Raw genomic sequence first — 138443 nt, forward strand, 5'->3', positions numbered from 1 at the left:
GATTGCGCTGAGAGCCGCAGAGGGTTGGAAGGGGATGGTGAGGGGCGGGGTTGAACATAGGGTTTCTCTTTTTGCAGACGACCTGCTCCTGTATGTGTCAGACCCAGTGGCCGGGATGGGAACTATACTGGGAATGCTGAGGAAGTTCGGCCAGTTCTCAGGATACAAATTAAATACGGTCAAGAGTGAAATGTTTGTGGTCCAGGCAAGGGGCCAGGAGAACAGATTGAGAGGGCTAGCGTTTAGGCTAGTTGAGGAAAATTTCCGGTATTTGGGAATCCAGGTGGCACGAGACTGGGGCAGGCTGCATAAGTTAAATTTGGCCAGGGTGGTGGAGCAAATGAAGGGAGAGTTTCAGAGATGGGATGCACTCCCGCTGTCGCTGGCAGGGAGGGTGCAGACTGTAAAGATGACAATCCTCCCTCGATTTTTGTTTATTTTTCAGTGCCTCCCGATCTTTATCCCACAGTCCTTCTTCAAAAGAGTTAACGGGCTGATCATGAGCTTTGTCTGGGCGGGAAAATCCCCGCGGGTGAAGAAGGCGATGTTGGAGAGGAACCGCAGCGAGGGAGGGCTGGCTTTGCCGAGTCTGGTCAATTATTACTGGGCGGCCAACATCGCTATGATAAGGAAGTGGATGGTGGGTACGGGGTCTATTTGGGAGCGGGTGGAGGCGGCTTCGTGCAGGGGCTCCAGCTTGGCAGCCCTGGTCACGGCTCCTCTACTGCTGCCGCCGGCCAAGTACACCACCAGCCCGGTAGTGGTGGCGACCCTGCGGATATGGGGCCAGTGGAGGAGGCATGTGGGGGAGATGGGGGCGTCTGTCTGGGCGCCAATCTGCGCCAATCATCGGTTTGCCCCCGGGAGTATGGATGGGGGGTTCCGAGTATGGCGGCGGGCGGGGGCGGGAAGGGTGGGTGATATGTTCCTGGAAGGGAGCTTTGCGAGTCTGAGGAGCTTGGAGGAGAAATTTGGGTTGGTAAGGGGAAATGATTTTAGATACCTACAGTTGCGGGACTTTGTTCGTAGACAGGTCCCATCTTTCCCGCGCCTCCCCGCCAATGGGGATCCTCGACAGAATAGTCTCTAGGAGGGAAGAAGGGGAGGGTAGGGTCTCAGGTATATATAAGGCGCTCATGAGGGAGGAAGGATCCCAGACAGAGGAACTGAAACTTAAATGGGAGGAGGAGCTAGGTGGGGAAATGGAGGATGGGCTGTGGGCAGAGGCCCTGAGTAGGGTAAATTCGATCGCGACATGTGCTAGGCTCGGGCTGATCCAATTTAAGGTCGTTCACCGGGCCCATATGACGGTGGCTCGGATGAGCAAATTCTTCGGGATAGAGGACAAATGCGCTAGGTGCGCGGGAGGACCAGCGAACCACGTGCACATGTTTTGGGCATGCCCTAAGCTGAGGGGGTACTGGGAGGGATTTGCGGGGGTCATGTCCCGGGTACTAAAAACAAGGGTGGTGATGAGTCCAGGGGTGGCAATTTTTGGGGTTTCGGAGGACCCGGGGGTCCAGGGGGAGAAAGAGGACGATGTTTTGGCCTTTGCTTCCCTGATAGCCCGGCGACGAATACTATTGGCGTGGAGGGACTCAAAGCCCCCGAAGACGGAGTTGTGGCTTGCGGACATGTCGAGTTTCCTGGGTATGGAGAAAATTAAGTTCGCCTTGAGGGGATCTGTGCAGGGGTTCGCCCGGAGGTGGCAACCATTTATTGACTTCTTTGCGGGAGAGTGAGCGTCAGCAGGGGGTGGGGGGGGGGGGGGGGGGGTAGAGTAGAGTAGGAGGGAAACTATGGCGGGTAGTACCGGTGGGAGAGGAGCGGGCTTGTGCAATATGTTATGATTGAAGTATTGAAAGTACATGGATGTTTGCACATTTTTGCCTTTTTTTGCTTTCTTTCTGATGATGTCTGTAACTGTTTATAAAACCAAAAACTACCTCAATAAAATTGTTTATTAAAAAAAAAGAATAAGGGGTCAAAATGAAGACTTTTACCTCATGGAATCATAGAACCAATACAGTGCAGAAGGAGGCAATTTGGCCCATCGAATCTGCGCCGACCCTCTGAAAGAGCACCCTAACCAGGCTCCCGCCCTATCCCTGCAACCCCATAACCCCTACCTGTTGGTAAAAGTATATTAGGGCCATTGTACTGGAGTGTGAGCCTCTGGAGGTGCCCTTGAATTCTGAGTCAAATGTGATAGTGCTGCCCACCGAGCCATGGTTGATACTTCATTCTGAAGAGCGGATCCAGGTTTAATTACAACCATGGATTCCTGAGTTGAACATATCTCTTGAGTCTGATATTGTTGTCATCGATGGTCTGCTGCCAGGTTTGGTGTATTTCCTCACAGTCCTCCGACTGATGCAGCCAATGTCGCTGAAGAGCTGCAGTAGGTTTCTCCTAAACTTCACTCCAGCAAAAGCGTAGAGGAAGGGGTTGAGGCAACAGTGAAAATAGCCCAAATTGGATGTGATGGAGATGGCAATGTCCAGCTGAGATTCAACGACACAGTTCCTGGCTATGGCCCCCAACCTCTGCAGAGTGTCTATGAAGAGGACCACATGGTAAGGGACCCAGCAGATGAAGAAGGCGGCAACTATCATGACAATGACCTTCATGGCCCTACGCTCCTTAGTTTTGTGCATGTTGTGGGATCCATGTAGTTTCTTTATGATCATGATGTAACAGTAGAACATTATTGTCATTGGTGCAAGGAAGCTAGTGACATGGTAAAAAACTCGAAAGCCCACCATCCAGGCCTTGGCAGTCTTGGCGTCAAAATCATAGTGACATTGCCAAGAGCCGTTGGAATATATTTCACTCAAATATATGAAATCAGGGATGGCTAAAAGGTGACAGAAGAGCCAAACAACAAGGCAGCTGATATGCACTGACAAAGACTTGCGCTTGTTGTACATCTGGACTGCGTGCACAATGGAAAGATAACGGTGAAAGCTTATACAACCCAGAAGATAGATGCCACTGTTAAAGCTGATGTTGAACATTGCCCCAACTATTTTGCAAGCAATTGAACCAAAGACCCAGCCCTTGATTGTTTCCATGGTCCAGAATGGCAAGCTGACCACCAGGAAAATATCAGTGAATGCCAAGTAGAGAATATAGGTGTCGGTCATGGCCAATGTCCGCCTGTTCCTCAGGAGAATGGCCACGGTCATTCCGTTCCCCAACAGTCCCACAAAGAAGATGGCAAGGTAGAAAATGGGAAGGAAGACCTTGTTGAATGACTCAACATTGAAGGTGTTGCAGTCAGCGTAGGCTTTGCTGAGGTGAAAGGGATTGTAGCTGGTGTTTGGGAAATAATCCCAACTCAAGCTTCCGTTAAAGAAGTCCTGAAATTCATAGCCATCCAAGGTGAATTCCTGAAAGGGAATAAACAATACTTGTTTATCACGGTTAAAGGAAGAACTATGGTTGCTGGAAATCTGAAAAAAGAATAGAAAATTGGCCTACAAATAGTGACACATATATAGAGGGTCAGAACGTTTGTAACCTAGGCTTGCATACTTGCCCCGAACGACACAAAACTGCACCAGGCTGGTTAGAACCAGTAAAAATAATTAGGTATCTGGAATGATTCTTCCTGAGGAATGTAACCGATCAGGAACTAACATCAGGATGTTCAGGACCAATCAAAAATCAATTATCTGCCCGTGTAACTGGCTCAAATGGCAAAGGAGGACATGAGTTAGCTATTTTCGGATATTAGAAAAGGAGGTCAAAAACATGGCCAGGATTCTTAGGATGGTGGGATTTCCCTTCCCGCCATCTGAAAAGTCGGCGGCGAACAGATTGCCACCAACACTGGCTGCCTTGCAGCCCATTTAACACTCGGACTGGGAAACCCTGCCCTGGCTGAGACTGCTGCTGGCCAATCTGATTCGCTGGCAGCTCTCTGATCACGGGCGGGTTTCACCCCTACCCGGTGGGGCGGGGGGTCCCGGCGGGACGGAGTGGCGTGAACCACTCCGGCGTTGGGCGCTCCAAAGGTGCGGAATCCTCCGCACCTTCAGGGGCTCGGCCCGCCCCGGAGTGGTTTGTGACCCGCCGGCTGGCGGGATAGGGGTCTGGCGCCACACCAACCGGCGCCAAAGGGCCTCTGCCAGCCGGCGCACATGGAGTCACTTCCGCACCGGGAATGGCGGATGACCACGGCCTCCAGTGTGGAAGGAATAGAGTGTCCCCACAGCACAGGCCCACCCGCGGATCAGTGGGCCCCGACCGTGGGCCAGACCACCATGGGGACATCTCCCGTGTCCCGTAGCCAGATCCCCTCGCGACCCCCCCCCCCCAAGAACACCGGAGGCCGCCCGCGCTGCCAGGTCTCACCGGTAAGGGACCAATTCCAATTTACGCCGGCGGGACCGGCATAGAACGGGCGGGACTTGGGCCCATCGCGGGTCGGAGAATCCGGACAGCCCCAGGGCCCATTGAGTCGCGCCATTCTCCGAGGCGCGACTCACGCCATGCCGGTTTTTGGGGGCGGGAGAATTGGGAGGATGGCGGGGGACGGGATTCACGCCGACCCCCGGCGATTCTCCCACCCGGCGGGGGGTCGGAGAATCCCGCCCCACAGCACCAGAAGCCGCAGTGGACGGGACTGGAACTGTAAGCAGCTGCTGGAGTCTAAGTCCCAGGAGGACGAGATAATTGTGGGGGGGCTGGGGGTCTCCGGTGTGGGAAGGGAGGTGAGGCGAAACCCATAAGGGTGTGTAGGGGTTGGGTAGTGGGAGTGCAATGTAGAGGATAGGGAGGGGGAGGGAGCACAGGTAAGGGCCAGACCTTTTGAGTTGGTTGCCCGATGTTAAAAGGAAGTTGTTGATGGAGATGTCCCACCCCATTTCCTGCCTGAGGCTTGAGCTGTTGTTTTATTTACGAGCTGCCCCCCGTTCTTTAGAATTCTGCCGAAAATTTAAATTTTTAATTAAATCTTAAAATTCATATGTAAAACTCTGACCACTGTTCTAAGCATTGGGGGGAAAAACAGATCCAACAAGAGGGACTACATCTACCAAGGATCCAAGAAGGATGAGAAGGCAGAACAGGGTACAGAAGTCCAAAGTGACTACGAGAATTTAAGAAGAGGTCAGTGTTTCAAAATCTGTGGCGGCACGGTGGCACTGTGGTTAGCACTGCTGCCTCACAGCGCCGAGGACCTCAGTTCGATTCTGGCCTTGGGTCACTTTCCGTGTGGAGTTTGCACATTCTCCCCGTGTCTGGGTGGATCTCACCCCCACAACCCAAAGATATGCAGGGTAGGTGGATTGGCCACACTAAATTGCCCCTTAATTGGAAAAAAAGAATTGGGTACTCTAAATTTATTTTAAAAAAGAGTTTGAAAGTCTACACAGTGAATCCAGTCCAGGGTTTTCAACGCTCCATTGTCCTTGACCGGAATGGGAAGTATAATGCAGTGTTAATTGCTGCCGAGTTTACTAAGTCATACTTTATGCTTCCATTTTGCTAGAATTTGATTTAATAATCACTCCTGAAATTCCTAAACCTGGGATGGGAGGTTGCAGGTTTTTTATACCATTACCCCTCTGATTCTGACTACACTTCAGGATTTAGCACAAGTGCAGATTAATGCAGAATTTGTGGAGTTGTATTCTGTCATCCACAGCTCTGCTCCAAGCTGCACCTGTGGATCCCTGCTCACCCCCCCTCCGCAAACCATTCCCTGCACATCCCCCCCTCCACACACCATTCCCTGCTCATCCGCCCTCCACACACCATTCCCTGCACATCCCCCCCTCCACACACCATTCCCTGCTCATCCGCCCTCCGCAAACCATTCCCTGCTCATCCCCCCTCCGCAAACCATTCCCTGCTCATCCCCCCCTCCGCAAACCATTCCCTGCTCATCCCCCCTCCGCAAACCATTCCCTGCTCATCCCCCCTCCGCACACCATTCCCTGCTCATCCCCCCCTCCGCAAACCATTCCCTGCTCATCCCCCCTCCGCAAACCATTCCCTGCTCATCCCCCCTCCGCACACCATTCCCTGCTCATCCCCATCCCACACACCATTCCCTGCTCATCCCCCCTCCGCACACCATTCCCTGCTCATCCCCCCTCCACACACCATTCCCTGCACATCCCCCCTCCGCACACCATTCCCTGCTCATCCCCCCTCCGCACACCATTCCCTGCACATCCCCCCTCCACACACCATTCCCTGCTCATCCCCCTCCGCAAACCATTCCCTGCTCATCCCCACTCCGCACACCATTCCCTGCTCATCCCCACTCCGCACACCATTCTCTGCACATCCCCCCTCCGCACACCATTCCCTGCACATCCCCCCTTCCACACACCATTCCCTGCACATCCCCCCCTCCACACACCATTCCCTGCACATCCCCACTCCGCAAACCATTCCCTGCTCATCCCCCCTCCACACACCATTCCCTTCACATCCCCCCTCCGCGCACACATTCCCTGCACATCCCCCCTCCACACACCATTACCCTGCACATCCCCATCCCACACACATTTTCTACAGTCAGCAATCAGTAAAATCAATTGATCAGTGAGGACCCCCCTTTTCTGCTCTGACACCGGCTTTTAGAAAGTGCATTAAAAGATTGGTCTTGTTCAGTAGGGTTTTAATGGTGATCTGAATAAGAAATACTGCTGAACAACTCAGCTAGCCTTGAAAAAGTAATTTCATATTTGTGGAATTTTGTTAAATGTCTCCATTATGATTAATTGTTGGAATTTTTCTGTTAGCTTTTTATTTAAAATATCTGTTCATGATATTCCAATTTCAAACTTAATTTCATGCATGTGTCCAAAATCTTTGTTTTGGTCAATAACATTTTTAATAAGTGATTTATTAGGGCTTTTTTATTTTCTGGCTGGCTGTCTGTGTGAATTCTTCAATGTGATTGGCTGCTTGGACAGCTGGATGTGATCACTGTAGCTCCCCATTAAAGAATGTTACCAGCAATGGAATGTCAAGAGGGTCACAGTTCTTGCGGCAGGGATTGCTGGATCTCTCTCAGCACAGCTTTATTCAAGGCCAGCAGCGAGTGCCCTTAATGCACAACTGAGCTCAAAGTCTGGGTCACTGTCCTCTCCCCATCGATTTTCCAGCTTGATGGTGCCCTGCCCTAAGCTCCATCAACCCAGGTTTCTCCCAAAAAAAAGGGAAAAGGTTGTCAACTGGTTGGTTTGTTGCTAAGATTTCTTTTTTTTAAATGCTTTTTTATTACCCAATTATTAAATGCTTTTTTTACCCAATTACTTTTTTCCAATTAAGAAACAATTTTAGCGTGGCTAATCCGACTACCCTGCACATCTTTGGGTTGCTGGGGGCGAAACCCACGCAGATACGGGGAGAATGTACAAACTCCACACAGACAGTGACCCGGGGCTTGGATCTAACCCGGGTCCTTCGTGCCGCAGGCAGCAGTGCTAACCACTGCGCCATCGTGCCACCCGTTGCTAAGGGTTCTACGGAAAAGATAAATAAAACCTCCCGGGCCTCACACAAACTCAGAAACTGAAAAGGGAAGAAGGCACCAGAATCGTTTCAACCTCATCGCTGTGGTAAAATGGGGCAGTCAGCTTCAGCGGCTGTGGAAGTTATATTAGATCGTGAGCACAGAATTAAAAACTGGCTAATTATCGGGCAGGATTTAACTAAATGGAACAAAATCGCATAGCAAGCGCTTTTAGCCGCGTGTTTCCTGGTGCTCGCAACACTTAGAAGTACCCCGCTATTTAATGCACCCCTGGTTAGAGAGGAGGTATCAGCGTGGAATGCATGCCCGAAGCCACACACAGCCATTTCCTGCAGTGAGGGGCTCCGTTGGCTGGAACTCCTCAGTGTAGTACCGTCTCGATCTCTGGAACCCCTGATGGGACACATGACCCCCTCACCAAGCCCCAACCCACTATGAGGGGATCCCTCGTTCCCCACGCATCGCTGCCAACATCCACGCAGGGCATCACCAGCCCAAGTGCCACAGCACAAGAAAATGCCAGCTTGGCACCACCAACATGGTACCCTGGCAGTGCCCCTTCAAAGAATAGAATCTCTACAGTGCAGAAGGAGGCCATTTGGCCCATCGAGTCTGCGCCTGCCCTTGCTCTGATAGGGCACCCTAACCAGGCCCAATCCCCCACTCCTAGACCCGTAACCCCACCTAACTATTGGGTAATTTAGCATGGCCAGTCCACCTAACCTGCACATCTTTGGTGTATGGGAAAAAACCAGAGGTACCCCACGCAGACACGGGGAGAACATGCAGACTCCACACAGACAGTATTCCCGAGGTCAGAATTGAACCGGGGACCCTGGCACTGTGAGGCAAAGGTGCTAACCACTGTGTCACCATGCCGTCAGCTGACTGTGCCAACTGGGCACCTTGGCAGTGCCAGACTAGCACAAAGGCGGCACCGCCAAAATGGCAAGCTGGCATTTTTGATACGGCAGTGATCGGGTTGGCGGGTGTCCTGTGCGGGGGCGCTCCGGGGACACTTTTACAGTGAGTTGGGACATTGAGGGGAGCTCAGGGGTTGCCTCGGGGGCAGGAAAGGGATGCCATTTAGAAATGGGATCCCGATCTCTCCCTGCACTGAGTAATTTTGGTGAACTGGGCTTCTCAATGCAGGGAATGGGACTAAGTGCGGCCTTGGCCACACATTCCCCACTCAGGCCCTGTATTTAACTGGAGTCACGTTAGATAGTGTCATGACTCCTGAGATGAGAATGCTGGGAAACATGCGGCTAAATGCCTTCGCTATGGGACATAGTTCCAATTTGATTAGATCGAGCCTGACAGCACTTAAAATTATGCGTCATCATTACATTTGTGCCATTGAATTAGTCGCTCTTTCAAATCAATTTGTCAATGGAAATTGGGGAAATCTGTTATGGCTGACTAATCGGATCTTCATTTTAAACCCATCTCTCAAAGTCAAAATGACTGCCATTGATCAGCTTCCCCCTGCAGAGAGTAAAAACTAAACTGGACCAATGCTCATCCCATAAAGTACAAATAATCGGGAGACTTTATCACCTATATTTGGTTTTAACAATTCTCCACCAAAAAAGTAATAAATCTTGACCATGTTCTTAAACAATAGTGATAGCCCAGGAGCTACCCCACCCCATCACCCCTGCAACAACCACCATTGACCCACCACCTCCCAACTCTGTCTGAGTTTCCTGCACCTACCTTGACTGTCATTGCCTGCTGATCCAAACCTCACGCTCCCTATATCAGTCAGTCACTGGGTAACAGAACAGGCTGACAGTCGCACTTTTCACTGTTGTCTGTGGGGTGAAGACAGGCAAGGTCGCCCAGTAACAATTAAACACAGGTTCAAAGATAGGGTTGGGAAGGACGAGCAGAACAAACTTACTGTGTACACCCACTCAGCCTGGCCCATGGCTGGTCTGGTGAGATGTTTTCTTTAGATAACTAGCTGGCGTATCCACTGGACTTTTATTTCTAACTTCTTGTCCTTTCTGCCCTCCAGCGACAGAGATTCGATAAATTGCTCGTCCAAGGCAGCGAACAGGAAATGACTGTCTCAACCTTTCATAACAAAAGCCCAGTGAATGAACTGTTCCTGCAACTAGGATGTGGTCGAGGTGCATATTTAGCCTGATCTGTTGCCTATTACTGTGAGAGCTCAACTGATCTTCCTGATCTATTTCCTTTCAAAGCTTGTTTTTATCCCCACTCTCTGCCTCTGTTTTCTGGTTGTGTGTTCCTTTGGATTTTTTATGTCTCTCTTTCCCATTTTTCTCCTGAAGGTGCTGACTTATTCCGGGTGGTGCATCTCCGTGGTAACTAAATACCCTCCAGACGCTAAAGAGTTAAATCTATTCTTTATTTAAAATAATATTTTATTAAGCAATTTGAAAACTTTTATAACAGTAACATAAATAATGACATCAACGTGGTAAAATAAAATTTCTCCCCCCGGCCCAATCTTCACGCACCCCAACAATACAACAACAATCCACCCCCCCCCCCCTTTGGAATACTGCATCTGCTGACATTTAAATTTTCCCCAAGAAAGTCGACGAGCGACTGCCACCTCCGGGAGAACCCTAACATTGACCCTCTTTATTTTCTCGAGGCTGAGAAACCCAGCCATGTCACTAACACAGGTCTCTACACTCGGGGGCTTCGAGCCCCTCCACATTAACAAGATCAGTCTCCAGGCTACCAGGGAGGCAAAGGCCAAGACATCGGCCTCTTTCGCCCCCTGAACTCCCGGATCTTCCGACACTCCAAAGATCGCTCTCTCCGGACACGGCATCACCCGTGCTTTTAGTACCGTGGACATTGCCTTCGCAAAATCCTGCCAAAACCCTCTAAGCTAGGGCATGCCCAAAACATATGGACATGATTTGCTGGGCTTCCCGCGCACATCGCACACCTATCCTCAATCCCAAAAAACCTGCTCATCCTAGCTGCTGTCATGTGTGCCCGGTGGACTACCTTAAATTGTATCAGGCTAAGCCTGGCGCACGATGAGGAGGTATTAACCCTGCTTAGGGCACCCACCCATAGCCCCGCCTCTATCTCTCCTCCTAGCTCGTCCTCCCACTTGCATTTAAGCTCCTCCACCGGAGTTTCCTCCGCCTCCGAAAGCTCCTGGTAAATATCTGATACCTTCCCCTCTCCCACCCAGGTACTGGAAACTACTCTATCCTGTATCCCCCGTGGCTGCAGCAGCGGAAAGGCCGGCACCTGTTTTCTCAGGAAGTCTCGCACCTGCAAATACCTAAAACCATTCCCTGCTGGCAATTTAAATTTATCCTCCAAAGCTTTCAAGCTGGGAAAGCTCCCGTCTATAAATAGATCCCCCATCCTTCCAATTCCTGCCCTCTGCCAACTCCGGAACCCGCCATCTAGCCTACCTGGTACAAACCTGTGGTTATTATAAATCGGGGTCCAAATTGATGCTCCCTCCACTCTCTTATATCTCCTCCATTGCCTCCAGATCCTCAGAGCTGCCACTACCATCGGACCTGTGGAGTATCGGGCCGGCGAGAATGGAAGAGGCACCGTTACCAATGCTCCCAGACTGGTGTCTTTACATGAGGCCGCCTCCATCCGCTCCCATGCCGACCCCTCCCCCACTACCCACTTCCTAATCATGGCTATATTAGCTGCCCAGTCGTAATTGCAGAACTTCGGCAGCGCCAACCCACCCTCCCCCCGTCTGCGCTCCAGCTTCACTTTCTTCACTCGCGGGGTTTTACTCGCCCACACAAAGCCCGAAATAATCTTATTCGCCCGCTTGAAAAAGGCCTTAGGGATGAAGATGGGGAGGCACTGAAAGACAAACAGAAATCTGGGGAGGACCGTCATTTTCACAGTCTGGACCCTCCCCGCCAGTGAAAGCGGGAGCATGTCCTATCTCTTAAAGTCCCCTTCCATTTGTTCTACCAACCGGGATAGGTTTAACTTGTGCAGTACCTCCCATTCCCGGGCAACCTGGATTCCCAGATATCGAAAGCGGTTCCCTACCATTCTAAGCGGCAGCTCTCCCAGTCTCTTCTCCTGTCCTCTTGCCTGGATTGCAAACATCTCGCTTTGCCCCATGTTCAATTTATACCCCGAAAAATTGTCAAATTCCCCCAAGATTAGCATTACTTCCCCCATCCCCTCCAATGGGTCCAAAATATACAAGGGCAGGTCAAATGTGCGGCCTACTCCTCCATGGCTGCCACCGGAAGGTTAAATCTATTCTCATGGGAAAGGAAGATTAAGGAGGAGCTGATCTATGTTGTTCAAACAGTCAGGGAAAATCTCTAAGATGTATGAAGGAAGGGATTTTGTACAAAGAAGATGATTATGAAATAAGATGGCAAGGAACCAAATAATGTAAAGAATAAGTTCTCCATATTTAGGATTTAAAGGAACAAGTGGCCAAATATCCAGTAATGTTGAGATATTCTCTTTAATCCCTTTGTCATACTCCTGGACAGGATTCAGGAACCAACGTTGTCTGATGGAAAATCTCTCTCTTTCTCTCTCTCTCTCTTTCTGCCTCTCTGCCTTTCCCTCTCTCTCACCCCTAGCCTCCAACTCGCTCTCTGTTGTGTCCAGTTCTGTTTATTTATGGGAGCTATTTTAACCCACTTTGCCCAACAGGACCCAGCTGGCTAGCCGTTAAAATCATCACCAAAATGATGCCCATCATCTCCGCTTCATTCTCATCTGCCACCACAGGGCCCTTTGTTAGACTGCCCAGATGCCTACCAGACTCAAGAGTGAGCTTCATTAATGTATTCCAGCCATGCAGAGCCCTATGGCATTTAAATTTTTTTTAGTGTATCCAATTCAGTTTTTCCAATTAAGGGGCAATTTAGCGTGGCCAATCCACCTACCCCACATATCTTTGGGTTGTGGGGGTGAAACCCACGCAGACACGGGGAGAATGTGCAAACTCCACACGGACAGTGGCCCAGATCCGGGATCGAACCTGGGACCTCAGCGCTGTGAGGCAGCAGGGCCAAGGACATTTTTACCTGCTGACTGAGCTGGCATCCCATGTGATTGCCCTGCTCAGTGAAGCTCAGACGACAGGAAGAAAAGGATTGAATCCAAATATTAAACTATTCCTTGTAGGACAGAAGGACTGGGTGAGGCCCCCAGGGTCCTGGAAGGAATGTCTGGGCTCTACCATCCCAGGTTCCTGTCCACATTACCCCCACTGTGAGACCCTATTGTTGACCTCTGACTAGAAGCACTGATGGGCATCCATCAGGCAGCCTCGATTATTGCCAAACATACCTGGAAATGTAGTGGGTGGGGGCAGTGGTGTTGTGGTATTGTCACTGGACAAGTATTCCAGAGACCTGATGATCCAGGGACCCGGGTTCAAGTCCCACCACAGCAGATGGTGAAATTTCAATTCAATAAAAATCTGGAATTAAAAGTCTAACGATGACCATGAAACCATTGTCGAATGTTGCAGAAACCCATCTGGTTCACGCATGCCCTTTAGGGAAGGAAATCTGCCATCCTTACCTGGTCTGGCCTATATGTGACTCCAGACCCACCACAATATGATTGACTCTTAAATAGGGCTGAGGCAGTTAGGGTGAAGTTTAATGGAGGAACAGGTTCAAGAGCCTACTTTTGTTCCCAAGTTGCTATGTTCAGTCAGGTATCTCCTCTGGATGTTTGTTTTGGGAAGGCACCTTGCCAATGGAATGTGTAAAATCTTCCCTCCCAATATACTCAATGCTACGCTGACGATTGTCCTTATGAACCTTCCTCTCTTGTTCCTCCCGCGTTCCAGATACACTGCCCTATTTATTCTTTCTCCTACCTTTTTTCTCACTGTGGGGAAATAAAACATGAATCAGGCACCCCTTTTCCACCTTATCCAATTTCCTTTTCCATTACTTTCCACTAAAGGAAAAGGAAAAGCGGATCAGATGCAATATAAAATGAGTGACCCATTTGCTATCATCCGTTTTGCATCACTGCCCAAGTTTCTCTCACCAAGGCTTGTCACGCCATCCTCTAACCTCCTTTCCCATGACCCCAGAACCCCTCTTTCCCTCAGTTTTTCTTTGCTTATACTATCCACAGCGCTGCTTCCCAAAACTTAACCCAGGGTGACCCCATTTTTTAAAAAAAAATTTAGATTACCCAATTATTTTTTCCAATTAAGGGGCAATTTAGCGTGGCCAATCCACCTACTCTGCACACTTTTGGGTTGTGGGGGTGAAACCCATGCAGACACAGGGAGAATGTGCAAACTCCACACGGACAGTGACCCAGGGCCGGGATCGAACCTGGGACTTCAGCGCCGTGAGGCGGTTGTGCTAACCACTAGGCCACCGTGCTGCCCGGGTGACCCCAGTTTAACACCCCAGACTTCATGTGATCCCAGAGTGAAGATTTGATGGGCATGAGAGTTATTAACCGAGGAAGGCGTCGGGGTGGGGCAGGGAGTGGGTGGGGTAGAGGCTTCTGTTGTTCAGCCGGGAGAGCCTTCAGCTACTACGCAGTGTTATGGGGAAGTTTCAGTTACTGACCCAGGGTTTGGGGGTGGGGGGGGGGGGGGCTTTCGTTCTTGACCAGGGAAGGGGGAACAGGAGCTGAACATTGTGGGAGTTGAAGAAAAGTCAATGTTCCAACAAAAACAAACCAAAATCTACCTTCTCCCAGGCTTCTTTTGCAGCAATGATTGGACCTCGGAGAGCAGAGCATTCGGCCATTCCCACCGTTAGAACAATCCCCAGGATGTAAAGGGACCCCAAAGCTATCAGAACTCAGTCCAAGCTGCAGGGCAGCCATTGTTATCTTGGACCTCACAACCACAAAATCTCCACCTGCGACCCCACTGGGGGTCGCGACCCAGATTCTGGGAGGCCCTGATCCACAGGCTCATAAAATTCATAAAATATCACCTGATTTAATTTGCCTTCTACCCTTCAAGTCCCGGTGTGTCCTGCACTCTGAGCCATAGCCCTTCGCATGAAGCCAAAAAAGGGAAATAGTGATTGGGTTGAAATATTCATGAGTTGGATTCAATTCTGCATTCAGCCAGGACTGGAGGATGTGGGTTTTGGCTGTTGGCAAGAATGGGAAATGATCTCAATGAGACTCACGCAAAACAATATCTGGATGCCAGAGATTAATTCCCCTGTTAAAAAATAAATATCCAAATTTATGTTCATGTGGCCAGGACTTCTCAAGACACTTCACACCCTGAATTACCATCTGGGACACAGTAATTTATCAAAGTTGACAATCATTCTGCACAGGTAACCACCCTCAAATTCCAATAAGAAGAATAAACAACAAATTAAAAATATTGGCCAGACATTGGCCTGTTCTTCTCCCTGGAACCTAATTTGTCCCCAGGATCTCAGTGTAACATTGATGAGGAGGGGAGTGTGCAACAAGACCTTGTCCTTGTGCACAAGTCGCTGAAGGTAAGCATGCAGATGCAGCAGTTGGTAAAGAAGGCTAATGGTATGTTGGCCTTCATTGCGAGAGGTATAGAAGCAGGGATGTGTTGCTGCAATTAGACAGGGCCTTGGTGAGGCCACACCTGGAGTATTGTGTGCAGCTTTGGTCTCTGAGGAAGGATGTTCTTGCTCTCGAGGGAGTGCAGCAAAGGTTTACCAGACTGATTCCAGGGATGGCGGGACTGTCATGTGAGGAGAGATTGACTAGGTTGGGATTGTTCTTGCTGGAGTTCAGAAGAATGAGGGAGGATCTCATAGAGACTTATAAAATTCTAACGGGACCAGACAGGGAGATGCAGGTAAGATGTTACCAATGATGGGTGTGTCCAGAACCAGGGGCCACAATCTGAGGATTCTGGGTAAACCATTTCGGATTTAGATAAGTAGACATTTCTTCACACAAAGAGTGGTGAGCCTGTGGAATTCATTACCACAGGAAATAGTTGATGGTAAAACTTTGAATATATTCAAGAGGTGGCTGGATATAGCACTTGGGGAGAATGGGATCAAAGGCTATGGGGAGAAAGCAGATTAGGCTAGAAGTAGGAGAAGGCCAAAAGGCCTTCTATGTATGTATCTCATTTGAAAGATGGCACCTCCTGGCAGTAAAGCACTCTCTCATTGCCGCATTGTGGTATTAAACCAGAGAGCAAGCCACGATGAAAGGCAGCTCACTCCGCTGTCAATCAACTTTACCTTAATGAAACCTTTCCTTTTTATTTTGGCCTTGCTCAGATACTGGAGATAATTATCTTGATGTATACTGCCCCGTACTGCATATATTACAAAGATCCCCCTTGGTCTGCCTGGGATGAACCTGTACTTAGCAGTGGCTTTGGCTTCAAGTCCTGTTGTGTTAATAACAGAGTTATTGGGCGGGATTCTCCCATCGGGTGGGTAAGTGTCGACACCGGCGTAAAAACAGGAGTGTTTTACTCCAGGGTTGGCGCCCGTTCCCAGGCCCCATTCTCCGGTCCACGCCACTCCAGCTGCCGATCCCGGCATGAACCCAACACCGCGGGGTCCACGCATACGCAGTTGGGCCAGCGCCAACTAGCGCATACGCAGTGGCCTTCTTCCCCGCGGCAGCCCCGACGCCAAATGGTGCAAGGCTACAGGAGCCGGCATGGAGGTAAGGAGGCCCCCAGCCAGAAAGGCTGGCCCGTCGATCGGTGGGCCCCAATCGCAGGCCAGGCCACTATGGAGGCCCCCCCCTGGGGTTGGACCACCTTCTCCCCCACAGGCTGCCCCCAGACCCTTCAACGCTGAGGTCCCGCCGGCTCAGAGGATGTTAGAACGGCGCCGGTGGAACTTGGATTTTTTGTGACGGCTGCTCAGCCCATCCGGGCCGGAGAATCGGCGCGCCGGCCCCTGTTGCTAATTGTGCTTTTACTTAGTTGCTCTGTTTTATAACCTTTGCTCCAGAGTCGCCAGGTATCTTTATGATACCACCACGAGGTTCAAAGCCAAGTGCTGATCAATAACTCAATACACCAGTTAGCAAATTTCAAATCAAAACATATTTATTATACACACAGTCAATCACTACTCATGCATAAACTCTACTTACTAAACTATCAATATAACTATAGGCCTGTACTTAGCTTTGGAAATGGCCCACCAGGGCAGGGGAACAATGGCCCTTTGTTCGATTCTGAGGCTGCATGCTTCAAGCTGGTATGGACTAGTAGCTAGGAGCGCCTATCTCGTAGCGTGCGTTGACTGGAGACTTACTTGGTTGGTGCAGCTGTTAGGCAGGTCTCTCCTTGTTGAGAGTCACGGTCAAGAGTTGTTTTGAGCTGCTGAGAGACCCTGCCAAGAAGGACGAATTGAACCTGGGGACTCTGTTTTATAGTCCCCAAGGGTTTTGCGCCCTTTTGGGCGGACCCCGGGCCTGGTCCCAATTAATTGGACCATGTCCCAATCGCTTGAATCGATTTCTCCAATACTGGAGCTGTTCCCTGATCGCTGGGCGGTTCCTATGTGTCCGTTGGCCTTCCTTTGTCCTGGCTCCCGCTGGCGCCGGGGAGTCTGGTTTGGTCCCGATCGTTTTAATGTTTCCAATTGTCCCTGGGGATTGCTCATTAATATGCAGATGGTTGCTGGTTTCAGTTCTGTCTGGGTTTTTGCAAGTCTCAATACACAGGAAACCTTGCACCTGCTTGTTTCCCTGTGCCTGACCATTTTTCCCTGTGTTCTTTGTGGGCCTCCATTTTGGAATTGTGAAGTGGCCAACCCAGGTGGCTACACCCCGTGCTGGTCCAAGCCGGAGAGTCGGCGCATATCCCGACCGGCAACGGCCGACCACGCTGGCGCAGATTCTCCGTGGAGAATCGCGTCCCGGCGCCGGGGCGGCGTGGCGCGATTCGGGCGATGTCGATTCTCCAACCCAGCGGGGGTCGAAGAATTCCGCCCATTATATCTTTGGTGAGGTGTAATGTTATACACAACTCTGACCTAAGACCCTCGTATGATCTGTGCTCCGCCTAGTTTTATGGAGAAGACCAAAAATCTGGTGGTCTGGGCTCTCCTTTTCTCCATCCTGCTGCCCCACCCTCATGTTCATTGAACCACTACAGTGCAGGAGGCCATTTGGCCCATCGAGTCTGCACCGACCCTCTGAAAGAGCACCCTACCTATCCCCATAACCCTGTAACCCCACCTAACCTTTTGGACACTAAGGAGCAATTTAGCATGGCCAATCCACCTAATCTGCACATCTTTGGACTGTGGGAGGAAACCGGAGCACCCGGATGAAACCCACGCAGACATGGGGAGAAAGTGCAAACTCCCCACAGACAGTCACCCAAGGCCGGAATTGAACTCGGGTCCCTGGCGCTGCGAGGCAGCAGTGCTAACCACTGTGCCAATGTGCCCATGGTAAGGGGATCCCCATAGGGAATGTCAGGCGAACAGGAAACAAAAATATTGCCTATAATTCCAGCTTCAAAAGTCAATCTTGAAATTCTTTGGGCTCAGGAACGTCTCATTTCCATCTCTTCTACATCCCAGTCCAAGCGATCGCAAGTTGTTCGATGGGATATCTGTAGAGGCCCACCTCCACTGCACTACCACTTTCTCGAGTTCTGCGCCATCTTTTCCTGCAAAAGTTAAAGGAATAGACCTCTGTGACAGTCAATGGCACCAATTAGATGCAATGCATTTGGTGAGACGACTATCAGGAAGAGGTATGACGTTGCATGTGGACCAGGATGAGTGGCAATAGTGGATGGATGGATGGAGGTAAGAGGAAATGAATAGAAAGAGAAAGATAGTTGTGCTTGCAAGGTGGTGTGAGGGGTGATGTGATGGAGTAGGTTTGACAAGGCAGAGAAATGGGATAATGTACACAGTGGACAAATGTGCAACTGTCCTTACCTTTCCTGAACTGCTTAGGTCATTAAATCATTTCCTGCGCATATCCATGAATGTGGCAGAATGCTACCACTGCTGACCCCCTTGGCCACATCCAACCATGCCCTCTTTGTGGGAGCAGCAGGTTCCCACCTCCTACTGCTGGGGGAGAGGATCTCTCTCTGGCTCCTTGCTGCCCCCGACGTATACTGGCGTCGTTAATAATAATCATAATCGCTTACTGTCGCAAGGAGGCTTCAAAGAAGTTACTGTGAAAAGCCCCTAGTCACCACATTCCGGCACCTGTTCAGGGAGGTCAGCACGGGAATTGAACCCACGCTGCTGCCTTGTTCTGCATTACAAGCCAGCTGTTTAGCCCACTGTGCTAAACCAGCCCCTGCTGCAACCTTTGAAGATCTAGAAACCATTGCCACGCCTTGTCTTCTCCTGTGTCCAACTCCAAACATCCAAATTCCAGCTTCAGTCTGACCCTTTAAATACTGGAGTTAAAAATGTGTCACGCAATCTCTTCATCATTGCTGCTGCCATACAATCAATGCCAAAGAAGGAATTGATACAATAATGAGCTGGCTGCACTGAACTTAATTCTGGCTTTTCCATAGGACATCAGGCCCTTCCTGGCTACCAACAAATCTCTCACATGGTGGTAGCGATTCTCCGCCTCGTTACGCTCCCGCCCATGTGAAACGAGGCCGGTGAACGGTGGGAGAGGTTAAAAATGAGAACCGCGCCAGCGCCAAACAATTTGCGATGCAACCACCTGCTCCCCGCGGCGAAATCAGGATCTCGCCGTAGCGAGGTGAGAAACCAATTATCACAACTTAAGACCTATTTCCGTACAATTAACGAGAGCCACCCCATATCCACCGGCCTCCCGTCATTCATCAGCCTACCCAGCAAGTGGTCACGCTGGCGCCGATTAGTGCTCCTTTTTAAAAACGTGAACCTGGCGGATGGGATTCTGTGGGGAGCCGAGGAGGTGAGTAGCCATCTTTGCTCACGGGCAACGAGCTCGGGTGCTGGTCTTGCAACCCAGTGCTCAGGGGGTGGGGTACCCTCGGCTGGAGTGTGATGGGGGGACAGCCAGGTGTTGGGGGAGCAACCAGGGGGAAACTGCTCACGGCACCACCATGCCAACCACTGGATTGTGTTTACCCATTACGGCAGAAACCTTGTCCCTGGCGGCCTGCCCCTGGACCACCCATAACCCCCACCGACTGCTGAGGCCTCTGGTCGTGTGGCTGAAGGCTATCGCTAATAGGCAATCCTGGTTAAGTGAGCACTTCACACAACCCAAGTGGATTCCTGTGGGTGGTCGGGCTGTGTAGCACGTGGGAGTCATTGTCTCGCATCCTGCTGCCCTCCCACTGCTGTTTAGCCTGGGGGTTCCTGCCTCCACCCAATGTGCATCAGCGATGTGGTGATCACCAGATTGTGCCCCAGAAGCCTGATCACTAACATGTCCCTCTGAGGTGTGTGTATCTGCGCTGGTGGAGGGTGGGGAAGACAGCTGTGACGCACTATTATGGTGGCATCGTTGGAGCTCTCCTCCGAGGTGGTCTCATGGGAGATTGGAGAAGGGGCCACCCGGGATGGGCCGGCGCCATCGACTGGAGGACCTGCGGGAGAATGGACATGTGGTCAGTGGGAGGGATGGGTCAGTCAGTAAGGAAATAACAACTCACGTTTGACAGGTCCTCCGGGTGGAGCCTGATGGTTCCTCATCTCTGCGGTGCCCTGTGTCGGTCACCCCTCGAGGATTCAGATGCCCGCACACCACTACCAGTCTGGGCCCTCTCCCGGCGATTGGGGAGAGCATTTCCTGAGGAGACAGAGAGAGAGCATTGTTAGCCACACGCGTGGTTCACAGTGGTGGGAGGGGGCTGTGATGGAAAAGTTGGGGGGGTTGAAGGGAGGGGGGAGGGATATGAAGGAAGGGAGTGTTGGGGGTCGCATGGTGAGTTGGGCGGTGTTCCTGTGGGGGTGGAGAGGTCTCCGGGGGGGGGGGGGGGGAGGGGGGGGGGGGGGGGGAGGGGGGGCGTTGGTGTCTACTCACTCCTGCTGCCCGGTGTAGGTCATTGACTTTTTTCTTGCACTGGAGGCCAGTCCTCCTGGTCACTCTCCCGGCGCTCACAAATACCATCATCGTGTCCCAGGCAGCACTAGCTGCACTATGGCTGACGCTCCTGGACCCTTGGGGGAACAGGACATCCCTCCTGGCCTCCACAGCATCTAGGAACCTCCCCAGGTCTGCATCCCCGTATCTTGGTGCTAGTCTCCTGGGCGCCATTGTTGCGAGCTGGTTGGGTTGGCTGTGCAAGTGCTGCTTACGCGCTGCTGAACCTTGTTAGCAGGGGACTGGTGAGCACGGTGCTGGTGAATCAGCTGGCGAGCCTTCGCTTGCGACGAGAAGCCCGTGAGGCCTCATTAAGTGGACCAATTAATATTGAATAGTGTTGCCGGCCTCACTGGGCTGGGCGCCGGGAAACCCGTGGCAGTTCCGGCTCGCTACTACATTTAGAAACCTTTTCGGAGAATCGCGTATTGGAGGCTGCAGTTCCTAAGCACCTAAAGGCATTGAGTGATATTGAGTGAGAATTTATCATATCATAGAATTTACAGCGCAAAAGGAGGCCATTCGGCCCAACGAGTCTGCACCGGCTCTTGGAAAGAGCACACTACCCAAGGTCAACACCTCCCCCTATCCCAATAATCCAGTAACCCCACCCAACACTAAGGGCAATTTTGGACACTAAGGGCAATTTATCATGGCCAATCCACCTAACCGGCACATCTTTGGACTGTGGGAGGAAACCGGAGCACCCGGAGGAAACCCACGCACACACGGGGAGGACGTGCAGACTCCTCACAGACAGTGACCCAAGCCAGAATCGAACCTGGGACCCTGGAGCTGTGAAGCAATTGTGCTATCCACAATGTTCTGCATTGTTCTGGCTGCCTCCTCGGGATTATATTTAGTTGAAGGCATCAGTTTGCACCTGGAGGAAGCAGAGGCAACCGGACTCTTGTGTGAATCAGCTGGACAAATGTGGGTGGGTGGGTGGGGGACGGACGGACTGATTTTAAAAAAGCCATAGAATCCCGACAGTGCAGAAAACGTCCCCAGAGTAACTGTTAGGTGACAGTGTTCCTGGCATCGAGCTGTAAGTGACTGGAGATCACTAACCTTCATGCCTGACCCTTGCAGTCTCACTGCACACTAATTGGATCTGAAGAGCTGAACTCTAAGACTTCCCCTTTCGTTACACTCTCGAGCTTACAACCAGCACAGCACCTCTTCAGCAAGCCACAGACCGATATCATTTAAGGGTCCAGTAGAAAATTCAGCAACGATCATCCCCCCACCAGGTAGCAATTGTCAGAGGGCACTTGGTTTGATTGGCAGTGGGACAGGGCACAGGGACTGGCATGACACAGTTTTCTTGCTTTGACTTAAGTTGCCAGGCTTCTTCTGGCAAACCTACTGCAAATGAAAATGAAAATTGCTTATTGTCACAAGTAGGCTTCAGTGAAGAGGGGCTGGTTTAGCACACTGGGCTAAATCGCTGGCTTTTAAAGCAGACCAAGCAAGCCAGCAGCACAGTTCAATTCCGGTACCAACCTCCCCGAACAGGTGCCGGAATGTGGCGACTAGGGGCTTTTCACAGTAACTTCATTGAAGCCTACTCGTGACGATAAGCGATTTTCATTCCATTTCATTTCCGATTTGTCCAGGTCAGGGTACTTCCCATCGGGCACCAACAGTTTGGGCTTATTTCACTCATTGAATGGAAGCCTCCTCCGAAACATTCCCTTGTCCTCTTTGGCGGGCAGGCAGGAAGGAAAAGAGACCAGCACATAATCGAAGTACGACCCCACAGCCATACAGAATATAATTGGAGGCTCAGAAAGAAGTTTTGACGCTGTTTTAAAATGTGTTCTTGGGATGTAGGTAACACACGACAAGCCACAAGTATGCCCCTCCCTTAGTTGCCCTGATTATTTGTTGTCTGTTTATTTATTTATTAACAACAGGACATATTTAGTTGGCTTGTGACTGTACAATAACACCTGCTCCAATGCAGAGAGCCCCACTGACTCAGGCGCACTAGCCAACATCCCGAAACACCGAAGCTCCTTACCTTCATTAGCTTTGCCCTTCACTTACAATCTATTTCGAATATCTAAGCTTGGTGTCACCGAACTAAGGAGCCAACTTTCGCGATAGGAATGATGGCAAAACTGCTTAATTCTCCAGCATTGCTCCTCTGAAACTGACAGCAGCTTTGGGAGTTTGCACCCGTGCAATTGAACACGAAAACACGGAAATCCAGGAGCGGTTGCCTCCCCCAGAGGGAAGCACCGTTGAAGCCTCAACAGATTGCAGCCGGGTAGAAATCACTGAACTGACGAGAATTTTCCTTCTTACATTCTTAGTAGCACTGTAGAATCCCCTGATAAAGTGACACAATGTTGGATGAGACACAACTGGATTTTAAATAGTTTATTAACACAATCAACCTCGCTGGTCCTGAAAGATTAATTTTACATTTGTTTAATGTAAAATGTTGGCATTAAGATGAGACGTTCTACATATTTAAAAATAATATTGTTTAATGTTTATTTTAGGTTTTACCTTTAATCCCATGTGTATGTCCCAATCGTTTACTTTACTATCTGTAAAATTAAACATCGAAAGTGAAGGGAATCAGTGGGTTTTACGCTGTTTGCTGACTGTGAGAATACAACAATGTGGTTGGCTGCTTAACCCGCTGGCTGACATCACTGCGACTGGACACTAGGAGATTGGAACCAGATTCAAAGTGATGTCAGGTTGCTGGGCAGGTTCCTTCAAGGTCAGCAGTGAGCGCTGACCACAAACTCCAGCCTGATGACTTTTGAGTATGTTAGCTTAGTTGGTAGCCCACTTGTTTCCGAACCTCTTGCCTCAAGGCCTACTTCAGGGCTTCAGCACAAATCAAGGCTGACACTCCACTCCAGTGAAGTACCAAGGGGGCATTGCACTGGGGAGGCAGTGGTGCAGCGGTATTGTCAATGGACTAGCGATCCAGAAAGCCACGATAATGCCCTGGGGACGCGGGTTCAAATCCCGCCATGGCAGATGGTGAAATTTGAGTTCGGTAAAAATCTGGAATTAAAAGTCTGATAATGACCATGAAAACCATTGTCGATTGTTGTAAAGACCCATCTGGTTACACAATGTCCTTTAGGAAAGGAAATCGAGGGGTGGCACAGTGGTTATCACTGCTATCTATGGCCTGGGTTCGAATCCCGGCCCTGGGTCACTGACTGTGTGGAGTTTGTACATTCTCCCTGTGTCTGCGTGGGTTTCACCCCCACAACCCAAAGATGTGCTGGTGAGGTGGATTGGCCATGCTAAATTGCCCCTTAATTGGAGAAAAAAATAATTGGGCACTCTGAATAATTTAGGACAAAGAAAGGGAAGGAATTGACTTCCGGTTGCGGCTATGACTAGCTAAGCCGCACATTTGGAAGCTCCTGCAACAAAGGTGTTTTTGGGCCAATTGGAGGGCCCCAACGGCGCTGAAAAAACGAATCCCGGTGGGGGAAGGTCCCCTGAGGAGAACTAGACCGATTTTATGGTCGGTACCCGGAGCGGAGCGGCAAGAAAAACGGCAGCAGCTCCCCAAAAAAAGCGGGGGAAGAAAATCAAAATGGCGGCCGGCGGTGCACCGGAGGAGTGGAAGAAATGGGCGGAGGAGCAGCAGGCCGCTCTCCTCCGTTTTTTCACGGAGATGAAAGTGGAACTCTTAGAGTCCATGAACGCGACGGCCACCAGGTTGGTGGGAGCCCAGGCGATCCAAGAGGCGTCGATTAAAGATCTGCAGCAGGAGATGGCCGCGAGGGAGGAGGAGGCCACAGTCATCGGGGCAAAGGTGGAGGCGCACGAGGCACTCCACACGAAGTGGCAGAGCCGCTTCGAGGAGCTGGACACTCGGATGAGGAGGAAAAATTTGAGGATCCTGGGCCTGGAAGAAGGCCTGGAGGGGTCGGATCTCCCGGGATATGTGGCGGAGATGTTGAGCTCCCTGATGGGGGAAGGGGCCGGTCCGGCGCCCCTGGAATTGGAAGAGGCATACCGGGTCATGGCCAGGAGGCCTAGGGCAAACGAGCCCCCGAGGGCGGTGCTGGTGCGGTTCCAGCGGCTAAGTGACCGAGAGAAAGTCCTGAGGTGGGCTAAAAGGGAGAAAAGCAGCAAGTGGCAGAACTCGACGGTAAGGGTGTACCAGGACTGGAGTGCGGAGGTGGCAAAGCGGCGGGCCCGGTACAACCGGACAAAGGCGGTGCTACACGCGAAAAAGATCAAATTTGGAATGTTGCAACCGGCGCGCTTGTGGGTCACCTACAAGGACCAACATCATTATTTCGAGTCCCCAGAGGAGGCCTGGACCTTTGTACAAGAGGAAAAGTTGGACACGAACTAAAACCTGGGAGCACCGGCGGTCGTAGCCGCCGGGGGACTCTTGATTGTGCAAGTGGCCCTTTTCTTTTTCAGGCCAGGTCGGAACTGGGTAACAGTTTCGTGGAGTGTTTGGGGTGTTTTTTCTCGAACGGTTGACTTTTCTGAATATTTTGAAGGTTTCGAGTTGTTGGGTGTTTCTGTATATTTGTACTGTTGAAATCTCTATTGTGGGTCGTTGGCTTCTTATGGGGTGTTTTTTCCCGTTTCCAATTTCCCTTAGTTATTTACCCCTCCTACCCTTTTTCTTTGGGTGCTTGGGGGGGTTTTTTGGTTCTTTTTTTTCTTTTCGGGTTATGGTTATCTGCGGTTATTTATACTGTTTGATGGAGGGTGATGGTTGGGCACGCGGTTAGTTGATAGTTAGTTAATTATTTTGTTATTTAAGTATGTAGTTAAGTATTTATGTATGTAGTTGCCATTGGGTATTTGTATTTATAGCGTTAAGTTGGGGAGACGGGACGGGGGGGAGCGGGTTGATTATGCGGGTCTTTCTCGGGGGTTCTAAGGGGATCTTTCACGGGCGCAGATGGGGTGAACCGGGAGGAGTCGGAATGTGGCAGGAGCAGCCGGGTCAGCGGAGACCAGCTGACTCTCGGGAGTACGATGTGGGGTACATCGCGGCTAGGAGGGGTCCTAGCCGGGGGGGGGGGGGGGGGGGGGGGGGGAAGGGGAGGGGACTGGGGGGGGACACCGGGTTGCTGCTAGAAAGACCAGGGACGAGAAGGAGAGAGCCGGGGGGGGTGGGGGGGGGGGGGGGGGCCATCGCTATGGGAAGCGGGTCAGAAAAGAAGGGATGACCCGGGGCGAGTAAGGGACAAGACATGGCTAATCGACAGGGAGTAGGGACGGGTCGCTCTGCGACCCGATTGATCACGTGGAACGTAAGGGGGCTGAATGGGCCGGTCAAAAGATCAAGGGTCTTCTCACACCTGAAGGGACTGAAGGCTGATGTAGCAATGCTGCAGGAGACTCATTTGAGGGTAGCAGATCAGGTCCGCCTGAGAAGGGGGTGGGTGGGACAGGTGTTCCACTCAGGCTTGGATATCAAGAACCGGGGGGTGGCGATTTTGGTGGGAAAGAGAGTGTCGTTTGTGGCGGCAGAGGTGGTGGCAGACAAGGAGGGCAGGTACGTGATGGTGAGGGGTAGGCTGCAGGGAGAGAGTGTGGTACTGGTAAATGTGTATGCCCCGAACTGGGACGACGCGGGTTTTATGAGGCGCCTGCTGGGCCTCATCCCGGGACTGGAGGCAGGGGGCCTGATCATGGGAGGGGACTTTAATACGGTGTTAGACCCTGGGCTGGATAGATCGAGTTCCAGGACGAATAGGAGGCCGGCAGCGGCAGAGGTGTTAAGGGGGTTCATGGAGCAGATGGGAGGGGTAGACCCATGGAGATTTGGTAGGCCTAGGGCGAGGGAGTATTCTTTTTTCTCCCACGTCCACAGAGTGTACTCTAGGATCGATTTTTTCGTATTGAACAGGGGGCTGATACCGAGAGTGCAGGACACGGAGTACTCGGCCATTGCGATATCGGACCATGCACCACATTGGGTGGACGTGGACATGGGGGAGGCGCGGGACCAACGCCCGTTGTGGCGCCTGGATGTAGGGCTGTTGGCGGACGAAGAGGTGTGCAGAAGGGTGAGAACGGGCATTGAGAACTATCTGGGTACGAATGACACAGGTGAGGTGCAGGTGGGGACGGTCTGGGAGGCCTTGAAAGCAGTGATTAGAGGAGAGCTGATCTCCATAAGGGCACACAGAGAGAGGAAGGAGAGGCAGGAAAGGGAGAGGCTGGTGGGGGAGCTCCTAGAAGTAGATAGGAAATATGCGGCGGCGCCAGAGGAGGGGCTATTAAGGGAGCGGCGTAGCTTGCAGGCCAGGTTCGACCTACTGACCACTAGGAAGGCGGAAATGCAGTGGAGAAGGGCGCAGGGTGCGGCGTATGAGTACGGGGAAAAGGCGAGCAGGATGCTGGCACACCAGCTTCGTAAGCGAGATGCAGCCAGAGAGATTGGGGGAGTGAGAGAGAGGGGTGGGGATGTAGTGCAGAAGGGGCAAGAGGTGAATAGGGTCTTTAGGGACTTCTATAGGGAATTGTATAGGTCTGAACCGCCGAAGAGGAGAGGGGGAATGAAGAACTTTCTCGACAAATTGGGGTTCCCAAAGGTACAGGAGGAGCTGGTGGAAGGGTTGGGGGCGCCGATAGAGCTGCAGGAGCTAATTAAAGGGATAGGCCAGATGCAGGCGGGGAAGGCGCCGGGGCCGGATGGGTTCCCGGTGGAGTTTTACAGGAAATTTGTGGACTTGGTGGGCCCAGTGCTGGTGCGAGCCTTCAATGAGGCGCGCGAGGGGGGGGTTCTGCCTCCAACAATGTCGCAGGCCCTGATCTCCTTGATTTTGAAGCGGGACAAGGACCCGGTCCAGTGCGGGTCCTACAGGCCTATCTCCCTCTTAAATGTAGATGCCAAGCTGTTAGCAAAGGTCCTGGCAACCAGGATAGAGGACTGTGTGCCAGGGGTAGTCCATGAAGACCAGACGGGGTTCGTGAAGGGACGCCAACTTAACACAAATGTTCGGAGATTGTTAAATGTGATTATGATGCCAGCAGTGGAAGGGGAGGCGGAGATAGTGGTAGCGCTGGACGCGGAGAAGGCATTTGACAGGGTGGAGTGGGAATACTTGTGGGAGACGTTGGAAAGGTTTGGGTTTGGGGAGGGATTTATCAAGTGGGTAAAACTGCTCTATTCAGCTCCGATGGCAAGTGTGGTAACAAACGGGAGGAGGTCAGAATATTTTGGGCTCCATCGAGGTACCAGGCAGGGATGTCCCCTATCTCCCTTACTCTTTGCATTAGCGATTGAGCCGTTGGCGATGGCACTGAGGGGTTCAGGGGGGTGGAGAGGACTGACAAGGGGAGGGGAGGAACATCGGGTCTCGCTCTATGCGGATGATTTGTTGTTGTATGTGGCAGACCCGGAGGGGGGAATGCCGGAGGTAATGGGGATACTAGCGGAGTTCGGGGACTTTTCGGGATATAAATTAAATCTGGGGAAAAGTGAGGTCTTTGTAATACACCCGGGAGACCAAGGGGAGGGAATTGGGAGGCTCCCCTTCAAAAGAGCAGTTAAAAGTTTTAGGTATTTGGGGGTGCAGGTGGCAAAGAACTGGGGGACCCTACACAAGTTGAACTTTTCCAGACTGGTGGAGCAGATGGAGGAGGAGTTTAAGAGGTGGGACATGGTGCCGCTGTCGCTAGCAGGGAGGGTGCAGTCAGTTAAAATGACGGTCCTCCCGAGGTTCTTGTTTTTGTTCCAGTGTCTGCCCATCTTCCTCCCCAGGGCCTTTTTCAAGAAGGTAACGAGTAGTATCATGGGGTATGTGTGGGCACATGGCACCCCGAGAGTTAGAAGGGTCTTTTTGGAGCGGAGTAGGGATAGTGGAGGGCTGGCGTTACCCAACCTTTCAGGATATTACTGGGCGGCAAATACATCGATGGTACGAAAGTGGATGATGGAAGGGGAGGGGGCAGCCTGGAAGCGCATGGAGAGGGCGTCCTGCGGCAACATAAGCTTAGGGGCACTGGTAACGGCACCATGGCCGCTCCCTCCCACGAGGTATACCACGAGCCCGGTGGTGGCGGCCACCCTCAAGATCTGGGGGCAGTGGAGGCGACACAGGGGGGAAGTGGGAGGTCTGATAGGGGCACCACTAAGAGGGAACCACAGATTTGCGCCGGGAAACACAGGAGGGGGATTCCAGAGCTGGCAGAGGGCGGGTATTAGACAACTGAGGGACTTGTTTATAGAGGGGAGGTTTGCGAGCCTGGGGAGCTGGAGGAGAAATTTGGGCTCCCCCCGGGGAACACGTTCAGGTACCTCCAAGTGAAGGCATTTGCCAGACGACAGGTAGCGGGGTTCCCCGCGCTCCCCGACAGGGGGGTGAGTGATAGGGTGCTATCAGGGGTCTGGGTCGGGGAGGGGAAGATCTCGGACATCTATAAGATTATGCAGGAGGTGGAGGAGGTACCAGTAGAGGAGCTGAAAGATAAGTGGGAGTTAGAGCTGGGGGAACAGATAGAGGACGGGACATGGGCAGACGCCCTGGAGAGGGTCAACTCGTCGTCGTCATGTGCGAGACTAAGTCTCATTCAATTTAAGGTACTGCATAGAGCCCACATGACGGGGACAAGGATGAGTCGGTTTTTCGGGGGTGAAGACAGGTGTATTAGATGTTCGGGAAGCCCTGCGAATCATGCACATATGTTTTGGGCATGTCCGGCACTGGAGGAGTTCTGGAAGGGGGTGGCAGGGACGGTGTCGAGAGTGGTGGGGTCCAGGGTCAAGCCAGGATGGGGACTTGCGATCTTCGGGGTTGGGGTGGAACCGGGGGTACAGGAGGCGAGGGAGGCTGGAATATTAGCCTTTGCGTCCTTGGTGGCTCGGAGGAGGATTCTGATTCAGTGGAGGGACGAAAGGCCTCCGAGTGTTAACACCTGGTTAAACGACATGGCAAACTTTATCCAATTGGAAAGGATCAAATTCGCCCTGAGAGGGTCGGTGCAGGGGTTTTCCAGGCGATGGCAACCCTTCCTAGACCTCTTGGATCAGAGATAGAAACTGAGGCCATGACAGCAGCAACCCGGGAGGGGAGGGGGGGGGGGGGGGGGGGGGGGGGGGGGGGGGGGGGAGGGGGGAAAACGACGAAGGAAGTACGGTAGCGGCGGTGGCACGGGCAAGGCCTGCCCGAGGACGCTGCTAGAAATGATAAGTTGGTCTGACTGTCGGTTCGCCGGCGGGGGGGGGGGGGGGGGGGGGGGGGGATGCGCGGGTAGGGGGGGGGGGGGGGGGATTCTTTTTCTCTTTCTTGCTAAGTAGGGGGGTTTGACTTTGTGTTGTTATAATTTAAATGTAAAGGTAGGGGGGGTTAAAATGTTTGTATTTTGAAAAATTCAATAAAAATTATTTAAAAAAAAAAAAAAAAAAAAAAAAAAAAAAAGAAAGGGAAGGAATTCTGCCATCCATACCCAGTCTGGCCTACATGTGACTCCAGACCCACAGCAGTGTGGTGACAGCAATAAATACTGGCCCAGCCAGCGACACCCACATCCCGGGAAAAAGGTTTTTCAAAAGGTGCTGCCTTTTGGAAGAGACATTAGACCAAGGCCCTGCCTGACTGGTTGTAAAGGATCCTGTGACACTATTTCAAAGAGGTTATCCAATGTCCTGGTGAATGTTTATTCCTCAATCAGCATCACAAGACGCAGATTGTCTGGTCATTACCACATTGCTGTTTTGTGGGAGTTCACCTGTGCACAAACTAACGCTGTGTTTCCCACATTGCAACAGTGACTGCACCTCAAAAAGTATTTCATTGGTTGTAGAGCACTTTGAGACGTCTGGCGGTTACCAAAAATGTTATATAAATGCAAATATTTTCTTTCTTCCGGTTCCTTTTTCACAAATAGTCATGCAGACGCCAGTGGCACATTTGTTACCACTGCTTTCTCACAACGCCAGGGACCTGGGTTCAATTCCGGCCTACTGTATGAAATTTGCACGTTCTCCCCGTGTCTGTGTGGGTTTCCTCCGGGTGCTCTGGTTTCTTCCCACAGTCCAAGATGTGCAGGTTAGGAGGATAGGCCATGCTAAATTGGCCCTTATTGTCCAAAGGTTAGGTGGGGGTTACTGGAATTTGGGGATAGGGCGGGGGAGTGGGCCTGGGTAAGGCGCTCTTTCAGAGGGTCGGTGTAGACTCGATGGGCTGAATGGCCTCCTGCTGCATTGCAGGGATTCTATAATTCTATGGCAATCCGATACTGGGCAATTTCACAGTCCTCAATTATTGCATCCTGTTCCGGTCACCACACTTTCGGAAGAATGTGTGTGTTCCTGCGAGGGTCCACAGGGAGATTGACCACAAAGGAATTTTAGCTCCAAGGTTAGGTTGGAGAAGCCGGGATTGTTTTCTTGAGAGCGGAGGCGAGATGTGTTAGAGGTGTACAAAATATGAGAGGTTTAATGTAGACAAAGATAAGCTGGTCCCTTTCATTGATGGCACCAGGACTAGAGGACACAGGTTTGAGACTTTGGACATGAGATATGCGGCAAATGGGGAGAAGTGTTTTAAGCAGCGAGCAGTAATGACCTGGAACTTACTGCGACAAGGTTGATGGGATTGGAGACAATTAACGGTTTCAAAAGCAAATTGGACGGGGGACCTGAGGGGCTAAGAAATTTGCAGAACTGCTTGGGTAGAAGAGGGGAATGTGGATTATGCTACACAGTGCTGGAACAGCCTTATTGGGCTGAATGGCCTCCTTCTGTGCAGTTATGGCTCTACGACTATGAATGGATGAAAACAGCAGCGAGTTATAGGAACAGATCTTTGGCCTGAGCGTTGGACCATGAACTCAGCCACTTTAAGTGTCACCCATGGTTCAGTGGAGAGCATTCGTGCCTCTAGTTCAGAGGTTCTGGGTTCATAGCAACGTTCCAGAGCCTTGACCACAGAAACCCTGGGGGCGATTCTCCCAGCCCCGCGCTTGGCCGGAGAATCGCCGAAACCACGCCACGCCGCCCCGACGCCGGCACGCGATTCTCCGAGGTGCGGAGAATTGCCGCCATTTGCGCCGGCGCGTTTGGCGTGGCGTCGGTCGCGGGCCGCTGTACGAGTCCGGGCCGCCGATTCTCCGACCCGGATGGGGCGAACGGCCACCCGGAAAAAGCAGAGTCCCACCAGAGCCGTCCACAGCTGGTCGCTGCCGGCGGGAACTCTGCTCAAAGGGTCGGGGGGTGGCCTGTGGGGGTATCCGGTAAATTTCTCAAAATCAATTTCTCGAAAGCTAATTGTTCGAAGTCAGTTGCTCGAAAAATTATTTCTCGAATTATCAATTGATCGAATGATAGATTGCTCGAAAAGCAGTCACGGTATTTTTTTCTGCTCCCAGCTGTACTCACACCTCCCACAAATTGTTCGATTTGCATCTCGTGTAAACTTTGCTCTCGCTTTAAGCCATCTATAAACTTCCAAATCGACGGATGACAAGCACTTAGTTGATGTTGGAAACTGTTGTGCCATCCCTCAATAGAATTGTTCGTTTTCGGCAATCCTTCTTTGATGTAATCGAAACAGTTCCACATTTCATGTTTAAATATAGGAGTACGTCTACGGTTGTGTCTATACGGCCGACCAATCCACGTATCTTCAAAGTAATCCACTACTCCTTGAAGTTCATCTGGAAAAATCTCATTTTCAGTTAAAGATTCAAATGTTGCCACAACATTGGGTATCGGTATAAATGCCAATGCAGATAAGAGACGAGCTTTAAAAGCAAATTTGGCATTGGTGTCGTATATAAGCTTTAGGCCACTTCCTTGAATTTTTCTATAAAGGGTTTGACAAAAATGAAAAAAACACCCACGACATTTAGACATTGGAAATTCTTGTTCTATGGCCTTAACCATGGCCATTTCAAAATCAATCATTATCGTCAATGGCTGGAATATAGGGATTTTTTCTTTTAAAGCCATCAGGAACTTCCTATACGTTTCTTCAGTCTTGTTAGGTAGCAGTGCATATACAAGGGGTATAACATTACCTGATTTCACACCATGTATTGTATACAATTGAGCAAAAATCGAGGGCATAGTTTTAAATGTTCCATCAGCATACCAGTGCTCCGAACGTACTAAGATATCGAGATTCTTTTGGGTTGCAAAAATTAATATACGACCATTTGTGGGACCAGAGTAATAAATAAGGAATAAATCTCCTTTGCTGGTTTTTGTAAACTCTTCAGGGATATCAAGATCAAGGTAACTATTAGGCAAAGCATGTCCAACATTCTTTCTTGCGCGTGTATTGCGTATGGTTCTTTTCATATTTTCTACTGAAGGGAGCTTCACAGCTGCAGCACCACTTACCTCTATTGAGGCACATGATACAATATATTGCGGTGCATCTCGACTATTCATCGCATGTTCTTTCACTTTCTCCATTGCTTTAGTAGCTTCAATTCCAGCAGCGTCTCCTGCATGGTTGTGATTCCCACTTTGTTTCGTGATACTATCATCAATAGTGATAACACGCGCACAACATTTCTTGTTTTGGACATTTCACATTTCCAATATATCTTATTGTTCACCGCTTTGTCCTTAATATATAGGTGACCATCCAAACACAATTTCTTCTTTCCTTTTTCGCTCGCTATGAAACTTATATCCATCTTGAGGGTTCGAGGTTTCCAGAATTAATGGTATTTAGCAGTGGTGTTTAACGGTTAATTATTTATTAGTTATCGTTTAAAGAGTGAATTGCTTTGAAAGAATTGGTAATTAACGTTTAAATATTTATTAGTGATCGTTTAAAGAATGAATGTCGGCTTTCGAGCAATCTATCTTTCGATCAATTGATAGTTCGAGAAATGATTTTACGAGCAATTGACTTCGAGCAATTAGCTTTCAAGCAATTGATTTCGAGAAATTTACCTGGAACCGCCTGTGGGGTGGGGGAGAGGGGCTCCGTCCCTGGGGGCGGGCCCTCTGATGGGGTCTGGCCCGCGATCAGGGCCCACCGATAGGCGGGCCGGCCTCTCCCCCCACCCCCCCCAGGCCTACTTTGTTGCGCGTCCGGCCCCAGAACCCCCACGCCTAGTTGCGTCGAGGCCGGAGCGTTCCGTAGAGCCACTGCGCATGCGCGGGTTGGCGCCACCCCCAGTGCGCGCCAGGAAGTGAGGCTGGAGCGTCATGAACCGCTCCAGCGCCGTGCTGGCCCCATGTTGGGGAATCGCTAATGCCCGCGCCCGTTTTGCGCCGTCGTGAAACACGAAGAAACCCTTCGTGCAGAGTTCCCGCCGGCAGCGACCAGGTGTGGACGGCGCCGGCGGGACTCTGCTTTCTCCGCGCGGCCGCTCAGCCCATTCGGGCCGGAGAATCAGCGGCCTGGCTTCATACAGCGGCCCACAACCGGCGGCGTGCTAAACGCGCCGCGCAAATGGTGCCGATTCTCCGCACCTCGAAGAATCGTGCGCCGGCATAAGGGGCGGTGTGGCGCGGTTGCGGCGATTCTCCGGCCCGGCGGGGGGCTGGGAGAATCGTGCCCCCTGTCTTTTGGGTGAGGCATTGAATTGGGGGCACTGCCTGCCCACTTGGGTGAACGTAAGAGATCCCAGAGCACGGTTCGAGGAAGTTCTCACCAGCATCTTGGTCAATATTTATCCCTCAACGAACATCACAAAAACAGATTACCTGGTCATTCTCTCATTGCAGTTGGTGTAACCTTGCTGTGTAAAAAAGTCATTTCACTTTAACGAGTAGTTCATTCGCTGTACAGAACTTTCAGACACCCTGAGATTATGAAAGGTGACAATGCAAATTCTGCCTTTCTTTAGTGACAGATGCAACACGTTTAACCCCTCCTTCCCTTTCCCAAACTTCAGCCAGGAGGCAGGATTGTTAAAATTGGAACTGGTTGCAATTCTACGTGGACGTATATGTTACACAGTCATGTTGCAGCTATTGCAGCCACCATTAATTCAATGATACGCTCACAAATTTAAACTTGAGCTTCCAAATGCCAGCCCTAATTCCTTTGGATATTTTAAACTTCATCACCTGCAGGAGTTGTGTTTGAAAGTGTAATCTCTCCAGCTTATTCACTTCTAGACTTGCTGCTCAAAGATATATTAAACCTTGATGTAAAGGCCAGCTGCCAGGAAAATGAACCCAGTGTCGTTTGGAAATACTGTACCGAGGCCAATCGGGTATTTGAGACCTTCTACCGGACCCTGTATACCTCCGAGCCCCCCGACGGGGACGCGGGGATGAAACAGTTCCTAGACAGACTGGAACTGCCAGTGGTGGGGGAAGACAGACGGGGGGAGCTGGAAGCACCAATAGACCTGGGGGAAATCATGGAGAGTATCAGCTCCATGCAGGCGGGGAAGGCACCGGGAGCTGACGGGTTCCCGGCGAACTTCTACAAACAATTTGCACCAGTCCTGGCTCCACACCAAAGGGACATGTTCGCAGACTCACTGGCAGGGGGCACCCTGCGCCCCCCCCCCCCTCCCCCCCCCCCCCCCCCCCCCCCCCCCCCCAAGGGCAGGCCACAATTTCACTGATACCCAAAAGAAGTAAAGACCTGACGGAATGTGGATCATACAGACCCATTTCACTGCTGAATGTGGATGCAAAAATACTCGCTAAGGTCCTGGCCAAAAGGCTGGAGGGCAGCATAACACAGGTGGTTGCAGAGGACCAAACTGGCTTTGTCAAGGGTAGGCAGCTCACAGCGAACATCAGGCGGCCGCTGAACGTAATAATGACCCGACCAACCCTCCTCCTCAGGAGAGAACACCAGAGGTGATTGTCTCCATGGACGCAGAAAAGGCCTTTGACAGAGTCGAATGGAGCTACCTCCTCGAGGTACTGGAACAGTTTGGGTTTGGAGCGGGATTCACCACCTGGGTGAGGCTCCTGTACAACGCTCCCAAAGCGAGTGGCCGAACTAACACCACCAGCTCTGAAAACTTCCAGCTACAGAGAGGAACAAGACAGGGCTGCCCCCTGTCCCCATTCTTGTTCGCGCTAGCGATTGAACCCCTGGCGATAGACTTGCGAGACGCGAAAAGCTGGAAGGGAATCCGGAGAGGAGACAGTGAGCACAGAGTCTCACTCTATGCAGATGACCTGCTCCTCTATGTCTCAAAGCCACAGGAGGGACTGAAGGCAATACTGCAAATACTGAAAGAGTTTGGAACCGTCTCGGGCTACAAACTTAACCTGGGCAAAAGAGAGGCATTCCCAGTGAACCCAAATGGGGGAGGGATAGAGCTGGAGGGGCTCCCATTTAAAACGGCCCAGAACAGATTCCGTTACCTCGGGATCCAAATAGCCAGAGACTGGACACAGATCCACAAGTGGAACCTGACCAACCTGGTGGAGGAAGTAAGAAAAGACCTTCAAAGGTGGGGCTCACTCCCACTCTAACTGGGGGGAGAGTGCAGACGATCAAGATGAACGTACTGCCAAGGTTCCTCTTCCTGTTTAGATCCATCCCGATCTTCATCCCCAAGGCCTTTTCCCAAAACGTGGACAGTCTAATCATGCCGTTCGTGTGGGGGGGGGGGGGGGGGGGGGGGAGGGGGTAAGAACCCGAGGATCACCAAGTTGGTCCCGGATATGGAGGGACTTTCTTATGAGTAGAGGTCGAGTAGGTAGGCCTGTACTCATTGAAGTTTAGAAAAATGAGTGGTCACCTTATTGAGATATATCGGATTATCAGGGGGCTTGACAGGATAGATGTTGAGAGGATATTTCCCCTTGTGCGAGAGTCTTGGACCAGACAGCATAATCTCAGAGTAAAGGGGTCGCCCATTTAAGATGGCGATGTGGAGGAATTTCTTCTCTCAGAGGGTTGAGAATCTGTGGAATTCCTTACTGCAGAGGGCTCTAGCGGCTGGGTCGTTGAGTATGTTCAAGGCTGAGAAAGAGTTTTAATCAGTAAGGGAATCAAAGGTTATGGGGTTAAAGTGAGAAAGTGGAGTTGAGGATTATCACGTCAGATCAGTCACGGTCTCATTGAATGACGAAGCAGACTTGATGGACTGAATGGCCTACTTCTGCTCCTACATATTATGATCTTATGGTCTACAGAAAAGTTTTTAAGGAGTTGACATGACAGCACTCATGCATGGCAGTACCTTGGAGATGTCTATAGTTACGTGTTACTAATAAATGGTCCAGCAATACAAGCCTGAAAATTTTTAGTGAGGCACCAAACAACCTTACAACAGCCTGATTACCTTGCAACGTTGTAAAAAGTCCAATTCCCGAGTGACGGTCCTTGTTTTTTTTTTTAAATTTAGAGTACCCAATTATTTTTGCCATTTAAGGGGCAATTTAGCGTGGCCAATCCACCCACCCTGCACATCTTTGGGTTGTGGGGGTGAAATCCACGCAGACACGGGGAGAACGTGCAAACTCCACACGGACAGTGACCCAGGGCCGGGATTCGAACCCGGGTCCTCAGCACCGTAAGCAGCAATGCTAACAACTGTGCCACCGTGCTGCCCCTGTGATGGTCCTTGCTAAAGAGGTGCACAGGTCACAGGGTCAGATGATGGAGGATGTGTAAGTGGCCAATGTGCAAGCGCAAACCTGGTCACTAAGTGTTGTCAGGCTGTTCATCATGTTGGTAACACAGCTAGGCCTAATCCCGATCCTCACCTGAACTTCATGGGCACGCACCTGTCGAGGTAAACAGCCAATGGGGATGAGAAGTGGGAACACTGGATGATTTGTTTACATCAGTATCCCAGGGATACTGGGCACCACCAGTGCTCTCAGCCGTAGTCGGCGCCTATAATCAACTAAGTCTGCATGGACCAGGGATTACAGGGCGACGCCTGATGCCAGTCAATGACTTGGTTTCGGTTCATCAGTCTTCCTGAGCTGAAGGTAATCTGCATCTTGGAATATGGTCAATTAAAACCTTCTCCTCTCCACTCCCCCTCTCTCGCTTGTTACATTGTAGAAGCTGTAGTCCATGGTTAAATCTGTTATTTGGATCATATCCTGTTTATTCGTGCTGTGCGGTTACTGAAAACTTGTGATCAGAAATCAGGCCGCCAATAAAGGTTGAGAGCCTAATAGACCAGCAATGTGAAAAGTGCCTTTTATGCTACTCTCCGCCTAGCTCCAGGAAGCCCTTCTGAAATCCAGCCACGCAGGGTAGCCTGGTTTTTCTCGCTACTGTTGGTAATGATAGCTCATTAGACGTGCAGAATGCAATGGGTGCAGGCAGTTAGCTATGTGGGCTTTATACACCGTATCAGACCCACAGCAATGCGGTTGACTCTTAACTGCCCTCTCAAGTGGCCCAGCAGACCACTCAGTTGCACTATGTTGCTAAGACAAAGCTTAATCTCCACATGGACTGCAAGAGTTCAAGAAGGCGACTCACCACCATCTTCTCAAGGACAAATTGGGCAATAAATGCCAGGGTTACCAGCGCCGCTCACATCTCATTGTGAATAAAAACAAAACTGCAGTAAGCCAGTTATTAAACTTGCCCTCACTGCTCTATTAACTCTCTAATGACCGTCTTTCCTTTTTGTCACATTCCCCAATGTACTCAGGTCAGTACGCTCAGTGTTTACATTATATTTCCTCACAGTATTCGAGTGGAGGGAAGGTCTCAGCTCCACAGCCCTCATACATCGGCTTTCTTCCTCCGCCAACTCCCATCATTGGTTCATGGCTGGGGCCCAGTCTCATGGGTATCAGTCATTGGCTCATTCTTGGGGCACAGCATGGCCTATTGCTATTCCTGTCTCAATGGAACCGGTACAAGGGGCTGAAGGGCCTATTGCTATTCCTGTCTCAATGGAACCGGTACAAGGGGCTGAAGGGCCTATTGCTATTCCTGTCTCAATGGAACCGGTACAAGGGGCTGAAGGGCCTATTGCTATTCCTGTCTCAATGGAACCGGTACAAGGGGCTGAAGGGCCTATTGCAATTCCTGTCTCAATGGAACCGGTACAAGGGGCTGAAGGGCCTATTGCTATTCCTGTCTTCCCCAGTTGAAATCAGCTAACTCAGCAAAGAAAGAACGTTCAGCGCCCCTGGTCTCCCTGGCAGTTACTTATTGAACAAATTTAACGAACCTTTGGACAAGCTGTTCACACAAGTCCATGTTATGAGTAAGTAAGGCTTAGGCAGATTCTAATGCCCAGTACTCTTTCTGCCACATTCAATGTCGCTGAATACAAACATGCCCAAGATCTTAGAACCATAGAATCCCGACAGTGCAGAAGGAGGCCATTTGGCACATTTTGGCCCACTCCCCTACCCTATCCCAGTAACCCCACTAACCTGTACATCCCTGGACACTAAGGGCAATTTAGCTTGACCAATCCACCTAACATCTTTTGGGCTATGGGAGGAAACCGGAGCATTCCAAGGAAACTCACGCAGACACGGGGACAATGGGCAAACTTCATGCAGACAGTCACCTAAGGCCAGAATTGAAGCCAGGTCCCTGGCACTGTGAGGCAGCAATGCTAACCACTGTGCCACCCCAGTTGAAGCACAACCTACATTCATTGTTTTCCCTTCCTTTGTTACCTCCTCCAACCCTGGAGCCTTTCGAGAATTTGCATTTCTCTAACTCTGGCCTGGTGTGGATCCTCACTTCCTTCACCCCCACCATTGGCGGCAGTGCTTTTAGCAACCTGGGCCCTGAGCTTTGGAATTCACTCCCTAAACCTTTCTGCCTCGTTCCCCTCCTTTAAGGCACACATTACATTTTAAAAAGCCTTGTTTCCAGCACTTGTCATGGTGGGAACAACCCTGCCCTCTGTTATTTTATCGGGCCTCAGCGGGGAGGCCGCACTCAGTCACATTTCCTGCACTGAGGAACTCCGTTCGATAGCGCCCCGATCTCTCAACCCTCAATGCAACTCCTGGACCCCCTCAATGCTCCAAACTCACCCGTTTGGGAGTCTTCGAGCCGCCTGCACGCCCCTTCATACGGGCAGGGCAACTCCAGGCTCGATTCCCGGTACAGGAAAAATTTCACCTGGGCACTATGGCACTGCCAGCCAGGCACCCTGGCAGGCTCCTGCTCTGCCAGCACCACCCGGACACCTCGGCAGTGCCAGGGTACCACTCTGCCCAGATGGCATCAGCCACAGAGCCCAGGTGGCATCAGCAATGCCAGGGTACCACCCTGCCTAGAGGCCTCCAATCGCCTGGGAGACCCCCCCCCCCCCCCCCACCCACACACCCCGCAACCCTGGCAAGTGCGTTCAGCCTGGTCCCATTTGTGGGGACCAATGCTAAACGGCACCCGGCTGGGGCCCCCCCAGTGAGGCGGTAGATCCCGGGGGCCGGTTAGATCCGGCATCGGCATAGTTAAGAGAGCAGTTAAGCTCACTTAACGCCACAAGTCTGGATCCTGCTCATTGTGGGCGAGACCCAGATCGCAAAGTCTTGCAAGATCTTGTTAGATCTCTTGCAGGGCGTAACGGCCATCGGGAATCCCGGAAAAGGGCCGGGATTCTCCCCTACCCGGCGGGGCGGGGGGTCCCAGCGTTGTGGAGTGGCGAGAACCACTCCGGCGTCGGGCCTCCCCAAAGGTGCGGAATTCTCTGCACCTTTAGGGGCTAGGCACACGCCGGAGTGGCTCCCGCTCCGCCGGCTGGCGCGAATGGCCTTTAGCGCCCTGCCAGCCGGGGCCGAAAGGCCTTCTCCGCGCATGCGCCAGTGCGTCAGCGGCTTCTGACGTCAGACCGGCGCATGCGCAGGGGAGGGGGTCTCTTCCGCCCCCGCCATGGAGGGCCCCGATCGCGGGCCAGGGCACTGTGGGGGGCACCCCCCGGGGCCAGATCGTCCCACGCCCCCTCCCCCCCCCCCCCCAGGGACCCGGTGCCCGCCAGCGCCGCCAATCCCGCCGGCACCAGACGTGCTTTGATTCCTGCCGGCGGGAGAGGCCTGTCAGCGGCGGGACTTCGGCCCATCGCGGGCCGGAGAATCGCCAAGGGGGGCCCGCCGACCGACCGACCCCCGGGGGGTCGGAGAATTCCGCCCCTGATCTCTCGCGGAATCTACCGGCTGCGTCCTGTCCCGATTCCGACAGGAGGCGGCTGGTAAATCACTCCCAACAGGTTCCTGTGAAGCACCTTTAGAGGCTTTACAACATTAAAAATGCTGCATAAATCCAGCTTGTCTTTGTTTATTAAAGAACAATCTAAGTTCACACAGTACAAAGGAAGCATAAGAAAAGAGCATTCCTGCTGCTGCTCATCTCCTGAGTACTCACAGAATAGGCTCCGTGGTGGTCAAGAATAGCTCAAATAATACATTAAAGATTGTATCCTGCCTTTAGTTTGAACTTTTTCTGAACAGCCCGACTTCCAATTAAAGAAAGAAATGTCAATATTAAAGCTGACTGGGTGTTGGCTGTTTGCAGCCTCTGTGTAGGTCTTTTATAAACAATAACTATTCCTTTAATTCAGGTTCCCATCAGTTGTACTATACAGTGCTTTAAAAATGAGAGGCTTAAATAGCTGAGGACACAATGGCAATACATAAATATAGTTGTTATTCTTCAAAGAGAATCAGATATTGTTGGTCAAAATTTAAAAGCTATTTCCTGCCAAAAGGCCTGTCATCCGAGAAGTTATAATTAGACTAATAGTCCCAAAGTCTGCTGAAGGGATTGAGTTAACAGTGCTGTTTTTCCCCCAAGGACAATAATTCTGTGCTCAACCAGCCTATCATTGCTAAGAACTGGAACATTTCCTCCGGTTTATTGTTCGGTCCCGGTGATTGTCATGATATGCAAACATGCAACCAATGAACACTCAGAATAGGACACAACCAATGGGCAGTCAGGACACTCAGAGGTGGCATCACCACAAGGGGGCACGACATAAACACTATAAAAGGGATGAGGCACTCACACCCGGCCTCTTTTCACAGACAGACATCGAGAGAGTTAGACAGGGTTGATCAGCAGCATCACACCCCAGCACATGGCTTAGAGCAAGCTGGTACAGTTAGACTGAGTTACTACAGTTAGATTAGCAGAGAGTCAAACTCATTTGAGAACTGTGTTAATAGTTCAATAAACACGTTGAACCCATTTCAGAGTCTGGAGCATCCTTTAGTTAAGACTGCATCAAGTAGCAGCCTGCGTTATCCGAAGCAGCATAACACAACAGGTGATGAGTGTTGGTTGTCAGTGCTAATATGTGTCTATGATGATTTCATCATGTGCCAACCCTCTTCCGCACCTCCAAGCTCACAGCCCCCGCGTTCCCACCCCGCAATCACGCAACACACCACCTTCCCAAACTAATTGGACGGTGAACAAACTAATTGCCAGCTGATTGGATGATTCTTGACGGCCAACCAAAGGATATTTCTTTGCCATCTCCAATATGTTCATAACTAATAAATCACATAAGTAATTCATAGAACATAGAACAGTACAGCACAGAACAGGCCCTTCGGCCCTCGATGTTGTGCCGAGCAATGATCACCCTACTCAAACCCACGTATCCACCCTATACCCGTAACCCAACCTTACTTTTTTAGGACACTACGGGCAATTTAGCATGGCCAATCCACCTAACCCGCACATCTTTGGACTGTGGGAGGAAACCGGAGCACCCGGAGGAAACCCACGCACACACGGGGAGGACGTGCAGACTCCGCACAGACAGTGACCCAGCCGGGAATCGAACCTGGGACCCTGGAGCTGTGAAGCATTTATGCTAACCACCATGCTACCGTGCTGCCCCTCATTAATTCATTAAAAAGAAACACACCATTTATTTTCAGGTTCCTCTCGGTGCTCACTGCAGAGTCCTAAAGATTAATCTTAATTTCTGGAGATTCCAGGACAATATAGGAGTGCCCCAACCCCCAGCCTCAAGCTTTTCTTCCTCACTTTGGGCTTCCAATAGCAGTCAGAATAAACTAGCTGCTCAGAGCTTGACCCCGGCTCTCCTCTGGGTGAACTCTGCTCTCGGCAGCCCCCATCATCCTCTTGGAGAAGAACAAAGTCTCCACCTGAGATCAGCATCTGAATGCTGGAAGGGAAATCGAGCACCGTTCTAATTTTTTGGATTTGATTTATTATTGTCACATGTATTAGTATACAGTGAAAAGTATTGTTTCTTGCATGCTGTACAAACAATGCATACCATACATAGGGAAGGAAGGAAACACTGCAGAATATAATGTGACAGTTACAGCAAGGGTGTAGAGAAAAGATCAACTTAATACGAGGTAGGTCCATTCAAAAGTCTGATGGCAGCAGGGAAGAAGCTGTTCTTGAGTCGGTTGGTATACCCACCTGCGGTGCCTCATGTTAGCAGTGCTCCCGGATGAACTACTGCACTTGATGCCCACGGCGAGCATGCTCTCAGGTGGTGCACACAAGTCGAAGCGGAAAGTCATCCCGCCAAGCAGCAATAGCAAGTCACCTAACTGAGAATATAACAGCAGAAGAAATAGAATCAAGTGTAGACCACAGATCCCTTGAACCTACTCGACCATTTAATAAGAACATGGCTGAACTTTGACATCAAATCCACCTCCTTCTATCCATATATTCTTGATATTGTGGATAGCACAATCGCTTCACAGCTCCAGGGTCCCAGGTTCGATTCCCGGCTGGGTCACTGTCTGTGCGGAGTCTGCACATCCTCCCCGTGTGTGCGTGGGTTTCCTCCGGGTGCTCCGGTTTCCTCCCACAGTCCAAAGATGTGCAGGTTAGGTGGATTGGCCATGCTAAATTGCCCTTAGTGTCCAAAACTGCCCTTAGTGTTGGGTGGGGTTACTGGGTTATGGGGATAGGGTGGAGGTGTTAACCTTGGGTAGGGTGCTCTTTCCAGGAGCCGGTGCAGACTCGATGGGCCGAATGGCCTCCTTCTGCACTGTAAATTCTATGTAAAAAAAATCTCCAAAAATGGACTCTATGACTGAGCATCCAAGATCCCCCCCCCCCCCCCCCCCCACCTTTCCTTCCCGGTAGAGAGTTAAACATGCACAATCCTCTGAGAGAAGAAATGACTCCTCATCTCAGTGAGGCTGTCACCATTTGTTCTCGGCTCTTTAGCCAGGGGAACCAACCTTGGACAAAATGAAAGGTGGAATTAAATGAGAGTTGGCAGGTTTCAAGCCACAGCTGATTCACTGTCGTCTTGTATTGACTGCTACAGCGGTTAAAAAAATAAAAAAGATTCCTCCCTGAAACATCTGCCCCAGTAAGAAATTGGAATGGATGCAATGATCTAAAATACTCGAAACACGGCTCGTCTGAAGAAGCTTTAGCATCGTGCAATAAATGGATCAGGACTTTAACGACAATGTCTAATCCATTTTGTGAATTACAAATGCTTGAATTATAGTTGAGCCATCAACACAAACGAAATAGTTTGATTGAGGTCCATTCAGCTCGCGCGTTCGGCTCAAGATATGGTACTGTATGTTATTGGTAAGTGTTTTAATTAATTTAATTGTACTACATTTAGCACAATCATGTTTGATATTAGTAATTACAGCAATAAGAGTATAAATTACTGCTGGTGATGCTATTGTATGAATATTTAACCACCTTCGACAGCTTTCTCTCCCCATTACTTTGCAACAAGCCATGGCCTATTTATTTTAAATGAGTTGGTTGTTCAGTTCAAATACAGAGCTTGGTATGATTCCATTAAGTATTTGTGCAATCATTTTTTACCTGAGTGCTCCAAAAAGGTGGCAGACACATCAATGAGCAGAATCAAAACTGTCATAAGCACTGGAAGCTTAATTTTCTGTATCACAACAAATTTGATTAACGCGCACTACATAGTAACGGTCAACATCCTAGGTTACTGCACGGTTTGGAAATCGAATCTTTCAAGTACATGTTTTTAAGATCGCACTGATAAACTGCAGGAGTTGTCCTTTTGTGATTTGAATGATGTTATCATAAAGGAAGATTCTCTTGCCTCAGGTGTGATCTGCTTTCGTACAACCTTTCATTCATGGTCTGGATCAGTTCTGGCTTCTGGAATCTGCCTTAAGCAAGATGTCTAACTTCTCAATGATAATCTGCTGTCAGAAAAATCTGCCTCACTGTTTTCACTTGTATCACTGGCGCAGTGGTGAGCACTGTTGCCTCATGGTGCCGAGGACCCGGGTTCGATCCTGGCCTTGGGTCACCGTCTGTGTGGAATTTATACATTGTCTGGGTGGGTCTCACCCCCATATCTGAAAGATATGCAGAGTAGGTGCATTGACCCTTAATTGGAATTTTCAAGAAAAAGTTATACTACCACTTATCTACACTCAATCTTAACCTTTCAATTAATCTTCTCAATAACCTTTGCAAAGGCTTTTCTTTTCGGAAACCTCTGTTGACCCATCAGTCATGTCTTTGAGGTTTAGCTCATTGTTTGTACATTTACTTTGGGCAGCATGGTAGCATTGTGGATAGCACAATGGCTTCACAGCTCCAGGGTCCCAGGTTCGATTCCGGCTTGGGTCACTGTCTGTGCAGAGTCTGCACATCCTCCCCGTGTGTGCGTGGGTTTCCTCCGGGTGCTCCGGTTTTCTCCCACAGTCCAAAGATGTGCAGGTTAGGTGGATTGGCCATGATAAATTGCCCTTAGTGTCCTAAATTGTCCTTAGTGTTGGGTGGGGTTACTGGGTTATTGGGATAGGGGAAGGTGTTGACCTTGGGTAGGGTGCTCTTTCCAAGAGCTGGTGCAGACTCGATGGGTCGAATGGCCTCCTTCTGCACTGTAAATTCTATGAAATTCTACTACATAAAAGTGATCAGTACAGTTCAATGCCTATGAAATACCTTGAGAGGTTTATGAGAGATATGATGAGGAACTATATAAAGGCAAGTCTTTCTTTATAAACTATGAGTTGTCACGATTTCACTCGATCTGACGAATGTAAGTGTAAATTATTTTAAAGCATACCATTGACTGATGCAAAATCGGAACCAACAAAATGTGTAAAATACTTTGTACCTGTATTTACATTGAGGGTTTAGTATAATCATTCCCATTGAGGGTTCAGTGTCAAAGCACTTTAGACAGAATTGGTGATCAAACTGTCCCAGTTTTGAAAAGTATTTCTTATTTCTGCAGCTGCCTCTCAAACTTATTTGCATATCACTTAATGCAAAATTTGACTTAAGCCAACACAATATACAGCATTTTTAAACATGATTTTTAAAAAAAAGTGTCACAAAATCTAACTGATATATTCAAGAAGGCAGCCCACCAACACCTTGTCACAGGCAGTTAGGGATGGTGATAGTAATCGACTATTTCCTGTTAGATCTGATGGGTAAAATAAGGCTATTTAGTGTAAATATTAAGACCCAGTTTTAATACCCATTTTAAATTGAGGATTTCAGCACTCATAACCTCTGGTCATGACAAAATATACAGCTTCAACAGAGACACACAAAGCCTAACACATGCTGTTGCTCGTTATGCTCTCTCCTTAATTGGCTCTGTTTATGACGGTTAATATGGTTGCCGTCCTTAATTCTAATTACGTTTGCTCAAGAGTCGCCAGGTATCTTTCCGATACCGCCACAAGGTTCAAAACCGAATACTGATCAAAGACTCAATACACCAGTTAGTAAGTTCAAAATTAATACTCATTTATTTACACTCAGTCAATTATACTCATGCACAAACTCTACTATCACTATCACTACAACTAAAGCCTATACTTAGCTTCGGGTGCCCACTCAGTTAGAGGAACAATGGGCGTTATCCGGTTCTGAGGCTGCTGGCATCGAACTTGTATAGAATAGTAGCGAGGAGCGTCTATCTCATAGCGTGCGTTGACTTTGGACTTACTTGTCTGGTGCAGCTGCTAGGCAGGTCTCTCATCACTGAGAGCCAAGGCCAAGAAGAACGATTCTGTCTTGGGGGATTCCTCTTATACTCCAAAGGGGCTTCGCGCGCTTTTGGGCGGGCCTTAAACTTGGCCCCAATAAATTGGACCATATCCTAATTATCGGTATTGATTTTCTCCAATAAAGGGGTGGCTGCCTGATTGCTGGGCGGGCCCTAGGTGACCATTGGCCTGCTTTTTTTTAGTCTCCACTGGCGCCAGGCTGTCTGCTTTGGTATCGTTTGCTTAAATGTTTCTCTTTTGTCACCGGAGATAGCTCATTAATATGCTAATGACTTGGCAGTATCGGTCTTGTCTGGGAGCTGCAAACTTCAATCCACAGACAAACCTTGCACCTGCTTGCTTTCTTAGCATTGTCCAATTTTCCCTTCATTCTCTGCAAGTGTCCATTTTGTAATCGGGATGTGGCCACCCCAGGTGGCTACAATGCATAAACTCATTGGAGATAGAAACAACATTTTCACTAAGCAAGATGAAAAAGCTATTGTTCTAATAAACATATATCCAAAGACAGTTTGACATTAAGAAATGAGCTGTACCAGTAATCAGATCAAGGATGAAGTAGGCACCTTAGCAACATGAAGGCACCATTGTACATAATGTGGATAAAGCAAAGTCAGCAGAAAACCAGTAGAAACCAGTCTTGATAATAGCACAGAATCCCATTCCATAACATACACAAATATTCAAACATGAAACATTCAGAACTTATGTTGCACATTAGGGATTGACAGTTAACCATCGAATCAAATGTATTTGATTCTAACCCAAACCAATTAGGACAACGTAGAGGTGTAGATAGATGGCTCAAGCCTGATAAAAGGTTTCCTTTAAACATGATGGTCCGTACGGCCATCTTTATTCCAGGATCATCCTATACTTTGACCTAACTATTCGGTATCTCTATTTTCATATTTTCACTTTTCCACTCTAACTCTTTAAGTAAACGCAAGCTGTTTTGCCATAAGGAAGAAACCATTTCTGTATTATTTTGAAAGTTAATTTGTGTACAAATTACTTCTCTTTAAGTCCTTTTGCTAGCCCTACTTTATTGAGAATAGATTTAAGTTTCTCCTAATTGTAATCAAATAGAGACAATAAAGATTTTTGTTTGCATCCAAGAAGTTTAACTCAAATTTCTACTGAGTTTTAGTGGCGCAAGGCCTCACTAATTCTGCATGGTAGATCTCATCAGATAGGCAATGAGTGCTGGCCTAGCCAGCGACGGCCACATCTCTTAAATGGTGAAGTTCGTATATTGGACGTGAAAATGTGTTCAGGACAAAAAATAAGAATTTTTTAACATCACATTATGAGTCTTGCACTATTAAATTGTTGACAATGACTTTTAAAAACTATGTAGAGCCATTTGCTAGTCATATCGGTAGCACAGTGATTAGCACTGTTGCTGCGCAGCACCAGGGACCAGGGTTCAGTTTCCGCTTGGGTCATTGTGCGGAGTCTGCACGTTCTCCCCATGTCTGCATGGGTGTGCTCAGGTTTCCTCCCACAAGTCCCAAAGGACGCGCTGTTAGGTAATTTGGACATTCTGAATTCTCCCTCAGTGTACCCGAAGACAGGGGAGACCCAGCTGGGATTTTTCGTGCTGTGTAAACAATAGTTATTGTAATAAAACTTTATTTCCTTTGAAGAACTCGGTGTGGACTCCTCCATGGTCTACAAAAATAATTTGCACTTAAAATTCCACAATTCTTTGCACCGGTTATGCCAAATTTGGATGAATTGCACCAAAACAAATCCAGCATAACTGAACAGACACGTTTTCCTTAAGAAGTTTAATGATATATGCTCACATTGCGAGTAAGAGCAGGAGACCTCGTTTTACAGTGCTCCTCAGCCCTATGATAATAAAGACTTGAGACTGTCTTGAACAAAGGTATTGATGACAGTCGAAGGAATTTGAAAGAAATAACATTAGAAGTAACCCTTTCATTTGAATATCTCCCGCAAAATACTCTCTCTGGTTACCAAGAATGGTGATGGCAGCAAACAGGTGCAGTTTTTCAGATGTCCAGCAGAGAGTGGCAGAGAGCTGCTGCGGCACATCAGGAGTCTCTGAAACCTCGAGCCCAAAAGCCATCCAAGATCTCCACACTCCTTTAAGTCTGGCCACTTGTGCATGCCCAATTTTCATCGCTCCACCACGTCGGCTGCCAGGGTCCAAAACTCTTGTCAAAAGAATATTGTCCGAATATCCACAAAATTCCCCAATTTCAAAATGTTTCAACAACGTGCAGAACTATAGTTTCTTGATTCAGGTGTGTCTGAACCAGACAGGCAATAGGGAATGAAGGTCTACATGGGCTGAACACATAAGGATTCATAGAAGAAGAGTTAAAGGATCCCCAAATATATGGTGTGGGGTTCTCCGGTCTGCCAACCACATTTTCCTGCGCGGCACGCCCTCACCAGCAGCGGGATCTTCCATTCCGGCAGACCGCCAATGGGATTTCCCATTGTGGCCACCTCACGCCATCGGGAAATCCATGGGCATGGGTGGGCACCCGCCAACGGACAATTCCGCTGTTGGAAGATTGGAGGATTGAGTCAGAATCAGGATAAACTTCCATATTGTTCGACTAGAGTTCATATTATTTTGCCAGCAGCCTATAGAATCCATAAATCACTTCATCAGCAAATGCCAAGAAAAGAGTACATTTTGTGATTTTTTTTCAGATGCAGAACGAGCAGACAGTAAAGCTGCGTCGGTGATCACATCCACTCAGATGGAAGTATTTCGGAAATATCTGCAGGACAAGCCCAAAACGAAAGGCAACAAAGAGCTACTCAAGGGTGAATGTAATTCTGAAGTGACCCTCGCAGGTCAATGACGCTCACAGGTAGGCAGCACGGTGGCACAGTGGGTTAGCCCTGCTGCCTCACGGCGTCGAGGTCCCAGGTTCGATCCCGGCTCTGGGTCACTGTCCGTGTGGAGTTTGCACATTCTCCCCGTGTTTGCGTGGGTATCACCCCCACAACCCAAAGATTGTGGTAAGTGGATTGGTCACGCTAAATTGCCCCTTAATTGGAAAAAATGAATTGGGTACACTGAATTTTTAAAAAATGACGCTCACAGGTCTTGAGCACAACCCTAATTGATGACTCGCACGCCACAACATCCATAGCAAGACATGTAGAAGGTGTGGACTTCTGCAGGCATCAAGGAAATTGCCCAGCTTTACATCAATTCTACAAGGCACATGATAGAAAAGGTCAGTGACAGTGTCAGCACATTAGAGCAAAGGCTACAAAGAGATGGGCACTGATCCAAACAGAACGTACATAATGGGCGCCACTCTCCTCTTGACATCAGCCTCAGTGAATACCCACTTTGGCGCCAATCGAAATGCAGGGTTCCAACTAAACCCTCATCGAGCATCTCAAAGTCACGTGTTATGGACAGGAGGGGATCAGTTCAAACAGCACTGTTTCCCTCTTACCACCTGTCTGAAAACAGGGGTGTTTTAAATTAGTTTGTTTTTTTGAATAAACAGTGGTGTACATTTGTGTGATCCAATATTACTAATTATCCACAGCAAACCCGAGTTGAGATTAACTCAGAAGGTTAATTTATTTCAACAGAATCAAATCTGCAGAAGGAGTGCCCACTTCACATTTGCACAGTGAAGAGCGGAACGGTGGCACAGTGGTTGGCACTGTTGCCTCACAGCACCAGGGCACCGGGTTCAATTCCGGCCTGGGGTGACTGTCTGGGTGGAGTTTGCACGCTCTCCCCGTGTGTGTGTGTGTGGGTTTCCTCCGGATGCTCCGGTTTCCTACCACAGTCCCAAGATGTGCAGGTTAGGTGGATTGGCCATGACAAATCTCCCTTTAGTGTCCATGGATGTGAAGATTAGGTGGGGTTATGGGGATAGGGTGGGGTAGTGTTCCACGTAGGATGTTCTTTCAGAGGGTTGCTGCAGGAGGGCTGAATGATCTCCTTCTGCACTGTCGTGATTCTAAAGGGGGATGGAGAAAAGGAAGTTTACACTACATAGAAAAACTGAATATCGGTTCCTGTGAGTTCGAGACTCTGAAAGTCAAAGTCCAATTTGGAATTCTTTCCCGTAGGTGTTTGGGGTTCGGCCGGCTGGAGCCCGGTGTTGTAAGATTCACTTTTCAGGTGGGGTTAATGTTGCACGATGAAGTTGGCACACCAAGACTGAGTTAGTGGTGTAGGCGATGGTAAGAAATCTTCCGGCAGAGTCAGATTAGATGGGTCGGTTGTCCTCCCCGCACAAAGTCGGCATCTTTGTAGCTTACCGGTTGGATGGTAAAACAGCAAACTGGTTGTGCCGCTCAGAAATGTAACATTAAACTGTTCAAAAGACCAGCCACATGACCTTCCTTCTCCACAATGACTTCAAAAAGGGATTTTGATCCAATGTCTGGAATTGGTTTTGTTTTCAGGACTGATAATGTCTCAGTCATTATGGGTTTGAAGGGGTGCCATAGTATCCCTACAGTGCAGAAGGAAGCCATTCAGCCAAATCTGCAGACCCTCTGAAGGGACAGCCTATCTAGGCCCCACTCCCCTGCTCTATCCCTGTAACCCCACCTAACCTGCACCTCTTTGGACACTAAGGGCAATTTAGCATGGCCAATCCACCTAACCTGTACATCTGTGGACTGTGGGAGGAAACCGGAGCACCCGGAGGAAACCCACCCACGCAGGCGCCACACAGTCACCCAAGGCCTAAATCATATCCCATGGCTTGATGGAAAAAGTGAAGTCGTATGGGGTTCAGGGTGTACTAGCTAGATGGATAAAGAACTGGCTGGGCAACAGGAGACAGAGAGTAGGGTGGAAGGGAGTGTCTCAAAATGGAGAAGGGTGACCAGTGGTGTTCCACAGGGATCCGTGCTCGGACCACTGTTGTTTGTGATATACATAAATGATCTGGACGAAGGTACAGGTGGTCTGATTAGCAAGTTTGCAGATGGTACTAAGATTGGTGGAGTTGCAGATAGCGAGGAGGACTGTCAGAGAATACAGCAAAATATAGATAGATTGGAGAGTTGGGCAGAGAAATGGCAGATGGAGTTCAATCCAGGCAAATGCGAGGCGATGCATTTTGGAAGATCTAATTCAAGAGCGGACTATACGGTCAATGGAAGAGTCCTGGGGAAAATTGATGTGCTGAGAGATCTGGGAGTTCAGGTCCATTGTACCCTGAAGGTGGCAACGCAGGTCGATAGAGTGGTCAAGAAGGCATACAGCATGCTTGCCTTCAACGGACGGGGTATTGAGTACAAGAGTCGGCAGGTCATGTTACAGTTGTATAGGACTTTGGTTAGGCCATATTTGGAATAATACTGCATGCAGTTCTGGTCGCCACATTACCAGAAGGATGTGGATGCTTTAGGGAGGGTGCAGAGGTGGTTCACCAGGATGTTGCCTGGTATGGAGGGTGCTAGCTATGATGAAAGGTTGAGTAGATCAGGATTGTTTTCGTTGGAAAGACGGAGGTTGAGGGGGGACCGATTGAGGTCTACAAAATTATGAGAGGTATGAACAGAGGGAAGTAGATCCTTGGAAAATAGGCAACAGATTTAGATATAGGATCTGGATTGCCACAGGCTGGAGGGCCAAAGGGCCTGTTCCTGTGCTATAATTTTCTTTGTTCTTGCTAACCACTGTGCTAGCATGTCGCTCCTGATGTGGGCTTGGCTTTAGGGAAGCCATTGTCTCAGTAGACCCACTGACTCTGGCAGCATGATTTGCTTGTCGAATGCAAATAACCTTCCTGTAGCTCCCTTGGAATTGGTCTGATCTGACCCAGGTTGTCATTAGTAGCCCCTTGGGCATAACAATGTGTTCCCAAAACTGAGTGAGAATTGGTTTGTGCCAGAGACTGCTGGGGGTAACTCCCAGACAGAGGGCACATCATCTTAATCGTCTTTGTTCAGCAGATAAGTGAAGCTTAAAAATAAGAAATAGCAATATGGGATAACATTTTTAAATATATACAGTGTTGGGTTTCCCTTCCATGCTGGAGAAACCCTACACATGTGAGGCTCCTCCACATGAACAACAGCTGCCTTGCACCAGATGTGCTGAGGCCAATTAGGGAGCAACTGATACAAGTGAACTAATGAGGAAACCTCTTTGAAGATAAAGACTATGGGTTGATCACTTGTGTGTGAAAGGAATGGCAGACATTTGTTATATCATTACATTAATCCTCTTTAATCCCCAGCTGGCACAGTGCAGTTTCGTAACTCCCAAGTCTGGACTCAGTGAGTGATACAGAAATGTTCAGAATGATTTGAATTATTGCAGACTCAAAGGTGAAGGATGGATATTAACCCTCTGGTAATACAGAGGGTTTCTGTGTAACGTCGCAAGGCTGGGGATTGAGATGCAATTAGTTCATTCGTCACATTGTGATGCTTTCAAAGCGTTGAGGAGGACTGCCAATTGCAAGCAGTTCTCTGCCTTCCTCCTCCAATGCAGGTCGCTGCTGTTGCGTCCCCTCCAGATACAGGCCTCCCATTAACCAAGGCTGTGGAAGAACATGCCGAGAGTTTTCATGGGGACATCTTAGTGAGAGCCTGTCCAGGCAGCTGACCGTCTGCTTCAGCATCCCAGCGGCATGAATGATCAATATTGAGCCTGGTGGTCCCCTGGCTTTGATTAGACTTGTGTTATTCTGGCCTGATGGGGCTGCAGAGTTGTGTCATGACCCACGTATCCCTTCCCCCACCTCATCGACGAACATGCAAAATTCCTGGGTGGGTCTAATACTCGTGGTGGGGATGGAGGTGGGGGTGGGGGACCAGTGTGGTGAGACAGCCTTACAGAGAATAACACAAACGACGAGGGCTGCAAATGCTCAGCAAGTCTGGCAGCATCTGTGGAGAGAGAAACCGTTTTGAGTCGAAGGTGACTCTTCTTCAGGATGACTCCTTTTCCCCTTCGCACACGCTTCCTGGAACACAGGAGCCAAAATGGCAACGGGCACCAAAGCAGTGTAACTTGGAAATAAGGGTCGGGGTGGTCCATGGTTTTTAACCGTTTGCATGCAGGTTCTCTGCAGGGGTTCGGTAGTTTAAGGTTGAGGATTTAGATTGTAAGGTGGTTTGAAATCTGCTGTTTGTGATTACTGTCATCGTAGCAGGAATTAAAAACTGTCCTTCCTTTAATTTCTTTATTTCTCAAAATATGCCCATGGCCATCCACGCAATGATTAGTAGCCCCTGAGTGAAAATAAAGGGCTTCCAAGCAGGATGAGATGGAAGTTGGCTGAGGCTGTGGGTGCTGGGGCGGATAATAAGCATGAAATGGGGACCCCATCAAAACCTGCCAGAGTAACGCAACCGTTTGATTCTGCAGTAAATTACTCCTTGTAGAGAGACAGTGGCCTGCTTATTAATTCCAGATTTACTTTTGTGTCACTTATTTTCTGATGGTGAATTATGACTGGAGTTTCATTTTCTTTGGGACAGGGCAGAGGGAGCTTTACCTACAACCACCCCTTTTGATGTCTGACCTGAAGAATGGTTGATAATCATTATGCAGAGTGTCTTACATTGTACACCGGCACTATACCGGCCCGTGGAATGCTTGCTGCGGTGATGTTGAGGGATCCTGTGACATGTTGTTGTCTGTTTCCTCATTTCCCGTCTCTTCCTGATGTCCTGACTCCACTCAGTAGTCCTTGGGGAATCTGGGACAAGCACTGTATTCCCCAATCTGCAGCTATCACTTCCGTATTGTATTTGTAATGAATCGTGGCCCCCGGAGTCCAGCCAACTCCAAGGCATTTTCCTTATGAATGTGGCCCTTTAACAGTTTATAGATGAGCTCAGAACATGGGGCCAGCAAGATAAGGCCAGGACTAAATCCAGTAAGGAATTCAGGAGATACCTCTTTATCTGAGGAGCGGTTAGAATGTGGGATTCACTGGCACAGAGAGTAGTTGAAGTGAATAATATAGATGCATTTAAGGGGAAACTAGATCAGTACATGGTGGAGAACGGATATGCTTTGCTTTTATAAATATTTTTAGTAACTTTTCACCTGTCTAGAGCTCTAGCAAGTCCGACACTCGGAATATGGCTCCCAGGGGACTAGGTTCCAGGTCCAACTGTAACACTGCCGACATGGTGCTAAAGACGGTGTTCCAGAATTTTCTAAGTTTCAGGCATGACCAAAACATGTGTACATGATTGGCCGGCCGCCTCCCACATCTGTCACGAATGTCCTCAACCCCTTCAAACATGTGACTCATTCTCAACCTCATCAAATGTGTTTTGTGAACTACCTTTAATTGTATTATTGTTACCCTCGCTCTCGAGTTCTATGCATTTATCCAACGTAAATTTTCGTAACAAAGCCCTTCCACCCCAAAGAATCTGCTCATCCGGGCCACTGTCATGTGAGCCCGATGAACGACCTTGAATTATATCAGGCTGAGCTTGGCACATGTTGCGGACATGTTGACTCTACTCAACGCGTCCGCCCATAGACCATCCTCTATCTCTCCTCCCAGCTCCTCCTCCCACTTGCGCTTTAGCTCCTCAGTCTGTGTCTCCTCTGACCCCATAAGTTCCTTGTAAATGTCCGAGACGCTCCTTTCTCCTACCCACCCTCTGGAAACTACCCTGTCTTGAATCTCCCTTAGCGGTAGGAGCGGGAAGGTTGACACCTGTTTACGAAGGAAGTCCCGCACCTGCAGATGCCTGAATTTGTTTCCCCTCGCCAACCCAAACTCCTCCAGCGCCCTCATACTCGGAAAGCTCCCCTCTATAAACATATCTCCCATCCTCTCAATCCCTGCTTTCCGCCGTATTCGGAACCCCTCATCCATACTTCCCGGGGCAAACCGGTGATTAGTACAGATTGGGGACCAGACCGATGCTCCATCTGCTTCCACATGCCGCCTCCATTGACCCCCCCCCAGCCTCTCAGGGCTGCCACCACCATGGGGCTGGTGGAGTACCGTGCCAACGGGAACGGCAGAGGTGCAGTTACCAATGCCCCCAAAGTGGTCCCCTTGCATGAAGCCACCTCCATATGCTCCCATGCGCTCCCCCCCTCCCCCCTCCCCACCACCACCCAATTCCTGATCATGGCTATATTCGCAGCCCAGTAATAGTTACTAAAATTTGGCAGCGCCAGAATGCCCTCTCCCCGACTCCGCTTAAGCATTACCTTCCTTACTCACGGGGTCTTCCCCGGCCATCAAAGCCAGAGATCACTTTGTTGACCCGTTTAAAAAAGAACCACGGAATAAAGATGGGGGGACATTGAAACATTGTAGCCACCTAAGATGGACACTGGGCTAACAAAATGGAGAAAACAGTTTAGCCAGGACAAACAGTCTGCAAAGGCTAATTTGCATTCTGCACGTAGCAAAACTAGTTTATGGCCAGGTGGAAGATCTCAACCAAAGGTGTAAATAGCAAAACGCTTTGCATAGTAATGAGGCAATCCAGATCTGGGCACACACAATAGCAACATTTGGTTTTGAATGGATACTTTGAGTGGACGCCCAGACGAAACGGCACCAGAAGTATCCATCACAAAAGACCCTAGAGACCGCCCCACCCATCGAGAAGAGACCCTCAGATTGGGGGATTTGTAAGACATCGATTGGGAAATGATCCAATCGATACATGGCAGGTAAAGGCCCGCCCCGAAAAGGCACGGACATTGGGGGCCCTATAAAGATAGACCCCGCACATGGTTCTGTCTGTTTTGTGCTCCGGCTTGGACTGCTGTTTTGACTTCGACCCAGATCTGCTGTTGTATCCTGACTCCGACTCCAGCCGTTGATCCTGTCTTCCATCACCAGCCGTTGAGCACCAGCCATCGTTCAGTAAGTGCCAAAACGACGCTCGCAACGTGAACCCAGCCTTGCCTATACATTAATCAACTAGTAACAAACAGAAGGTGCAGCCCAGAAAGGAACAAAGGCCTTGTCCCCTGACCTTGCTGGTTCCCACTTAGATAAATATTTAGTCGTTTAATAGTAGAAATAGGTATTAGTCTTTAGCGTGTGCATGCGTATTTATTATATTTGTATAATAAATATTGATCGTTGGAACTTACTAATCGGTGTATAGTTTTATTACTTTGAACCTGACCTTGAGATACTTGTGAGGTGTCTATATACGGCACCTGGCGACTCCGAGCTGAAATTACACACACAGAGCTGTAGCAGTGTTAAGCACACGGCCTTTAAACGGAGGCGTGTTAATACACTCCAATAAACGCGTAATACACTCAAGTAACACGTGCAACATTATGAACAATAATCTCGGGAGGACCGTCATCTTCACCGTCTGCACCCTCCCAGCTAATGACAACGGAAGTGCGTCCCATCTCCAAAAATCGTCCTTCATTTGGTCTACTAGTCGGGCCAGATTTAATTCAAGCAGCCGGTCCCATTCCCACCCCACTTGAATGCCTCGGTACCTAAAGCTTCCCCCTACTAATCTAAACGGCACCTCCCCCAATCGCCTCTCCTGTCCCCTCGCCTGGATCGCAAACATCTCACTTTTCCCAATATTTAGCTTATACCCTGAAAACCGGCCAAATTCCCCTAGAATCCTCATGATTTCTTCCATCCCCTTTATTGGGTCCGATACATACAGAACCAGGTCGTCTGCATAGAACGAGACTTTGTGCTCACCACACCCCACATCCCCCCCCCCCCCCCCCCCCCCTCCGGACCAGCCCCTTCCAGCCCCTTGAGGATCTCAGAGCAATACCAACGTCTCTATAGCTAGCGCAAACAACAGTGGGGAGAGTGGGCATCCTTCTCTCGTCCCCCGGTGGAGTCTAAAATAGTCCGATGTTGTCCTATTCGTCCGTACACTTGCCACAGGAGCCTGACACAGTAACCTGACCCAGTCAATAAAGCCCCGCCCAAATCGAACTGTACCAGTACCTCCCACAGATAATCCCATTCTACCCGATCAAAAGCCTTTTCTGCATCCATTGCAATCACTATCGCCAACCCCCTATCTTCTGGGGGCATCATTTAACCACCTTCTTACATTGGCCACCAACTGCCTCCCCTTAACAAACCCCGTCTGGTCCTCCCCAATAATGTCCGGAACACAATCCCCAATCCTGGAGGTCAAAGTTTTGGCCAGCAGTTTGGCATCCACATTCAACAGGGATATCGGCCTGTAGGACCCACACAGCTCCGGGCTCTTGTCCCACTTCAGAATCAGCGAAATCGTGGCCTGTGACATCGTCAGGGGCAGCACCCCTCTTTCCCTTGCCTCATTGAACATCCTCATCAACACCGGCCCCAATATCCCAGAGAACGTTTTATAAAACTCCACTGGGTACCTGTCCGGCCCCGGGGCTTTACCCGCCTGCATGACCTTCAGACCCTCCACTATCTCTTCCGACCCCATCGGGGCCCCCAACCCTTCTACCAGCTCCCTGTCTACCTTTGGGAAATTCAGCCCCCCCCCCAGAAGTGCCTCATCCCCTCCGGCCCCATAGGGGGTTCCGACCTGTACAGCCTACTGTAGAAATCCATAAACGCTTTATTCACCCTGACTGAATCTCCAACCAGGTTCCCATCTCCGTCATTTACTTTCTCTACCTCCCTGGCTGCCTCCCTCTTTCTAAGCTGCTGTGCAAGCATTCTGCTGGCCTTCTCTCCATACTCATAGATCTCCGCCCCCTCGCCTTTCTCAGCTGCTCCACCACCCACCCTGTGGTTAACAAGCTGAACTCCGCCTGTAGCCTCCTCCGTTCCCTTAAAAGCCCTGCCTCTGGGTCTCCGCATTTCTCCCATCGATCTGTAGTATCTCCTTAACCAGTCGGTCCATCTCCGCCCTGTCCACTTTCTCCCTTTGGGCCCGTATCGAGATCAGCTCCCCTCTAACCACCGCCTTCAGTGCTTCCCAGATCATCGCTGCTGAAATTTCCCCCGTGTCGTTGACCTGCAGGTAGTTCTGAATGCATTTCCTCCACCGCTCGCACACTCCTTCGTCAGCCAAAAGTCCCACATCTAACCTCCAGTGCGGGCGCTGGTTAATGTCTTTACTAACCTGCAGGTCAACCCAGTGCAGAGCATGGTCTGGGATTGTGATCGCTGAGTACCCCGTGCCCACCACCCCTGCCAGTAAGGCCCTGCTCAGAATAAAGAAATCAATCCGGGAGTACACTTGTGACGTGTGAGTAGAAGGAGAACTCCTTCACCCTTGGCTGCCCAAATCTCCATGGATCTCCCCCCCCCCCCCCCCCCCCCATCTGCTCCATGAACCCTTTTGGTTCCTTTGCCATTGTTGGCACCCTGTCCATTTTTGAGCTTGACCAGTCCAAGCCAGGGTCAATAACTGTTGAAGTCCCCTCCTATGACCAACCCGTGCGAGTCCAGGTCCGGTATCTTCCCCAGCATCCTCTTTATAAACTCTACATCATCCCAATTTGGCGCATACACATTGACTAATACCACCTGCACCCCCTCCAGTTTCCCACTGACCATAATGTACGGACCTCCCACATCCAAGACTATTCTACCCGCCTCAAACACCACCCGCTTGTTGATCAGGATTGCGACCCCTCTAGTCTTTGAATCTAGTCCCGTGTGAAAGACCTGACTGACCCAGCCTTTCCTCAATCTAATCTGGTCAGTTACTCTAAGGTGCGTCTCCTGCAACATTACCATGTAAGCCTTCAGTCCCCTAAGATGCGGGAACACACGTGCCCTTTTGACCGGCCCATTTCACCCTCGAACATTCCAGGTGATCAGCCTAGTTGGGGGGCTCATTGTCCCCCCCCCCCCTTTGCCAATCAGACATCCCCATTTTTGGGCCCGCCTCCAGCCCACGCTCTGCGCCTCCATCGGCCCGCCCCCAGGCAGCCTCTGCCCCCAGCCTCCTCTCTGTCCCTTGGCCCACGTCCCTCCCTCGTCAGCAGAACCTTCCCCCCTCCTCGTAACAATACTCTGTAACCCGACCCCTTTGATAAACTGAACATATGCACACCCCCCACTGCGCTTCCGTGAGCTAGCCCGCCCAGCTAGCTTGGTAGCCCACATTCCTGGCGCTGGATAGTCTCCCACTTATTGGTCTCCCCCCTCATACAAACATACTCCAACATCAAACAATCCCCACACAATTGCCCGACAGAAAAACACCAAAATCTAAACAAGCACACCTCCATCCCCCAACAGTGCAAATGAAAACCTTAACTCACTCAGCTCTGCCAGTGGTCCCAAATCAATACAGAAGGCATTACAAACAGCTCCCACAACATGAAAAACGAGAAACCTTTTTTTAAAGAACAGAGAAACAAAAAGAAAGAAAAACATGAACACTGCAGCAAAGTCCAAAAGTTCTCAGTCCACCACCAGTCCTTTCCTTTTCACGAAGTCCAGCGCGTCCTCAGACGACTCAAAATAAAAGTGCTATTCCTCGAACGTGACCCAGAGACGGGCCGGATACAACAGTCCGAACTTCACCTTTTTCTTAAAAAGGATCGACCTGATCTGGTTGAAGCCTGCTCTTCCCCTGGCCACCTCCACACTCAGGTCTTGGTAGACCCGCAGGATACTATTGTCCCACTTACGGCTCTGTGTCTGCTTGGCCCACTGTAGAATGCGCTCCTTATCTAAGTACCTGTGGAATCTCACCACCATTGCCTCACGGGGGGGGTCTCCTGTTTGTGGCTTCCTCGCGAGTGCTCTGTGAGCCTTGTCCACCTCTAAGGGTCGGGAGAATGCCTCATTCCCCAGCAGCTTCTCAAACATGTCTGCGATGTATGCCCCAGCGTCCGCTCCTTCGGACCCCTCTGGGAGCCCAACGATTCTCAAGTTCTGCCAGCGGGGCCTACTCTCTAAATCCTCCACCTTCTCCAGGAGCTTCTTCTGCTGATCTCTCAGCATCCCCACCTCCAACTCCATGGCAGTTTGATGTTCCTCCTACTCAGCCAGCGCCTTCTCCACCTTCTGGATCGCCCGATGTTGGGCGTCCAATCTAAGCTCCAGCCGCTCAATGGACTCTTTTATCAGGTCCAAGCAGTCCCGTTTCTGCTTAGCAAAGCCTTCCTGAATAACTTGCATCAGCTGCTTCGTTGACCGCTGGGTTGACAAGCCAGAGGTCGGGTCCTCCGCCATGCTGTCTCCCGCTGCAGCTTCAGCCCAAGCCTTCTCTCTCTTTCTGTTTCTGCCTTTACGAGGACTTCTAGTCCTTCTCTCCATGCACCGATGTGGGACAATCGCCTCTGTCTTCAGTTGTACAATTCAAGTCCAGTAGAAAATCGGGGGAAAAGGTCCAAAAGTCCGACCCGAGCTGGAGCCACCAAATGTGCGACTTACTCCATAGCTGCCACCGGAAGTCCTCAACTCTCTTTTCTGCGTGTGCAACTTATTTTCATACCAACCTATTCTCCTGCCCACTTTGGAAAGTGCTGGCTTGTGGCGGAGTCAGGAGCTCGGACCAGCATTCTCTGTATGGGCATAATGGGTCAGAATAAGGGGCATATTGGTGGGAGGGACATCACAGCCAAATCTGATGCTGAACCCACCTAAAATCCACACGGTGGTTTCCCTTGCACTTCCAACTCAGTAACAATGAGAGAATAAGAAAACCTTTGAGGAAATTCCCAGTTACCTTTTCTGTCAGTAGCGAATATTTCTGATACCACTTCTCCCCCACTCTGTTCTCCAATTATTGGTAGACCCCACCCCCATCCCAGCAACCACTGAGAGCTGAAATCCGGTATCGCCATTGATACTGCCCATTGGCTGACCAATGCTATTTTAATAGAACACATTTTGAAGCATAGAAACACACAAAATAATGAGCAGTCGGCCATTCTGCCCTTTAAGGCTGCTCCGCCATTAAGGTATGATCATGGCTGATCCTATACCTCAACACTGCACCATTACGCTCTCCCAATACCCCTTGACACCTTTAGAGTCAAGAAATCTACTTCCTTCGTAATTGTATGGATCTGTAAGAGGGACAATAGCACCCTGCGGGTTTACCAAGACCTGAGTGTGGAGGTGGCCAGGGGAAGAGCAGGCTTCAAACAGTTTAGGTGCATCCTTTTAAAGACAAAGGTGTAGTTCGGACTGTTGTATCCGGCCCATCTCTGGGTCATGTACGAGGAATAGCACTTTTATTTTGAGTCGTCTGAGGACGCGCTGGACTTCGTGAAAAGGAAAGGACTGGTGGTGGACTGAGAACTTTTGGACTTTGCTGCAACGTTCATGTTTTTTTTTCTTTTTGTTTCTCTGTTCTTCCCCGAAGATGCGCGAACACGCGTGCCCTCTTGACCGGCCCATTTCACCCTCGAACATTCCAGGTGATCAGCCTAGTTGGGGGGCTCATTGCCCCCTCCCCCCCCCTTCGCCGATCAACTATCCCCTTTATTGGGCCCGCCTCCAGCCCATGCTCCGTGCCTTCACTGGCCCACCCCCAGGCAGCCTCCGCCCCCAACCTCCTCTCTGTCCCTCAGCCCAAAATAAATGTATTCAGTGATTTGGCCTCCACCGCCTTCTGTGGTAGAGAATTCCACGGATTCACCACCCTCTGAATGAAGAAATCTCTCCTCATTTGGGTCCTAAATGGCCTACCCTGACCTCACAGGTTTACAGATGACAATCCAGCTCAAAAGGCGGTGGCAGGGCTGAATGGCTGGGTTTTCATACACCACAACACAGCAATTGTAATATTAATAGACATGAACGTTACACCACCAGTCTCCAGGGGCATGAGTAAGGGAAATAGAACCTTTTGTGCAACCAGAATAGGTGTGGACTGACTGAATGTAATATATTTAGAAACCAGCTGCATATCATCCCCGCTCACAAATTTAGAAACATGGTTTAAGTACAGAGCAGCCATTTGCTGAATCCATTCTGTGGATTGAGTTGAATAAAGTGGATCGGTTCTGACGATTTTCCTTCTATTCATGGAATCATGGAATGATAAAGCCCAGAGGGGAACCATTCAAACCTTCTCCGTTGGCTCTGTGGTAAAGCCATCCAATTAATCCCACTCTCTTGCCCTTTCCCTGTAACCCTGTGATTATTTTTGTCTTTATGAATGATCTAATTCTCTTTGGGAAGTTACTACAGGATCTGCTACCTCCACTCTCTCAGGCAGCACAGTTCAGATCTTAACAGCTCGCTGGGTAAAAAATGTTTTCCTCATGTCACCTCTCCCTTTTCCAATCATCTTAAATCTATTTTCTCTCATCACTGGCCCTTTGGCCGGGCACCGACCAGAAAAGGCATTTTTAAATTATTTACTCTTATCAAAAATATTTGTGATTTGAACAGCTCTGCTAAACCTCCCTGAACCATCTCTGCCCTCGGGCAACAATTCCAGCATCTCCAGTCTCTCTAACTGAAGTTCCTCATTCCCAGCGCCATTCTGAGGAATTCCTTCCCCACCCATTCCAAGGTCTTGATGGGCGCGAATCAACCAAAACATTTCTAAAGTATCATTTTGGGCTTGGTGAGGTGTTTTCCGCCAGATATTTGGGTGAGGTCTACCCTGCCATTCAGTTTCACACTGGTCTGGCATAGTGAAGCTGACTGCGCCGGTGAGACCAACTCCAGGTACCCCAATCTCTAAGTGTGCTTGGGGGTCACCCACACCTCACACCCATGGGCAATGCCACTACCCCACAGACGTGGCCATTACCTCCCCTCCTAAGTAAAGACACCATGCTATGGGGTTGCTGAGGACCTCCCTATTCAGGCCCCCACCCCCTTTCACCCCCCCCCCTTCAGGACCCCCCTCTTTACCCCCCCCCAACTTTTATGAGGCCCCTTTATACCCCTCTTCACCCCCCAACCACTATGAGGTCCCTTAATAGGGCAGCACGGTCGCATGGTGGTTAGCACAAATGCTTCACAGCTCCAGGGTCCCAGGTTCGACTCCCGGCTTGGGTCACTGTCTGTGTGGAGTCTGCATGTTCTCCCCGTGTCTGCGTGGGTTTCCTCCGGGCGCTACGGTTTCCTCCCACAGTCCAAAGATGTGCAGGTTAGGTGGATTGGCCAGGCTAAAAATTGCTTTAGGGTCCAAATTGCCCTTAGTGTTAGGTGGGGTTATTGGGTTATGGGGATAGGGTAGAGGTATGGGCTTGGGTAGGGTGCTCTTTCCAAAAGCCGGCGCAGACTCGATGGGCCGAATGGCCTCCTTCTGCACTATAAATTCTATAATAATATCCCCTTTCACCCCACTCTTTATGGGTCCCTTCATGCCACCTTCACCCTCCCCTCTTCATATTCCCACATCCTCCCCTTTCATGGGCATGGCCCCTCTAAGGTCCAACCCCTGGCAGTGGCAACATGGCACCTGAGCACCCCCAGCCTACCACCCTGGCAGCACCGCTACCAGCTTGGCAGTGCGACCCAGGCACCCTGGCTGTGCCAAAGTGCCAGACTGGCAGTGCGAAGGTGCCTGGGTGCCAGAGGGAGTGCCTGCGTGTCATCCTGCCCAATGCTCGATCATCCAGGGTTCTCCACAGGCCTGGTAGCCCCCCTCACCCAGGTGGCATTACGACTGATCCACGTCTGTGTGGACCCGTGCTAAACGGCATCCTGGCGAGGTCTCCCAGGTTCGGCCGATGAATCCCATGCACGGGAGAATCCGGCAAACACATATTTAAATGCACCTAATGGATCATTTAAATATGCATATCTGGATCTTGCCCAGCGAGAACAAGATCCACACTGCGACATCTTGTGAGACTCTGCTAAATCCCACGATACGTTTCGAGCATTGTGAATCGGGCCATTGAATCGCTGCTGATAATTTCCTATCGGGCAGAATGTAACGCTTCCAAAGGCCAGGGTGGGGCAAAAATCATATGAACTAAATTCCCCCTGGGATCTTGCCCACCCTGACCCGGTGTAATTTTACATGGTTGGGCGGGCAGGGCCTTGGTTGGGAAACCCACCTTTTCACCTATTAAGGCCCTTAAATGGCTCCTTAATTGCAACTTACGGGTCTTTTACCCCCCCCCCCCAGTCTCCATTTGTAGGGTGTGAGTGTGAGTTGGGTGGGAAACAGAGAAATAAACATTTCTCCACCTCAGGTGCGAAGTTGGGGGCTGAGAGCACCCTCTCTTCTGCAGCCATGGAGATCCGGCCCTCCCTCCCCACTAGCCTACCATCGATGCCACAATCTCCCTCCCTCCTGACCCCCAAGGGCATCATCGTCCCCTCACACCCTGGACCATCGGGACTTACCTTGAGAACCATCCCAGGCAGAAAGCTGCAGTACCTCTTCTGGCCGCTGTTGCACTGTGCCTGGACAGAAAGATGGGACTTCCTTCCAAGGGTGGACGGAAAGACTTATTTTTGGAAGGGCGGTTTGCACTTTTGGAGGAGTTTATGGACAGGATTGGAATTCCATGGAGGGAGGCCTTTAGGTATATTCAGGTGCGGGACTTTGCAAAAAAGGTTTTCCAGTAACTCTGCGCTCCTCGTTGTTGGGGAGGGTGGTGTCGGTGTTGGGGTTGTGGGGGGCCATCTCGGCGATTTAAGAGAAGATTCTGGAGGATGATTTGGCGTCGCTGGAGAGGGTTAAGGTCAAGTGGGAGGAGGAGCTGAGGATGGTGCTGGAGGAAGGGTTGTGGTGTGACGTATTGCGGAGGGTGAATGCCTCAACCTCATGTGCGAGGCTGGGATGAACACAGTTAAAGGTGGTGCACAGGGCATACCTGACAAAGTCAAGGACGATCCAGTTGTTTGAGGGGGTGGAGAACACTTGTATTATTTAGTTCATGGTGCCTCGTCTTGTTCTTCTGAACAAAAAATATTGGGCTGGATTCTCCGTTTCAACGGCTAAAAGCTGTCGCCAGTGGAGCATGTGTGGCCTTTTACCATAAAATCTGCGTGAAACCCCTCATCGATTCCAGGACCAGAGAGGGGCTACCACCAGCGCCGGTTGGAACTCCCGACTCCTGCGGCGAAAACGGCCGGAGAATGGGCAGGTCCACGGCCGCGCATGCGCACGGCTGATGACCTGCAGAGGTTGTGGCGTACATCATGGTGCTGACCGTGCGCGGACCTGACCCACCATCCGATATCGGCGTCAGTCAACCGGGATTTCCCCCATTATTTCACATGTCTAAATTTAATCTGTCACATGTTTGTCCATTTCATCCAACTCTCCATGTCCTCTTGAAATCAGTTCATGTCCATCTCTTTGGTTACTGTGTTTTTGAATTTAGTATCATCCGTGAAATTTGAAATAATGCCCTACATGTACAAATCGAGGTAATTAACATATACAAAAAAACCAGGAAGTCCCAAAATCTGTTCCCTGGACAGTGCCGATCTCAGGCTCCCAATGAGGGGAAATGTCAGCCATGTGGTTCTGCTCCAGCCAATCTGATTGGCAAGTCTAGAATAATGGTGGCTGGGTGATAAAGGCATCAGTTCGACTGTGATATCCCCCGTCCCATCGTTGATTAAATTGTTGGCACTCCCTCGCTCAGCTGACACATGGAGCATGGCTTCTTGGGTGAAGTACCAGAGATTGATTATGAACCTGAATATCAGCAGTGGTCAGCAAGTTCACGATCACTGGGCGGGGGAATCATGAAAGGGAAGAACTAACTACCAATGTTCAAACCAGTTGGAAATATATTCCTATGTTTGTTTATCATTCACCATCGACACCCACCCCAATAGTAATCTGTGGCTTGGCTCGGAATCCTGGTTACATTGACTCCTCTCATTTTATTTTAAGACGTCAAGGTTCTTGGCCCTAATGACCAGCTGTGGGCTGCAAGTTGGCACAGAATCTCTGAAGTGTATTTATAGCAGAGAATTAAAGGGAAGAGGTTCCTGCTTGATGAGTGTTATGTAACGCTCTCTCTACAATTCACCATTAAGTATCAGCTTTCAATAATGCTGCAGGAAGACACCCAGCACAGACCAACTCAAAATATTTCTCAGCAGAGAAACTGATACTGACAACTAGCTGACATCTCCCTTTCTATTCCCTGACTTCTATTCCTGATGTGACTCTCCCCGGGATACAGATTCCCAGTGGCCTGGAGTACAGGCTTCAATTAATACTGGTTTGGAGGCCCTGCTGAGACTGTAGGGTTGGCTCAACAACATTGTGCGCAACTATGACACTCTAACAATCTCTACTTTCTCTCTCTCTGGCTGTCTTTCTTGGTCTCTGTCTCTCTTTCTGTCAGGCTTTCTCTCTCCAAACCTTGATATCTCACTGGAGGCTATTGAAGATAGTTTGAAAGTCCTCTCCCTGTTGTTCTTGTGGAGGTAATGTACACCTCTAATGTACATATTCTTCCTTTAAATAAAACTTTGTTCTTATTTTACTCGGTGTGGACTCCCCGTATCCTTATTAAAGTCAGCCTCACTTTTAAAATACTGAATAGAGTCATTCCACAGGGATGGGTAAATGAATCACAAGTATCACATAGGAGCATTTCTTCTGATTAAATCAACTTAGTGGCCATTGACAAATATTGAAATCTAGTTCAATGTGGCTCATGAGTTGCATTGAGGCTCAATTCACTGCCCAATGTGGTGGAGCTCCACGGACCCAGAAGATCTGAGATCTAAACAGGAAATTCTGCAAATATTCAGCAGGATCTGTAGAGAAAGGAACAAAAGCTGAATGGATGACCTTTCAAAGGCAAGAAACCGATGAAAAGAATGACAATAATCTACATGAAAGCTGTGAGCCTTAATGTTTTGTCAATTACATTGTTACGGTTCAGGGAAATAGATAATGGATAGTAATAGTCTCTACGCATGAAGGAACAAGTCAATAAACCCTCAATAAAGAAAAGCTCTGCCTTGGTTTTGGCTTCACCAACTGGCTTGGAGCCTATTCACAGTCAAGTTAGACTTATTATATTGTGCAGAAGCTTAGGCAACTTCAAGAAGAGCAGAACAATGACTGGATATGAAGGAGCTGAGGGTGCGTGCACCGATGGGAAAGGACAATGTCAGGAACAGGATCACCAGCGGATCAGTGAAGATTGTGGGGCTATCAAAGGAAATATATTGGTTATGGTTTGTTGTGGTCCTTTGTGTTTTTGTTCTGCCCGCATTTGTTCTGCACACCTCCAATAAAATATTTTGTAAAAATAAAAGGAAGTAGTCAGGAAGTGATTGAAATTGTACGATCTACTGGAGAGAGTGGGAGGAAATGTGGTGTTGTGAGTAATGGAGAAGAAGAATGTCCTTGTGGTAGTCGGTATTAGGGATATTACGGTACCTAGGTTGGAGGTACCTGATGCTGTAAGATCATTGGTGTTGGAGGTACCTGATGCTGTAAGATCATTGGTGTTGGAGGTACCTGATACTGTAAGATCATTGGTGAAGCCTGCCTGCTGGTGCCGCCCAGTAAGGCGGAGTATAAGAGTCTGTGTTTCCCTAGCTGCTACATTTCTGTACCTGTGCTGCTGGGGGAAACATCTAGTTCTATAAAGCCTTCAATTGTCCTACAGTCTCGCTTCGGGAGTTATTGATCGTGCATCAATTTATTGAACTAGATTTGAAGAATGGAGATCCGCATCAAGCCGGAGTGTCTGCAACTTAGCCCCCACGCGGCAAACTCAGCGGCGATCTTTAACCACTGGCTGGCGTGTTTCAACGGGTACATCAGGGCGGCCACAACTACACCCACGGAGGACCAGAAACTGCAAGTTCTCCACCCAAGGGTGAGCCCAGAAATCTACACGCTCATCGAAGACGCGGATGGTTTTGAGGCCACGATGATCCTGTTGAAAGGACGCTACATCTGCCCAGTAAATCAGGTTTACGCCCGACATCTTCTAGCTACCAGGCGACAAATTCCGGGGCCATCGCTAGATGAATTCTACCGCGCACTGCTGGTACGAGGTAGAAACTGTGCCTGTCCGCAAGTTTCAGCCAACGACCACATCGAACTTTTAATCCGGGATGCCTTCGTTGCTGGTATGCAGTCCTCTCAGATCCACCAGCGGTTGCTGGAAAAAGAGACACTAAGACTCAAGGAGGCACGGGCCCTCGCAAACTCCTTAGACGTAGCCTCCCGCAACTCCCGAGCGTATGTCCCTGATCGCGCGGCAGCCCCATGGGCAGCGTGGACCCCACCCGCAGCCGATTCCGATGCATCCCCCAACCCCCCACAAGCGTGTGCCGCGTGGCTGCCAGCCAACCCCGGGGGGGCCCCGATGTTATTTTTGCGGGCAAGCCAAGCACCCCCGGCAACGCTGCCCGGCCCGCTCCACAACTTGCAAGAGCTGTGGAAAAAAGGGGCATTTGTGGCGGTATGCCAGGCCCGGGCGGTCGCCGCTGTCTCCGGGGGTGAACCGGGGCCGCCGCCATTACTCTCACCGCAGGCCACGTGCCCGTGGGCACTGCCATCTTCGATTCCGCGAGCCACGTGCGGACCCCGGGTGCTGCCATCCTGTTCCCCAGGGATCACATGCGATTCATGGGCGCCGTCATCTTGCCCACCCCCGGCCATGTGCGACCCTTGGGCGCCGCCATCTTGGCTGGAGTCTCAAGACCCCGATTCGGATGACCGCACACCGCCCGAGGAATCTCACCAACTCTTGCCACGACTCGCCTCGGTGACTCTGGACCTGTCTCGGCCCCGAACTCTTTCGACCGCCACGACAGCGGTACTCATCAACGGACACGAGACATCCTGCCTGATCGACTCCGGGAGCACAGAGAGCTTTATACACTCCAGCACAGTAAGGCGCTGCTCCCTCCCTATACACCCAGTTAACCAGAGAATCTCCCTGGCCTCCGGATCTCACTCTGAAGAGATCAAGGGGTACTGCATAGCTAACCTCACAGTCCAGGGAAGAGAGTTTAAGAATTTCCTACTCTACGTCCTCCCTCACCTCTGCGCTGCCACACTCCTGGGATTGGACTTCCAATGTAACCTCCAGAGCTTAACCTTTGAATTCGGCGGCCCTATACCCCCCTCACTGTCTGCAGCCTCGCGACCCTCAAGATTGAACCGCGTTCCCTTTTTGCAAACCTCACCCCTGATTGCAAACCAGTCGCCACCAAGAGCAGACGGTACAGTGCCCAGGACCGGTCAGACGTCCAGCGGTTACTGAAGGAAGGTATTATTGAGGCTAGCAACAGCCCCTGGAGAGCTCAAGTAGTAGTTGTAAAGACTGGGGAGAAGCACAGGATGGTTATCGATTATAGTCAGACCATCAACAGGTATACACAGCTCGACGCGTACCCTCTCCCCCACATATCTGATTTGGTCAATCAGATTGCACAATACAAGGTCTTTTCCACGGTGGACCTCAAATCCGCCTACCACCAGCTCCCCATTCGCCCAGACGACTGCAAGTGCACTGTATTTGAAGCAGATGGGCGGCTCTACCACTTCCTAAGGGTTCCCTACGGTGTCACAAATGGGGTCTCGGTCTTCCAACGGGAGATGGACCGAATGGTTGACCGGTACGGTGTGCAGGCCACTTTTCCGTACCTCGACAATGTCACCGTCTGCGGCCACGACCAGCAGGACCACGACACCAACCTCCGCAAATTTCTCCATACCGCCAGTCTCCTTAATCTGACCTATAACAAGGAGAAATGCGTATTCAGCACCGGCAGGGAGGGAGAGGGGGAAAATCTCTACAGACTGTATAGTTGACTGTTGGGAAGTATGTTTCCCAGGGTGTTTATTGGCTGTAACCTGCTTTGAATCATGTTTGTAATAAAATACATTTTTAAAAAATCTATGTGATGTGTGTCTCTGTGTAATATGTGTGAATCTGTGTGATGTGTGTGTATCGATGTGATGTGTGTGGCTTTGCGTGATGCGTGTGTATCTTTGTGATGTGATGTGTGTCTCTGTGTGATGTATATGTCTCTGTGTGATGTGTGTGTCTCTGTGTGATGTGTGTGTCTCTGTGATGTGTGTCTCTGTGTGATGTGTGTGTCTCTATGATGTGTGTTTCTGTGTGATGTGTGTGTCTCTATGATGTGTGTTTCTGTGTGATGTGTGTGTCTCTGTGATGTGTGCGCATATCTGTGATGTGGGTGTCTTTTTAAAAAATAAATTTTGAGTACCCAACTATTTTTTTTCCAATTAATGGGCAATTTAGCATGGCCACTCCACCTAACCTGTACATCTTTGGGCTGTGGGGGTGAGACCCATGCAGACGTGGGGAGAATGTTAAAACTCCACACTGACTGTGACCCGGGGCCTGGATCGAACCCTGGTCCTCAGTGCCATAGGCAGCAGTGCTAACCACTACACCTGTGTGAAGTGTGTGATCAGGCAGTGTGATGTGTGTGTGTGTGTATCATGTGTGTGGTCTTTCCCTGTTCTACCTTGAAAGGCAGCAGAGGAACTGAGGAGCATCAGCACCTCATATTTTCTGCACATACGTGAGGAATGGTCGCTTGTGTGTGCTCCTGGAGTGCTGGGGGTGGCCCTCAGTAAGGAGAGAGTGCCTTTGATGCATGAGCTGGCATATTAACCTCTGGCCGACTGCTCGGAGAGCAGCTGTATCGTCAATGCTTCAGTATCCAGCTGCCAACAGGTCACAGACCAGCTGGGGATGGGCTATTCCCGCTAACTTTCTCTGCTGCCCCCCCCCCACCTTGCTAGGAGATGTATCCATTACAGCTCAGCACGTATGAGTTGTATTATTCCAGAAAAACACGCACAGTATAATTAAGTAAGCTTTGCATTTATATAGCACCTTTCACAACCTCAGGATGTTCCAAAAGGCATTTAATAACTAACAAAGCACTTAGGAAATGTCATTACTAGTGGGTGGTGGGGGAGGGGTCGGCATTGGAGTGTATGGAGGCGGCTTCATGCAAGGGCACCAGTTTGGGGACGTTGGTAACTGCGCCTCTGCCGTTCCCGTCGGCACGGTACTCCACCAGCCCCGTGGTGGTGGTGGTGGTCTGAGAGTTTGGGGCCAGTGGAGGCGGCATGTGGGAGCAGTGGGAGCATCAGTCTGGGCCCCAATCTGTGATAATCACCGGTTTGCGCAGGGAAGTATGGATGGGGGATTCCGGATATGGCGGAGAGCCGGGATTGAGAGGATAGGGGATATGTTTATAGAGGGGAGCTTTTCGAGTATGAGGGTGTTGGAGGAAAAGTTTGGGTTGACGAGGGGAAATGAATTCAGGTACCTGCAGGTGCGGGACTTCCTTCGTAAACAGGTGTCAACCTTCCCGCTCCAACCGCTGAGGGGGATTCAGAACAGGGTAGTTTCCAGAGGGTGGGTAGGAGAAGGGAGCGTCTCAGACATTTATAAGGAGCTTATGGGGTCGGAGGAGACGCAGACCGAGGAGCTGAAGCGCAAGTGGGAGGAGGAGCTGGGAGGAGAGATAGAGGATGGTCTATGGGGAGACGCGTTGAGTAGAATCAACGCATCCACAACATGTGCCAGGCTCAGCCTGATACAATTTAAGGTTGTTCACTGGGCTCACATGACAGTGGCCTGGATGAGCAGATTCTTTGGGGTGGAGGACAGGTGCGCAAAATGTGCGGGAGGACCGGCGAACCGTGTCCAAAGCTTAGGGGATTTTGGCTGGGGTTTGCGGACGTCATGTCCACGGTGTTAAAAACAAGGGTGGCGCTGAGTCCAGAGGTGGCGATTTTCGGGGTGTCGCAGGATCCGGGAATCCAGGAGGAGAAAGAGGCAGACGTTCTGGCCTTTGCTTCCCTGGTTTCCTAGAGACGGATATTATTAGCTTGGAGGGACCCAAAGCCCCCGAAGTCGGAGACCTGGTTTCGGACATGGCTGTTTGGAGAAAATCAAATTCGCCTTGAGAGGGTCACTGTTAGGGTTCGCCCGGATGTGGCAACCATTCGTTGACATCTTCGCGGAAAATTAATCGTCAGCAGACGGAGTGGGGGGGGGGGGGGAGTAGTTTAGATTAGAGTAGGGGGTCAATAAGGATGTGACCTGTATGACGGGTAAATGGCTTTTGCACTATGTTTATGGTTTCATTCATAATGTTTATTTTGTTGTTGTTACTATACCAAAAATACCTCAATAAAATGTTTATTAAAAAAAAAAGAAATGTAATCACTGTAGTAGTGTAGAAAATGCAGCAGTCAACTTGTCCATCAAGCGGCAATATGATATTAATCAGAACGTAGAATCCCTGCTGTGCAAAAGGAGGCCATTTGGCCCATCGAGCCCGCACCAGCCCTTTGAAAGAGCACCCTACCCATAACCAGTTTAAACGTGGTTACTTCATCTATTTGGTGGTGTTGGTTACTGGAATATTTGCCAAGACACCGGGAAGAATTCCCCAGCTCTTCCTCAAAGTATAACCTTGGGATCTTTTATGTTGATTTAACATTTCATCCGAAAGATGGGACCTCCGACAATCACGTTCTTTACCAATCCGTCACTAGATTGTCAGCCTAGAGCTTTCAGCTCAAGTTCCTGGACTGGGATTATAAACCCAGAACTTTCTGCCTCAGAGGGGAGAGCACGAGGCAGAATGCCACCACAGTGAATCAAAGAGATAATGGAAACAAAATTCTTTGTCTGTTGGCGTTGGGTGAATTACCTGGTGAAAAGGCTATGGTTACTTCAGGCTGCTTTCTTGATAGATCTGAACATCCTCAGGTCGAGTAGGCACTGACTGGGCCAGGCCTCAGCGTCAATAATCACAGTTCCTAATGCTGAACAGAGACAGCTTGATGGACTAATAGCAGCCATGCAACTGTGCGAACCTCACTGATAATTCAACACAGTCCAAAATTGCAAACAGATACGTTCCTTGATCTCATGATCGCTAAACACCCGCTTCAAATTTTCAAAAGAATTTTTTAAACCGTCCACAAATATAACTCTCTCTCTCTCTAATCCAGTAGCGACTTTTGGAGTTTTTAATTATAATAAGTAATTGCAAGGCTGGAAGAGTTAGGACGCTCGGAGGATGAGGCATTTCTAAGCAGTTAAAGTATGAGAGGAGAGAGCTTCCATGGGAGTGTTATAGGTCTGTAAAGATGGGCTTTAGACAGTTAGATGGCACAGGACAGGGAATAGCCATTGGGCCCCCTGAGCTTGTTCCTCCATTCAATTAGATCATGCCCCGAACTGGGATGATGCGGAATTCATGAGGCGCATGTTGGGTAAGATCCCGGACTTGGAGACAAGTAACTTGATTATGGGGGGATCTTTAATACTGTCTTGGACCCGGCGTTGGACCAGTCTAAGTCCAGGTCAGGAAAGAGACCAGTGGCGGCCAGGGCCCTGTGGGAGTTCATGGTCCAGATGGGGTGTGTGAACCCATGGAGATTCGCGCGGCCTAGGGCGAAGTAGTTCTCCTTTTGCTCCCACATCCATAAAGTTAACTCGCGAATTGACTTTTTTGTGTTGAGCAGGGCGTTAATCCCGAGGGTGGAGGGGGCTGAGTATTTGGCCATTGCGTTCTTGGACCATGCCCTGCATTGGGTAGACCTGCGACTGGGGGCGGAGCGGGGGCAGCGCCCTCTCTGGAGACTGGATGTGGAGCCGCTGGCGGATGAAGAGGTGTGTGGGCGGATAATTATAGATTATTATAGAATTTACAGTGCAGAAGGAGGCCATTCGGCCCATCGAGTCTGCACCAGCTCTTTGAAAGAACACCCTACCCAAGCCCACACCTCCGCCCTATCCCCATAACCCAGTAACTTGCCCCAACACTAAGGGCAATTTTGGACACTAAGGGCAATTTAGCATGACCAATCCACCTAACCTGCACATCTTTGGACTGTGGGAGGAAACCGGAGCACCCGCAGGAAACCCAGTGAACCACGCCGGGAATCAAACCTGGGACCCTGGAGCTGTGAAGCAATTGTGCTAACCACTGTGCTACCATGCTAAGGAGGAGCATTCAGAACTATGTGATAACGAATGACACAGAGGGAGGTAACGGCGGCAGCGGTTTGGGAAGCTATGAAAGTGGTCATCAGGAGGGGAGTTAATCTCTATTGGATCCCACAGAGAGAAGAGGGCGAGGGCGGAGAGGGAGAGGCTGGTGGGCGAGATAACTTAGGGTAGACAGGAAGTACACGGAGGCCCCTGAGAGGGGGGCTGCTAAAGGAGCGCCGGAGATTACAGGCGGAGTTCGATTTGCTGACCATGGGGAAGGCGGAGGCACAGTTGAGGAAAGTGAAAGGGGCAGTCTACGAGTATGGGGAGAAAGCCAGTAGGATGCTGGCACACCAACTTCGCAGGAGGGAGGCGGCCAGGGAGATCGGTGGAGTGAGGGATAAGGAAGGTAACACGTTGAGCCCAGAGAGGATCAATGAAGTCTTCAAGGAGTTTTATGGGAAGCTATACAAGTCAGAACGCCCGAGGGGAGAGGAAGGGATGAAGCAATTTATGGATCGATTGTGGTTCCCAAGGGTGGACGAAGAGCTGGTGGAGGGACTGGGGGCCCTAATTGAGTTGGAGGAGATAGTTAAGGGCATAAAGTATGTAGTCGGACAAGGCCCTGGGTCCGGATGGCTTCTCTGTAGAATTCTACAAGAAATTCTCGGAGCTGCTGAGCCCACTCCTGCTAAGGACCTTTAACGAGGCAAAGGAGAGAGGAACCCTCCCCCTGACTATGTCCAGGCTTTGATCTCGGGCATTTTGAAGAGGGAGAAGGATCCGCTTCTTTGTGGGTCCTATAGGCTGATATCGCTCCTGAATGTGGATGCCAAATTGCTGGCAAATATTCTGGCCACCAGAATAGAGGACTGTGTCCCGGGAGTGATTGAGGAGGACCAGACGGGTTTCGCCAAGGGCAGGCAACTGAACACAAATGTGAGGAGGCTCCTGAATATTATTATGATGCCCTCAGAGGGAGGGGACGCAGAAGTTGTGGGGGGGGGTGGGGTGTCCGAGGAGCACCGGGTTTCCCTCTACGCAGACGTTCTACTATTGTATATTTTGGACCCGCTAGAGGGGATGGGGGACGTCATGTGGATCCTCGGGGACTTTGGGAGCTTCTCTGGGTACAAGTTGAACGTGGGGGAAAGGTGAGCTGTTTGTAATCTACGCTAGGGGTCAGGAGGAGAGACTGTGGGAGCTCCTGCTCAAGATGGAGAAGAGCTTTCGTTATTTAGGTATACAGGTGGCTAGGAGCTGGGATGCCCTACACAGGCTCAATCTATCGCGGTTTGTAGAGCAGATGGAGGGAGACTTTAAAAGGTGGGACATGCTCCCGCTTTCCCTGACAGGAAGAGTGCAGACTGTGAATATGATGGTTCTTCCCAGATTCCTATTCGTCTTTTAGTGTCTCCCCATTTTCATCCCCAAATCCATTTTCAAGCGGGTGAACAGAATTACCCGTTTTTCTGATTTCTCCCACTGGGGGATATTGGGCAGGATGTTCCGGCCTCCCAGCCTTGTGTTTAGCGATGGTGGGAGCCAGCGCTCCATTCGCTGGCGGCGGGATTCTCTGCGAATTCCCATCGAAGCCTCCCCATGCCGCCGGGAAACCCACGGTCGGAGAATCCCTTCCATTATTTATTTCTATCTACCCCAACAACTCCTTAGTCAAATTCAACACATCAATTAAATCTCCCCCTTAATCTTTTACAGTCAAGAGAATGCAAACCTATCTTACCGGATGGGAGAGTTTTTTTTTAAGGGGCAATTTTGGCGTGGCCAATCCACCTAACCTGCACATCTTTGGGTTGTGGGGGCGAAACCCACGCAGACACGGGGAGAATGTGCAAACTCCACACAGACAGTGACCCAGCGCCGGGATTCGAACCCGGGTCCTCAGCGCCGTAGGCAGCAATGCTAACCACTGTGCCACCGTGCTGCCCCCAGATGGGAGAGTTACCGGGAGGGTTAAAATAATAGGATTCAGGAGCAGAAGCTGGCCATTTCAGTCTGCTCCGCCATTCAATAAGATCATGGCTGATCTGGCTGTGGTCCCAGCTCCACTTTGCTGTCTGTCCCACATCAGCCTTGACTCCCTTGCCGTTGGCCATAGCGCCATACCAAACGTTGATCTAATTAAGTCTTAAATAAATTCAATGACCCAGCCTCCACCTCTCTCTGGGTAAGAGAATTCCGCAGACTATCGACCCTCTGAGAGAACAACATCTTTGTTTTCAAAGGGAAACCTTCTTAAACTGTGTTCACCGGTTCCAGTTTTTGGCACCAGTAGAAACATCCTCCTGCTTTCTATCCTATCAAATCCCCTCAGGCTCTTATACGTTTCAATAAGATTCTCTTTCATTCTTTTAACGCCAATGGGTATAGGGCCAACCTGCTCAACCTTGCTTCATAAGATAAGGTTGTCATCCTATGAGTGAGTCGAGTGGACCTTGTCTAAACTGCTTCTAACACAATTATATATTATTTCAATAAGGGGATGAAAACTGTACACAGTACTTTGGATGTGGTCACACGCAGGCCAGCTGCAGACAAACTTTCCTACTTCAATATTCCATTCCCCTTGCAATAAATGCCAACATTACATTTGCCTTCCTTATCACTTATTGTAGTATGTAATATAATATGATATAAAATGATAATAGAACATAGAACATAGAACATAGAACGATACAGCGCAGTACAGGCCCTTCGGCCCTCGATGTTGCACCGACATGGAAAAAAAACTAAAGGCCATCTAACCTACACTATGCCCTTATCATCCATATGCTAAATAATGTAAAAGAGGGACAAGAGGGAAAGACAGGATACTAGATGAGTGAAAGGTCTTTTACAGTTCTTGATACTTCTTCTGTAATGAAATCATTTATTACTCTCCTGTAAATTGGCATAAGTTCTTCACAACTCACCCCAATGATGAGGGAATTGAATTCCATTCTGTATCGTTGACTGCTGATGGGATTCCTTGAATCCAGCCAGATTTTGAGATCTGACTGATCTGTCCTAATCTCTCTCAATGTTAAAGGTGCAAAATTAATACAAGTTGTTACAGTTGTTGATCAGTGACTATTGCCATTCGATCAGCAAGGATGATACAATTAACACCGACAAGACCTGCGGAGACACACCAATTGATCTTCCCATGGATTACGAACTTCTCCGTTAGTGGGCGGAGGCTCACTAACTGGGCTCCTGGAAATCGCCTCATTAAAAGCCGGCTCAGACTGGGACCTGCTAAAAATGGTAGTCCCATTTGGGACCTTGAAGCTGCAAACCATGTTGCGGCCTTTACTCCTTCTGGATTTCCCTTCTTGGGCCTCCTGAGTTTTTATAGCGCCGACACCTTTGGTACTGTAGGCCCAAGGCCAGAAAGTTCTGTCCATCGGGGTGTATTTACTCCCCCACACCCTTTTCTGGCAGTGGAGACAGCTTGCCAATGGTTGCTGATGGGATATTCCAGTTCTGCTGATGTCTATGGCGTTTTGAGTGACGTGCCCATTCCGTCACTGGGGGTTTCCCTCAGCGAGATTGGAGGACCCCACTGGTGGGAAGGAAAATTCCGCCCATAGGTCTTAACCCAACTATGGTTGTGCTTTGCTTAATTACTCGATAGTAATTCGTAGCGACCTGTTTTCCTAGACCTTGTTTGCTTTCCATACAAGCCAGCTGCTATTTAACACAACCACTATGATATCAGCACAGGCCTTCCCATCCCATTGTTGGAATCTGCACTGTTAGTTGCTCTGGGCCCACTCCTTTGAACTCTTCCCTGAATCTACACTTTCAACCTTTTGCCAATCACCTTAAACCCACCTTCAAGCTTTCATTACCCTCTCCTTACTCACTCAAGAACTCATCCTTTAATCTATATTTCCCTTTTCCCTTCTCCTTTCTCCCTTTCTAAAGCATGCCAAAGGTGCTGTATAATCAATGCCTGATGTTGAACCTGGATTTTTTCTGTTGTGTTTGACTCAGCACTCACACTTCACACCTGGTCTCACACCCCCCATAACTCTCTTACCGTTTACAGGCTGCAATCACACCCCTGCCAAATGTTCCAATGCCTCAGACTCAATGGCCTCTTGTGAGTCTTACCCTTCCCTTCACCCCACCACTGATGAGCATACCCTTGACTGCCGAGGCCCCTGCAATTCCCTGTCTCAGATTCTGCTTCCATCTCCCTCTCTCTTCTGTTAGAGGCCTCATTAAAACCCACCATTGTGACCAGGTTTCCAGTCACCCTCTCCTAATAATCCCTTCTTTATGCCTTTTCATGTGAATACAAATACAAATTGCTGTGGTTGATGATGTTGAAAATGTGTCATCAATAATGGCAGTTGTGCAGTTCTGCAACGTTAGCAGTTTTGGATCTTTAGCATAGATCTTTAGCTGAGTGCGTAATTGAGCGTTGTTGTCGAGGGTGCAGTGTACGGAATGATTGTATATTCCTTGCTCATCCGGACTGCTCTCTGTTCTCAGTGATATGATGCTGCATTCAGGCAAACTCAACACATGCTGCAGGATAGTAAGAAGGAAGTAATAAAACTATTGGCAGCTGTTCATGGAAATCACTTTAAACAAACTTTAAAGACGCTATAACTACTGTCACTCCAAGGTACTCTGAAAAACCCTGTGAAGTACCAATGTTTCAAAGCACTTTACAAACAGTGAATTATTTTGTGCTGCAGTTGTCCACAGCAGCCATTTTGTGCACATCAAGTATCCAAACCTTGCAAGGAATGGCTGGTTAATTTTGTTGGTTGAATGACAGAGGACTGTTGGCCAGGACATTGTGAGAACTACCTGCATTTCTTTAAATAATGATTGCGATCTTTGGCATCTAACTAGACCACCAGGACAGGCAGATGGGGCCTCAGTTTAATGTCTCATCCAACGTACAGCAGTTCTAATAATGCAGCCCTCTCTTGGAGCTGCACTGGAGCATCAGCCTAGATTATGCAGTAAAATTCTAGAATGCATCATTAATTTACAACGGTCTGAATCAGAGGTAAGCGAGCCAAACTAAGATGAGTGCAAGCTAAGATTAGTACAGAATGTTGAAATGCCCAAAGTACTCTCTTATGCACCACTGGAACAGAACAGTTCGCTTAAAGCTCTGTTTACATAGAACAGTACAGCACAGAACAGGCCCTTAGGCCCTCGATGTTGTGCCGAGCATTGTCCAAAACCAAGATCAAGCTATCCCACTCCCTGTTATTCTGGTGTGCTCCATGTGCCTATCCAATAACCGCTTGAAAGTTCCTAAAGTGTCCGACTCCACTATCACAGCAGGCAGTCCATTCCACACCCTAACCACTCTCTGAGTAAAGAACCTACCTCGGACATCCCTCCTATATCTCCCACCCTGAACCTTATTGTTATGCCCCCTTGTAACAGCTACATCCATCCGAGGAAATAGCCTTTGAACGTCCACTCTATCTATCCCCCTCATCATCTTATAAACCTCTATTAAGTCACCTCTCATCCTCCTCCACTCCAAAGAGAAAAGCCCTAGCTCCCTCAACCTTTCCTCATAAGACCTGTCCTGCAAACCAGGCAGCATCCTGGTAAATCTCCTTTGCACCCTTTCCAATGCTTCCACATCCTTCCTATAATGAGGTGACCAGAACTGCACACAATACTCCAAATGTGGTCACACCAGGGTCATATATAGTTGCAGCATAACCCCGCGGCTCTTAAACTCAAGCCCCCTGTTAATAAACGCTAACACACTATAGGCCTTCTTCACGGCTCTATCCACTTGAGTGGCAACCTTCAGAGATCTGTGGACGTGAATCCCAAGATCTCTCTGTTCCTCCACATTCCTCAGAACCCTGCCGTTGACCGTTACTGAGGCAAACTGTAGCTATTCCATACAGAAAGTCCCAATGCTCAGGCCCGCATTTTTGCTCCCTTTGTCGGGAGTGCAGGGATAGGAGAATTCCTGGCTCTGTGAACGGAACCTTAAAAAATAGCTGCCTGGGTGTCAGATTTTCACGTTGTGGGGGCTGGGCTAGAATATGAGTTTGGATGGACAAAATAGGAAGAAGTGAGGAGATGCCGATTGTGGAAACAGACAGCGGCTGCCTGGGCACTACAACTCTGTGTCCAAAATAAAAAAATTAAAACATAATGCATCCCTCCAACCCTCACATCGCCTCACCTCCCCCTAAACACTACCCATGGTCCATCCATGCCACCTCATGCCCTCCACCCAGTTCCCAAGGCACACATAGCTCCATGCCGTCCCCTTTGACATCTTTGACAGTTCTTTGACAGCTTTGGCAGCTTGGACAAGTATTTGACAATTTTACGGTTTTTGACAACTTTGACAGTTCTTTGACAGCCTGGCAGTTCTTTGTTAGCACTGACAATTTTATGCTGCTTTAACAATTCCAATATGTTTTCATAGTTCCTTGACAGCTTGACAGTTCTTTGATAGCTCTGATAGACACTCGACAATTTTGATAGGTTCATGGAGTTTATGCACTCCCAGCGCACAGCCATGTCTACTTTTAACAATCCGAATGTATGCCTTACCCCCTGTCCCCAAATGTGTCCCAAGATAATATCCAAAGGTGTAACTTATCCATCTGAACAAATCCACCAAGTGTAGATCAACTGTTGCCTGGTCCAACCTGCACATGTGCGATTCACACTCCAGGCCTACCAAACTCCCAGATGATGAAAATGACCAGCAACCTCCGTAAATAGTGCAAGCGTGAAAACGGCCCAACTCCATTCTTGTCCCCACTTAAATAAGAAGTATCATGTTCCGAGGGAGTTTTGTGGGTGGACCTTAGGTCTTTCAGCTATTTCTGCTATATTTGCCAAGGTGAAGAGCCTCTCCGTCATAGCGAAAATCCGGGCCTCAACATCTGATCTGGCTCCATAGATTGTAGTGGAAAATCAGCCAGCTTCTTATCTTGCTGTATTGACCGCTGTTGCATGTTCATCCACTGGAGTAAATGAGGTCCAAGAGATTACAGTGTTTGTGAGTCAGCAATCAAATTTTCTCGACCAGATCATTTTCAGAATTATTAACCAAACTTTGGTGCACACTGGGGCAGGGGTAAGGAGAATATTATGGTCGGGAGCCTCAAAATGGAATTTAGAGGAATGGGGCAATTGAATGGAAATGTCATAGTTGGTGGACACAATTCTGAAAGCCCCTGGAATGATTCAAAGAGTATCATAGAATCATAGAATTTACAGTGCAACCATTCTCAAAATGAAAGTGGGTGGGCGAGTGGGGATTTAAAAAAAATAGAATTTACAATACAGAAGGAGGCCATTCAGTCCATCGAGTCTGCACCAGCCCTTGGAAAGAGCACCCTAGCTAAACCCACAGCCCAACCCTAGCCCTACAGCTCCACCCTATCCCCATAACCCCACCTAACCTTTTTTGGACACTAAGGGCAATTTACCATCGGCAATCCACCTAACCTGCACATCTTTGGCCTGTGGGAGGAAACCGGAGCACCCGGAGGAAACACACGCAGACACGGGAAGAACGTGCAGACTCCGCACTGACAATGACCCAAGCCAGGAATCGAACCTGGGACCCTGGAGCTGTGAAACAACTGTGATAACCACTGTGTTACCGTGCTGCCCTTATTTGTGGGGTAGAATTAAGAAATGACTCGCAAATAAGGGAAAGGCAACATGTGCAGACATGAGAATGAGCAACTCAGGACTAACCCTTTGTTCGTCCACTACTTGAATGGAGACGGCCTTTCCTAAGATTGTTTTGAAGAGGCTTTCCCTCAGACTCATTCCACGGTCCAAGGCCTGTACGTCGACATGCCTGGAAAGAGGTTAAGGCAGGCTAGAGGCTGCAGCAGGCCTTTACCGTCACTGGCTATGCCAGACCTGTCTAATCTGCATGTCAACAGGAGGAGTCCCAACAACAAGTGGCACTGCCCGGCATCTAGCTCCTAACTGAATCGGACCCTGTGAGGCCAATTCCCCACACTAGTTGCCAACTATGAGTGTGCTCTCTTAGAGGGCTTAGCTTGTTGTTGATCACAAGGGCATGCTTTCTTTAATTTTTACCATGTAAATTGTAACGTATTGTGATTGAGGTGAATCTGGACTTGCATTATAGTGGCAGAGACCTGGGATAAAGGTGGGAAAGAGGAATGACAGTGTGGGGATACGTCGTTATCATATTTCAGTGAAGCTCAAGCTGGTTTCAGGTAGGAGGTCCCCCGTCCACCCCCCTAATTTCTGGAATTGTAGGTAGTGAGCAAAGGGGGCAGAAAATGGAAAGTTTTTTGTCTAAGAATAATCCAGTGGAGAGAACCATCCACCCCAGAACCTGCCTGATTCCCATTCCATTCTTAAAATATCCAATGGACGAAGATAAGATGGGTGATATACCCCCTTATATTACTTTGATGAAGATATCCCTCCTGGGGTGTTACAAGTCTACGAATCCATACCTCCCTTGTTGACTGAAACCTACAGGGCAATAAAGGCAGGAAAGTTGCCCCAGAAAGCAAATATCCACTGACAACAGGAATTGAACTTGGTTTTACATCCTCCACAGTCAAAGAATTTGCCCAGGCGCAGGAGAGCGTGCAGTACCTGAGTTGAAACTGTCAGAGGAGGTAATTGATAGGGAAAAGTATTAATAAAACAGGAAGCAAATGTTTGTTTAGTTTGTGATTTGGTATGGAATATTTTGGGATGTTTGAAAGAATTTTAATCAATAATTTAAAAATGCTTTCATTACAGTTGCTCTTTCTCCAACAACAAATTACACAGCCATTAATTTCTCGGCCATCCCCCACTTAACTCCTCGCTAAATATATCTCAAAGAACTGAATTCTTTTTAGATGAAAGGTCTCGACTGCTGGCACCGACCCACACTGTTTAAAGTGGGTACAGACTGAGTGAGTCTTAAGCTTATCCTGAATCTGACATCATTCAAACTCCCCCCCCCCCCACCCCCCTCCCCTGTGCCTTGAGGCCCACCCCTCCACCCCCACCCACCCTGATCCACACCCAATCCACTTCACTATGAGAGGCGTCACAGTGCCTCTTCCTGCAAAATTTCCAACCCAAATATATAGGAGTCTGGAAGCTGGGGCTGTTCCTTGTTTTCTCCCAGACTGCTTGCAAAGTTTGTCAAAGTCTGGTTTGAAAGGCTGCTCGGCAATTTAGCTTTCCACGTACCTACTGGATCTTGCAGAGTTTTAATTTTAAAGCTGAGAAGCAGATTAACTTTCAGAAACTAAATAAGAATGTACAAGATGGGATTCGGACACCTAGTTCTCCTGACGCTGGCTGCGTTCCTCTGTATTTCAGCCCAGAGAGGTAAGAAAAATGATTCTTTCAAATTGGTGGGGTCCAGAGGGGGGTGGTTTCTAACTCTGAAATATTCTGTGTGGTATTTTGGGGTCTTAATTGGCTCTAAGTTGATTTTCATGATTAATTTACAACCGAATAGGAGTACAGGATTAGACAAATATTGGACGAGCGCACACTTTGTTGAAATATAGTTTACAGTGAGTGAGAAATCTCACTCTTAACATTTCTGAGGCTGTTCTATTTAGATCGTGAATAAGCAAATGGCAAATGGATCGACGGCAGGATCCTCATTGAAGTCTCACCAAAGTTAAAAACTGTGGGACAAAATTAAGGCTTTGAAATCACTCCAAGATACACACTGTAGCAGTTTTGATGAGGATTGGGTCCAGTTTTCTGATAAGCCCTCTGTCCTGATGCTGCATCTCTAATAGAAGTAAATAAAGGCATTTAGGAATGCTAGTGTTAAACAAATTTCCAACAGACTGATAACAATGTTATCACTGAATGATTAATCATTCTAATGGAAAATGCTACATGCACATCCTGATGGCTGAGTGGATAACTGTAAAATATTCTCCATCGTATGGGACTGAATCATTCAGGCATGTGGCTCTGCTGAGTTTGCTGACCTCATCTTGATGTCGGTATGGGCAATACACTTTGGTCTCATTAACTGCCCTGAGTATTGTCAGGAATCAGGGCCTGGACCAGGGTTTATCAGGGTGTCTTGAAGCTTGGGTCAGGGCATGGGCTGGGCTGAGTATTGGGAATGTCTTGGAAGTCAGGAATTGCTCAGGTTCAAGCCATGAGTCATGAGGGCCAGGTAACAGAGAGGATTGTGGGACTTGGGCTGACAGCAGTGGAGAAGGGGAAAGGAGTCAGGAATGGGAGTGATGGGAATGAAGTGACAATTGTTCCCTTTAATGTGGAGTCCTGCTTCCTGCTTCATATTCAAAATTTGCCTCAGGGCAAATCAGTTTCAAGAAGAGTCCATGTTATGGTTCAAGAAGAAGTTAAGTCCTAACCCCGTTTTAGGTGTGAATAAAGGTCGCCTCTGATTTGTCCTTACCTAATATGGCATTTCTGGAAACAAGTACACATCTCCTGTCTTTTGTATTGGGGATTTAATAATCTAAACAGCATGTGCGGAGCAATCTCTAGCCTTGGCTTAGTTGGTAGCCCTTTCACCTCTGAAGTTTGTGAATTCAAATTCCACTCCAGAATTTCAGCATACAATTGAGGATGTCACTTTGGTGCAGTATTGAGGGAGTGCCACATTGTTGGTGGTGCTGAAACAAGGCCCTATCTGTTTGGTCCAGTGGATATAAAAGATCCCATATCATTATTTAAAGAGAAGGGAATTCTCTCCTGCTCAACTAAACCATCACACATAGATAATTGGTCATTTAGCACTTGTAGAAAATTCCTTTGTACAAACTGGCTTCTGTATTTGCCTGTACATCACCGATGATTACACTCTGGAAGTATTTAATGGTACATAAGATGCTTTTGGATCCCTGCATTTGTCTGTTGAAGATAGGGCCAAACTCACATGAGAGGCCCACCCGAGTTGGTCAGATGGGTGAAGGAATGGAGGATGACTGGCACCCATGGAAACACAGCCCACTAAAGAGTCAACACTCTTTATTTTCCAAAGGAGGACACAGGATAGTGTTTAGGAATGGGAACACAGACCAAACTGTCTTATTGGCTCAGTGGAAATCTTCTCGTCGTCCAATCACTTTATTCCCTCATCTGTTCGGCTTCAATGCTTGAGATTTATATATTTGTGTGAATCATAAATGGCAGAACAGAACTATGCAAGATTAACATAGAACATAGAACAGTACAGCACAGAACAGGCCCTTCGGCCCTCGATGTTGTGCCGAGCAATGATCACCCTACTCAAACCCACGTATCCACCCTATACCAGTAACCCAAACAACCCCCCCTTAACCTTACTTTTTAGGACACTACGGGCAATTTAGCATGGCCAATCCACCTAACCCGCACATCTTTGGACTGTGGGAGGAAACCGGAGCACCCGGAGGAAACCCACGTACACACGGGGAGGACGTGCAGACTCCGCACAGACAGTGACCCAGCCGGGAACCGAACCTGGGACCCTGGAGCTGTGAAGCTGTGAACATCTCGTTCATGCACACTGATGGATGAAAGTTTTGGTTTTGTACACCATTCCATGGTATTTTTCTGTTTCCACGCTACAAGTTTGTGTTTCCTGAAAGTTACACCAGTATGGAATTCTGTAGCTGCGGTGACACAATGAATCTGGGAGCAGAATCCGCTCAATTTGTCCCTTTATTACTTATGTGGCTGAAAACCAGCTCCTGTTGGTTATACGCACTACCACTTGTAAACAAGTTTGTCAAACTAGATACCAGTCTGGGTATCAAATCATATATAATGTAAACCTCATCCTGTGTTTCCACCTTCGCCTCTCCGGCACCATTTCTCCCGCTGTTTAATTAGACCCTCTTTATTCTGGGCTAATGTTTCTCTGGACAGAAAATAAATAAAATCCAGCAGCGCACATCTTTCCAGGCTGGCTCTCCTCCCCTTTTTCAGGGCCTCAGCTCTCTACCTGCAACAGGGTTTATGGTATAAAAAAAATACAAATGGAAGAACAAGATAAAAGCAATCTGCGAGAGTGGCAGGATGGTGTAGTGAGTTGACACTGGCATTTCACCATTGAGCATGGATCTTAATGCAACCAAAATTTATGGATGAAAGCATTCTTTGTCAACTCATAGGAATGAGTGTGGGCAGTCTCAACCAACGAATACAATATATAAAGTTGTCTATAATCCGGGACAATTGACATTAGTTTGCCACACTTGGAGCCTCCTTAACTCAACTGGCCCCACCTCTCTCGTCAACCATCTGAGATGATAGACAAGGCCTGTCCTGTCTCTCTCTCTCTCTCGGTGCCACATGTGGCTTGACAGCTGCATCATTCTGATGTCAGTTCCATGGAAATGAGCAGCTTTCGCCCATTCATTCGGTGAATATTAAAAGCAATAAGAATATTCTCCATCCCCCAGCGAGTTTATCCAGTGTGCAGCCCCTCCCCCCACCCCCGCCCGCCGAGAAAGAAATTTGCTGAGATTCATAATCCTGATCCTGGTCTAGATGCGCGTGTTGGAAAATAAATGTGTGTGGATATTGGGAGATGACAGGATGAGGTTAAGGAGTAGTGCATCAAGTGCCAAATAGTCTGGAACAATAACACCAACAGCAGCTTATTTTTATATAGTCTATTTAATGTAACAAAACACCACAAGGCACTTCATAGGAGCATTATAAAACAAAATTTGACACCCTGAAAATATTCAATAATAATTTAATTTTTTTTATCCAATCCTTAAAGTTACAAAGCCAATGCGCAGAGTGGATAGGGGAAACCCTTAATCCATCTCATTGTTTGCTCCAAAAAAACTATTTAAATTCAAATTGAAGCCTATTCATGGTCTCCACAAGAGACACACAAGACCCAATCTGATAAGAAAAGCATTGCACCTCATTTTGGGCTTGATCTTTGCCAAAAGACCAATAAACAATTATATTCAATAATATTGGGGCAGCACAGTGGCACAGTGGTTAGCATTGCTTTTGTTAGATGAAATATCACCAAACTTGAAGCGTTAACCTAAAAGTAAAATAGTGGGGATGCTGAAAATCTAAAATAACAACAGAAAATGCTGGGAAGACTCAGCTGGTCTGGCAGCATGTGTGAAGAGAGAAACAGAATTAATGGGGGAGATCTCCCGGCCGTGTTGCGCCCGAAAGACAGAGTGGCACGGCCGGTAGTTGCCGGGTGATCCCTCTTCCGGGATCTACTCGGCTTGCCATGCCTTGCGAGATCTAACCCAATCTAGTGAGACGTCTTGATCTGATTTCCGCCCATTGTGGGCGGGATCACTAATTTGCAAATTTGCATATTGGAGTGAGACTAACTGTCTCAGAAACATCCTGAGGTACCCGAGGCCTTGGGCTCTAACCCCTTTGCCTCGCAGACCTCAGGTGAGTGTAATTCAGTGCTGGTCTTCACAAACGAGGACCAGACGGAACACTCATGGGGGGGGTCTCCCAGAGGTTTGGAGGCTGCCAGGTGCTTGCCTTCTGCCTTCTGGGCAGGGTGGCACCCTGGCACTGCTGGTGCTGTCTTGGCATTATCACCCTGGACGTGCCAAAGTGGCACTGGTGTGGCACTGCCAGGCTGCCATTTGTCCCATCCTGGGGATTGGGCCTGGGTGTGGTGAGGGTCTGAGGACCCCCCCCTTGCTGGGGAGGGGGGGGGGGGGGGGGGTTGAGAGATTGAGAAGCCATTTGTAAACGGCATCCCGATCTCTCCCTGCACTGAGGGATTTCGGTGAGGATAGCTCTTCAGTGCAGGAAATGGGACTAAGTTTGGCCTTGTTGGGGAGTTCCCGCTGAGGCCCCGAATTGAACCAGAGTCCCGATAGATAGCGTGGTGCTTCTCAGAACTGGGGAACACCCAGCTAAACACGCTTGCCTGGGAATCTTGGTTAGATTGTGCCCATTAGGTACGATTCAGTGGATTCAAGTCTGTTGTCGGGTGCGTTTAGTGGAGTGTTTCTGGGCAGCTACAATGAAACATCCTGCCGTTCAACAACAATTTGCTTTTTCTCTTTGGCCTCGGGATGTTTCTCCCTGCCAAGCCACATTTAGGGTGATTTCCTGCTGGTGAGCTGAAGCTTACCGGCAGGAAAGGCTTCTCACAGATCGGGGTATCATTTTGCTTGCCAGCCCCCATCTCCCATCTCCCTTTAGGCCCCCCCTGCTTTTCAACCCCCCCCTTCACTTCCCCCCAACCTTGGGGAGGCCCCTGGGAATGCCCCTCGGCTTCCATCTACTTGGAAGGTCCCCCTTACCTGACCCTGGTACTGCCAACTGGCACCCCAGCAGTGCCATTGCCAGGGTGGCAAGTTGACACTCCCAGGGTGCCAGACTGGCAGTACCAAAGTGTTCAGGTGATGGGGCAGTGCCACCCTGCCCTGTCCCGACCACCCGAGGGTCTCCAATGGTATGGGAGGTCCCCCTCCGCCAGGTGCCATTTGTCACCATTTGTGTGGCCCAGCACTAAAAGGCACCCTGGCGAGTTCTCCTAGGCATAGCCAGTGAGTCCCAGGCACTGGATGAATCCGGCAACCGGGTATTTAAATGAGCCGTTAGATCGCGCTGGGCAGAGCGAGTTAGGTGACTCGCAATCGGCGCAGCGCCTAACGTGGAGCTGATTTGGGGCTCGCGCATGATTCACCAATTATGTCCGATCCATGCCACTGAATCACGCCCAGTATTTCATGGCTCCTTCAGAGTTGTAAAGAAAAGTTGTACAGGCTTGAAATATTAACCCTTTCTTTCTCTACAGAGGCTGCCTGACCTGCTGAACCCTTGCAATATTTTTCTATTCTTATTTCAGATTTCCAACATCTGCAGTACTTAGTTTTTGTGGAAGGATTGGGCTTGATTGGCTGAATGTTGTTTTCCTCATAACTTTAGAGAACGACCAGGAAGTAGTTTGTTCCAGGTCATACACTTCTAATTAGCAAACAAATAATAACAGCATTAACCACTGGTTAACTAATACCAGCAACTGAGATGTACTTTTAAATAGAGCCTGGAAGGAGAAACCAGTTTGGAAACTAATGATTATGGCAGATCCAGATTTCCTGCAGCAAAATGGGGCAAAGAGCATCCATTTTGGGGTACATTGTCCCATAGCCAATGCGTGTCTGTGTTTTGTGCATCTCCATAGTTGTAAAAGGTATTTCCTGACAGCCCTGATGGCCACTTCAAACAGGCATATGTGAAACTGTTTAAAGACCCATTAGGTTCAATGGGCAGTGCTGCCCAAAGCAGGCATCTGGTTTGCTCAGGACCTTTGGTCTAAGTGTGGTCTTTAAAAAAAAAATTTAGAATACCCAATTCATTTTTAACAAATTAAGGGGGCATATTAGCGTGGTGAATCCACCTACCCTGCACATCTTTGGGTTGTGGGGGCGAAACCCACGCAAACACGGGGAGAATGTGCAAACTCCACACGGACAGTGACCCAGAGCCGGGATCGAACCTGAGACCTCGGCGCCGTGAGGCAGCAATGCGCCACCATGCTGCCCGTCTAAATATGGTCTTATCAGTCATGCTTAAAGGAGCCACATTGGCCACTTATCTTTTTAAAAATCTATCTCATGTGGCGCCACTACTCCCTCACTATCCCACCTTCCATTCCGCCACTAGGTCTGGTTTAGCACAGGGCTAAATCTCTGGCTTTGAAAGCAGACCAAGGCAGGCCAGCAGCACGGTTCAATTCCCGTACCAGCCTCCCCAAACAGGCGCCGGAACGTGGCGACTAGGGGCTTTTCACAGCAATTTAATTTGAAGCCTACTTGTGACAATAGCGATTTTCATTTCATTTCAGGGAGAGGCTGCCAGTCCAAACTTGAGCAGAGCAAAGCGGCAAGTTGCCTCTGGAAGTGCAACAGATGACTTAGCTCTCTGCAATGATAAAAATGAGGCTTGAGGCCCGACTTCAGTGAACCTATGGCCTCCAGCGCCTGGTGTGTTCAAGTGTTCTTTGAACCTAGTTGCTAAAACCTTCGGAAGCAACGCAGGTCTGTTTATATAGGCGGTAGGAGAGAGGCTCACATACTATATGTTTATAATTGCTCACACTGTCAGGGTACTCAGGGCGCATATGTACCCCTGTCTGAAAGAAAACATGCCTCTGTGGAAAGACATCAGTGTCAAATATAATTTCTAAACCATAAACAAACAGCCTCCTGATATACTCCCTGAGATTATTCCAAACACACATGTAAAATATACTCTTGACATATTTATATAAATGAACAGCAGCATTGACCAGAAGGCCACAGCTGTGATACTCAGTTTGTGGCGTGAGCTGATACCACACACATCTGCAGTGAGGGCCACCCACGACTTATTGCAGCAGGTCCCTTATACCTACACTTCCGCGCTCTCCCCTGGCATCACGGTAGCATGGCGGTTAGCATAAATGCTTCACAGCTCCAGGGTCCCAGGTTCAATTCCCGGCTGGGTCACTGTCTGTGCGGAGTCTGCACATCCTCCCCGTGTGTGCGTGGGTTTCCTCCGGGTGCTCCGGTTTCCTCCCACAGTCCAAAGATGTGTGGGTTAGGTGGATTGGCCAGGCTAAATTGCCCTTAGTGTCCTAAAAAAATAAGGTTAATGGGGGTTGTTGGGTTACAGGGATAGGTATACGTGGGCTTGAGTAGGGTGATCATTGCTCGGCACAACATCGAGGGCCGAAGGGCCTGTTCTGTGCTGTACTGTTCTAATTCTAATTCTAATTCTAATCTCCAGGGCCTCAAAGTGAGGCCACATTGCACAGTGTCATTTTGTGGGCTCAGTAACTACCCTGATGCCACTTGAACTGTGTCAGTGGACAACACACACACCCCACACACAAACATACGCATAGTATAGGAACACCAACACAAAGGCCAACTGCGCCACTATCACTATTGTCGTGACCAGAATCAGCTAATTGATCAGAGAGTGTGAATGTGGACTTCAGAGAGCTGAAAATAGGAGTGAGTGGGTTTTCTTTTAAAGTCTGTTTGATCTTGCTGCCAGCCTCAGATGGTGATACTCAGCAATCTCCCCACAGCTGACACGCCAGGGCACGTAACCGTTTGCTACCAGTTTGCAGATGATAATAAGCTCCACTTTTAAAAGGATTTGGAGGTGTGTGGTTGGGAACATGACTGGATGTTGTACAGGTACAAACTGAGACGCTGAAATTCTACATGGGATGAGGTTGTTCCTGTGCTGCGGGATGTGGGAAGAGAGAAGGATGGAAAAGAATGCCTGTGGAGAGCAGGACGATAGAGTGGAAGTGGAGTTGTATGGATGAGTGAATGGATGTGTGTAGAGTTCAGGACAGGGTGGAAGGTTTGCAAACAGTGTGGAAGGTTTAGGGAAACAGAGTTAACATTTCAGTTCGATTAGCTTTTGTCAGTTCCAATAATGAAAGGTCACCAAGGCCGCATTTACCTCACTTCCATTTTTAAATGCCGCCCTGATCTCTTGACCTCTACAATGCCCCAACTTTCCTGTTAGGAGCTCTGCAAACCCCTCTCACCCCACCTCATACGGGCAGGGCACCTCCGGGCCAATCCCCGGCACGGACAACCTGGCACCCGATCACCGGCAGCCTGGCACCTGGGCAGTGCTCCAACACTCTGGCAGTGCCACTCTGTCACAGTGTGTCCAGGTGGAAGTGCCAAGGTGCCAGGCTGGCAGTGCTAAGGTTCCCAGATGACAATGTGAAGGCCAGGGTACCACCCTGTCCAGAGCCCGACCACCCGGGAGCCTCCCATCAGCCGTTCCACCGGGTCCATGTTTGTGTGGACCAGTGTTAAACGGTGCCATGGCAAGGCCTTGTAGGTGTTCATTCCTGGTCCTTGGGAGAATCTGGTGCAGACATATTTAAGTGAGCCTAACTGCTCACTAAAATATGTAAATCTGGATCATGCCCAGTGTGGGCAAGATTCAGATTGCAAAGTCTCGCGGGTTATCGTTAGATCTCCCGCAAGGCGTTCCGAGTGTGGCAAATCTCACAAGAGGCCTCTTGCAAGATTTAACGGACGGTTGCGTCACTGAGTCGGATGCGACGAGGCCGTTCGATCCTGCCCACTGTCTTTGGAGTGAGATGCTAAAGCCCCACTGGCCTGCTTGAGTAGATGTACCGTGGCACTGGTGGTCATGAAAAGCACTATATGGATGTGAGCCTTTCATTTCTTGCGTGGTCGATTTTAGAGGTGTGGAACACGCCTAAAATTGATCAGGAGGTGTTGAATCTAAAAAAAAACTTGGAGGTTTAAGAGATCCGCTTGGCTGGGGAGAGAAGATGTGATCGAATACAGGATGTGCCATGAGTCTTAGGGAAAAGTAAACAGTGCCTGCAGGCAGCGGTTAAACTGCCATTCGGTATTCATAAAGCAGATTTGTTTCAAACAGGATCTGAGTCCTAGCCTCTGGCATTCAAAATCTACAGCCCTGGGACCCTGCCAGTTCAATCAGCTTATCTTGCCTGTACTCACTGTGCTTTCCATTGCACAGATTAGCAATCCTTTAGAAATACATTTATTTTCTCTGGGCAAACGTCTGATCCCCTGTAACCCCCATCCCAGCTCTATTCCCACCATCCACTGGGGACTAACGGGTCAGTGATGGAAGAAGGACAGAGGCATCTGACACCAAAGCTACAATTTTGCTGGAATAATTTGCAGGTAATGATGTAAGCACATAAAGGTTCTCTAAATTTTGGAAAATGCACAAATACTGGCCGTGATTCACCCAAACAATTTCTAACTGTCATTTTGGGCGAGTTTGACAGGGTGTTTCCCACCGGCTTTTTGGGTGAGATTCAGATGTGGATTCACTCAGACTTAGCCTTTTTTCTTGGGCCATAGCGAATTTCTCCCCGGTCTAGCCCACACTTAGAAATTTGTTTCAGCATTGGGGAGCTGAACACACCTGCAAGACTGGCTCTTCAGAGGTCGGGCAGCCATTTTCAAAGGGTGCCCCGATCGCTAAGTTAGCTTGAGGGTTCACCCACACCCCCCCACCCATAGAAAATGCCACCCCCCACAGGCATGGGAATTACATGCCCCACTCCACTCCGAAGTGAAGGCATCCCAGCATGGGGTCGCTGAGGACACCACCCCCTTCTGGGCCCCATTCCCTCTTTTAATGACTCGCCCTTCATCCTGCAACCATTATGAGGCCCTTTCATACCCCCCTTCACCCCCAACCCTTCATACTCCCCTCTCCATCCCTTCCATTGGTATGGTCCCCCTCAGATCCCAACCCTTGGCAGTGCCAACCTGGCATCTGGGCACCCTGGTACTACCAACCTGGCATCTGGGCACCCTGGTACTACCAACCTGGCATCTGGGCACCCTGGTACTACCAACCTGGCATCTGGGCACCCTGGTACTACCAACCTGGCATCTGGGCACCCTGGTACTACCAACCTGGCATCTGGGCACCCTGGTACTACCAACCTGGCATCTGGGCACCCTGGTACTACCAACCTGGCATCTGGGCACCCTGGTACTACCAACCTGGCATCTGGGCACCCTGGTACTACCAACCTGGCATCTGGGCACCCTGGTACTACCAACCTGGCATCTGGGCACCCTGGTACTACCAACCTGGCATCTGGGCACCCTGGTACTACCAACCTGGCATCTGGGCACCCTGGTACTACCAACCTGGCATCTGGGCACCCTGGTACTACCAACCTGGCATCTGGGCACCCTGGTACTACCAACCTGGCATCTGGGCACCCTGGTACTACCAACCTGGCATCTGGGCACCCTGGTACTACCAACCTGGCATCTGGGCACCCTGGTACTACCAACCTGGCATCTGGGCACCCTGGTACTACCAACCTGGCATCTGGGCACCCTGGTACTACCAACCTGGCATCTGGGAAGTGCCCCTGGCACCCTGGCTGTGCCAACTTGGGTGCTCGATTAGCACTGCCAGGGTGCCTGGGTGCTAGGGGGAGTGCCAGGGTACTGACCTGCCTTGACCCCAAACACCCAGGGGCCTCTGATGGCCTCCGAGACCCCCATCACGCCAGGTCTCCACTTATGGAGACAAGTACTAAGCGGGAGAATGCAGCCTCAACTAGGCCGCATATATTTAGATGAGCTTAGTGGCTCATTTAAATATATTTTTCTGCGAGGGCGTGATCCAGATCATGCCGGACACCACGAGCCCTATGACTTGCGCAAGGTTTCACGCTCGGTGCGAACCCCGATTTGGGCCTCTCCCGCTATTCACCTGGCCTGCCCGGATCGGCACCGAGCGGAACACATTGATAGAATCGCGACCGCTGTGTTTACAAGTGTGCATATAATGACATGCATCACTCGCATTTATCCTACTTGTTCACTGGCTCCTATATTTAAAACACAAACCATATTATTGATGTACTTTGAGCTCTTTAATTACAGTGGCACTGTGGAGAGCAGAGCACAGGGTAATGTTCTTGTAGTAGTTAACCAACATCATGTTTTGGCTTTAAAAGCCTGCAGATTGTGGAAGGATGGGAATAGTTCAGGAAGTGGGATGTTCCACAGTTTTGAAGGAAGAATGGGTTGGGAGATGGCATCTCTCAGTTTCGACAGAGTGAGGACGTAAGCAGGGATATTTATATGGTCAGTGATGGGTTCCAGCAGGATTTCTTCCTCATCGTCCAGTCAAGTCTCATAGTTACATGTATATCAGCAAAACCCATGATAGGGTGACAAGGCGGTGATGCCAAAAATGTACAGTAATACTTGTTTTTGAAAGTATTTTTATTCAACAGATTTTCAAAGTTATACAATACAAAACAACCCCCCGTCCCCTCCCTCAACAGTCAACGGTAACCAACTCCTGAAAATGCAAGGGAAAGCACGGTGGTGTAGTGGTTAGCACTGCTGCCTCACGGCGCCGAGAACCCGGGTTCGATCCCGGCCCCAGTCACTGTCCGTGTGGAGTTTGCACATTCTCCCCGTGTCTGCGTGGGTTTCGCCCCCACAACCCAAAGATGTGCAGGGTAGGTGGATTGGCCACGCTAAATTGCCCCTTAATTGGAAAAAAAATAATTGGGTACTCTAAATTTAGGGCAGCACGGTAGCATGGTGGTTAGCATAAATGCTTCACAGCTCCAGGGTCCCAGGTTCGATTCCCAGCTGGGTCACTGTCTGTGCGGAGTCTGCACGTCCTCCCCGTGTGTGCGTGGGTTTCCTCCGGGTGCTCCGGTTTCCTCCCACAGTCCAAAGATGTGCGGGTTAGGTGGATTGGCCAGGCTAAATTGCCCTTAGTGTCCAAAAAAATAAGGTTAATGGGGGTTGTTGGGTTACTGGTATAGGGTGGATACGTGGGCTTGAGTAGGGTGATCATTGCTCGGCACAACATCGAGGGCCGAAGGGCCTGTTCTGTGCTGTACTGTTCTAAAAAACAAACCCCAACAATTGTAGAACTCATCACTCACTCCTCTCAGAGCAAACTTCACCTTTTCCAGGGTCAGAAGTTCCAGCAGGATCCCCCACCACGCCGAGGCACAGGGTGGATAAACTGACCTCAATCCCAACAAGACCCACCTACATGCGATCAGCGAGGTGAAGGCTAAAACATCTGCCCCCACTCACGCCTGCAGCTCCGGCCGGTCCAACACCCTGAATATGGCTTCTAGGGGTCTGGGCCTCGTCCTCATGTAAAACCCCCAAAATGGTGCTGAACACCGTCCACCAAAACCTTTCCAGCTTCGGGCAGGTCCAAAACATATGCGCATGGTTTGCAGGGCTCCCCCCACATCACTCACAGGCATCATCCACCCCTTCAAACAGCCAGCTCATCCTAGATTTTGTAAGGTGCGTCCTGTACACGACCTTCAGCTGTATCAGCCCCAGCCCCGCGCAGAAAGTCGAGGCATTTACCCTCCGCAATACCTCACACCACACACCATCCTCTAGCACCACCCCAACTCTTCCTGCCTTAATCCCCTCCAGGGAGACCCATCCTCCTCCAAAGTCCTCCCGTAAATCAGCGAGACGAGCCCACTCTCCAACCCCACCAATGACAGCCGCCTCCAGAAACGAGGAGGCTGGTGCTATTGGGAATGTTGGGAAGACATTCCTCGTAAAGTCCCGCACCTGCAAATACCTGAAACATTCGCCCCACGCCAGCCCAAACATCTCGCCCAACCCATCCAAACTCGCAAATCGCCCTCCCAGGAACAGATCCTTCACTTATTTAATCCCCCCTCTTCCCATCTCCGAAACCTCATATCCATCCTCCCCAGCTCAAACCCATAATTCCCCTTAATCGGCATCCCCCTGGCCCAGTCCCAACTTAAAGTGCTGTCTAAACTGCCTCCAGATCTTCAAAGTGACCACCACCACCAAACTCACCGACGACCCCCTTCAAGAGCCCGCCTCCAACCTCACCCACAAAGCCTGCCCTGCCTCCCCGTGCCCCCCCCCCCCCCCCCCCACCACCACCACCACTCCTCCAGCTCCGCACCTTCTCTGCATTTGCCACCCTATAATAATACAACAAATTTGGGGAGGCCTAACCGCCCCGCCTGCTGTCCCCTCAGCAGAATCACCTTCCTTATCCTGGCCACCTTCCCAAACAAATGAGGAGATCAGCCTGTCCACCCCCCTGAAAAATGCCGCAGACTAAAAGACCGGCAGACATTGAAACAAAAATAGGAATTGCGGGGCGAAGGTTTCAGGTATTTGCAGGTGCGGGACTTTGCGAGGAAAGTCTTCCCGACATTCCCGATAGCACCTGCCTCCTTGTTTCTGGAGATGGTGCTGTCATTGGTGGGGTTGGAGAGTATGTACCTACGTGTGTACCTGTACGGTCAGGTACTACAAACTGTGGCTTACTTCATCATCGAACCATGGGGTTGTTCCTAAACAGCAGCATCTACACAAAGCTCAGATCACATGCAAGAAAAATTTGAACTCCTTTTTCCAATCCCCTCAGGACACTTTTTAAGCATTCCATTCTCTTTTATGTCTTCACTCTCCGCCCTAATCTGGGATTTTTGGCACAGTTCCGCCTTTCCCTCCGAACCTTTTTCTGATTTGGTTAACATTTCTCCGATAGGTCGCTAAGTTTTGCGAGGGAAATGTTGCTCTTTTTGCTCAGGGTGCCTGTCTATATGGACCTCATGTGTTAGACATTTGCCTAATTACCTCAGGCCTCAATACAGCTCCGTCTTAATCAAATTATGAGACAGAATCTTGCTGCTCAGTTTGCTCTCCCGTTGGCACACTTATGCGGGCAAAACTCAAAAAGACATTTCTCTCTGTGACACCTAATACAGGATGCACTGGGTGGAAAATGTTGGAATAGCACAAAGCTGAAAAGGGAAAAAACAGGAGGGGGGAATCTTCTGATGTCATGTGGAGATAGCAACAAGGACATTTTGGAAAATAGGGGTTGGGAGCTTCTGGCCTTTGATTGTGGGAGAGTTGCAGACAGCGTGCCAATATTATGCGTTGCCAGCTACTGGTCAAAATGACCCTTAACATTGTAAAACTATAAATCTGAGATTAAGAAAGGAAAATGCCAGAAGGTCAGTTCCCCAGCCAGATGATAAAGTCCAACATCTTGGCTAAGGACATTTCTTCTGAATTACCCTAATGTCAGGTCACAGCTGCACTAACTGTTTCTCAGACGCTGATTAACCTGTGGTGCATTTCTGGCATTTTTCCCCGCTTCTATTTAAGGACAGAGAAAGGTAAAATAAAATGGCAATTTAAATATAGAAATTGAAAACCAATAATGCCAAGAATCTGCATTGTCGACTGGTTTATTTGGCCTCAGAGTCCATCACAGGCGAGCTTGATATGGTGCACTGTTATCCAGGTACTGCTTATGTTGTGGGCTACTGGGGCCCATAATAATATCAACTGCCACCTCGGCCGAGATCTAAGACCTGAGACCCTCCACTGCGAACAGGGAATAGGAATCACTCTAAAATGATCTGATGAAATATTTCATCAGAAGTTTAAAAATAACATGCTGGCTGCTGCAACACCGGGTTTCACCATGGAATACAATAGAATCCCTACAGTGCAGAAGGCCATTTGTCCATTGAGTCTACACTGACCCTCTGAAAGAGCACCCTGCATGGGCCCCCACTCCTTGCCCTATCCCTGTAACCCCACCCAACCTGCACATCCCTGGACACTAAGGGGCAATTTTAGCGTGGCCAATCCATCTACCCTGCACATCTTTGGACTGTGGGAGGAAACCAGAGAACTCGGAGGAAACCCACGCAGACATGGGGAGAAAGTAGCAAACTCCACACAGAAAATCACCCAAGGCCGGAATTGGACCCGGCTCCTTGTCGCTGTGAGGCAGCAGTGCTAACCGCAGCGGTGATAACCACTGGATTGGTGCTACATCTACATTTAGATTGTCAAAGTATATTTAGTCGTGGAGGGGTTCAGCTGAAAGGTGTTCCAATTCGGTGTACCTGCCCCCATTTAATCCACCTCTGTTATGACCAAGCACCTATAATTCCTTCAGTTTTTGCAGTTCCTCCAGAAGTCTGGTATGGAACTTTAAAGGCTGCTCCGATAGCCACTGAGCCAGGAATCCAAGGTTAATTTCCTGCTCTTTGTTGAGTTTCTCACGCGGAATGGCTGTGGTGCTCCAGGTTAATGGAAGGTGGCCGGGGCTCCTGCTCCTGACCACTTTCCAGGGCGCATGCTTTAATTGTCAGGTGAGGACACACCCTCACTGAACAGCTTCTGGGAATCCATTCTCCATACTCACACATAAGAGAAAAGAAAAAAGCAGATGAAATAGGAGCATGACTCGACCCAACGGCCCATAAAACCTGCTCCATCATTGAATAAAATCATGTTTGATCTCAAATCCACTTTCTCGCCTAATCCCCATATCCTTCAATTCTCCATGAGATCCACTGGATTCAGCCTTGAATATACTCAACAAATGAGCATCCACAGCCCCGTGGGGTTGAAAATGTGAAAAATTCACAACCCTCTGAATAAAGAAATGTTCTTTCAACTTGGTCCTAAAAGTTTGTCCATTTATCCTGAGACTATGGCCCCTAGATCTGGAACAGCCTGGCAGTGCCACCTGGGCACACTGGCAGTGCCAAGGTTGCTGGGTGCCAGTGGGAGTGCCATGCTACCACCTCCCCAGAGCCCAACCACCTGGGGGCCTCTAATGGCCTGGCAGACCCTCCCCCCCCCCCCCATGGTGCTGTAACGCCTGTTCCACATTTGTCTGGAACATGGCTAAACAGCGCCATGGGGAGGTCTCCTGGGCGAGGCCGTTAGGTTCCAGGCCACGGGAGAATACAGCATAGGCAAATTTAAATTAACCTAATAGCTCATTTAAAAGTATTAATCTGGAGGCCACTCACAAGATTAAACGGCTTTGATTCGTCACCAAGTCAGGCGCAACGAGGCCATTAAATCGTGCCCAGAATAATTGAGTTCAGGAGACAATTGAATGTGTTTCTGGAGAGATGAGACTGAGGGGTATGGCGAGCATATCTAGGCTGACACTAAAGCACAGCACTGAAGGAGTGCTGCACCAGTAAAGGTGACATCTTGCCTGTCCTCTTAACTGGCTGTAAAGAATCCAGCAGCACCTTTTCGTAGAAGACCAGGGGAGCTCCTCTCAGGGTTCTGGCCAGCATTTGTCCCTTAACCATAGGTTGTCAGTTAATTTATCACATTGCAATTTGCGGGAATTATTGGCAGTCTTAACATTGCAACAAAGTATTTCATTGGCTGTCCAGTTTGTTCGACCATCCTGACATCTTGAAAGATGCTATACAAATGCAAGTCCTTTTTTTTCTCTATTTGTTACTGTAAGAAGGTGTGTGAGAGACAGAAAGAACATTGTACCTAATCAAACCTTTCCTGTTTCAAAAAGAGTTTAAAAGCTCTGACAGATCCACCATACTCTTTGAGCTGCTTTTAACAAAACTCTTTGCAACAAGAGACACCACTTGGCTGCCCTGACAGTGGCGGCAGCAAACTCAACCTTGGGATGACCTTATTATGGTTAAAGCTCGCCATCATCTGACAGTCCACTTTGTGTAACACTCACGTGACCCGAGATCAGCAATAACATGGGTTACTTCATACGCTTCTGAATCCTGACCATGAACATGAGCAGCTGGTAATATGTCTTTATGTTTCTCAAGCTATCGTCTGCTTCTAGAATGATCAAAGTCCCTAAGAAAAAATGCAGCTCGCTAACAAAAATATCAGATGGTACAAAAGCGCTGCACACCAGCTGCGTTTGTGTGCCTTTCCCCAAGTCTGTTCTCAAACTTGTCCCTGCAATAAAAGTTCTCCCTGACATTCTGTGTACCTCTCCATCATCCCACTGCCTTCATGCCGATTTCAATTGTTTCACAAATGAATTGCAAAGTATTTGTGTGTTTAAAAACATGTCTGTCACCTCCAGATTTCTGCTATAGTTAGTACAACATTCAAAGTCGTAGGAAGCAAGCAGTGTTTTCAAGGCTGTTGCCTACACCGGAGTCCAGATAACATCATGAACCACAGGAACAAGGCTGGAGCAGTTTATGTAGTTATTTTACCCCTGACGTCAGTTCACAGCTTGCAGCCTCCCTGATTGCTTTCTGCTGCTTTACTGGACAGTTTTGGGAAGTAAGTTAAAGCTCCAACATTTTGTTTAAGGTGCCACAGCGAGGCCATTTGAGAACATAGGAACTGCAGGATGATGAAAATCAAGGATTCTCTAGTTTGCCTTGTACTACCCTAATAGTTCCACAATATAACAATAATGGATCGTTCACTGGTCATTGCCATCAATCTCCATCAATTAATTTACAAGAGACCCAAACATTAGGAGAGAAAAAAACAACAATGGTGCATGGAGAATTTTGCGAACTAACGTTACTACACTTGTCAGAAGTTGTGTCTCAAATTATTCATACGCTGCCTCCCAAAATATCACCTTATGAAATAAATCTAATTTGCATTGGAATTCATCAAAATTTAATGCTTTCACCGTCTACTGAGGGAGCCAAATCCATTGAATTATAATTTGCTCACTCAAATGTTTCCACCAATTACTTTGAATTTCTCCTTCCACAAGAGCAGGCCACGTCCTTTTGTTCTATTATTCTGGACAAAATGAAGCAGCCTGTCACTGTCTACATTATCTAGTCTCTCTAGAAGGTTAAAAACAAAACCATGTCACCTCTTCCATCTCCGGTGTTGCAGCAAGAACATGACCAAAGTGTGTAATCACTCCCCGTAATCCTATCTCTCCATCCCTTCAGTTATTTTGGTTGCTCCGTATCCTCTTGATATCCTATTGGTACTCAAGACATCAGGATTAGAGGGCTGATATCACCATAGCAAGGGTTAGTAGCAGGATAGGAGGGAGAAAATGGTGGTGGTTGGGGGGTCCGGGGGGGGTCAGTGAATAAAGTGACATAACCAACGTTGTGTGTAGTGCCTTTGGATAAGCAGCTATTACAATTGATTAAAAGATAATTTGATAAGCTCTTGTGAAAAGAGGACATTTCAGTTATAGATTGCAGTGGTTACGATGAGTTAAGTGGAACTGCTGCGATATCCTGTGGCTTTTGCTTAATTATCTTCGAAAGGTGGAGGTGCATTTTCTGGAACTTTTTCCTGAATTGGTCTCAGGTTTTCCTCAGTTTCTTCCGAAGGAATACTGTGGTTAGAGGGTGGGCTAATGGTGTATGAGGTTTCACTGTTGCCTGGATGCCTCAGAAATGGTGGACTAACTCACTTTTCTTTTCACGTTGATACAACAGTATTTTCCTTTCAGGAAAGCCAGTGAGATGATAAAGTTTGGAATTGAGTAGAAACTTTATTCCAGTTATGCATTGCTGGGAGCTTTGGGTGTTGGCTGGAGGATTGTGATCTTACCCCTGCTTTTTTTATCAAGTTGGTTTTGAGGAACATTTAAGTCTGGTTAAAGAACATAAGAACATAAGAACTAGGAGCAGGAGTAGGCCATCTGGCCCCTCGAGCCTGCTCCGCCATTCAATGAGATCATGGCTGATCTTTTGTGGACTCAGCTCCACTTTCCGGCCCGAACACCATAACCCTTAATCCCTTTATTCTTCAAAAAACTATCTATCTTTACCTTAAAAACATGTAATGAAGGAGCCTCAACTTCTTTGGGTGAAGAAGTTCCTCCTAAACTCAGTCCTAAATCTACTTCCCCTAATTTTGAGGCTATGTCCCCTAGTTCTGCTTTCACCCGCCAGTGGAAACAACCTGCCCGCATCTATCCTATCTATTCCCTTCATAATTTTAAATGTTTCTATAAGATCCCCCCTCATCCTTCTAAATTCCAACGAATACAGTCCCAGTCTACTCAACCTCTCCTCATAATCCAACCCCTTCAGCTCTGGGATTAACCTAGTGAATCTCCTCTGCACACCCTCCAGTGCCAGTACGTCCTTTCTCAAGTAAGGAGACCAAAACTGAACACAATACTCCAGGTGTGGCCTCACTAACACCTTATACAATTGCAACATAACCTCCCTAGTCTTAAACTCCATCCCTCTAGCAATGAAGGACAAAATTCCATTTGCCTTCTTAATCACCTGTTGCACCTGTAAACCAACCTTCTGTGACTCATGCACTAGCACACCCAAGTCTCTCTGCACAGCGGCATGCTTTAATATTTTATCGTTTAAATAATAATCCCGTTTGCTGTTATTCCTACCAAAATGGATAACCTCACATTTGTCAACATTGTATTCCATCTGCCAGACCCTAGCCCATTGACTTAACCTATCCAAATCCCTCTGCAGACTTCCAGTATCCTCTGCACTTTTCGCTTTACCACTCATCTTAGTGTCATCTGCAAACTTGGACACATTGCCCTTGGTCCCCAACTCCAAATCATCTATGTAAATTGTGAACAACTGTGGGCCCAACACGGATCCCTAAGGGACACCACTAGCTACTGATTGCCAACCAGAGAAACACCCATTAATCCCCACTCTTTGCTTTTTATTAATTAACCAATCCTCTATCCATGCTACTACTTTACCCTTAATGCCATGCATCTTTATCTTATGCAGCAACCTTTTGTGTGGCACCTTGTCAAAGGCTTTCTGGAAATCCAGATATACCACATCCATCGGCTCCCCATTATCTACTGCACTAGTAATGTCCTCAAAAAATTCCACTAAATTAGTTAGGCATGACCTGCCCTTTATGAACCCATGCTGCGTCTGCCCAATGGGACAATTTCTATCTAGATGCCTCGCTATTTCTTCCTTGATGATAGATTCCAGCATCTTCCCTACTACCGAGGGCTAGACAACAACTTGGATTTATCCTTTCTCACGGAAAAATATGCCAGAACGCTTTACATGGGCACCTCAAACAATATTATGTTGTCGGCGTTATAAACATACATCCCAAAACCCATGTCGTAAAAAATAAATGGAAGCTGAGCCAAAGAAAAAGATGTCAGGAGGGTGACCAAAAGCTTGGTTAAAGAGGTGGCTAATAAGAAGGATCAAAAGAAAGGGATGCTCGGAAGGAAGGAAATTCCAGGGCGTGGAACTCAAGTCACTGAAGACACAATCACCAAGAGTGAGGCAAAGGGACACTGGAATTATCACTGCAAGATTGGCAGGTAACTGGGCAAAAGATAATTTACTTTAAGGCTGCGATTTTATTGTTTCATTCTCAAAAAACGTGGAGCTCGTTTTCTTAAGTTTTTACCTGGACTCAGATTCCCAAAGTCTCAGACAAACTGAGTCACAATTGTTTGCCAATGGAGGATTGAAAGGCCATCTGTTTTCTGTCAAGGACAGGAGTGATAACTTCACTATTTAGAAATACAGCCTGGTGCAGCTGCCTGTCCGTACGATGGCTGGGAACGTAGCCAAAAACCGAAATGTTATTACCCAAACCAGACCTACGGGGTAGAAGCAATTAGTCTCCACATGAGTCTCGTTGAGTACGTGCTCCCCTGATGAGGGGCTGGGAGCTCATGGGCATTCTAAAAACCTGTGGTGTAAAAGTTGGCCAGTTTTAGAACCGACACCTGGGATCTGAAGAGTATTGTACATATTATTACTTTGCAATAAAACTCATATGTGGTCACTAGATGAAAAAACAACTAAAGTACAAATTCTGTCTCTTACATCTCACATCCCCCACAACTGGGGCACTGTGGCTGCAGTGTGCGCCATCCACAAGGTGCACTGGAGAAACTCACCAAGACTTCTTTGGCAGTGCCTCGCACATCTGACATTGGTGCCACCCAGGACAAGAGCAACAGGCACCCAACATAGCACGACACACACTCCCGTCTGCATCAATGGCTCCAAAGTGGAGATAGTCAATAGCTTTAAGTTCCTGGGGGGGACACCATCACCAGCAGTCTGTCCTGGTCCACTCACGTTGATGCAACAGTCATGAAAGCCCAACAACATTTCTACTTCCTACAGAAGCTAAAGAAATTTGGCATGTCTGCATCGATTCTCACAAACCTCTACAGATGTGCGATAGACAGCATCCTATCCGGCTGCATCACAGTCTGGTATGGCAACTGCTCGGCCCAAGATCGCAAGAAACTGCAGAGTGCGGTGAACTCAGCCCAATGCATCACACAAGCTTGCCACCGCCATATTCAATTCTGTATACACCTCCCGCTGCCTCAGGAAGGGAGGCAGCATTATCAGAGACCCCTCCCACCCAGGCATTGCCTTCTTCCAGACCCTTTCATCAGGCAGAAGGTACAGAAGTCTGAAGACCCGCACACCCAGACACAGGAACAGCTTCTTCCCCACAGCTACTAGATTCCTCAATGACTCTCCCTCGGACTGACCTGTTCCCTGTAAGAACACTATTCACAACACCCTATGCTGCTCTTGCTCATGTATTTGCTTTGTTTGGCCCCTTGTTCCATACTGTAACCAATCACTGTTTGTCGATGTACCATTTGTCAATGTTCTCTGTTGATTATTCTTTTGTCTACTATGTACGTACTGTGTACGTTCCCGCGGCCGCAGAAAAATACTTTTCACTGTACTTCGGTACATGTGACAATAAATCAAATCAAATCAAACCACCTGCAAGTTCTCCTCAAAGTCAAACACCATCCTGATTGGGACCATACCACTACTCCTTCATCGTCACTGGATCAAAATCCTGGAATTCCCAGCAAAGCAGCACTGTGGGTATACCTTCACCACGTGGAATATAATGGTTCAAGAAGAGCTCGCCGCTGCTGTTGGGGGTGGGCAATAAATATCGGCCTTGCCAGTGATGGCCACATCACATGAATGAATAAACAGAAAAATCACAGAGGTTGGATGTTATGTTCCCATGTTGCCTCCCATTCACTTCTCAGCACCCCTACTTTCCCCACCACAGGAAGTTTCTATCAGCCCACTGGGAAAAGGAGTCATGAGATTTATGCACATTGACTGATGGGAAGAATGATCAGAAAGATAACCTCACTTTGCTTTCCACATCCCTGATGAGACATCAGTAAAGTAAATATGTGAATGACTGGAATAGATCCCAAATGAGCTGATTATGATTTATTTCATTGCTGCGAACTGGAAGAATATTTTCCATATTTACATACTTATCACCTCGGTGCTACATTGGAATGGATTTCTACTTTCCGTCTGCTCCCTAAGAGCACTCTTTCAGATACAAACACAGTTGTACAAATACACAGAAATGTACCATGCACAAACACACAGGTAAAAAGTGCAGATACACAGATATTAAAATAGGCATGTTAACCTAAACACAGATGTGCACACAAAGACAGCAGCCTCTCCATTAGTTGAGTGCATTTGGTGGCTCATAGATCAATGAATCGCTGGCGTTCACAGAACTGTACAGACTCAAGTTTGAGATTCAGTCTGTGTTGAGTTAGTAGATCTCAGCCAGGATTCCAGGAGGTTGTTCATAAGCGAGGAGAAATAAATATCAGTAGTGTTCTCACTCCTGATTACAACCCAGGGTGTATGTATGTTTTTCAATGTCAGGAAAGAAACAAATTGGAGCTTGCATCTGATGTTTCCCAAAGCTAAACGTCCTGCCAACTTACACTATCAGCAGTTTTCTTTATTATTTTTTCTCTCTCTCTATTGATGGGTCCTTGATAGGTTAGAGATACATAGATACAGAACATTGATTGGTAACTCATTAAAATACATTTATTCATTTTGTGAACCTTGTTCATGAACACTGGCTTATTATTAACCACAGGAGGTCGGCTGGCAGGGACACTGCCAGGGTGCCAGGCTGGGGATCAGGCCTGTAGGTTGTGGTGGGCAGTTAAGAGATCGGGTGGCATTTAAAAATGGCACCCCGATCTCTTCCTGTACTGGAATAAAAATAGAAAAAAAAAGGTGGCATGGTGACACAGTGGTTATCACTGCCGCATCACAGCGCCAGGGACCTGGGTTTGATTCTGATCTTGGGTAACTGTCTATGTGGAATTTGCACATGTGTCCTGTGTCTGCGTGGGTTTCCTCCCAGCGTCTGCGTGGGTTTCCTCCGGGTACTCCGGTTTTCTCCCATAGCCCAAAGTTGTGCAGGTGAGCTGGATTGACCATGCTAAATTGCCCCTTAGTGTCCAAGGATGCGTAAGTTAAATGGGGTTACAGGGATAGGCCAGGGGAGTGTGCCTAGGTAGTGTGCTCTTTCAGAGGGTCGGTGCAGACTCAATGGGCCGAATGGCCTCCTTCTGCGCTGTAGGAATTCTATGGTTCTGTGGTGTCTCAGCCAAGCCAACGCCTTGTCCCCAAGCAAAACCTACAGATTTGTACTTTCAGAAGGTAGATAGCAATCAAAAGACGGCGACTTAATTCTCTCCTCCAACTCAGAAGTGATAAATTGTAGAGTCCACTGTAGTTCGACTAACGGACTATGGATTAAACCTAAGAGCCTCTCTGGTCTGTATCATTGTGATATTGAACAAACCTACTGCCAAAAGAAAATCCTATTCATTTTTATTTGCCATAATTATAATGCCACACCTGAATTCCAGCTGATATTACCATTCCTTCTGAGGCTGGGATGTGAAGCACAGCATTCAACTCCCAATGTTTCTCAAAGTTTAGCACTTTTACTGTGAGCTGGGATGGGCGGGGGTTGATTCTGTGATCTATGATCTGAGGCTCTGCAAGAGAATGCTAAGTTTTTGCACCTCATTGTGAGAAACACAGAAGAGCTGGCATCTTGATTCAGGGATGCCCGTCACTTGGGCATAGGTTCTATTAGAAATTTAGTTGGTGTTCCTCGGTCCAGCGAAAGGTGTGGAGCATTTCAAGTTGTTGACATTGGTAAAACAAGGTCAGGCAACCTAGACGCAAAGACTCAAAACTAGAATTGGCAACTAATTTTTGCTCAGCTACAGGCATGGCAGGGTGCTGGGGGTGAGGGATTATAAAGAAGGCTGCGCCCTCCTCAATTCTTTGGGATACATTATACACTTCCCTCCCTATATTCTCCATTCTGTATTCTGCATCAAATCATAGAAATGCCCCAAATATCCTCCACCATCTCTTTATGTTCTGGCAAGCTGGAAACTTCTCAACTATCAAAAGAATGTTTAATTCCCTTGCTCGCTTCGCTGAAACAAGATTCATTTTTAATATTATTTCCAAAGCAACTGTAACCTGAATGAGAATAGGAACATAGGAATTAGGAGTAGAAGTAGGCAATTTAGCCCTTCGAGCCTGCTCCGCCATTCAATCAGATCATGGCTGATCACTTCCTGGTCTCAAATCCACCTCCCTGCCTGTTCCCCATATCAATGTAACCCTTTTAAAAATCAGAAATATATCTATCTCCTTCTTGAAACCATTTACTGATTCAGACTCTGCCGCACTATGGGGCAGTGAGTTCCACAAATTCACCACCCTCTGCGAGAAGTAGTTCCTCCTCATCTCAGTTTTAAATCTACTGCCTCTCACCCTATATCTGTGACCTCTCATTCTAGATTGCCCCACAATGGGGAACATTTGGTCCACATTTGCCTTATCAATCCCTATTAATATTTTATATATCTCGATCAGATGCCCTCTCATCCTTCTAGACTCCAGCGAATATAAGCCCAAACTGTTTAATCACTCCTCATACGTCAACCTTTTCATCTTTGGAATCAATCTGGTGAACATCCTCTGAACTGCCTCCAATGCCACCACATCCTTCCACAAATAAGGAGATCAAAACTGGACACAATACTCCAGATGTGGTTTCACCAACACCCTATCAAATTCCCACAATACTTCTCTACTTTCATACTCCGGTCCTTTTGCAATAAACACTAAAATTCCATTTGCCTTTCTAATTGCCTGCTGTACCTGCATACCGACTTTCTGCGATTCATGAACAAAGACACCCAGATCCCTCTGCCCAGACCCATTTTGAATCTCATTTCCATTCAGATAATAATTTGCCTTTCTATTTTTTTGGCCAAATTGGATAATGGAAAATGAAGTACAAAGTAAAAAGACCAAGATAGACACACCCAAAATAGAGCAGAGGAACAAATTACTTCAAGTTACATGAATCTAGTTGCAGCTAACAGTCAGATCTCATTTTCTACTGCCCAAATTAAACTTCCAGTCTGTGTTATTCTTTTCATTTTTAGTATGGATTCTTCCTCACGCTCCTCAGAGAAAAGTACGCTTTGTTCTGAAATTTTTACTCAGATTAGGAAAAGATTACAGCTGGAACCTGTGTCTGTGCCTGGTTTGTCTCTCCTTTATTCTCTGATCCAACAGTATTCAACCTCTGACACGGACCTGTTTGTGTTCTGCTGATTTATGGTCTATTTATATTGAAGAACTGCTTAAAGTAGTAATCTTGCAGCAGTTACCTTGGGCTGCTGCTCAGATCATGGCTGAATCTACAAGCTTGTGAATGCACTACTTTTTTAAAGTCACAATTCCCGAATTCATTTTGACACCTCAAAGTCCATCCTGGCTGACAAGTACAGAACTGCCAATGGGGATCGTGTGGGGTAGGCCAGTCACCATTGGCAGTTAGACAAAATGGCCACCAGAAAGTCCGAAGAATCTTCTGATGACTGTGACGATGGAGGGCGCCGGACGCGCTTCATCTCCAGCTATGCATCATGCACCCATGGCGCAGGATTGGGTGGAAAGGCGAACATCTCTTCCGACTGGAACTCTGAATCGGAATCTCTGCTGGCGACTGCTGCACGGTGGACTTTCTGTCGGAGACCACCAACGGTTGGGTCTCCATCTCTCAGTCTGTGTCGCCAACCTCTCTATGTCAGTGTCATGACCCACTTGGGGTTCTGATCTGGTCTGATCAGGCATCAGGTTCGGCTGACAAGAACTTTTCGTTCATGAGGAATTTTACCAAGAATTGGTCGCCTGGATCTAATGTGATCCACATGCTAATGCATTACTCCACATTGGACTTGTACTTGTTAGGAAACTGGCTCTGTCTGGCGGATTATGGTCCCGGAGATCGACTGGGTGCCGTCTGCAAACCTTTGCACATATACAGCATCACTTGGTACAAAGTGTCTGGGTGGTTGATGTCGAACGGGGCAATGCCCTTGCAGGTCTTGGTTGTGGCGCACCTTCCTGCCGATGCCAGGGAAGATCATGCTGAGGCCAGTCCAAAGTCTCCATCCCATCAGCATCTCAGCTGGGGCCACCCCAGTCGCGGCGTGTGGGATGGTCCTGTAACAAAACAAGAACTGGGCCAGCCTAGTGTCCATTGACACCGAAGACTGTTTTCATCAGCCACGTTTGAACGTCTGGACCACCCCCTCCGCTAACCCATTCGAAGCTGGGTGGTACGGGACAGTCCGAATGTGTTGTACCCCATTGGCCTTCAGAAACCCCAAGAACTCTTAGCTTGTAAAAGGTGTGCCATTGTCCGTGACTAACACCTCAGGTATGCCATGGGTACAAGAAGACAAACGCAGCTTTTCGTTCCTAGTCCTGGAGGTAGTTGCCCCCACCTTGTGGACTTCTAGCCATTTGGAATGAGCGTCAGCTGGGAGGAGGAGCCTTAACTGCTGGGACGGCCTGGCAAAATTGCCATGCAACTACACCCATAGAACATAGAACATAGAACAGTACAGCACAGAACAGGCCCTTCGGCCCTCAATGTTGTGCCGAGCCATGATCACCCTACTCAAACCCACGTATCCACCCTATACCCCCCCCCCCTTAACCTTACTTTTATTAGGACACTACGGGCAATTTAGCATGGCCAATCCACCTAACCCGCACATCTTTGGACTGTGGGAGGAAACCGGAGCACCCGGAGGGAACCCACGCGCACAGGGGGAGGACGTGCAGACTCCACACAGACAGTGACCCAGCCGGGAATCGAACCTGGGACCCTGGAGCTGTGAAGCATTGATGCTAACCACCATGCTACCCTGCTGCCCGTGGCCACCCTGGCCACCCTGGCTTTTCCCAAGCATGGAATGGTGCGGCCGGCGGGAGCTTCTGGTGCCTCTGACAGACGGAACATTGTTGGCCCAATCACTCAATGTCAGCATCCAGGCCTGGCCACCACGTGTAGCTGCGTGCTAACATTTTCATTTTTGACACCCCCAGGCGTCCGTTATGGAGGTCTTACAGGGTCAAACTGTGCCCCTCTTCCGGGACGATGATACCCCAACGAAGGACACCATCCTCCACACTAAATTCAGACATCTTGGATGAGTAAGCCCCTAATTCACCTGGGAGCTGTCGATGCTCTCCACCAGATAACACTCGATGTCGAACCTTGGAAACAACCGGGTCTGTTTGGTTCCACTCACGGATCCTAGACACAGGTGCTGGTAATGAGTCCATGAAGTTCTGGATAGGCAACAATTTCATCCACCTTGGAAGGAGATGGGAGCTAATTGGCAAGGGAAGCCGGCTTAACGCTTCAGCATGCGCAATTTCAGTGCCCGGCCTATGTTCAAATGAGTACCACTAGGCGGCCAATAAAAGGGCCCACAGCTGGACCCTCATGGAAGCGATAGGCGGGATGGCGTGACCCCTTCAATAAACCGAACAACACTTTGTGGTCGGTGATGAGGGTGAAATGTTGGCCGTACACGTATTGGTGGAATTTCTTGACTGCGAAAAACACCGCCAGGCCCTATCTGTGCGTTTTTGCGTTCTGACCACAGCCAGTGTCCAGAAAGCGATAGCAATCGGCCGCTCCAGGCTATCTACCATGCTGTGAGTGAGAACGGGCCAATGCCATACGGCAATGCATCGCACATGAGGATGAGAAACTTGACAGGATCATAGTGAGTCAATAACCCGGAAGACGAAAGATGTTTCTTCACCTGTCTGAAATCCATGCCCATGCTTGCTCTTTCTTCAAAAGTAGATGCAGGGGAGCCAACATCGCTGCATGATTCGGGGTGAACTTGCCATAATAGTTCACTAACCTTAAAAATGATCGAAGTGCCATGGTGCTCGTCGGGACAAGCGCCTGCTGAATAGCACGCACCTTCCCTGCGACTGGTGCAAGCTGTCATAGTCCACCCAATAGCCCAAATACACCACCTTTTGGAGTGAAAAACACACTCAGCCCTTCATAGGCGGACGTCAGATTCTGAAAAACGCTGGCGAACGTCCGCCAGGTTGTCCAGATGCTCCTGCTGGGTTGCTCCGGTGACCAGCATGTCGTCTAAATATACCGCTACTCGCAGTAACTTGCAGGATGTTTTCCATTACCCGCTGGAATATAGCACAGGCCGACGACATGCCGAAAGGCAACCTGGTGCACTTGTGTGTGTTGATCGTGACGTAAAAGCAGGAGGCCAAGTCCAATTCAGTTGCAAATATACATGACTCATATCAAGTTTAGTAAATGAAAGTTCACCTGTTTATTTAGCATAAAGATCCCCAATACGGGGCATCGGGTAGCAGGCAGATGCAAAGCCGTATTTACCGTCAGTTTGTAATCCTCGCATACCAAGTGGTCACGCAACATTTCCAACAGGAACAGACCATATTCACAGTATTCAGCTATCTTCCGTAATCCTGACAAAAAAACAGTAACTGACTCACCTGGAGTCCTTTCCTGTTTATTAGATATCTCTGCACAATTACAGATGGTGGTGGGTTAAAATGTTGCCCCACTTGCTTTACTGGTTGTTCAAAAGTATGAGTGTCAGGCACCGCTGGATAGGCGAGGATCCGTATAATACTCTAGGTATACACACCTTGGCAATTATCAAAATGACTGCCTGCCGATCATTCTCTGTTGGCTCCGGAAAGGTAGTGCGGTCTTTCAGCATTCTGAGTCCAGTCCTCCACATTGGCATCAAACACATCTAATCTTCTGAACAGCGGAACGGTGGCACAGCAGTGGTTAGCACTGCTGCCTCATGCCGCTGAGGGCCCCGGTTCAATCCCCGTGCAGAATCTCCCCGTGTTTGCGTGGGTCTCACCCCCACAAGCCAAAAGATGTGCAGGGTAGGTGGATTGGCCAGTCCAAATTGCCCCTTAATTGGGAAAAAAAGAATTGTGTACTCTTAAATTTATAAATAAATAAAATAAATCTTCCGAACAGCGGCATGGTTATTGAAAAGAGTCCAACCTGTGTCCAGCCCAGTTAATGAGATCGCTTAACCAACAGAGTTGCAACATCGACAGAAAACCAGTTAAACCCTCATCGCCAGTTTAGTAAACCATCTGGGGAGTCCACACCGAGTTGAAGAAAGAAATAAAGTTTTATGACAATAACTATTATGTACACAGCACAAAAGACCCCAGCCAGGTCTCTCCTTTCTGTTGGTACCCAAACTGGCCGACTTTATAGAGATTTACCTGGAATGATTTAGGGTATTTTGCCACTTCAATGGGGAGCTTGTCTTCAGCGAGGCTCATGGGGAGTCTAATGCAATGGTGATTGGCTGCTCTTTAGATTCCCAATTCTCTTTTATATTGGAATTAAATGGACAGTTCAACACATAACTGTCTTCAACCTGACATTCTCAAAGTTTTCTTGGGACAGTGGAGATCACCAGTAATATCATTGTAAACACATTCCAAGTGTGAACATTTTGGACCTACTTCCCAGCAAAACAATCTAAGCCTTCCTCTGATCTTTAACAGCCCCTCACCCAGGCCTATTGTTTCGGCAGACTCCAGAACAGGGTCACATGACCTTTCATTTGATCTGAAATTAAAGGCACAGTGCCAGACATTACAATCATATAAACCTCATCTATGAAATAATGGTCATGAGAAAAGTAGATCATGCATTGCCTGTTGAAGAAGGTTAAATTAACTGGGTTGGATAATTGATAGAAAGCTTTCTACATGGCCTGGGGAAGCAGAGGATTTTAAAATCTAAATTTAGAGTACTCAATTTATTTTTCCAATTAAGGGCCAATTCACCGAGACTGCACAACTTTGGGTTGTGGGGGTGAGATCCACGCAGACAGGGGGAGAATTTGCAAATGCCACATGGACGGTGACTCAGGGCCGGGATCAAACCCAGGGATCGGCGCCACCGTGAGACCCCTGTGGAAGAAGAGTAAATGGAAGAGTTTGGATAGTTGATAGGGTCAGCAGTAAATGAAATAAAAACAGAAAATACTGGAAGTCCTCAACAGACTTGGCAGCATCTGTGGATAGAGAACCAAAGTTAACGATTCGGGTTGATGACTCTTTGTCAGTACTGGAATGCTAACTCTGGCTGGAGGTGGACCCCCTGCTGCCGGCAGTGCATCCCCGCCCATAGGTTTTCTGGCAGCGTGGAGGGGCTTAAATGGGAATTCTCATTGACAGCAGCGGGAGCGGAGAATCCCGCCGCCAGGGAATGGTGTGCCATCTCCCACCACCTTGAAACACGTGGCTGGGAGGCTGGAGAATCCCACCCTCTCTTTCTCTCCCCGCAGATGCATTTCCAGCATTTTCTGGTTTGATAACTGATTTCTAGCATCCTCGGTATTTTGCTCTTGTGTTAGATTGTATATGGGTTGTGGAAAGAAATTAAATGGGTCAGGTATTTGATAGGGCTGATTGCACTTGGGTTGGAAGAGGAATACACTAATGACAATTAATTTCTATATTTTATCTTCTGCTGCAGATAACATTTCAGATGAAGGTGAACTGGTAACAGTTGGAGGAACTGAAGAAAAAAATGATTCTGTAGTGTCTGCAACCATCTCACCGGGAAGCGAAAGGATTGATACTGATGAAGACAGCAATGAATCAAGTACCGCAACTTCAACAGAGTCAAATTCAACTGAAGATGGCATTTCTGACATTGATGACGCCGATGGTACTTTTCTGAAATGAAATGCTTAATACAACATGGCACTTTTAAAAATAGTGACTGAGATGGCAGTCTTTCTCACAAGGGGTACAGAATATGAAAGTTAAAAAGTACTGTGGCAGTAGTTCACTCTCACTACAAATACACCATTAATGAGGGATTAAAATTATAAACAAAGGTTCAAGAACTGTTTTATTCAATGGGACAGAAGGTTAAATGAGGATTCAATAGAAGGTTAAATAGTATTGTTCAAAATGTTTTGCAAACGTAGACAATAAATGATCGGTGAATCAGAACAAAGGGGCATAGACTGAGGATTATCATTCAAAAATTGAACAGAAATTGTGATGAGGTTAATTAAAGCTTTACCGCATTTGATATTGAGACAGAAACGACGGCATAAGTTTAAAAGCTATACAATTGGATATAGGGCAATTGATGGTTAAGGGGGGAGATATCAGGCAGAATACCTGCTCCCGATCACCTCTTTTAGACAGAAAGTGTGTGGACAATGACCAAGAGTAGGGCCAGGCTCGATTGTGCCACCACACATGACGGAGAAGCCTAACAACACTTTGCCTGAAGGCACCTTTGAAGAAGGGCTGCTTAGGTAGGTACCAGTCGATGGTACCTCCCTGTGGATACATACTTTAGCAATAACAGTCAGCACAAGATAGTAATGAAGACACTTGGACCAATTGAGGATCACATCTAATTCATTCACAAAATACAACATGATGAAAGCATGAGCCACAGATTAATTTTCCTAATAACACTGTTTCTGTGTCCTCTTTCCAGGGAAGGACTTCCTAGAAATGCTCACCCTGATTGGGATAATAGTTGGTGCCATTGTAGCTGTGATCATCGTTCTAACAATTGTTGTTGTCATCATTAAGAAAATGTCCGGTGGTTATTCGTAAGTAAATAATTGTTTGGTGAAGTTGATGCTGGCCCAGAAATACGTAAAGAGCCAAAGGCCAAGATTTCCACATTAGATCCAATGGTCCAAAACATTTAAACCCAACAGAACATTTAGAATTACAATTTCTATATTTGTGGATGCTATTAAATTGCAGGGGGGTGGTCAATACTGACGAAGACTGCAACCAATTATAGGGTGGCATTGGTAGATTTGTAAAATGGGCAAGTAACTGGCAGAGGAAGTTCAACACAGATAAATGTACATTTTGGTAGGAAGAATTAGGAGGACATTTATTATTTGGAAGCAGTAAGTCTAGGTGGGGTAGAGGAACAAAGAGATCCAGCACTATAAATGCACCAATCAATAAAAGTTGCACTGCAAGTTATCAAGGCCATAAAACAGCAAACGAAGAACTAGTCTTTATTTCTAGAAGAATAGAATTAGAAGTAGGAAAGTTATGCTAAACCTCTATAAGACTTGGTTGGGTCGGTACCGTGTGCAGTCATGGTCGCTATAGAGGCACTGGACGTGATGCAGAGAAGATTTCCAAGGATAATGCCAGAAAGGTTTGGGTTTACATATCAGTAAAAGATTAGCCGGCTGGGTCTCCTTTTCCTTGTAAGAAGGAGGCAGAGGATGACCTAATGGAAGTCTTTAAAATTTTGAAATATTTGGATAGAGTGGAGACAGAGAGAAGTTTCCTCTTGTGGAGTAGAAAATAACTAGAGGTCATCAGTGTAAGATAGTCACCAAGAAATCTACTGGGAAATTCCGAAGAAATTTCTTCACCCAAGTAATGATGAGAATGTGGAACTTGCTACCACAAGGAGTAGTTGAAGTGAATAGTTTAGATGCATTTAAGGGGAAACTTATCCCGTGTATAAGTAGGGAGTAGAGGGTTATGATGGTAGATTCAAATGAGGAAAGATGGGAGGAGGCTGCAGTGGAGCACAGGCATCAGCATAGACTGGCTGGATTTCCATTCCTGATCATTGCCCAGTGATTCCCTGTTCGTAAATGCACGAGTGTGGATTTAGAATTAAGAGAGAATTGGATTTGACTATGATGATCCCAATAGCCATATAACTCATCATTAACCAGTGTCCAACCTCACACATGCAAAATGACTCCTATGGTGAAATATCAAAAACAACCTTCACTTATAAGGCACCTTTAATGTAATAACATTTCCTGAGGCACTTAACAGGAGAATTATAAAACAAAATATGATACTGAGCCACATAAGGAGATGATAGGTTAGATGACCAAAAGCTTTGCCAAAAAGGTCGGGTTCAAGGAATGTCTTAAAACAGGAAAGTGAAGTAGAGAAGTGGAGAGGTGTGGGGATTGAATTCCAGAGTTTAGGGCCTAGGTGACTAAAAGTGTGGTCACCAACAGTGGAATAATTAAGGTCAGGGATATTCAAGAGGTCAGAAATAGAGGGACTAGAGCAAACACAATATTACTGAAGTGGAGGAGTTTCTGGAAGACGTGCGGCTGCAGGAGCAGACAGCCCATGTCTGAAAAGATAGATGAAAGCCTGTTCTCCCTTGACACTGGAGATGAAATGATAGATTTTCTCCATAATAAAGGAAAATTGAAGCTACTGTGATTGACCTAAATCTACTTTCAGGGAAAAGCGTAGAACAAAGAACAAAGGAAAGTACAGCACAGGAACGGCCCTTCGGCCCTCCAAGCCTGTACCGATCATGATGCCCTAACTAAAAAAAAATCCTTCTGCCCTTATTCGGTCCGTCTCCCTCTATTTCCTCCCTATTCAAGTCTCCATCCAGACGTCTCATAAATGTTGCTAATGTGCCTGTTTCCACCACATCCTCTGGAAGTGCGTTCCAGGCACCCACCACTCTCTGCGTGAAAAACCTACCCCGTGCATCTCCCTTAAACTTTCCCCTTCTCATCTTGAACCTGTGCTCCCTTTTAATTGACACTTCCACCCTTGGAAAAAGTCTCTGACTACCCACCCTGCCTATGTCTTCATAATTTTGTCGACCTCTATCAGGTCTCCCCTCAGCCTCCGTCTTTCCAGTGAAAACAATCCCAGTTTATTCAACCTCTCCTCATAGCCAACACCCTCGAGACCAGGCAGCATCCTGGTGAGCCTTGTTTGCACTCTCTCCAAACCTTCCACGTCCTTCTGATAATGTGGTGACCAGAACTGCACGCAATATTCCAAATGCGTCCTAACCAAGGTTTCATACAGCTGCAACATGATTTCCCAACTCTTGTACTCAATGCCCCGGCTGATGAATGCAAGCATGCCATATGCCTTCTTAATCAGCTTGGCCACCTGTGTTGCCACTTTTCGGGAATTGTGGACCTGTACGCCCAGGTATATGTTAATGATGGTTATTGGTCTGCAGGCGATTACAAGGATAGGGAGGAGTGAGGCCAGGGAGGAATCTAAAAACAAGAATGCAAATTTTCAAATCAAGACATTGTTTTAAAAAAAATTTAAAGTACCCAATTCTTATTTTTCCAATTAAGGGGCAATTTGGCGTGGCCAATTCACCTACTTGCACATCTTTTTGGTTATTGGGGTTGAGACCCACACAGACATGGGAAGAATGAGCAAACTCCACACAGACAGTGACCCAGGGCCAGGATCAATCCTGGGTCCTCGGCGCCGTGAGGCAGCAGTGCTAACCACTGCGCCACCGTGCTGCCCGATATCAAGACATTGTTTAATTGGGAGCTAATGTAGATCGTTGAGTACTTGGATGTTGGTGAATGAGACTTGGTCTGAGTCAAGGCAAAGATTTGGATTATCTCAAGCTTGCAGAGGGTGGAACATTGGAGACCAATCAGGAGTGCATTGGAATTTATATGTTTAGAAGTAACACAGGCATGAATAAAGGTTTCAGTGACAAATCAGTGACAACAGAGGCTACTGTCACTTGTGAATCAGTGCACCAGCATGATCACCATCAAGACAGGGCTAAAGAGAAAGAAACCAGAGGGAAAAACGTAGAAGAGGAAATCTTAAAGAAAAATTTAGAAGATATTGATATTTGTAACATGCCTTTAAAAAAACCTTCCAGCAGGACTGCAAGTAAAGAACAAATGTATTTTTCCATCCAACTTTCCCGAACATTTCACATGCACTGCGGATCTAATACGGTTGAACGTTATGGTAACAATTAACCTGTGCATAGCGAGGGTCTTTGCGGACAAAGATTTGATACTGTACATTTTTACATTGTTCTAATGCAGCCCTTTCTAAATGTCCACAGGCCCTGAACTGCTTAGATGGGCGGAGATGACTATCTGGTGGTTCTGAAGTGAGAATGAAGTCATTTATACCAGGACAACTGGAGTCACCGAAATAAAATTTGAGTCACACTTTGCCAACTTTCCTTGGATCCAGCAATCGTCTGACTCGGAGAGCTTGCTGAAATCTGCCTTTTGCTCTTAAAAAAAGGCCTGAAATCATTTACTTTGGGTTCGGGGTGGGAGTAGGAGTTGAGTGGGGGGGGGGGGGGGGGGGGGGGGGGGAGGTGGGGGGGATTGTCATTTGATACACGTCCAATTGTATGTATTTTACATGGAGTAACTGAGAGATTTGCTCACCAAGTACTCAAAGTTCTCCTCCAGATATTTTTCTTCTTTTCTAATTATACTCTACCCCAATGAAATTGGATACTTAAGGAACAGCTTGATGCTGTGCTGGGGAAACAGTAGCATTTGTATTATGAAAAGAATGAGATCAAATTGGCCAAAGGAGCTATCTTCATCTGACCCTTGTGACGCTCTTCTGGGACTGGGTCAATGGATGAGCAATCAGAGCTCTGAAAAGCATTTGGCTTCTGCTTTATCTCTTGGGAGTGTTTGATGCTGTCACTGGATGAGGAGTGAAGATGAGAATATTCCCCAGTGGCAAGCTGTCAAAATGACAACAGACTTGTGAATCCCAGAACGAATTGAGCATTAATTAATCCCAAGGGCTTTAGTCAGCCTACCGGAGATCCTCCGATGGCCCTGTTGATAAATGTTCTGCCTGGTGCGGAGCACATGGGGCAGAGAGTGAACCAATTAGGTATGTCCTTAAGCACTTTATTGGCCCTGGGTTAAAGCTCTCAGTGGCTGGAGACACTGGGGATTTTTCCAGGTTCCTTTTTTTTTGGGAAATGTCACTTGGGAAAAAAACAACGGTTTCCAAATTCATGTGCAGAAATTAGATCTTTCAGTTCACGAGCAGGCCGGCAGATTTTCACTAGTTTTCTCTATGTGAATATTCCCATCCATTAACCAGAATCTATAAATGACTGACTCTGTTGCAGGACTCCACGAAAGGTCATGACTGCTTCAGAAAGCGTAAGGGGCACTGAGATTTACAATCCTTTGAATTCTTCTGTAGACAATTGCCATAATATGAGATACCTTCAACAAAACAGTGTTTTTATAACGAGTGGATTTTTTCTTTGTTTTTAACAATTAAAAGAAATCGTTACCAAAAGAAACTTGGTTTTCGTTGTTGTCCTTTATGGAATTTGGTTAAAAAAATTAAATTAATGGACATTCAGTGAAGTCTGTCCCTGAGATATAAAGACAAGGACGTTCCCAGTTTCAAGGCCTGATCTGTGCTGTTAGCTGATCACAGCACTGGGACAAAGCTGCTGTTACTGGCCTCACTCAGCACCTGCAGATTAGAGAGAATAAAATGTCAGCTGCAGATAGAAAGTTTATCTGCAGTTCAAGTATTAACTGGAAAATCTCACCCAATTACACGCCAAAGTAGTTCCTCCCCAGCGTCCCCTGCTCGATGTGTGTGTGTGGATACCAGGTGAGGACAGATTCCACCATCTGTACCTTAGTAAGAGAATCAATGCATTCAGCAGAGGTGGGCGGAAAATTAAAAAACTAGATAAAATAATGACGAACGTTGCTTTCTTCAATACATTTCCTTTTAACATTTCTAATTGGGTCCACTTTTCTATTAATATTGCCATAAGAAAGCAGTTTTCTGTTCCTAGCATTTCCAAAGGGGTAACAATGATTTTATAAATGTTTACACCAGTGTTTATTGGGGTACAGCAGCATAGAGGTTATGTCACTGAATTTGTAATCCTGAGGTAGGGACTAATGATCCAGAGCCAGTTCAAATCTCAGCACAACTTCTGGAAATTTAAACTCAGTTAATTAAATACATAAAAAAGTTAGAATCAGTAATGATGACCATGAAACTAAGCAGGGCTGAGGTTGGGAAATCTGCGGCAAGTAACTCAACTCTTGATTCTCTAAGGCCTTTCTGCCGCCTATAAAACACAATCACGAGTGTGAGAGAATACTTTCCACTCACTTGGATGAGTGCAGCTCCGATAATTCTCGAAACGATCAGCAGCATCCAGAGCAAAGCAGTCTGCTTGATTGGCTACCCAACCAGCACCTTAAGCATTCACTCCTTCCACCACTGGCACCTTGTGGCAATATGCATTGTGTACCATGTACAAGATGTGCCGCAGTAACCTATCAAGGTTTCTTCGACAGATCCCCTCAAACCTGTAACATGGGCACTTAGAAGGGCAAGGGCAGCATGTGCATGGGAGCACCACCAACTGAATGTTCCCCATGGTGATAATCCAGGAGACACAAGGGTAACAGAGTTTATTTACAACATAAAAGTAAAGCCACTACCGTGGTGTACAGCAACAGAGTCCCAACCGGGACTACTAGCACTGTCGGTCCAGGTTAGGGCCGGTATTTAAAGGGCTCAGTTAATGTGTCCCAGCTGGGCAGGCCTCCGCTTGCGAGCAGGGAAACGTGTACTCCACGAGCCCTATGGGGAGATCTATGAGTGGTCCCCGGAAGTCCTCATGGGGTTTAACATATCCCCTAAGCCACTCATCATCCTGACTTGGAACTACATCGCTGTCACTGGATCAAAATCCTGGAACTCCCTCCTTAACAATACTGGGAGAGCACCTTCGCCATAGTGAATGCACGGGTTCAAGAAAGTGACTCACCACCTCACCACTTTTCTCAAGAATATTTCAGCATCACCAATAAGTGCTGGCCTTGCCCCTGCCTCCCATGTCTTGTGAATGAACAGAAAAGAGCTTCAGATATTGGTTACTGAGCTTTTCGATTGCCTGATGGGGAACAGAAGACGACAAGAAAAGCACAACAGTGCCATGGTTTCTCTGAAACTGTGATGCAAAGTCTCCGCAAGGCTCTGTCACACAAGGCATGTTTTGTAATAGATTGGATCACTGCAACAAGGAACCATTTAGAGTTGTTTATATGAGAGGCGATTATAGTAAGGGGCTACTGAATTGTACAGTTACGCATATTAAAGTTTCCCCAGAGATCCACACGCATTTCAGCTGTTGACAAGCACAGATTCAACTTGGAATGTTTATCTGTGTGTGTGCCTTGAGCCAGCCAGCCAGCCTCACACCAGACACTGCTAACTGCAGGCGCACACAGAACAAGATGACAATTTGCAGGAACATCTGGAAGCTGACGCTGAAGCTCACTCTGCCGTGAAACCTGATCCACTGCCTCACCTCTGAGCTGAATAATGCCAGTGTCAGTTAGTCTGACTGCAGAATAGAAGGTATTAGTGAAAAAATAAATAATTTATCGCACTGCCCGCATGTGTGCCAGTCATCCGCTTGTAGTTTTAGGCACAGATCCAAAACTGGAGCCCCCTCTCAGCATCGCAGAAGGACCTGAAAACAAAGACCCGTATTCAAGACTTTTCCTCTTCCCTGTCTGGAGACAGTGTTCTTACTTAAATCCCAAACTTCTGACTCAGGAAGAAGTAGAGTGCGTCAGAGTTGAATTCCATGCATTTCCCAGACGTGGAATCATTTTCTAAAAGCACTGAATATGGGCACAATAATTAAGCTGCTTTTGAGTTCTGCGCCCTTGTTGCATTATTTGTTTCTTTACAACCTCAAACATGTCAGAAGTAGGGTGTTAGGTTGGCACTGTAAGCGAGTGGCATGTGTGTGCTCACTGCTGTGTGCCTCCCTTAATGCCAGCATTTTAGGGCACCACTTGTTTATTGGCTCAAGGGACAAGCATTTCTGCTTCACATTTAGCATGAGAATCAACAAGAGCATGGGACAGTTTCTGAGCTTTAAGTGCCCCCTGCTATGAGACCTTCTGATAAACAGAGCCTAAATTGGGGTCTCAGCTATTCCCTTCAGTTAAATATTAAGTGTCAACAGCATGATAGAATCCCTACAGTGCAGAAGGAGGCTATTCGGTCCACCAAGTCTGCACCAACCTTTCGAAAGATCCAATACCCCGCCCTAACCCCGTAACCCCACCCAACCTTTTGATACTAAGGGGCAATTTTGCATGGTCGATCCACATAACCTGCAAATCTTTGAACTGTGGGAGGAAACCGGACACCCAGAGGAAACCCACGCAGACACAGGGAGAATGTGCAAACTCCGTACAGTCACCCGAGGTCGGAAGCGAACTTGGGTGCCTGGCGCTGTGAGGCAGCAGTGTTAACCACTGTCAACACTATGCCGGTCTGGGAAAAACTATATCTCATTTATGTTACAGTACTGCCTTTGACCATTTCCTGTTTTTGGGTTGGGGAGGTCTGGCAACAAATATAATTGACTCACTATTTACACTCGCCAGAGGGACCACCTTTTATCTGAGCCAAAAGGGAGGGTTGAGCTTCAACCCGTCTCCGTTGGTTGGAAGTGTGGTCTTCACCTGGGCAATGAATGCTGGCCTAGCCAGCGAAACCCACACACCTCAAATTAATTTTTTAAAAACTGGCATGGGCTGGTTGGGCAGAATGGCCTGTTTCTGTACTGTATGTACTATGTAACCTATGTCAACATCAGTGGCCCCAAAATGTTGCAAATTGTCTAACTGCAGACAACAGCTCGATTCACATACAAACTAGCAGAGAGATGACACTACCTTGTAACACCCACTGTTAACGGTTGCATTTATAATGACAACTTGCAAATATATAGAGGCTTTAACATAATGAAATGTCCCGAAGCACTTCAGGGATGAAAAGTAACTAATTATAATGTGAGGATAGTGACCAAAGGAGAGGAAGCTTTTGAGGAGATATTTGAAGAAGGCGAGAGGGATAGTCAAACAGGGAGAGTGGTAGGGCGTGAGGAGGAGCTCAAACAGCTCAATGCTCGGCATCCAAAAATGGACCTCGGCGGCGGGAGAGGCCTCCCAGCGGCGGGACTTCGGCCCAATCGGGCCGGAGAATCACCGCAGGGGCCTCTCCGATCGGAGTGGCGAGATTCCGCCGCCGCCACTTCCCGGGTGGCGGAGAATCTCTGCCACGGCGGGGGGCGGGATTTTAGGCGGCCCCAGGCAATTCTCCGACCCTGCTGGGGGTCAGAGAATTTCGCCCGTGGTCCGTGTCGGGAACTTGCTCCAGCAGTTTTCCCCACTCAGGTCAAACATGGACTGCAGTGGTTCAAGAAGGCAGCTCACTACCACTTTCCCAAGTGCAATTAGGGATGGGCAATAAATGCTGGTCCAGCCAGCAATATCCACATCCCGTGAACAGATAAATAAAAAATAAATATACCCACTGTTGGAAGGAAAATACTGCTCACACCAAAATCAAATGCTCCTACAGATGCTGACAGGGTTCTGTTCTGTATCATTGTGTAATTATTTCTGCTTGACTTCTTTTCATTTAAATTGTATATATGGCGTGGCACTGGGCTTTTTAAATTGCTGTCCGTTTCAAAAAGCTTTATTTTTTGTCCTTTTGTTATGGGAACCTGTTGGGTAAAGTGAATATATAACACTGTCTGGAGAGATTAGATCAGGCAATAACTCTCCCTGGCAGACGATTGTTTGATAATGGTGTAAAGCATGATGGGGTAACATGCCAAATGTGAATTCCGATAGTCTTGGGCACAAAACTGAGTTAGCGAATCATTGCTTCAGATGGGTTTCTGTTTACCAAGTCATCCACCTGTCCCCATCTCAACCCCAGAAAGAACGAGAGATTTCCCAAAAGGCAATTGCCTGTTGTCAGAGGCGGATTTACCAGGAAACACACCTCGCCTCGACACAGGGTCCAGGCCAATGGGGGCCCCCCACGCCGTCCAGTATCTGTGGGCACCAACAGAGTCTGATAATTCTGCATTTGCTCATAGGCTCAAATGAGCCTATCAGCAGGCAATGAACAACAACTTCAGACTCTGATTGGTCAAATCCACTGAGAGTGGGTAAATAGGCTGGTCCGAACATCAAGACTTGCTTGCGCGGGGAATGATAAGTGATGAGGTGAAGACAGAGCAAGGCAGAAAATCCTTTGTTTTTTAAAACTAAATTTAGAGTACCCAATTCATTTTTTCCAATTAAGGGGAAAATTTAGCATGGCCAATACGCTACCCTGCACCATACGCAATCCACCTACCCTGCACATCTTTGGGTTGTGGGGCAAAACCCATGTAAATACGGGGAGAATGTGCAAATTCCACATGGACAGTGACCCAGAGCTAGGATCGAACTTGGGACCTCGGCGCTGTGAGGCAGCAGCACAAACCACTGCGCTACCGTGCCGCCCTAGAAGGCCTGTGTTTTACTTTTGCGAATAACCCAGGGCTGAGGGCAGGTCAGCCAGCAACAGTGAGGAGCAAAGTGCCAGGCGAAAGCATGAGCCAAGCCAGTCAGCAGCCATCGAGCAGCGAGGGGCGACTTAGAGTTAAGGGTGTCATAATATACACCAGTATATCATGCTGCAGACACACACAGATGGACATACACTAGGACCAATCAACATGCACAAACACCGCAGCCAATCACCAGTTAGAACACACGCACTATAAAGACAGAGGGCATCACTTTTCCCGCTCATTCTGGATGCTGCCTCTCAGAAGCACAAGAGCTCATCAAGTACAGTACAAACTCACACCACGTGCTGAGAGATTCAACTGGTTCGGACAGGCACAGGTCTCTAGTTAAACGAACATCGTGTAAACCCACAGTTATAGTATGTCTAGTATTTTATAAGAGTTAATAAAATAGTGTTGAACTTTCTTCAGTGTTGGTGGTATATGTCTGCTTCACGAGTCCACAGTGCCCAACACTTCAAATGGCAGGCCAGCCAGCAATAGCGTGGTGCCTAGCCACACAAGGGGACAACAGGTGAGGCAGGAGGTTGCCTTGAAGACTCCAGGTGAGTGAGATTAGTGAGATTATGAGAATGGGCGAGTGCGAGGAATGGGGCTAGACTGTGAGGGGATGGGAGATGGGGGGGAAAGTATGAGGGTGTGGGGGGACCATGGGAGGAGGGGGTTTGGTGGGGGGGGGGGGAATTACTCAGGTTTGCAGACTTGCAGGGAGGAAGAATGTGTGAGGGCCAGGTTGCATTTTGGAGAGAGGAAGAGTGTGTGAGGGAGGGAATGGGCCGGAGAGGAGGTCAACCTGGATTTCAATTCAGCAATTATTAATGCAGGTATGGTTTTACAAGTTAAAAAGCACGAAAGCGGGCAGCACGGTGGCGCAGTGGGTTAGCACTGCTGCCTCACGGCGCCGAGGTCCCAGGTTCGATCCCGGCTCTGGGTCACTGTCCGTGTGGAGTTTGCACATTCTCCCCATCTCTGCGTGGGTTTCGCCCCCACAACCCAAAGATGTGCCGGGTAGGTGGATTGGCCACGCTAAATTGCTCCTTAATTGGAAAAAAAGAATTGGGTACTCTAAATTTATTTTTAAAAAGCACTAAAGCAGTGATCAATTTGTGCATTTTTGTGGTCTGCGCCTTGCGTACTGAGGAGCGGGAGTGACAGGGATCAGGAGGGACATGCTGCCATGATGGGGCCCCACAAGGTATAAATCCGCCTCTGCCTATAGGAAAGTTCTGTTGAGGATATGTGTGCCTTGATTTTAATCCAGTTTTCCAGACAGGAGTGGTGAGGGTGGGGTGGCGCGTGTGCTCCAGCAGACTATGCGTTAGGCAGGTGAGATGAATATCAAAATATCATGGTGCTATGATGTTATCTGACACCACCATAATTTTAATTTGGAGACATTGTAATTGTGTACAGTCTCCACAGCCTCCATTTCAAGTAGCATTGAGCCAGAAGAGGCTAGGTAAGGATTAAAAGTTTCCTCCTGGCTTTCCCCTCCCCTCTTCTGGGCACAATCCACCTGGACATCCCTCCCACTTACACGCCAAATCCTTCCAGTCGTTGCCATCGGAATATTGAAAAGAAGCTTGGAGTTAAAACCTCTTGGACCTGAGGCTCTAACTTCCCTCATATTCTAGATGGAAGTTTAGTGGGAATCAGTTGAAACCAATGGTTTGGAGATCTCCTGATAACAGCAGGTAGGGGGTGAGATAGGCTATTGGAGCAATGCTGGGGCGCGTGCCAGGCCGTATCAATCTTCTGGCCCTTCCCGTCGGCAGAATCTTCCAGTCTCACCAATGGTGGCCCCCTGCGGCGGGTTCTCTACTGGTGCGTTGGCGAACATTGCAAAACGCAGTAGACAACGGCAGGACCGGAAGATCCCCCGCTGGCCAATGGTGAGCAAGGGGAGGAAAATCCCACCCAACGTATTTAGTCTTACGCTTGGGGCCTAGATGGGATTCGTTGGAGCTTTTCTGTTCTCCCAAAAAGGCTGCTTGACTCTGAAGTTTGTTAAAACCATTAGTCTTTATTTTATGCTACAATGCACTCTGCATGATGTTGGTACATCTCCTTCCTCCAGATCCCCGTAACTCAATCATGGGGTGTTGCATCATCATTCCATTAGCATCAGGTGATTCTTATGATAACCCTTTACTCTACATGTTCACCCCAAATCTTTATTCCTGTCATATTTACATCCTCCTACATCACCCCGCAAAGTCCCAGATTTCACAGGATCAGTGTGTGGGTGACATAACCAATCTTTAAAAAAAAATTATTTCATGGGACATATGTGTCACTGGCTGGGCCAGTGTTTATTGTCCATCCCTTGAGAAGGCGGATGTGAGCCACTTTATTGAACTGCTGCAGTGCTGGTGGTGTAGGTGTTGTTCAGGAGGAAGTTCCAGAATTTTGACCAAGCGAAAATGAAGGAACAGCGATATATGTACAATTCAAGATGCTGGGTGACTTGGAGGGGAACTTGAAGGTGGTGGTGTTCTGCTGCCCTTGTCCTTCGAGGTGGTAGAGGTTGCATGTTTGGAAGGTGCTGTTGAGGGAGCCTTGGTGAGTTGTTCCAGTGCATCTTGTATGATGGTGCTCAACTCCCTGATCTTGTTTTGATCTCTTTCCAAGATCGAGGATATTCCGTGGTCTCACTTCTTTCAATGTGAGTGTTCTCCTACTGGTGGCTGTAGAACTTTGTTTTACTTCTTCTTTCTCTTCAGGATTGGAGTAGTAAGCCCAGATTTCTATTGGTTTACTTGCTAAGGATATTAAGGCGCGATGGCTTTTCCTTATGATACTCTGGTCTGTCTCAATCTACTTTGAACTCAGTTATGGAGTTATTTCGATGACTGCCCCATTTCTCTCTTATTCTCATACCCATACTCTCTCCCCAGATTTCAGCTCTAGTAACTCACGTACTCTGTGTGAGTGGTTAAGGGTACAATCCTGTTTATTTCTATGTTCTGCCTCACACTGTTTTACCCTCTCATGGTTATCCATGGTGATATTAGGTTTAAGTATCGAATGGGGAACGAGCTGGTTGGAGACGGTGACACGTCACAATCAAACCATGGAAGACGAAGGGGAATGAGAGAGTAGGAGAGCGAGCGAGAGGAATGGGAGAGGGACTGTGGAGCAGAGAGAGACTGGGGGGAAGAGGGGTTGGGGGTGGAGAGAGAGGTTGGGGTGGAGAGAGGGGCTGGGGGGGGGGGAGAGTGGGGCTGGGGAGGGGGAGAGAGGGGCTGGGACTAAATAAATAAATAAACAAACAAAGTAATAAATAACGTTTAAGTTTCTGTGTTAGAGGTGGCCGTTGGGTTCCCAATCACCCTCCAGTCAGTAACTCAGATGATGAGAAACCATTTTGTAGTGGTGAAGTTCAGTAACTCGAAGAGCTAGATTAACATCTTCATTCTTCTTCATAAAATTTTGATGGTTTCTACGCCTCTCACAGCTACCTCATTTGCTGGGGGGCAACAAGGCAAACTGGTTACAGGAACAAACCTGAATTCCTTTGTAAAATTTTAGAATACTTTATCAGCAAATTGAGGTCCATTGTCTGGCACTACAATGTTCAGAGAACCATGTGTTGCATAATTCTCTTCAGTGACTGAATGATTGGTTCTGACATTATGCTACTATGCAATATGTTCATTTCAATCTTCCTCCAGTAGTATTCAAGAACTAAAAGGAATGTTTTCATCAAATAAATCCATTCCCAGGCACTCCCATGGCTTATTGTACCTGTAAGACAATTAGAAATCAATTCTTCAATAGAATGAATAATTCCTGGCCACTAGGCTCATTGCTCGACATCATGCTATCTCTAAGTGACCTTGGTGGAGTCTTTCAGGAATATCAAACCAAATGGCTCTCAGTATGACTATTCTCTCATTGAAAACTAGTGAATAATCAATGATTGTGAGGTGTTTGTACCGTTTGAAGTATTGGCATAGTACTAGATTATTGAGGATATAGTCTGGCCATCCTTCCAGTTAATATTCGTCATCATCTTGCTGTGCTTTATTTATTTCCTGCAACATTTTTTACAATAGCTGTTAAGTGTTGAATAATTAGGGATGTTTCTGCTTCTACCTCCTTGATGAAGAGTAAATCCGCTTGTTCCTTTTAAGGTACCACAGAATGCCTGCTGACATTTGATATTTCTCGTGAATATACTCCATTATGGAGTCATATCTCATTCATCTTAATATGAACCACTAATTCCGGGGTGACACCTTTGTCATTTCTTCCATGTTCAGGAGAGGAACCAATACTCTATTTCTATTTTGAACTGCAATAGTATACAGTAATATGAGAATATTTTGCATGCCATCAACTGCTGTCAACATTTGTTTTTTGATTATGGCACATCCTTGTTCTGTTTCTGATAATGACCTTGAATCTTAGTAAACTGGTTTACATTTATCATTTCTCTGCACTTTAAATAAAACTGCCCCAAGACCTGTTTTTTTTAAAAATTCATTCATGTGATGTGGACTTCGCTGGCTGGACAAGCATTTATTGCCCATCCCTAATTGCCCTTGAGATGGAGGTGGTGAGCTACCATCTTGAACCGCTGCAATCCATGTGGTCCAGTGACAGAGAAGGAACAACAAACTATTTCCAAATGAGGGTGGTGTGTGACTTGTACTGGAACTTCAATAAGAAGTCTTACAACACCAGGTTAAAGTCCAACAGGTTTGTTTCAAATCACTAGTTTTCAGAGCACTGCTCCTTCCTCAGGTGAATGAAGAGGTTAGTTCCAGAAACATATATATAGACAAAGTCAAAGATGCAAGACGATACTTTGAATGCGAGCATTTGCAGGTAATTAGGTCTTTACAGATCCAGAGAGAGGGGTAACCCTAGGTTAAAGAGGTGTGAATTGTCTCAAGCCAGGACAGTTGGTAGGATTTCACAAGCCCAGGCCAGATGGTGGGGGGGGGGGGGGGGGAATGTAATGTGACATGAATCCAAGGTCCTGGTTGAGGCCGTATTCATGTGTGCGGAACTTGGCTGTAAGTTTCTGCTCGGCGATTCTGCGTTGTTATGCATCCTGAAGGCTGCCTTGGAGAGCACTCACCCGGAGATCAAAGGCTGAATGCCTTTGACTGCTGAAGTGTTCCCCGACTGGAAGGGAACATTCCTGCCTGGCGATTGTCGCGCGATTTCCGTTCATCCTGACAATCGCCAGGCACGAATGTTCCCTTCACGTTATAGACTCGATGGACCAAATGGCCTCCTTCTGCTGAGCCCTGGAATTGTTGCTGCTTCACTGGTGCAGCTAGTTGATTATGGTCTGTGCTCACTACTGTCCAGACATATCTTAGGTTGCACTTGCTGCCCCTGTGATGCTCCAACTTTTGTGGTGAGTTTTGAACCTTTTCCTTTGGTTCTTTTTTCAATGATCTCTTTCTGCAGGTGGTTCTCAAAGTTTTCCTGGGTCTTTCACTTGCTGTCCCTTGCCACCATATTTCGTCCTGTGTTCAGGGTCTAGACAGGGATCTTTGGCACTTGTCCATTCTCCCCAAAAAGTTGCTTGAGTCTGTAGTTTGTTAAAACCATTACTCTTTATTTACAGCGGGTACACATCGGGAACTCTGGGTGAGGTTGGAACCTCTCTATCCAGATCTATGTTAATCAATCATGCGATGTTACATCATCATACATCAATATCAGGGGCTGGTTTAGCACAGGGCTAAATAGCTAGCTTTTAAAGCAGACCAAGGCAGGCCAGCAGCGCGGGTTCAATTCCCGTACCAGCCTCCCTGAACAGGCGGACTGTGGTGACTAGGGGCTTTTCACAGTAACTTCATTTGAAGCCTACTTGTGACAATAAGCAATTTTCATTTCATTTTTCATTTTCATCATGTAGTTCTGGCTTTAACCCTTTACTCTAAGTAAACCTTTCACTTTGCATCGCGCAATCGGGAAAAGTTTGTTGTCAGGGGTGTGTAAGCTTTCCTTGTTTGGCTTGAAGGAATATAAATAATCCTTCTGGCCCCTCAAAGAAGGTTAAGATCTGAATATACCTGTTTGGGAACATGCTGCTCGGGATCCTCTTTCCCATTGTCTTCATCAGGTGGGAAAATCACTGTGGCTTCCTACTCAGGCCGCCAAGTTAAAATTGCAGTCACTAGGTTGTGACATACAAATGTCCAAAAAGATCCCACCAGTTTTGGGTGGATGTCCTTGCGTCTGCTCAGTCAAACAGGTTAAAATCGGCAATTGTCAGCTCCTGACGACTCCAGTGTAGTTGGGTAGCCTGTATAATTATAAGTACCTATCTGCCTTGTTTTGACTGGTTGGGTAGATTTAAAATTCCACTGTCATTTCGACTTTGGTCAAAAGTCTTGCGTATTAGTGAAGGTTGTATTGCTTTTAATCTGCAGATTTATTTTATTTATGTCTTAGAATAAAAAGCAATTTGTCCTAAAAAAATGTGTGATGTGCCAACATAGCATTTTACTACCTATTGAAGAGACTAGGAATGGCAACCCAAACTACACCTGATGCATATTGCAGCATAGAAGCATGCAATATTTAATCTTGAGCCATCATATGCCATCCTTCAGCATATGGCTAAGCTTTGGTTCACAGAAGATGTAGGCCTGTCTAGGGAAGATGGTGTTAATATTGAACCTGAATAGAGTGTTGGGGATGAATCAGAGCTGAAGTTGCTGATTCTGACTATTTAACTTTCCAAAGGTGTCCAGAGGGTGTCCCTCCCCTTTAAGATCAACAGGACTGAACAAAGGGAACATGTCTGAAAACAACTCAACTGTTGGGGGAGATTAAAGAAGAATGCACCGTACTGAACTTTAATTTCTGTCATTTTATTAATCTGTTGGGATATGCAGATCAGAGTGACCGGGCAGTTTTAATCTTCAGTCGGATCTTTCTTCTCTTGGCTGTATCTCCTGAAATTCATCGTCTGGGCCTACCACGTGATCCTGAAGAACGTGGAGGACTGGGAAATGCACCAGTTGGCATACCAGATACTTTTCCATAGCCTGACCACAGTAAATACTTCAGTTGATAGTCAGGAAGAGCACCATTAATAACAACAGACAGTTTGAGAACATCTACCTCAGTTGACCTTTTTTTTGAATTGAAGGGAGAGGTTAAAGTGTTTGTGGAGGTGGAAGTAAAAATATTGATAAATTATACCAAACAATAATTGTTTTGTCAAAGTAAATTCTGTATCCAAACATGTGTAGTTTAAAAATAAACTCTTCAAGCCCCCACTGTCTCTCCACCTCACCGTCTGCTCCTGAAGGCGGTGATACTCATCAACAAGCAGCTATATGCTGTGAAGCAGCACTGTACAGGCTTATCCTGTGTCAATCCCTGGACTGGACTGAGTTAACTGAAAAGAAGGGGAGAGTTCCCGACTGACCTGACCTATATTTGCCTCTCAACTAAGGTCCCAGAAACTAAGACCTGGATTCTTTGTTCTGGAGCCTAGGTTTTCCCGTCAGTGAAGAATCACTACTGGGGGCGAGCTCGCTGGATTTCGTTGGAATCCAGGTATTGGATCGCTATTTTGAGCGGGCAGCCAGATACCAATATCCGGCAGTGGGCTCCCCAGAACACAAATCCTACCCCCCAGCCCCACTGACAAGTAGGGGCATCCTCCTCCCCCCACCGGGTTACCCCTTCACAGCACGCATGCATGAGGATGGCCTGACCCCTCCAGCCCCATCAATGAGACCTCCAACAGAGACCCCTATCGGAACAACCCCCTACAAAGATACCTTCATCAGAGACAGCCCCATCAAGTCACCCCTGCCTAAAAAATTTGTAGTCCCAGCACAGACCCCTGAGGCACACCACTAGTTACCGGCTGCCATCCTGAAAAAGACCCCTTTATCCCCACTCTTTGCCTTCTGCCAGTCAGCCAATCCTCTATCCATGCCAGGATTTTACCCTTAACACCATGGGCTTTTAACATTTAACAGTCTCCTATGCGGCACCTTGTCAAAGGCCTTCTGGAAATCTAAATAAATCACGCTACTGATTCCCCTTTGTCTAACTTGCTTGTTATCTCCTCAAAGAACGCTAACAGATTTGTCAGACACGACGTCCCTTTGACAAAGCCGTGCTGACTCAGTCCTATTTTACCATGCACTTCCAAGTGCTTCGCGATCTCATCTTTAATAACAGACTCTAAAATCTTACCAATGACCGAAGTTAGGCTAACTGGCCTATAATTTCCCGTCTTCTGCCTCCCTCCCTTCTTAAACAATGGTCTTACCCCTGGAACCCTTCCTGCCTCCAGTGATTCCTGAAAGATCATCACTAATGCCTCCACAATCTGCACATCCTCCCCGTGTGTGCGTGGGTTTCCTCCGGGTGCTCCGGTTTCCTCCCACAGTCCAAAGATGTGCAGGTTAGGTGGATTGCCCATGATAAATTGCCCCTAGTGTCCAAAATTGCCCTTAGTGTTGGGTGGGGTTACTGGGTTATGGGGATAGGGTGGAGGTGTTGACCTTGGGTAGGGTGCTCTTTCCAAGAGCCGGTGCAGACTCGATGGGCAGAATGGCCTCCTTCTGCACTGTAAATTCTATGTAAAAAATTTCCTCACCTATCTCTTTTAGGACCCTGGGGTGTAGTTCATTCGGTCCAGGTGACTTATCCACCTTCAGACCTTTCCATTTCCCCAGAAACTTCTGGCCCCTGGTTCTCCTGGAGCTCTGGCATCCCACTGGTGTCTTCCACCATGAAGACTGATGCAAAGTAACTATTCAGTTCGTCTGCCATTTCTTTGTTTCCTATTATTATTTCTCCAGCCACATTTTCTAGTGGTCCAATGTCTATTTTTGCCTCTCTCTTACCTTTTATATATTGAAAAAATCTCTTCCTATCTTCCTTTATATTACTAGCTAGCTTGCACTCGTACTTCATCTTTTCCCCCCTTATTGCTTTTTTAGTTATCCTCTGCTCGCTTTTAAAGGCTTCCCAATCCTCTGGTTTCCCACTAATCCTCCCCACTTTGTATACCTTTTCCTTAGCCTTTATGTTGTCCTTGACATTCCTTGTCAGCCATGGATGCCTTGTCCTCCTCCTTGGGATGAATTTCTGTTGTGCCTCCCTAATAACGCCCAAAAACTCCTGCCATTGCTGTTCCACTGTCTTCCCTGCTAGGCTCCTTCTCCGATCAACTCTGGCCAGCTGCTCCCTCATGTCTTTGTAGTTAACCGTATTTAATTGTAATACTGTTACATCTGATTGCAGCTTCTCCCTCTCAAACTGCAGGGTAAATTCTATCATATTGTGGTCACTGCTCCCTAAGGGTTCCTTCACCTTAAGTTCCCTAATCAAGTCTGCCTCATTACACATCATGGAATTCAGAATTGCCTGTTCCCTAGTAGGCTCTGTCACAAGCTGCTCCAAAAAAAACATCTCTTAGACATTCCACAAATTCCATTTCTTGGGATTCACGACCAACCTGATTTTCCCAGCCCACCAGCATATTGAAGCCCCCCATGATTATTGTAATATTGCCTTATATGCCTTTTCTATCTCCTGATTTATTTTCTGCCCCACGTCCTGACTACTGCTAGGGGGCCTGTACATAACTCCCATCAGGGTCTTTTTACCTTTGCGATTCCTCAACTCTACCCACAGAGATTCTATGTCTTCTGATCCTATATCGCTCCTTGCTATCGATTTAACTTCATTCCTTACTAACAATGCAACCCCGCCCCCTTTGCCCATCTGCCTGTCCTTTCGATAGGACATATATCCTTGGATATTTAGATCCCAGCCCTGATGCCCTTGCAGCCACGTCGTACCGACCAATTTCAATGTGCGCAACAAGCTCATTTACCTTGTTCCGGATACTGCAAGCATTTAGGTACAACACCCTCAATCCTGCATTGCCCGCCTCCCTTTTCACACTCTCAGTCACTGTACCCTGTACTGTGGCCCTTTTTGATTTTTGACTACGGCTTGTCTGCCTTACACTTTCCCCCTTACTGCTTTTTGTTTCTGACCCCGTTTTACTTCCCTCCGACTTCCAACATTGAATCCCATCCCCCTGCCACATTAGTTCCTCTTTTTCTCAGCAGAAAGCACTTGGCTAAGTGCATTCTACCGGAGTGGGGCAGGTAGCACACTGAGGTCGGTGGTTGGGAATCGGAGCACCGCAACGGGTTGACGCGAAACCGTTTTTCCCTCAATGCTTCCTTCTCCACCCGATCGGGAGAATCCACTCCCGAATCTCTGATCATTGTCATATTGCTGTGGAACTTCTGCTGTGCTCAATCTGGCTGTCATGCCCCATTTTGTTACAAGAGATTACATTTCAAAAGTATTTAATTGGCTGCAAAGCATAATGGGACATTTGGAGGTCATGCTCAGGCGGTATATAAATGCAAGTCTTTTTTCTGATCGTTGCAGTGCTGATGAAAGTATGGATCTGTGTAAAAACCTTTCAGGGTGGGTGGGGAAGACATCCAGCTTCTCATCAGTACTCAGAGACCCCTACTGGAAAAGGAATGCCAGTGTTAGACTGATGCAGAATTGGCTGAATGTAGATATTCTTTGGTTGTGAGGACTTGGCCAATACAAACATGCACAACACCGACAGGGTATTGATCAGCAACTTGGGTGCTTTTTCTTCTCTTTGGCCCAATGGACTGAGGTCAACTGTAACTGCTGGATCCAATTAATTTAGCTTGGCCTGTTACTGAATGTGGGAATTGTCAGAAGTTAAGGAATTTCCAAGCTGAGTCCAGAATTATCTGGTTAAATGAACAACAGGACAATGGAAGTTCTTCTCTGTAATTAGCAACCCAGTAATCAAATGATGAAAATATGGAACTTTGAAACCTGATTTCTGAAAATAGGGGGCTGGATTCTCCGTTTCAGGAACTATGTCCCCACTCCATCGTGAAAATTGTGGTCTTTTACGCCAGATAAATGGCGTCAATAGGCCACAGATTCACAGTCTTGCAGGGGGCTAGCAGACAGCTGTCGTGGAGCTCGCAGCTCCAGCTGCCGATACGGCCCCCCGCACTTCTGGATCAGAGGCCACGCATGCGCCCGACGGCAGCCTCCAGAGGCTGCGCTGTGCTTCATGGTGGACTCAGACTGGACCTGGACTGCGGAAATAGTGCCCCTGTTTGGCCGACCCGGACTACCCACACAATAAAAGCCCAGTCCCGAATGAGGCCTCCCCCTGCCCTCCAATCGCCCCACCCCCGACTGTGGCAGCCGCAGATTGAGTCCGCATCCGCCGCGCGGGTATCATGGATGGTGGGACCACATTAGAAATACGCCGTGGGGACTTCTGCTGGTCAGGGGCGGAGAATAGCGGGGCGGGCCTCAAGCAATGGGCGCAGGTGGTGGATATGCGGCGCGGTGTACTCGGGCGGAGAACCGCAGAACTGACGCCGGTCCTGATTTCATGCGTGAAACTGGATTCTCTGCCCCGGCGCCGAATGCGATTTTGCCGTCGGGGTGTGGAGAATCCAGCCCAGGATTGCTGAATGCTCATCAATGCTACAATTAAAGGATTTTCCTATTTTTCATTAAAGATGAATTTTGGCTTCTTTATTTTACTTCTTTAGTTTCAAGCTAATATAGAATCTTTATATTCACAGACAGCTTGCTTGTAGATATGAGAAGTTTGACTTACTGGGAATTGGTGCTCCAATAGCACAGACTACTGGCCAGATAACAAATATGCAACAACTGGAAACAGATAAATGGGGAAAATTGGACAAGGTGAAACTAACAGGGGTGGGCAACACAATGCGCAATTAACCTGCGTCTGATCATTACGATGCAGGCAGCGTGCAAACTTTGTGTAACCTGCTAACTAAATGATAGTCTTGCTCAGTGCAGTTCAAACACACTACTGAGATGCTGCTAAGCAGGAGGCCGAAGTTTGTTCAAGGTTAGCACCTAAATCTAGCCTGAGCTGCTTAAAGCCAAACAGCATCCCTTAAAGAGATGCATTCCAGCAATTTGGCCTGTACAAAATGTCGGACAAGGCTCCCATCTGCAACAACCATAGGTTCAAACCAGCACTGACTGACGCCACCTTCAAAAGGTGGAGGCAGGACGGGGGGGGGACACTGACAGTCAGGGACCTATACACGGACGACAGGATCGCAACACTGGACGAACTGACAGAGAAATTTCAGCTAGCTGGGGGGGAACGAGCTACGGTACCTGCAGCTCAAAAACTTCCTACGAAAGGAGACAAGGACGTACCCACAACCGCCATGACAGACACTACTGGAAGACCTACTGGACGCAAGTATCCTAGAGAAAGGGAACTGTAGTGACATGTATGACCGACTGGTAGATAGGGACGACACCGTACTGGACGCAACAAGAAGGAAATGGGAGGACGACCTGGGGATGGAGATAGGGTGGGGACTCTGGAGCGAAGCACTGCATAGGGTCAACTCCACCTCCACGTGCGCAAGGCTCAGCCTGACGCAACTAAAAGTGGTACATAGAGCCCACTTAACGAGAAACCGTATGAGTAGGTTCTTCCCGGAGGTGGAGGACAAATGTGAGCGGTGCCAAAGAGGCCCGGCCAACCACGCCCACATGTTCTGGTCTTGCCCCAGACTTGTGGAGTACTGGACAGCCTTCTTCGAGGCTATGTCCAAAGTGGTGGGGGTGAGGGTGGAGCCATGCCCGATAGTGGCGGTCTTCGGGGTTTCAGACCAGCCAGATCTATTCCTGGGGAGGAGGACGGACGCCCTTGCCTTTGCCTCCCTGATTGCCCGCCGTAGAATCCTGTTTGGCTGGCGGTCAGCAGCACCACCCAGAGCTGCAGACTGGCTGTCCGACCTCTCGGAATCTCTCCAAATGGAGAAAATCAAATTCGCCATCCGAGGGTCGGACGACGGCTTCCACAGAACGTGGGAGCCATTCATGCAACTGTTCCGGGACCTGTTTGTGGCCAACGTACATGAGGAAGAATAGTCGGGTGGCCAAGATCCAGGGGAAAATGGACGGGAATCGGGGGAAGGTAGCCGGGGGGAGGGGGGGGGGGGGGGGCTACGGGCTCGGTATGGGGGTTTGATGGCAAGCCAAGGCCCAAAACCAAACTATAAATAAATGCCTATAAACATGTGCCTCGGCCATATTGGGGAATGTAAAATATGTATGCTGGCTAAAGGGGGCGGCCACAATTATTGTTATGAAGATGCTTACCTGTAAATATTCATGTTAAATTTTTGTGTTTTCCTTTCTCTCTCTCTAATAACTTGTAATTTGTCATATATAAAATATGAAAACTCAATAAAAAAACATTTATAAAAAAAAAAAAGAGATGCATTCCGGCTGCAGCAGATTCTGGAACTGTCTGCGCAAGAGTCTTTGAGCAGGAAGTGGAGCGAAAATGCTGTAACAGGGTGAGAGTATGCTCCAATGATGTAGGCCTTGCTGCAAGAAGAGTGACGTCCTCTTCCCCGCAGGCGGCCGAGATGCTTAAATGGACCCTAAGCAGACAGTGGGAACAGTTGGCCATTGCTGTCAATGCAAACAGTCCAAAGTCCTATAGAGGCACTAACACATTATTCAAAATCCATTCAAAAAGCTAACAGT

At 48.3% G+C, this 138443-nt stretch overlaps 1 protein-coding gene across 4 annotated transcripts; it reads left to right on the plus strand.

Moving 5' to 3' along the window:
* Nucleotides 1–43739: 43739 nt before the first annotated feature.
* Nucleotides 43740–118728, plus strand: LOC119979238 (podoplanin-like). 4 transcript variants are annotated; one of them, XM_038821167.1, is made up of 5 exons: nt 43740–43884; nt 49020–49136; nt 114144–114338; nt 115131–115248; nt 118506–118728. In XM_038821167.1, exons 1-5 carry the CDS (start codon nt 43866–43868, stop codon nt 118510–118512), a joined length of 456 nt encoding a protein of 151 aa, XP_038677095.1. In that variant the 5' UTR covers nt 43740–43865; the 3' UTR covers nt 118513–118728. The 4 variants fall into 4 exon arrangements, with proteins under 4 accessions (XP_038677095.1, XP_038677097.1, XP_038677098.1 ...); XM_038821169.1 differs by lacking the exon at nt 49020–49136 and having other exon boundaries at nt 43756–43884; XM_038821170.1 differs by lacking the exon at nt 43740–43884 and having other exon boundaries at nt 49059–49183.
* The last annotated feature ends 19715 nt before the right edge of the window (nt 118729–138443 follow it).

The sequence above is a fragment of the Scyliorhinus canicula genome, chromosome 16 (genome assembly GCF_902713615.1).
Source record: "Scyliorhinus canicula chromosome 16, sScyCan1.1, whole genome shotgun sequence".
Lineage (NCBI taxonomy): Eukaryota > Metazoa > Chordata > Chondrichthyes > Carcharhiniformes > Scyliorhinidae > Scyliorhinus > Scyliorhinus canicula.

What these genes read in the sequence shown, in the direction of transcription:
- LOC119979238 (XM_038821167.1), top strand. An exon ending in CAACAAAGAGCTACTCAAGG is followed by an intron (nt 49,137 to 114,143) that starts GTGAATGTAATT and finishes CTTCTGCTGCAG; the next exon opens with ATAACATTTCAGATGAAGGT. An exon ending in TGACATTGATGACGCCGATG is followed by an intron (nt 114,339 to 115,130) that starts GTACTTTTCTGA and finishes TCCTCTTTCCAG; the next exon opens with GGAAGGACTTCCTAGAAATG.